This window comes from Sapajus apella, unplaced genomic scaffold (genome assembly GCF_009761245.1).
Source record: "Sapajus apella isolate SASKATOON/1434 unplaced genomic scaffold, GSC_monkey_1.0 scaffold45, whole genome shotgun sequence".
NCBI classification, from domain to species: Eukaryota; Metazoa; Chordata; class Mammalia; order Primates; family Cebidae; genus Sapajus; species Sapajus apella.
Genome location: NW_022436985.1, coordinates 10,277,892 through 10,393,978, shown reverse-complemented (window position 1 = coordinate 10,393,978; position 116,087 = coordinate 10,277,892). Strand labels below are relative to the sequence as shown.

Here is a 116,087-nt window from a genome sequence, read left to right as displayed (position 1 = left end):
TTAAAAAAATCCAGGAAGTTCGTAATTTAAGTCAATATGTTCTTTTCACTAGAGTGAAACTACTATATGTTGTAAGCCAGTTATAAATGGATGTTCAGAAAGAATTGAAATCAGACAGGAGAAAAAAATTACAGATGCTGGTGAAGATGCAGAGAAACAGGAATTCTTATACACTGTTAGTGGGAGTGTAAATTGGTCCAACCATCGTGGAAGACACTGTAGTGATTCCTCAAAGACTTCAAGACATTTGACCCAGCAATCCCATTACTGGGTATACATACAAAGGAATATAAATTGTTCTTTTATAAAGACATATTCATACATATGTTCTTTGCTGCACTATTCACAATAGCAAAGACATGAAATCAACCTAAATGCTCATCAATGATAGACTGGATAAAGAAAATGTGGTACATATCTACCATGGAATACTATGCAGCCATAAAAAAGAATGATATCATGTCCTCTGAAGAGACGTGGATGAAGCTGGAGGCCATTATCCTTAGCAAACTAATGCAGGAACAGAAAACCAGACACTGCACGTTCTCTTATAAGTGGGAGCTAAATAGTGAGAACACATGGACACAGGGGAACAATACACACTGGGGCCTACTGGCGGGTGGGAGGAGGGAGAGGATCAGGAAAATTAACTAAAGCAACAAACCCTCATGACACGTTTACCTATGTAACAAACCTGCACCTGTACTCCTATACTAAACAACAATAAAACAAACTTGAAAGAAAATGTTAGCCATGTGTGAATTTTAAACTTCTTGGTAGTTGCATTAAAAATAGTAAAAAGCAAGTAAAATGGTTTGTAATTATTTATTATTACAAATATATGGATACATTATATCCAAAATATCTTAATATATGATTAATATATATTAAGTAATTTTTTTGGTTCTAAAAAAATGAGGAACAGAGGTGGAGGTCTCTGTGAGTTAAAGTGTTTTTTGTTAAAGAAATGTTAAAAATTAAAATAGGTTTTTGAGAAAACCATGGCTAATGCTATAAATCCCAGAGGAAAGGAGAGGATTGGTGCTTTAGGGGTTTTTGGAAGCAAGGAAGAGGAAAGAAAAGTAGTACTGCCTTGTCTTAGTGGACATGTTGATCTCATTCTGGCTAAGGCTCTCTTTTGGAAATCCCTGTGATATGAACACCTATCAACCTAAGTAGGATTGGGTTACAGCTGGAGCATCTCAAGAAAAGCTTTAGGGGAGAGAGACACGATTGTTTTCTTTCCTTCAGATGTTTGAAAAAGATATTAGGCTTACTCTGTAGCTAGAGAGCAGAAATAGGGTTAAGGTAAAACAAAAGTGTTTTTCTGTTTTTTGTTTTATTTGATGTCAGAACTTTTGGTGGTAAACCTGAATTGAACTGACAGGCGGCTTTTTTCCCCCTTAGTTATGACTGCAGGTTTTCCTGAGACACGTTAGAATGTTTGATTTCAGGATACCTCGAACCCTTCCGGAATAGTTATAAATAAGGCTTATGTACAGTATTAACTTCTAAAAATCCATAAAATCCTGGTCCCTACAGTGAGAAATAAGGGATTAACTCTTGATGAGGATGACCTGCTCATTGAGTAAGAGGTTAGATGGTTTTCTTTCTGCATAGAAGAGTCGGCTTCTACTTTCACTGTTTGGCAGGAAGAAATTGCTTCTTCCTAGCACCGAATAGAGTTCTCCAAAATTGAAGCTACTTACAAAAACTCTTTTAAAAGTCTGAGCAATTTTTCTTAAAATTTTGACATTTACTTGTGTTTCATAGTATTTTCAAACAGGGTCTCACTCTGTTGCCCATGATAGCACCATTAGAGTGCAATGGTGCTATCATGGCTCAGTGCAGCCTCAACCTCCTGGGCCCAGGCAATCCTCCTACCTCAGCCTCCTAATTAGTTGGGATCACATGCATGCATCACCACACCCAGCTAATTTTTAAATTTTTTTGTAGAAATGGGGGTTTCCCTATGTTGCCCATGTTGGTCTTGAACTCCTGAGATCAAGAGATCCTTCCGTCTCAGCCTCCCAAAATGTTGGGATTACAGGTGTGAGCCATTACACCCAGCCTGTTTAATAGTTTTGATACATTTGAACTGCCATTAATAAAGATACTTGGCTATATTAAAGGTTTATTTAAAGTATGACTAAAGCATATGGTCTAGATAATTCTTTTTTTGGAGTTTTCACTGGAACATGTACAAAGTATGCAAAATGATCAAACTATCAAGTATAGATAAGATAAAAGTAGATAATCTTCTGATAACTGTAAATATCCAGCACCATCTATAACAGAAAAAAACCGAAATGTTAGTTTCAGATATTCGTAGAGGAACATCTATTTGCTATATCACTAGGTAATATTCCCCTCATATTTATTTTCCTTATGTCTTATGTAAAAGGGATTTAAAAAATTATAGAGACATTTAGTAAAAGAAGTAATACTTGCTATTTACTGAGTATCTGTATTATATCACTTAATTCTCACCACATCCTGTTAGGTAGTAGTATTCCCATTTCACAAATGAATACATTGATAGAAAGTTTGCCTGAGGTTTTATTTGCTAGTTGAGCTGGGATTTGAATCACGGTCTGACTGGTTTGAAACCCTGTTTTGTCTATTATATTCCCTACTACGGTTCTGAGTCTTTTATGATTTATTATTTAAGTATGCGACTTGGAAGATTATGTGTTATATAAACAGTACTTATGCTATTCAAAGTATTGCAGTTATGATTTGTGACTTGAAGGGCCACCCCTGATTTGGCTAGCATTGTTGAAGTTGTTTGTGTAATTTGGCCCAAAGATAGTTTATTTGATAATAATCTAAGGATAAAGGGCCACAGCCAGCATTTGTTTTGTCAGCAGGTGTTCTTGAGCTTTTGAAAGCATTTCAAACTCAAATAGAAGGATATGCAAAGCTTCCTTAAGATCATAACTACATTAAAAACTAAGTATTCGGTGGCTAAAGAGGGAACTTGAAAATCCTGAGCACTTTGAGCGGCTACTCTTATTTAAGATTATGTGGTCTTATGCTTAGGACTTCTGGTGGTGGTTATTTTCTAAAATATTTCTGGAATTCTAATAAACTGACTTTGAAGAAAACATTTGTATTTAATTGGTCTTGTTTACATGTACTTTCATCATATTAATTTACCATTGTGGATACAATCAGAGGCAATTAAACTTTTAATGATAAAAATATTTTAAAAGATATAAATGCTTGAAAGAATTTGGAGATTTTACTAACCATATGTAACTTCTGGCATAGTAGTGGGAGAATTATTTCTGTCAAAATAGATAATACAGATTATAGTTATTATATGAAGCTTTTTTCACCACAATTCCTTCTTTGTCCATGACTCCCATTTTATGGTTATTTTATTGCTGATATGTTAATATGGTATAATCCTGTATGTTGGAGGTGGAAAATAATGTGGAACCATTATACTTAAATGCTGATAAGTTGAATCCTTAACCGTTTACAGCATAGAGCTTAATCTCTCCCAGTTGGCCTCAGATGGCCTGATACAAATATTCAAAATGGTAAAAGATACTAAATAAGCACTTCAGGGCAGTAAAACTTGTTAGGAGAGAAGCTGCTGTGTGAAAATCCAGTACACTGTGATTGGGCCTGTGAATAGCCACTGTGTTTCAGCCAGGACAACGCAGAAAGAGCCTGTTTCTTAAAAATAGTAAAACAAAACAATAACAAAAGGGATATATACCTTTTTGGTCTCTACATTTTTCTTTTCTTTTTTTTTTTTGGTATGTATTTTAGATGAAATTTAAGGGCCACACCTGATTTGGCTAGCATTGTTGAAGTTGTTTGCATAATTTTGGCCCAAAGATAGGTTATTTGATGATAATCTAAGTATTAGATTCCTTAGATAATACTTCAGTGAAAGTCAGAGTAGAAGTCAAAGTTTGTAGCCTTTGTATCAAACAAGTTAATGCTTTTTGTTAAGGTATGTTACCTTGCCTTGAGATCAGTCCGTTTCTAGGTGTAGCAATTTTACAGTAGGCTTTTCTCACTATTTACTATGAATTACCTATATGACAAAAATAACCCTGAAAGGCTGTGTGCAGTGGATCGCACCTGTAATGTTAGCACTTTGGGAGACTGAGGCAGGCAGATCACTTGAGATAAGGAGTTGGAAACCAGCCTGGCCGTGAAACCCCATCTCTACTAAAAATACAAAAATTAGTCAGGCTTGGTGGTGCACAGCTGTAATACCTCCTAGCTACTAGGAAGGCTGAGGGAGGAGAATCGCTTGAGCCTGGGAGGCAAAGATTGCAGTGAGCTGAGTTCGCACCACTGCACTCCAGCCTGGGTGACAGAGTGAGCCTCTTAAAAAAAAAAAAGCTATTTGAAATTTTATATTACATATATGCCTGTAAACTTAAATTTTGTGAAATATCGACATTATTAAAAAATACCTTTTTAGATCTGCAAAAATTTTGATGTAAAGATTTTGGAGGAAACTTGAGTTTATAACTCACGAGTTCTAGTTTGGTAGATCAGTTGAGGTTGGCTCTGTCATATGTTTTTATAGTTACGAAGAATTTTCCTTACCTTTCCTGGCACTGAATGTAACTTACTTTTATCAATTTAGTCAAGGAAATGAAATCTTACCCCCAAAAAGTTCTAAAAGTAAAAAAAAAAAAAAAAAAAATTAGTAAGATGTTATCTTTAGTTTGTTAGGTAAATGTGTAGTTTATTATAGCATAAAAATAGAGACTTACCCCTAATTGGTTCAAAATAGCAATGAATAACTGAAGGAAGAAAAATCGATGATCAGCGCTGTCAATAGGTTTATTTTTAAACCTACATTTAGCTTATTACATATGCAAGTCATACTTTGTATATGAAAATCCATTTTATTGAAAAATTAATTCCATTTTATTGCTTAGTATATTTAATGATATGAGCTTTTAAAATGAAGATGCAATATCTAGATTTAAATCCTTTTAATTCACAGAAATATTTTCTTCTTTCTATAGCTTTGTAATCGTATTTACCATATTTGAAAGTTAGAAAATTGATTGGCATGGTTAAGAAACTCTCTGTGTACACTTCCATACAAGTTCTATCTTTCATAAATGATTCAGATTCCCTGTGTGAATGATACATGAACTAAAATTTTAGGACAACTATGAATACTTTGAGAACTTGCTTACATAAGCAATTTTGCTAGAAAATTGCTTTGTAGCATCCGCATGGTCCTGTATAAGATCCTGGCAGCTTGCTTAAGAAACTGACCACTCTGCCTAAAAGGTGAATCTCTTTACTTGTTGAGCTGTCTGTCTCAGAATGTATGCAGTAATATTTAAGCTAAACACTGTCACGACTGTGACAGATCTTAGGCAGGAACAATGACCTCAGGTAGCGTTTGTTCTGTTAGAGTTCCTTTCCCTGCTCCCTACCTTAATTAGGACCATTGAGAGGTGTTGAATATAATATTTATTTAGACTTTGTAGAATGACAGAGCAGAATATACTTACCGCTATAAGATCGTTAGGTGTGAGGACCTAGAATAAAGGAAACAATCAAATAAGGAGTTGTAATTCACCATTTCATCTACTTTTGTATCTTATATATTTCATATTAGCTTGGTAAGTGAGAGCATGCTTTTTAGAATTCTCATCATTTCTAAAGTTCAGCTATTAAGATTAAAATTCACTTAATTAAAATTAAGTACCCACCCCCCACCCAAACCTATCTCTGGAAACATAGTCCATATTTTCTGTTGTGGTCTCCAAACGTAACAGGGACTTCTTGGAAAGATTATTAAACCTATGCTTATTGGGTTTGAAAAAGACTTTATTTTGGGATCACCTCTTTCTGAAAGAAAACTAAGTTCTTCCTATAATTGTAATAAAAACGCTGGGCATGGTGGCTCACGCCTGAATATAGCAGTTTGGGAGGCCAAAGCAGGTGGATCACTTGAGTCCAGGGGTTCGAGACCAGCCTGGGCAACATGGTGAAACCCCATCTCTACAAAAAATACAAAACCCAGCGTGGTGGTGCGTCCCTGTAGTCCCAGCTACTTGGGAGGCTGAGGCTGGAGAATTGCTTGCACGTGGGAGGCAGAGGTTGCAGTGAGCTACGATTTTGCCAGTGCACTCCAGCCTGGGTGACAGAGTGAGACTCAGTCTCAAACAACAACAACAACAAAACCATAATAGGAATAGTATTATTTGGAGTTAATATGCTGTAATATACAGAAATTTTTTGTATGTTACTGAATCAGCCTCATCTTGAAAGAATTTTGAGAAGAATTTAGTAAAATCTTTTCAAAAGTAAAATTTAAGCAATTCCTTTATACCATGACTGTAATCTTAGCTAGTTCAGGTGCTTCTAGGATAGATTACATTTCAATAAGAATGCATTTTACCCCACTAATGACAAATGCTTATAAATTTTATTACAAATTTTATGCTTATAAAATGTTAGGGGTGAAATGGACTTTGTAAATCATCTATTGTCACTATTTTATATTCTAGAAGAGGCTAAAGGTCAAAGGAGTTAAAGATAATTCCAGAGTATTAAAGGGCAGACATGGAGCTTACATTTCCAGATCATTTAACTTCAAATTAAATGCTTTTTCTACTGGTTGGTTCCTGGGTTTATTCCACAAAAATAAGGAAATTTAGTTTCAGGTCTTAGGTAGTTCAGTTTTCAAGGACATGTGAGATTTGTACATTAAATTACTCAAATCAGAAAAAATATCAATAACTAATGGCCCCCAAAGACAATGTTAGCCAGTAATTATTGGTATCAAGTTTCTCCCTAGTTAGACCTAAAGAATTTTCAAGTTTTTGTTTTGTATTAGTTTAAGTATTTCCTAAGGAAGCTTTAAGTGTAACTACCTAATTTGGATTGTAAGGAAAAGGAAAAGGAATCAAAATCTACAAAAAGAAAAAAAGTAAATTGTGAACACTTTCTCTTTCTTTTTCTCATTTATTCATACACTTGCTCATCCTTCTTTCCATCCATCCATCCATCCATCCATCCATCCATCCATCCATCCATCCCTACAATATTTATTGAGCAGTTATTCTATATCTAGAGTTTAGGGACAGCAATAAACGACACTTTTCTTAGAGAACTCACCCTCTATTTGGTGGAGATTAGAGTCTAGTGAATTCAATACAATTTTTTCTTTCAAGAGGTATTGTTGTTTTTCTTTATTTGTCTAACTTAAAGCCCAGGAATCTGTCTTCTGTATGCGTTGACAGTTTTTGCAAATCTACCACTTTCCCTACAGTAAGGTTACTTTCTTTGCCTGCTTTTTAGATACTATTCTGCCATCTGGTGGTAGGAAGAGTTTCTATTTCACAGAATAGTGATTCTTTTAATTGTCACGTTGATTTAAATACATTTAAATATAAGACGTTAACAGGGATTTCTAAGTTCTAATTAAAAACCAAAACTCCAAGATTTTACATCAGTTTAAAATAAATTTTGCTGGGGGCGGTGGCTTACACTTGTAATCCTAGCCCTTTGGGAGGCCGAGGCGGGCGGATCATTTCAGGTCAGGAGGGAGTTCACCCGGCCTGACCAACATGGTGAAGCCTCATCTCAAAAATTAGCCAGGCTAGGACAGGAGGCTGAGACAGGAGAATCGGTTGAACCTGGGAGGTGGAGGTTGCAGTGAGCTGAGATCACGTCACTGCACTCCAGCCTGGGCAGAGCGATACTCTGTCTCAAGAACAAAACAAACAAAAAACCTTAACAAATTTTATCAAACAATAGGGAAATGCACCTAGTCCTGTTTAGAACCAAAATAATTAGCAATTAATTATAAGTGCAAGTATAATATTTAGAATTTAACAGCTAGGATTCAATCAGAACAAGTAAAAACATTAAAGGAGAAGAAATGTTTTATTGAGGACTAAGTTTAGTGACAAATTGCTAAAAGTTGAAAGAAACAATTTGCAAACAAAGGGAAAGTGTTTATTACATTTAGATATAAAAAATGCGTAATCATCTTTGTATATTCAAAAATATTTAGGGGATCAGACACAATATTAAGCAAGATGCTTTTTAAAATGTGTGTGAGCTGGGCATGGTGGTTTGCACCTGTAATCCCAGCTACTGGGGAGCCTGTGTGAGGTGGGAGGATCATTTGAGCCCGGGAGTTTGAGACCAGCCTGGGTAACATAGTGAGATCCTTGTCTGTAAATAAAGGGTGTGTGAAGTTTTAAAATGTATGTGATTTTTAAAGAAAAAAAAATCATTGCTTATCCAGATTTAATATGGCCCCAACCTGTGTTGCAGGATCATTATTTTAGACTGAAATAATTTTCTACCTCCAAATTGCCTTGTTCTTTTCAGGTCTGCACTCATGCACCTGCTGTTCTGCCTGAAATGCCCTATCCATTTGTCTTCCTCCAACACCTGGTTCAGATACTGTCTTCTCTGTGAAGTCTTTGATCCATAGGTTTGTATTTGTGTCTAGAAGCACTTATCAGATTGCATTATAGTTTCCATTTGTGAATCTCTCTTCCTCATCAGATATGAACTTATACTGTCTGTACCTCAAGCACTCACCGTTGACTCTATACGATAGTAAACACTCAGTAAATGCTATCTGTGTTCTACTTACAAAAGTGTTATATATAGGATAAAGGCAACTTTACTGTGTATTTAGCATTGTTACAGCCTTTATTGAAAAAATGTTTCAAGAATCCAGGTATTAGGAGAGACTGGAGAGGGTCCAACAAGAAAAACAAAGTAACTATTTTGCTTGAACTTGGGAAAATGTTATAGAAAACTGGGAGAAAAATATTTTTAGAGAAAGAAAGCAGTAAGGTGAATTTAAAAAGCAAAAGAATGGATATTATAGAAAGAAGTATTCTCTTCATAAAGAATAACTAAGCTCATAACAGTTAGAGTACTTCAGCACAAACAGCTTTCTAATGGTCAGTGCAGAGAAACACTGGGAGAAGACACTGAAGATTTGGAGGGACATTTGCTAGCCCCTTGTTACATCCCACTACAAGATATATGGGAGAGAAATTTGAACACTGATTCCTGAGGACTTCTTAAAGCTTCATATTTCAGTATCAAAATTTGGAAAGTTTCATACTACTGTCCAACTAATAAATCCTTTTAGCTATTTCAGATTCCCCAAACCCATGCTTACCAGGGTTGGTTGTGGAAGTAGGGGAAATTGGACCTGAGGGAAAAATGGTGGTACTTGTGCTGGGAAAAAGATAAATCTCTGTAAAAAGAAACATGATGTCAGTCATTTCAGACAATGGCAAACTTTAAAAATAATGAAAGCATTATTTAAAAAAACAACTAGAAGTTTACCTGTTCACTGGAACTTCCACCATATTGTTCAAGCTTGCAAAACAATAACAGCAACAAGGTAAAGCAGCATATGGCAATACATTATCCACTAAAGAGAGGTTTTGTTCTAAACAGGAATAGGTAGTAAGCTGCTATGGAGCATTATACACATCAGTATTGTAACTTCGCTTCTGAAATAAAAAGCAGTTGGATATCTAATAGGGAGAAGTTGAATTAATTTTGTGCAATGATTTGGAATAACAGTTGCTTTTAAATTTATATCCAAAGAAGGCTTTTATTTGCATTTCCTAAGATTAATTTCATGTTACACGAATATCTCCTTTTGTAAGTCTTTGAATGAATAGCGTTCTTGATTTAGTTCTCAGCAGTTATAAATTCAAAGTGAAGGGAGTGTGGAAATGTACATTAAGTTCTGCATCCCAAACACAAATTTTGAAAGCTCCCTCACTTCTTCAAAAGGTCCTGTGTTACAAAGTGTGCAAGGGAGAGAGTTTCTTGCCAGCTTGGTGCCCTCATATTCAGACTAGTAAACACAGATTAGACTCAGTGGCTTATTTGTATATAGTCAGTTGATGACAAAATGTCTATATAGGTGAAGTTAATGGTGTTCTGGGATTACTATTTCATATATTTTTAGATGCTATCATTGTAAAAAGCACCATTATTTCATAAATTACCAACAAGGAAAAGCACTGCTGTTAAGCTGTCATGACACTTCATCACATTACGTTTGTAAGACACAGCTCAATTTCAGGGATGCTAAAATATCAAAAAGTACATATTAGAATTAATGAAATGTGTATACTGCATCATTCCCATCAGCATAAAGAAACAGGCAATACAAATTGTTTGGAATTTTAGACCACAATACTTGTCAGCTTTGGCAAAAAGGATTGTGGTCTAAAGAAACAAATTAGGTTTGTTATCAGGGGCACTACAGATGAGGAATGTAGCTTTTTATCCAAATCTGGTTTTCAAAAATTGGACTTTTAAAGATGTATCTGTATATAATCCTTTTAGGATTTACCTGTATGATCACTCAAATATAATTCAGGCATAAGTATTTTTGCATTCATAATTTAGTAATCAATACAAGTTATCTTAAATATTTCCTTCTGTAAAATCAAATATACAATGAAGTAGATACTCCCTCGGTGTCAGAGCATTTCCATGTAACAGCCTGTTAAGAAAACATGAGACGGTTTGGGGCAAGGGCATTACAAATGAAGCTCAATTCAAACTGATTAATTTAAACTAATTAATTTAATTGGGTCACTGCAGAATATTTGTTCTATATCACTGAGTTTATTGAGAGCATCCTGTCTTTCAGATAGCACCATTCTGTGCTTTAGATGTCTTAAAAAATTATCTCTGTGCAACTCTGAGGTGTTTCTATAACTCACTTTATAGACAAGAAAACCATGCGTTAGTTCAAGTCACACAGCTAGCACATGGCATATAGAGATGGGATTTGTACTGGGCAGACTCTTGGGCTGACAAAGAGTGGTGAACTAGTTCCATGACTTTCCTGGATTCCACGTTCCCCTTTTGTGAAATGAAAAGATTAGACATGCTTTTTAGCCCAGAAATCTCTAAATCTGAAATTGAGTCAGCAGCTGAGGAGGTTGTACTCACGGGGATGGGCAGAGCAGTGGCAGTGCTCAAAAGGCCAGCCAGGATGAGAACTTCCATTCTAAAGGTTGAGCCTGGAATTGAAGGGGCAGGAGATCATTACTAGTTTTTTTCTATATAAGTTCTATTCCTATTGTAAATAAATAGTTTATTTAGAGGTGTTGAAGTACTGGTCATATTAAATCCTGCCTCCAAACATAGGTTTTGTAAGCCTAGAAGAGTGTATTTAAAAGCTTTGAGGCCAGGTACGGCGGCTCATGCCTGTAATCCCAGCACTTTGGGAGACAGAGACAGGCAGATCATGAGGTCAGGAGACTGTCTTGGGTAACATGGTGAAATCCCGTCTCTACTAAAAATACAAAAATCAGCTGGGTATGGTGACGCATGCCTTTAGTCCCAGCTACTCAGGAGGCTGAGGCAGGAGAATTGCTTGAATCCAGGAGGTGGAGATTGTAGTGAGCCGAGATCATGCCACTGCTCTCCAATCAGGGTGACAGAGAGACTCTGTCTCAAAAAAATAAAAGAAAAAGCTTTGAATTCCTTAGACAAGACATGCACTGTTTAGCTCCCAACATAGCCTATTACTTTCTACTTTCTTATAAAGTTACAGTTCAGCCTATATACTGTGCATGTTTGGTCCCTGAAGTTGAGTGTGTGATCTCTACACACAAATCTTTTTTTTGTTTTGTTTTGGAGACAGGGTCTTGCTGTGTCACCCAGGCTAGAATGCGTGGCACAATCGTAGCTCACTGCGTCCTCAAACTACTTGGCTCAAGTGATCCTTCTGCCTCAGTCTCCCAAGCAGCTAGGACTACAGGAGTGTGCCACCACACTTGGCTAATTTTTTAAAAATTTTCTTAGAGATGGAGTCTTGTTATGTTGCCCTCCTGTTGCAAAGCTGGTCTTGATCTCCTGGCCTCAAGCAACCTTCCCACCACAGCCTTCCCAAGTGCTGGGATTACAGGTATAAACCCCTGTGCTCAGTTCTACGCAGAGATTTTTAAACACCAGTGTTGCATTGTGCTTACTATTAGAAATTTATCACTACTGGCTAAAATGAGAGGAAAGTTTTTATGTAAAAGGCAAATAAATCCACCTGAAGCTTGTACCTCTGCGAGACTTACCAGGCCTTCGTACAGTCTGGTTGCTGTTATTGCCAGTTATAGTTCTCAGGAAGGAAATTGTATGGACAAAAAATTGTAAGGCTTAATGGGTTGGTAGAGAATAAGAGCAATGTAAGTAAATTCAGATTCAATAAAGCAAATCAACTGGCCTTTTATTGATCTGCTCGTTCTGAAAGGAGACATTTTTACGTTTAAAAAATCACATTTAATTCAAATTAACTTACCTTGTGAGTTTCAAACCAATTCACTGTATTCTGGAGTTGGATTCTGAGAAAAAAAAACTTTATCGTATTCTTATTAGGACTTGTCTCCAGCATTTGAGGCAAGTTATATCTATATCTATAAGTCACATTTCAGCTATTAAATACATTTAAACTCAACTCTGATTTATCTTAGTGCTATTTCACTTTGCCTGAATTTAGGCAACTTAGTTCCCTTCTTTTCTTTTTTCATATTTTTTCCTTTGTATTTTTCTTCTTTCTGAATTCAAACATTTTAATTTCTTCTTTTTAGAAATGAACCTATTAGAAATCATTAAATTACCCAACACAAGACTATGTTACATTCTTTTATCTAGTGCAATAGAATCAGTCCAAATGATACTATATATCTCCTCAATTACCTTTGCTTCAGTGACCCTTGGAGCAACAGATACAAGGAGCAGCGTGATCACCTACAGTCTCTATGCCCATCTAGTATTTAAGCCATGTTACTAATGCCTTTATGGTTATGGGCAATATGAGTCACAAAACTCAAAGCTAAAGTGAATAATTGCTTTCATACCAGAAGCTCCAACTTCCAAAGTCTCTCAATTACGCAGAGGTAGACTTACAGACTGATTACTGAGAAAATAACTTTATCTCTTAGGTTGGGATTAGAGTAGTGTCTTTATCACAAACAACCCACAATTAAAAATTGTGACCACCAAGAATATTAATGCGCTTCTATAATAGGTCATCTAGCTATACATGTGAGAGCTCTAAATGATAGAGAAATTTAAGGTTGAAATTTTCTATTATTAAATATTTTTCATTTCAAAATGAATATTATTTTCAAATAAAATTTTTAGTAGATATTGAGGTGATGTCCTTACAGTGATATTAAAATCACTTTTCACTATTCTACAACATTTTTTAAAGCTGTCTGAGGGTAAAAGATGATTTAGGTCTAATTAATACTTCTTAATATAATTTCACTGTTCCCAAAAACCTAGTTTGTAATTAGCTAAGATCTTTTCAGCTTCACATAAAAATGTTCTGAAATTTGGAATAGTGTCTAAAATTATTTCTGTAGTTGGAAAAAGTTACAAATAATATTTAATTAGATTTTATTTAATTAATTATTAAAGATGAATCAAGTTGAACTTAATTATTTAGAAAGGACATAGTATGATATGGTTCTAGTTAAGAATAAGAAATGTATTGAGTTAAGAAAAGAGATAATGAATAAAATTCTGAAGTTCTCAGAGAAGATAATTCTGGTTAAAAAATAAACTATTCTGTAAGTATCTTTCAGATAAAATTCCTAGGGGCATGTTTTCTCAGTGACTATCTTAGATAAGGTTTATAACAACAACAACAAATTTTTTAATTATTTGAAAAAATAAAAGCTAATTGTATTGATATCTTTCATTTCAGATAGAAAATTATGTAGAAAACCATTTTCTTTCAAATAGAGTGACATGTTCTTTTACTGCCTTCAGAACTTGGAAAACTATATTACGATGTCATATTTTTGTTATCTAACTTTTACTGTAATAGTTATCAAAGAAGAGTGAATAAAACAAATTTTTGCTTATGACAGATTTTTTTTGCTATCAATTTACAGTATTAATATCTAATCTCTTTCTACCTTGGACATCAAGACACTTTATGGCTCTCTACCTGTTTTACCCTTTCTTTATTTTGAGGCAATGAATGTGTAGACATTTCTGCAGGGCTGTCCTCTTCCCCAGCACACATTTTCAACTGCACACAAAGTTAGAACTAGTTGGATCAAGCAGCTCATAATCTTCCACATTTTATTTTTATTTATTTATATTTTGAGACAGGGCCTTGTCCTGTCACCTAGGCTGGAGTGCAGTGGTGCGATATTGGCTCACTGCAGCCTTGACCTGCTAGGCTTGAGCAATTCTCCTACCTCAGTCTACCAAGTAGCTGGGATCACAGGTGCATGCTACCATGCCTGGCTATTTTTTTAAGTTTTCTTTGAGACAGGGTCTCTCCATGTTGCCTGGGCTGGTTTTGAACTCTTGAGTTCAAGGAATCCTCCCGCCTTGGCCTTCCAAAGTGTTGGGATTATAGGGTGAGCCTCTGCACCCAGCTTGTTCTACATTTTAAATCAAATTTGGTAAAAAAGCACTTGAATTTATTTATTTAGTTTTCTGTTTAAACTTACATAATCATGAAAGACATTAATGAACAGCTCTTATTTTACCGCTGAATATTTGTTTTCTGTAAGAGATGTCTCATACTTTTTCTTCAAAAGCACATACACACACACACACACACACACACACACACACACACTTAAAGTAGTAGGGTTTAGGAAGCACAATTATAATCTGATATGAGGTGTAAGTCTTGGGCTGATCTTTCACATTTGATTGTCTAAATAATAACTGGAAAAGAGCATTTGGATTTTTATGGACTCTTTATTAGGGTATTAAGATATGGAAAATAATAGACATTAACCACAAAAGAGTAACATTCCACTTTCTTGAAGTGCAAACGATATTATGAACAATACAAATGCATTATTTTTATTATTAGTTTTATCATTAATTATCTCATAAGTTGATGCAGAGAGTGAAATTACTATGAATTAAACTTCTGTTCACAATGTACAGTATTTTGCATATGTTGACTTCACTTATTTTTGTTTCCAAAGTTGTTGTTAAATACCTGGTGCATAGGTTATCAAGCAATTACTCTCATTGTCTTGTCATACATGCAAACATTTTGCTAAATATAAATCTATAAGTGTCACAGCTGCATATATTGCTGAAGAGGTTAGAACAGAGGAGGATGCTGGAAAGTTGAGTTCTTTAAAATCTTCATTCAAAAGAGGAGATTTTCATCTATGTCTTCTATAAAAAACAAGAAGCAAAAAAAAAAAAAACAAAAAAACACTTTTAGAAAGTAGCCATAGTAGAACAAACAATATTCGATTTGAAGGATTTGAGAAATCATCTAATAAGGCAGTATAATGGTGATTCTCAACTCTGGTAGGGCGTCAGTGTCACTCATGAACTTTTAAAAATATATATTTTTAGGCCTCACCTCTGGCCTCTAGAATCAGAACGCCTAGGGGTGAGCTAATGACGTGTAGACATTTGGGAAACTGCAGGTAATTCTGCTGCAGGGTTGAGAGCCACTGATTGAGGAAGAGCAGATTAAAGGGAAATCCAGCCAAGAAGTACCAAGTAGACTAATCTGGAAGGTGAGCTAAAATATAACAGAAATAAATAGAAGTGTAGTGCTAGGTAAATCCAGTTTTTCATTGAGTAGCTTGTCAAAGAACTTGTCACTATACCTGTGAAGAAGACAGTATCCTCTAGTGGATATAAGATCGCTGCTTACCAATATGGCTCACCCTAACTCAATAATCATTAAACTGTTTTTTCTCAGAAAAAAACCTTTTAAGTTCAGAAGCACACGTGCAGGTTTGTTATATAGGCAAACCCATGTCATGGGGTTTGTTGTACAGATTATTTTGTCACTAAGGTACTAAGCCTAGTACCCATTAGTTATTTTTTCTGATCCTCTCCCTCCTCCCACCCTCCACTTTCTAGTAGGCCCCAGTGTCTGTTGTTCCCCTCTATCTGTCTGTGTGTTCTCATTACAAGTGGGAACATGCAGTATTTGGTTTTCTGTTCTTGCATTAGTTTGCTAAGAATAATGCCTCCAGCTCCATCCATGTTCCTGCAAAGATGATGATCTTATTCTTTTTTATGGTTGCATAGTATTCCATGGTGTATATGTACCATATTTTCTTTATCCAGTCTACCATTGATGGGCATTTAGGTTGATTCCATGTCATAATTTAACCGTTAAACGTTTAAAGCAGGTAATTTGAAGCATACTAAACTATTAAACTACTCTGTCTGGGCACTAGGTAATTTTCCTGCTAACAGTTTTTATCTAGCCCAGAGAATTGGAAAGATTGTGGACTTTGATATGTATTTTTTAAGTACTGGCTTCATTTGCAAACTGGAGATAATAACTTCATTACTTATATATTTACTTATATTTGCACCCAAAGCCTTTGTCTTCTTTCTGTTGCTCAGATAAGAGATGTCCATTTTCTTGATGTTAAGGCTCATTCCTCTACCTACCTATGTGCAAGACCTCTTCTGACCTTCATGATATTCTCCTTTTACTTTCCTCTTTCTTTCTTACATCCTTCCTTCACCTCTCCTTTTCTACTGGGGGGCCCTTCCTGTTGGCATTTAACTATGTTGTATGTTTAGCCTCTAGAACAGTGCCTGCACTGATGTAAACCGTCTGTAAAGATTTCTTGAGCAAATGAATGAATAAATGAATGGAGTGCTCAAACCTCTCTTATTCTAGAACATGCTCCTCTTACTCTATATCTTTTCTAGGTCTTTCCTACTCTCAAACATTCAATATTTACCCTTTCTCATCTCCCGTTTCTTCTCAACCTATAGAATGTGACTTCCATCTTTACCATTCCACCAAAACTACTCTCCCCAAGGCCACCCAGGATATCATTATTTCTTTCACCTTTGACGCTTCGGTCACACTTGGCACTGTCAGTCTGTTCCTCCTCTTGGAAACACCTCCTTTGCATGGCACTACCCTCGTTTTCTTCCTTCATTTCAGGAGAAACTTTACTCACCTTACTGAATTCTTTCTTCCTCCACTATCCATCATCTAGATGTTGTTCCTCAGTGTGGTATTTAATCCTAGATGCTTTTTCATGTAGCTCAATGTGTTTTCCTTGGGAGAATTAGTTCCCTTCCCTCATGTCAATTATTATCTGTATGTTTATAATCCCCAAATATGCATTTCAGTTCCCAAACCCTGTCTTTATATATAAGCAGCCAACAAATAAATATATATGTTTAACAAATATGTATATTTATATTTATATATATATAAAGTTAAACATATATATAAACAAATATATATGTTTAACAAATACATATATATATAGTTCAGAAGTACATGTGCAAGTTTGTTATGTAAGCAAACTCATGAAATGAGGGTTTGTTGTACGGTTTATGTTGAATGTTTGTATATATATGAAGTTCCACATTACTAATCATCAGTAAAATTTAAATCAAAACCATCTCACAACGAGATACCATTTCACACCAGTCAGAATGGCTATAATTAAAAAGTCCAAAAACAACATGCTGGTGAAGCTGCAGAGAAAAAGGAATGCTTATACACCAGTAATGTAAATTAGTTGAGCCACTGCGGAAAACAGTTTGGAGATTTCTCAAAGAACTTAAAACGGAACTATCATTTTGCTGAAAAGACATATGCATTCACATGTTCATTGCAGCACTATTCACAATAGCAAAGACATACAATCATTGTAGGTGCCCATCAGTGGTGGGCATAGTAGGAATAATGATAGTTTTGATGGAGTGGTGGAGATAATGGCAAAACCATAATTACTTTTGCATGAACCTAACACTTAAGAGACAACCTAATACTTTACAATTCAACGTATCCCAAATGGAATTTGTCGTTTACCCCATATCCACTTCTGTTCTTGTGTTTTCTCTGTGGAAGGTGCCTCTATTTACCTCTATTTACCCTGCCTGCCCTAAGCCAGGGACCTAGGCATTGCACTTCTCTTTTGCATCTCACCTGTCTGCTCTCTGCCCCCACATATTTTCTATCAAATATTGTCTTATTTCTACATGCTATACATTTGGGTACACTTATATTTTAAAATATATATTGAATATGTTTACTTCTCTTTTTTTCTTCTCTGTCATTCCCCTAGTTGAAGTTCTCATCAGCTCTTGCCTGGGTTTACCACAGTAATCTCTCAACAATTCTTTGGCCTCTCCACAATGTAACCAGGGGAATCCTTCTTAAATACAAACTCAGGGAAATCACTGGCTTGTTTGAAACACTTTCGTGATCCCCCAGTACTCTTAGCATAATGTCTTTAAGTGGCTTAGGAGAACCTGCGTCATCTGACTTGTTTGCCCTGTGAGTCTCACTTGTGGAAGGTTTTCTGAAGATCAGCATGGATATGTGTCAATGCATGGTATGCATGGGCACGAAATAAATGAGGACTCCTCCACTTGTTACTTTAACCCCATTTTTACAGATAAGGAAAATGAGACTCACTGAGGATAAGCGGCATGCCCTAATTCACATAGCTAGTTAATAACAGAGTAGGAATATATGAGCAAATCTATCACAGGCAGTTAAAATTCAGGAAAACGTTGGCTAAACTTTATATTCTCCTTCTGTGGATTTCTCAGCCTTGAAGGAAAGAAGGGGATACTTACAAATAAAGATTTTTTTTCTCTAGCTACATTCCAAAGCAATAACTTGTTTACATGTTCTGACTGAATATTTAATATCTTTTTATTGGTTTATTATGTGATGATTTTTTCCTTTCTTCAAAATAAGGTAATGATGGCCAAACCACAGTGCACAAACAAGATCATTAGCAGCTTTGCAAATGACTGGACTTTAAGTCCTTCCTGCTCCTCCCAGACAACCGCTCAGTGGAGCCTGGGTGAGCTTACACACTGCAGAGCTGCCAGAAGCTTTGCAAAAGGAAGAATGAGATGCAACTGGTTTTCTTAAGTAAATGACCTCTGTTTAAATTTGCCTTTTTATCAGTCCTTTAAAATCACATGACATATAAACAGGCATCCATAAATACGTCCTATCCCAGCTGCATTTTCCCCTCTAGATACTGGCAGGGCAGGACAGAGGGATATATTTGAATTTTTCTAAGTACTCTGCTTGTATAATAGATGTTAGAAAGACGACTGACACCCAACCTTCTGTGGTCTCCTTCTTCTCCTCCCGCTGTAGCAGGATTGGTCAGTGTGACCAATAGAATATGGCAGAAGTAATGGTATGTAACTTCGAGGTTAGGTTATAAAAGACACCGGGGCCTCAATCTTGGCGTTCTCTCTCTCTGCCTAGTGTCTCACTCTGGAGGAAACTAGATACCTTGCTGTGAGCAGCCCTGTGGAGGAGAGGCCTCCGTGATGGGGTACTGAAGGCTCCCGCAAACAGCCATGGGAGTGAGCTCAGGCACAGACTGTTCAGCCGCAGTCAAGCCGTCAGATAACTGCCGCACTGCATGGCAGCTTGATCACAACCTAATGAGAGCTCCTAATCCAGAGCCATCCAGGTTAGTTACTGTGGGATTCCTGACCCTTGGAAACTGAGAAAGATTTGAAGCTGCTAAGTTGTGGGGTGATTCACTATGCACCATAGACAACTAGGTACTTACAAAATATACATCCTTTGCTCATTACAGTTGCGTTTATTTCACAGAATAATATTGCAAGGAAAAGGACCGACCCTCTCTGCTTATCTATTTGTTACTAAATGAATCATATTTAACCTCTTCCTCTCTAATTTTAAGACATTCTACATATGTATGGGGGATATTTTAAAAATGAAGGTTGCACAGGTTATTTCTTTTTGGAAGCTTCTGACATTTGATGAACTGACTTTCCTTTACTGCTTAGCTGCCTGTTTACCCCAAGGGTATATTGTAAACATGAATGAAATATCATGTTTCAGAGATTTGATGTTCACTGTTAATTTATGCTCTGTGAGTGGTATTTTTCTTATTTATTTATTTTAATTGACAAATAAAATGGTATATATAATGTAAAACATAATCTTTTAAAATATGTATACACTGTGGAATGGCTACATTGAGCTGATTAGCAAATGCATTACCTCACATACTATCATTTGTGTGTGTGTGTGTGGTGAGAATTGTGAGCAGATTGTAATGCTCATTTTTTGAACTTCTTTCATATCTTTTTTTTTTTTTTGAGACTGAGTCTCACTCTGTCACCCAGGCTGGAATGCAATGGCGTAATCTTGGCTCACTGCAACCTCTGCCTCCCAGGTTCAAGCAATTCTTCTGCCTCAGCCTCCCAAATAGCTGGGATTACAGGTGTGTACCACCAAGCCTGGCTAATTTTTGTATTTTTGGTAAAGACGGGATTTCCCCATGTTGGCCACTCTTGTCTTGAACTTCTGTCCTCAGGTGATCCGCCTCAGGTGATCCGCCTGCCTCGGCCTCCCAAAGTGCTGGGATTACAGGCATGAGCCACTGTGCCTGGCTTTTCATATCTTAATTATTGAAAAACTACCTGATCATAAAAGTCAAGTGTAACTTAGGGAAAGAAAAGGAAACATATTAAGACATAATCAAGCAAAACATGTGTCTAAATTTAATTTCCTCTACTGCAGGAGTAAAGAAAGAATACTCTGATCTACCTTCCCACAGCCCCCAGTCATTGAGGATAAAGTCATGGGTGAGTTTTGGGTTAAAGGATTATCCCAGCACTACTTGTGATCTAAGATCCAGTCTTTGGTGTGTTGGTAATTGATTCTGAGATGTTCTGACATCTCCCATTGTCAGAAATGAACTTGCTTTTTTATTCTCTCCATGTGATTTTGAAAAGTTTGACCCAAGGTCCAGGTTAAGGTAGGATATTAAATAAGAAAGGACCCAAAGCCTGCTGAGGCTTTGCCCAACTCTCTGGATTCACGTGTTTTTTTTTAGGCTGAGCTAACTGCCGAGACCTCAATGCATGTTCACTCTTGCTACCTTTCCAAAACAGTGCCATAAAGGTAGTAAGAAGTGACTTTGCAATGACAGCACGTGCACCAAGTGAGTCCTGTCTAGCAAGCTGCCACCTTTTTGTTTCAAGCTTTCAATTTGAACATGTAGAAGGACCTCTCTAGGAAGCATGCAGGGCTTAGGGCTTGTCTGGGGAAGAAGACATCCCTCTTCTTTGGCTGGTGATGCATTTACCTTCTTTAATTCCAAAGCAGTGGCCCCACTCCTTCAGGGTGATGTGCTTATCCTTGTTAGGGTCACACTCCTCAAAGAAGCGGGTTATGCAGTGTTCCATGGGCACCAGAGATGCTCGCAGAGGAGCAAGTTCAGAATGTGTCAAGACTCTGCAATGAAATACATGGCATCCTATTAATTGAGTTAGCTTATGCATGATGATTTAACTCTTAGGCTTACCAAGGACATTTTTCTCCCATAAGGTTGCTGTATATGCAAAATAAATAAAATACTGATGAAAACTGCCAATGAAATAAACTGTTTGTGGGTAAGGTTCACAGCTTTTGGGATGTCAATTCACAAGGTTTCTCTCTTCATGGGAACTGTCCTTCCCCCACCCTAAATCTATAGGGGTGTACCCAGCAATCATGTTGCTACAACCTGGTTCTCATCCATTGGCCATACCTGATTGTTTTAGATGTAGGCACTTGAACCATGTTGGGCCAATCGGAATATCTTGGGAATTTAGGATCAAGAATGACAAAATTGGTGGAGTCTCTGTGGGAAGCTGGACCTTCACATGTAAACTTGGGAGCTGTGGAGTAGCCATATTCTGCTATCATCACAGCAGCTCTGTGTTTAGACTCCTAAGTATGTTTGGCATTTCAGTATTCTAAAGTGGAACTGGGAAACGTCCTAAATTAGATTTCCTTTTGCAGAGATATGTAGACATTTTATCAGAGAGATAAATCTAGAAATGGAAAGGTAAAACGAGTTCTTACCTATCCATAGGGTGTTGGTCAAGTTCACTAAACTGCCAGTGCACAGGATACACATACATGTGGTAATTTTTCTTAAAGTCCCTTAAGAGAAGGTCAATGGGATGGTCCCCAGCCAAGAGCCTCTTTTCGTCCAGGTAAATTTTCTTGACCTGGGATTAGGAAGGCAGAAGACTGTCAGAGAATCAGACAAATGTAATGGACTCGTCACTTGCTAAAGGTTACTTGAAGAGTGACAGTAACACGATAGAGGAAAACAAGCTCAGGACATCATGTGCAACCAAATGAAATGTCTTCCAATCAATACTACAGGCCTTTCTCATGTCTACCTGATGTAGCACCTGATGTAACCTCTGGTTTTCAGAAGAAATTTAAATCTTTTTTAAACTTTTAAATATTTTAAGTATTTTTTGCCTGTTTCTTTTAACCAAGTAATGTTCACTGCATTTTTTTTTTTTTTTTTTAACTACGAGGTTTTAATGAAAAGGGCTGAATTGACTTAGGCAAAATTTTTGATTAGTTAGTGAGAAGTGCTGCTCCTTCCTCCGCTGGCAGAGTCCATTCTTAGCCTTCTAGGTCACCCATCTGGTACCCACTCAGTCTCGCGTTAGCCCTGGTGTGTTACTGCTTGGCCAGCCCCATTGAAATTTCCCCGTTTCATAGCTAATACGCTCAAGGCTCTCTGTGACATTGTATTCAAGAGGGAGGCTAGAAGTTATTCTTGAGCAGTGCACATGAAACTCTCAACTTGTGATGTTACCTCTTATTTCACTGAGTAATTGGAAGCAAACAGAGCCTCCACCTGCGCCCGGGACCACATCTTTCCTTCCTGCGACCTTCCTGTGCTCCTAACCTAAGCCCAACCCCTCTCCTCTGGCGGGTACACCTATTGAAGATCGCCCTCTGGCAGTTGTGTGCATTCTCTGCTCCTCACTAATTTTTCCTTCTGGACTGGGTTATTTCCAGAAGCACACAAACATCCTCTACCATCTCCCACTGCTAGGTGGGACTCTTGATCTCACTTTCCCCTCCAGCTGCCACCCCATTTCTCTTTATCTCTTTATAGCAAAACTCCTTGAGAGGATTGTCTGTACTTGCGGCACCCACATCCTTCCTCCTATTCTCTGTTGAACTCTGTCCACTGAAGCTTCCTTCCCTAGACATTCTCCCACTGCAGGAACAGCTCCTATCAGAGTCCACTTTGCTATTGTGAATAGTCTTTGCAGTGAATGACCTTGACATGCTAAATCTCTGGCCAGTCCTCAGTCCTCAACTTACAACCTGTAAACAGCATCTGACACAGTTAATGCACACCCTCCTTCATGTTTTATTTGTCTTCACCGCATGTTTCATCCCAACTGACATACTTATACATATATTTGCTGATTTGATTATATTTGCATAAATGCTCATTTGACTACATTTATATAATTGCATGTATGCCTATATATTTGCATATATATGTGTATATATACACATATATACATTAGATACACCCACATATATACTTATTTGTTTAGAATCTTTCTCTTAACCTAGAATGTAAACTCACGAAGGTAGAGATTTTGTCTGGTTCATTGCTGTAACTCCAGTATTTAGGTCAATTTCTGGCACTCAGTAACTATCTGGTGAATGAATTTTCTCTGGAAGCTTCTGGAATCAATGTTCTGTGCTTTTTAATCTTAATATATTACTGATATTGTGAGTAATGGATCTCCTTTGTATCATACATCTATGTCTGGCCTATGAGAGCAAAAAAACCATGCTTAGATTTAAATAAGATGTTTGGCCTGACTATATCAATGCTGAATTTGTATTAACTTTGCTCAACCAGAGCTTGCTCTAGGTATGATTTGAAGAGCCCTAATTCAGGCCACTGACCATTGGGAAGAATGGGGAGGTTTGGTGGTTTCTGAAACCTTGTGGCATGAATGGTGACATCTACTATTCTGTGAAGCCACGTGGGCTAACCAGGTGTGGAGAAGCATAGTGAGCTTCTGCCAGTATGCAGAGGTAGGTAGTCCCCTACTATGTCTTTCTTCCTCATGCCCTATAGACAAACATTGAAGAAGCTAACCTGTGGATAACTTACTTTATTTCTCTGCTTCTCGTTTAGATATCCAGCGTGTTCAGAGTTGGCTTCATAAAGCTGCATCAGGATATTCTTGAGCCAGTCTCTCATCCTTAGAGGAAACTGAGTCACTTCAAAGTCCGTACAAACAGGAATAGCTGTTACAAGCAGAAAATATACTGTAATATTTGGGCTTGTTCGTGTCCTATGGCAAGTCCTCATAATAGGAAGCTTAACAACTTCTGGTGACTGACGGAGCTTTCTCAGAGCCCCATTTTTAGGACAGTGGTCCTTAGCCCTCAGTGGCAGCGCAACAGAATTGCCTGGGGTTTTAAAAAACATACCAGGCCGGGTGCGGTGGCTCTCACCTGTAATCCCAGCACTTTGGGAGGCCGAGGCAGGTGGATCACGAGGTCGAGAGATCAAGACCATCCTGGTCAACATGGTGAAACCCCGTCTCTAATAAAAATACAAAAAATTAGCTGGGCACGGTGGCACATGCCTGTAATCCCAGCTACTCAGGAGGTTGAGGCAGGAGAACTGCCTGAACCCAGGAGGCGGAGGTTGCGGTGAGCCGAGATCACGCCATTGCACTCCAGCCTGGGTAACAAGAGCGAAACTCCGTCTCAACAACAACAACAAAAAAACATACCAAATGCCAGCTTCCATTCAAATAAATTCTGTTGTGATTGTACTGGTGTGAAGCCTGAGCATCAGGATGTTTTTAAAGCTCCGAGAGCAATTTGGATGTGCAGCTAGGCCCTAGAACCACTGCTGTAGAATCAGAGTTGAAGTTTGTAAGTGGAGGGGCAAGTGCTGTTGAATAGAGGAAAAGGTAGATAATTAGCTCATACTACAGTAAGAAATAATGCTAAATCTGAGTGGCTTAAAGAAACAAAAGTCAATTTTGCAATTCTGCTACAAATCCAATACAAGGTGGCAGGAGGGGTCTGCTCATTGCAGTCTCCCTGGAGCTCAGCATGATGTTACCATTTTTTTTTTCTTTTTCTTTTTTTATAAATTTATATTGTACTTTAAGTTCTGATATACTTAAAGGGGCCCCTGACAGGCCCCAGTGTGTGATGTTCCCCTCCCTGTGTCTGTGTGTTCTCATTGTTCAACTCCCACTTATGAGTGAGAGCATGTCGTGTTTGATTTTCTGTTCCTGTGTTAATTTGCTGAGAATGATGGTTTCCAGCTTCTTCCATGTCCCTGCAAAGGACATAAACTCATCCTTTTTTATGGCTGCATAGTGTTCCATGGTGTATATGTGCTACATTTTCTTTATCCAGTTCTATCATTGACGGTCATTTGGGTTGGTTCCAAGTCTTTGCTGTTATAAACAGTGCTGCAATGAACATATATGTGCATGTGTCTTTATAGTAGAATGATTTATAATCCTTTGGTTATATACCCAGTAATGGGATTGCTGGGTCAAATGGAATTTCTGTTTCTAGAACCTTGAGGAATCACCACACTGTCTTCCACAATGTTTGAACTAATTTACACTCCCACCAATAGTGTAAAAGCATTCCCATTTCTCCACATCCTTCCCAGCATTTGTTGTTTCCTAATGTTTTAATGATCACCATTCTAACTGGCGTGAGATGGTGTCTCATTGTGATTTTGACTTGTATTTCTCTAATGATCAGTAATGATGAGCTTTTTTCCATATGTTTGTTGGCCACATAAATGTCTTCTTTTGAGAAGTGTTTGTTCATATCCTTCACCCACTTTTTAATGGAGTTGTTTTTTTCTTGTAAATTTGTTTAAGTTCCTTCTTAATTCTAGATATTAGACCTTTGTCAGATGGATAGATTGCAACAATTTTCTCCCATTCTTTAGTTTGCCTGTTCACTCTGATGATAGTTTCTTTTGCTGTGCAGAAGCTCTATAGTTTCATTAGATTTCATTTGTCAATTTTGCCTTTGTTGCCATTGCTTTTGGTGTTTTAGTCATGAAGTCTTTGCCCATGCCTATGTCCTGAATGGTATTGCCTAGATTTTCTTCTAGGGTTTTTATGGTTTTAGGTCTTATGTTTAAGTCTTTAATCCATCTTGAGTTAATTTTTGTATAAGGTGTAAGGAAGGGATCCAGTTTCAGTTTTCTGCATATAGCTAGCCAGTTTTCCCAATGCCATTTATTAAATTGGGAATCCTTTCCGCATTGCTTGTTTTTGTCGGGTTTGTCAAAGATCAGATGGTTATAGATGTGTGGCATTATTTCTGAAGCCTCTATTCTGTTCCACTGGTTTATATATCTGTTTTGGTGCCAGTACCATACTGTTTTGGTTACTGTAGCCTGTAGTATAGTTTGAAGTCAAGTAGTGCGATGCCTCCAGCTTTGCTCTTTTTGCTTAGGATTGTCTTGGCTATACGGGCTCTTTTTTGGTTCCATATGAAATTTAAAGTAGTTGTTTTCTAATTCTGTGAAGAAAGCCAATGGTAGATTGATGGAGGTAGCATTGAATCTATAAATCACTTTGGACAGTATGGCCATTTTCATGTTATTGATTCTTCCTAACTATGAGGATGGAATGTTTTTCATCTGTTTGTGTTCTCTCTTATATCCTTGAGCAGTGGTTTGTAGTTCTCCTTGAAGAGGTTCTTCACAACCCTTGTAAGTTGTATTCCTAGGTATTTTATTCTCTTTGTAGCAATTGTGAATGGGAGTTCACTCATGATTTGGCTCTCTGTTAGTCTGTTATTGGTGTGTAGGGATGCTTGTGATTTTTGTGTATTGATTTTGTATCCTGAGACTTTGCTGAAGTTGCTTATCACCTTATGGAGATTTTGGGCTGCGATGATGAGTCTTCTAAATATGCAATCATGTCATCTGCAAACAGAGACAGTTTGACTTCCTCTCTTCCTATTTGAAGACCCTTTATGTATTTCTCTTGCCTGATTGCCCTGGCCAGAACTTTCAATACTATGTTGAATAGGAGTGGTGAGAGAGGGCATCCTTGTCTTGTGCTGGTTTTCAAACAGAATGCTTCCAGCTTTTGCTCATTCAGTATGATATTGGCTGTGGGTTTGTCATAAATAGCTCTTATTATTTTGAGATAATTTTCATCAGCATCTACTTTATTTAGACTTTTTTTTAGCATGAAGGGGTGTTGAATTTTATTGAAGGCCTTTTCTGCATCTATTGAGATAATCATGCGGTTTTTGTCGTTGGTTCTGTTTATGTGATGGATTACATTTATTGATTTGCATATGTTGAACTAGCCTTGCATTCCAGTGATGAAGCTGACTTGATAATGATGAGTAAGCTCTTTGATGTGCTGCTGGATTTGGTTTGTCAGTATTTTATTGAAAATTTTTGCATTGATGTTCATCAGGGATTTTGGTCTGAAATATCCTTTTTGTTGTTGTTGTGTCTCTGCCAGGTTTTGGTATCAGGATCATGCTGACCTCATAAATTGGGTTGGGAAAGAGTCCCTCTTTTTCTACTGTTTGGAATAGTTTCAGAAGGAATGGTACCAGCTCCTCTTTGTACCTCTGGCAGAGTTCACTTGTGAATCTTTCTGGTCCTGGACTTTTTTTGGTTGGTAGGGTATTAATTATTGCCTCAACTTCAGAACTTGTTAATGGTCTATTCAGGGATTTAACTCCTTCCCAGTTTAGTTTTGGGAGGGTGTATGAGTCCAGGAATTTATCCATTTCTTCTTGATTATCTAGTTTATTTTTGTAGAGGTGTTCATAGTATTCTCTTCTGGTAGTTTGTATTTCTGTGGGATCAGTGGTAATATCCTCTTTATCACTTTTTATTGTGTCTATTTGATTCTCTTCTCTTTTTTGCTTTATTTTTCTGGCTAGCATCTATCTATTCTGTTAATCTTATAAAAAAACCCAGCTCTTGTATTCATTGATTTTTTGAAGGATTTTTCATGCCTCTGTCTCCTTCAGTTCTGCTCTTCTGCTAGTTTTGAATTTGCTTGCTCTTGCTTCTCCAGGTCTTTTAATTATGATGTTAGGGTGTATATTTTAGATCTTTTCCACTTTATCCTTTGGGCATTTAGTGCTATAAATTTCCCTCTAAACACTACATTAACTGTGTCACGGAGATTCTGGTGTGTTGTATCTTTGTTCTCATTGGTTTCAAAGAACTTATTTATTTCTACCTTAATTTTGTTATTTACTCAATAGTCATTCAGGAGCAGGTTGTTCAGTTTCCATGTAGTTGTATGGTTTTGAGTGAGTTTCTTAATCCTGAGTTCTAATTTGATTGCACTGTGGCCCAAGAGACTGTTATGATTTTTGTTCTTTTGCATTTGCTGAGGAGTGTTTTACTTTGAATTATGTGGTTAATTTTAGAATAAGTGCATTGTGGTGCTGAGAAGAATGTATATTCAGTTGATTTGAGGTGGAGAGTTCTGTAGGTATCTTATTAGGTCCACTTGGTTCAGAGCTGAGTTCAAGTCCTGAGTATCTTTGTTAATTTTCCATCTCATTGATCTTTCTAATATTGACAGTGAGGTGTTAAAGTCTCCCACTGTTATTGTGTGGAAGTATAAGTCTCTTTGTAGGTCTCTAAGAACTTGCTTTACAAATCTAGGTGGTTCTGTATTGGATGTCTATATATTTAGGTTAGTTAACTCTTCTTGTTGCATCGATCCCTTTGCCATTATGTAATGCCCTTCTTTGTCTTTTTTGATCTTTGTTGATTTAAAGTCTGTTTTATCAGAGACTAGGATAGCAACCTCTGCTTTTTTAATTGCTTTCCATTTGCTTGCTAAATATTCCTCCATGTGTTTATTTTATTTTGAGCCTATATGTGTCTTTGCATGTGAGATGGGTCTCCTGAATACAGTACACAGATGGGTCTTGACCCTTTATCTAATTTGCCAGTCTGATTCTTTTAATTAGGGCATTTAGCTCATTTACATTTAAGGTTAATACTGTTATGTGTGAATTTGATTCTGTTGTTATATTGCTAGCTGGTTATTTTGCCTGTTAGTTGATGCAGTTCCTTTATAGTGTTGATGGTCTTTACAATTTGGTATGTTTTTGCAGTGGCTAGTACCAGATTTTCCTTTCCATATTTAGTGCTTCCTGCAGGAGTTCTTGTAAGGCAGGCCTGGTTGTGACAAAACCTCTCAGCATTTGCTTGTCTGTAAAGGATTTTATTTCTCCTTTGCTTATGAAGCTTAGTTTGGCTGGATATTAAATCTGGGTTGAAAATTCTTTTCTTTAAGAATGTTGAACATTGGCCCCTATTCTCTTCTGGTTTGTAGGGTTTCTGCAGAGAGCTCTGCTGTTAGTCTGGTGGGCTTCCCTTTGTGGGTAACCCAACCTCTCTGGCTGTCCTCAACATTTTTTTCTTCATTTCAACCTTGGTGAATCTGACAATTATGTGTCTTGGGGTTGCTCTTCTTTTATTTTTATTTAATTTATTTATTTTACTTTAGGCATATACTATATCTGGCATTTCTCCCCATGTTATCCCTCCCCACCCTCTCTTCCCTCCCCACCCCCCAGGGGTTGCTCTTCTTGAGGAGTATCTTTGTGGTGTACTCTGTATTTCCTGAATTTGAATGTTGGCCTGTCTTGTTAGGTTGGGGAAGTTCTCCTAGATAATATCCTGAAGTGTGTTTTTCAACTTGGTTCCATTCTCCCCACCACTTTCAGGTACACCAGTAAAATGTTGGTTTAGTCTTTCCACATAGTCCTGTATTTCTTGGAGGCTTTGTTTGTTCCCTTTTATTCTTTTTTCTCTAAAATTGTTTTCATGCTTTATTTCATTAAGTTGATCTCTGATATCCTTTCTTCTGCTTGATTGATTCAGCTATTGATACTTGTGTATGCTTCATGAAGTTCTCGTGCTGTGTTTTTCAACTCTATCAGGTCATTTATGTCCTTCTCTAAACTGGTTATTCTAGTTAGCAATTCCTCTAACCTTTTTTCAAGGTTCCTTGCATTGGGTTAGAACATGCTCCTTTAGTTCAGAGGAGTTTGTTATTACTCACCTTCTGAGGCCTGCTCTGTCAATTCATCAAACTCATTCTCCATCCAGTTTTGTTCCCTTGCTGGCGAGGAGTTGTGATCCTTTGGAGTAGAAGAGGCATTCTGGTTTTTGGAATTTTCAGCCTTTTTGTACTGTTTTTTCCTCATCTTTGTGGATTTATCTATTTTTGGTCTTTGATGCTGGTGACCTTCGGATGGGGTTTTTCTGTGGATGTCCTTTCTGATGTTGTTGATGCTATGCCTTTCTGTCTGTTAGTTTTCCTTCTAACAGCCAGGTCTATCCACTGCAGGTCTGCTGGACTTTGCTGGAGGCCCACTCCGGACCCTGTTTGCCTGGGTATCACCAGCAGAAGGTGCAGAACAGCAAAGATTGCTGCCTGTTCCTTCTTCTGGAAACTCTGTCCAAGCGGGACACCCACCAGATGCCAGGTGGAGCTCTCCTGTATGAGGTGTCTGTCAATCCTTCCTGAGAGGTGTCTCTCAATCAGGAGGCATGGAGGTCAAGGGCCCACTTGAAGAGGCGGTCTGACCCTTAGCAGAACTTGAGCGTTGCTCTGGAGATCTGCTTTCTTCAGAGCCAACAGGCAGGAATGTCTAAGTCTTCTGAAGCTGTGCCCACAGACACCCCTTCCCCCATGTTCTCTGCCCAGGGAGATGGGTGTTTTATCTATAAGCCCCTGACAGGGGCTGCTGCCTTTCTTTCAGAGATGCCCTGCCCAGAGAGGAGAAATCTAGTGAGGCCATATGGTTACAGCAGCTTTTTTGGCACTGTGGTGGGCTCTGCCCAGTTTGAACTTTCCGTCGGCTTTGTTTACATTATGAGGGGAAAATCGCCTACTCAAGCATCAGTAATGGTGAACACCCCTCCCCCCACCAAGCTTGAGTGTCCCAGATAGACTTCAGACTGCTGTGCTGGCAGCGAGAACTTCAAGTTCACGGATCTTAGCTTGCTGGGCTTCATGGGGGTAGGATACACTGAACTAGAAACTTGCCTCCCTGGCTTCAACCCCCTTTTCAGGGACGTGAATGGTTCTGTCTTGCTGGCATTCCAGGTGCCACTGGGGTATGAAAAAAAAAATCCTGTAGCAAGCCTGGTGTCTGCCCAAATGGCCACCCAGTTCTGTGCTTGAAACCCAGGGCCTTTGTGCTGTAGGCACCCAAGGGACTCTCCTGGTCTGTGAGTTGTGAAGACCATGGGAAAAGCATAGTATCTGAGCCAGAGTACCCCATCCCTCATGGTACGGTCCCTTGAGGTTCCCTTGGTTAGCAGAGGAAGTTCCCTGATCCTTTGTGCTTCCCAGGTAAGGCAACACCCCACTTGCTTCAGCTCACTCTCCGTGGGCTGTAGCCACTGTCTAACCAGTTCCAATGAGATGAGATGGATACTTCAGTTGGAAATGCAGAAATCACTCGCCTTCTGCACCAATCTCTCTGGGAACTGCAGACCGGAACTGTTCCTATTTGGCCATCTTGCCAGCCACCAAGGACATTGCCATTTTTTGAGGCCACTATCTCAAAGAGAGATTGTGGTGACAAAGGAGCAAAGGATGGAGAACCATACCTCAGCTCTTCAATGCTTCTGCCCAGAACTCACACAGATGATTTTTGTTCTCATTTGACTGGACAAAGAAAGATATGTGGTCATACCTAACGTCCAGGGGGCTGACATGTTTCATCCTCTCCTGGGTCTGCAAGGGGAGAAGACCTGGAAATATTACTGAGCACTGCTAATTTGGAGAATCGCTTAGCGGTAAGGGGAGCCAAACACAATTGAGAGTATCCTGGGGAAGGAAGACAGCCTTAAAAAACTTCTGGAAGAATATGTTGTCGGAAAACTTCTTGGCAATGGCTTAACTTAAATAGGGAAGAGGGCAAATAATGTAGCAAAATTCCAGTAATTCAACTCTGTGATTAAGTGGATAACTTTATCATAGTGGTTCTGAGCCCTGGCTGAACATTAGAATTGTCTAGGTTACTTTAAAAACAAATAAAAAAACCATGTCAGGGTTCCAACTTTTTTCAGTTAAATCAGAATTGCCTACAGTTAAGGCCTGGGAGTTCTTATTTTTAAAATTTCTTCAGTGGATTTTTGCACGTGTGTGTGTGTGTGTGTTCAGAACTACATTAGCTTTTTCCTGTTTACATATAGATAATTCAGGCATGTCCAGATTCACCCCAAACCCTCACAAAGATGATGGTTGACAGGAGGGACGTAATCTTACATTTGCAGGCTCCAAAATAATCCAGCTGCAGTTGATGCCCCTTTTTGGTTCCCTCCAGTCTGCATTTAGTAGCAAATAGATGACAGGAACTGGCATAGGTCTGATTGTCAGTGCCACAAACCTATGGGAGATAAGCAGGAGAAAAAGCTGATAGAGCCAAATGCTCACTGGATGACACTCTGCTCCTTAAAGCTCATATTCTGATAACAGTGCCGTGCCAAAGATGTGGTCAGGTAGATGAGATTATTAAAATCATCATTGTCCTGTTTGGCTTAAAAAAAATCAACTTAACGGTACCAACAGTGATGACGACTTAGCTCTACATAAGCTCAGTAGAATGAAAACTGCAGATGTTCCAAGGCTGGCATGAGTTTTAAAATGGGTTCTACAGCTCAAATGCCACTGTAATCTTTTTATGGCACAATTGAAATTCTTTGAGTTTGTTGGCATTTATTCCTGTTTAATATTTCTTCAAATATTAGATGATAACCTATGTACCTACCTTTTTTTTTTTTTGAGATGAAGTCTCACTCTGTTGCCCAGGCTGGAGTGCAGTGGCGCAATCTCTGCCCACGGTGACCTCTGCCTCCCGGGTCCAAGCGATTCTCCTACCTCAGCCTCCCAAGTAGCTGGGGCCACAGGCGCATGCTGCCATGCCCAACTAACTTTTTCTATTTTTAGTAGAGGCGGGGTTTCATGGTGTTAGCCAGGATGGTCTTGATTTCCTAACCTCGTGATCTGCCTGCCTTGGCCTCCCAAAGTGCTGGGATTACAGGCATGAGCCATTGCACCTGGCTGTACCTACCTTTTTTAAGCAAAAATTTCAATTGCAAATATTTTCATTTCAGTCACTAACCTTTGGAGCCACTTAAAGACTATTGTGTAGAATACTTACTTGGTCAAGGAGTTTTGTCGGAGGACAAGTCACTGGATCCTGGCAGACACAGTGAGGTTTTCCCTGTTGGTCTGCCTTACAGATATGACCTCTTTTACACTGGAAGCTCATGCAAGAATCTAACAGAAAAGATTGGACAGGAAACACGGACAGAGTTAAATTGAGTATGCAAATACAAATTCACTCAACTAGCTTCATTTTCACTGATGAAGGGGAAATTTAGGAGTCCTTGAAATTTGCGAATTTGTAAGTGGGAAGACATTAGAATCCTTTTTAATCGATGGGTTAATTTCCACATGGAATCTTCTATTTTACATGATAATTTTACAGACTATTTTACATGATAATCTAGATTTCCTCTTGTAGCAGTTTGAATTGGAAATGTGCAAAGAACAGACAGCTCTTCTACGCCTGAGATGGTCACAGTCTGAAGTCCTTAGTGCAACATTGTGCAAGCTGGTCAGAAGTGAAATAAGGCTGAAATTCAAAATATTTGTCATAGGGGGAGGAATTAGTTCCTTTATTAAGAATGGGATATAAATTCACCAGCAAGTTACGGACTTTAGAATAAAGAAGATAGAATTAATTCTTTTCAGAAGCAAAAGGATTTAAGGAAAAGGAATTCCAGCCTTTTCACTAATATCTCAACAGGCCTTCCAGTTTGTAAACAAATTTACCCATAGTTGTGTATCAAATATACACAAGAAAATATCAACAATTTATGGTAGCCTTTCCTTGGGGAGGATTGTGGGGAGGAAAAATTCTATGCAGTAGTCACAACGGATGGAGGGGCAAGCCCAAAATGGCAGATTCCATTTCTTCCTTGATATAGTCACAGTTTGCTTTTTGCATACTCACCCACACCATGAACCCCCATATTGCCTTCACTTGACGTCTCATCATCATTTGATGAGTTGTCTGCTTTCTTGGCCTTTAGAATAACAGGAGCAAAAGTTAAAATCTACTAAGAGGAGAGCCATTACTTAATTTATATTCCCACTGTGCATACTTTCACAGAGTGTTTTTCATGCTCAAATCATTTCAGATCTCAGAAAGGGAAACCAGGCTGGGTGCAGTGTAATCCTAGCACTTTGGGAGGCCATGGTGGGAGATTCACTTGAGCCCAGGAGTTCAAGACCAGCCTGGGCAACATAGGGAAACTCCATATCTATAAAAAATAAAAATAAATAAAAAAGAAAAAAAGGAAAAATATCCGCTGGGCATGGTTACTACAGTAACCCTGGGCTCTAGCAGTCCTCTCACCTTAGCCTCCTGAGTAACTGGGACCAGAGACAGGTACCCTGCAGTGAGCTGTGATTGCACCACTGCACTCCAGCCTGGGAGACACGGCAAGACTCCATCTCTAAAAACAAAACAAAACAAAAAGAAAAAGAAAGAAAGAGCCTGTAATCTTAGCACTTTGGGAGGCCAAGGCAGGTGGATCACCTGAGGTCAGGAGTTTGAGACCAGCCTGACCAGCAAGGTGAAACCCCGTCTCTACTAAAAATACAAAAATTAGCTGGGCTTGGTGTCAGGCACCTGGAGTCCCAGCTATTCAGGAGGCTGAGATAGGAGAGTTGCTTGAATCTGGGAGGCAGAACCAGGTTGCAGTGAGCTGACATCACACCACTGCATGTCAGTTTGGGTGATAGAGTGAGTCTCCATCTTAAAAAAAAAAAAGGAAAGGGAAATCAGTCACAACTGTGGAGGTAGACAGTAACCCTTGGAGAACAGGACCCTTTTCTATCTTTATCAACGGGATTTAGTGCGATCTCACAGGGGGTTACTCAATAAGACTTGGAGTCTCCTCTTTGGATTTGATAAAACATTAGAAATATAGTATTATCTTGTGATTTTGCAATTAAGACAGAGTTACATTGGAAATCTTTCTGATTTTGTTGGTAAAGCTTTCACACCAGGCTTTTGAGGTATAAGAAAACTCCTACATTAGAGTGGCAGCAGAGTTCTCAGTAACTGTGGTTTTACCACTGGCCTTGTGCACCAAAATCTGTGCCAAGTCCTGCTGGTGTGTGGCTGCCAGGATTTTGCATGAAAGCTCCAAATATGCTTCCTCCCTGCCCCGACCCTGCTATAGTTTCCAGATTATTATTTTGATATGTGTTTGCTTAATAAAGTAGGACCTTAATCTTTATAACTAATTCAACAAACATCATTGGATCTTTCCTTATGTCAGAGGCATTTTCTTGGACACTGGTGATGCAACTTGAATACAATGTGGCATCTGCTTTCAAGGCATTAGAGCAGCAGCTGTCAATGTCTCCCATCCTTCACATCTGTCATAATTTATCATTCCAAGTAGTTCCAGGGACTTTAAATGACTAATATCTGCATTTCTGTGCCTGGAAAATCATGGCGATTGACCTGGCCTACTCAAGGTACAGACTGGAAACGCTGGGAAATTAATACCTCTCTAGCAGTTCTCAGCCAAAATAAGTGCCCTAGCTCCTTCAGTCCCCAAATGGAATAATTCTGAGCAAGTGTCTCTACATGGCTTGAATGATGTTCCTTTTATTAGCTTCCTTTCCTTTTTGTATCACGTCTCCACTCCTCAATCTTTGTTCCCTGTGCTTCTCAAATAAATACTCAAATCCAAGACCTGCTTCTAGGGGAACCCAAATAAAACAGGCATTCTCAGCTTAATGATAGAGATGGACCTAAAAATAAATAATTATAATATATTTTAGTAATGTATGCGTAGACATACACACAGGACACCGTGAGAGCACAGAGAAGGGTCATAACTGTTTGTTGATAATGCTGACTTTATTGGACAGGGACCATTTAAAATAATCTTACCTCTTGGTATTCCCCAGGCTCACTGGTATCTCTATTTTCATTTTCACCTGCTTTTTGTCTTTGCTCCTCAATTTTGAGGTGATAGGCAATGGATTGAGCTCCCTCAGCCTGCAGAAAGGCCTGGCTTGGGACGAAGTAGTCATCACTTGTACTGTGCCTGGGGCCATCATCGCCATCATCACCCCCGTTATCATCAGCTCCATGATTTCTGAGCATGGTGTTACCATCATCAGTAGGTTCAAGGAGCAGAGCCTCATCTATCTCTTTGTGGTTGCTGATAGCTTCAGGGCCAGTTTTACCCTCTTGACTCTGCCACTCAGTCTCTTGAATGTGCTTATCGACATTTGATGCATTTTCCTCTTCCATTTCTGCATTGAAATTATCTTCTTGTTCTGGGTTAGCCTGCTCAAATTCATCCTTCTGCATCTTGCTTACTTGAGTTGGTTGATCAGACTCTTCTAAAATATCATCAGATTGGGTATTGTGCTCCTCCTGCTTGCTGTTAGAATGCTCCCCAGGCAATTCTGTCTTTCTTTCTTGGTCATTATTGTGGGTACCAAATTCACCTGGCTCTTTTTCTTCTTCCTCTTCTCCATTGGAAATATTTGGATCCTGCTCTTGGTTTCCTTGATCCATCAGGTGGCTACGTTTACTGCTCCTGTTCAACTGATGATGTGAATCATTTGTAGGTTGCTCTTGGTTTTCCTCTCCCTTTGTGATACTTTCTTGTTGGTTAGAATCTGTGAAGGAACTGACACTAGGAGCCAGAAAATCAATGTTCTTTGAGAGTTTTTTCCCCTGAGGTTCACTTATATCTTCTTTTATGTCCAGTGTACCTTCAGTTGGTGCATACTCCAAATCCACCCTTAAGTCACCATCGCTGTCCTTCAATCCCAGCTCTTGGCTAGAACCCTTGCCCTGTTCTGCTGACTGCTCATGGCCTTCCTCTTTTGATATTAGTACTGAAGATTTTTCAGCCTTAAAAGAAAAAAACGTTCATTCTTCAAACAAATGATAATGTAACCATATTTATGCCTAAGGTAGCATTTAATATTCATTATTCTTTTACTTCACACATTATCACATAAACATGTTTATAATGTTCTTTACACTCTGTAGCCACAGGCTTAAACTGAATTTGGATTTTATAAAATGAAACAAGTATGCAGCAGCTCAGCCCAAATAATAAAATTCATTAATCTTCTCGATTCTTCTGGTGTAGTGATTGAAGGCAGTTGAGATGATCATCATGTTAAAATATTAAATTGAGACGTAAATGACATAATCTCTTTGACCATGCTCTGAAACTAAGATCTTTGGATAATTTAAAAATTATATTAATATAAATAATGTTATTTTTTACCTTATGGTGGGGATGGTCTTCTGTGGATACTGCTGTTTCTTTTCCATTTTCTGCATCTTCAGCCCTTAAACTGGGGATTGCAGTGTTGACGGGTGCTACCGTTTCAGCAGTTGTTTTGGAATAATCAGATAATAATCTTGCATTTGTCTGAAAAAATTAAAAACTGGTTTTTATTATTTATGTCTGGTTGCTAATTAAAAAATTTGCTACTCTTGTCATCATTATTAGTAGCAATATACTTCATTCATACCAACAATTAAAAAATATTCTCTAGAGTTTTTGAGGATATAAGCAAATGCCTAGAACAGAATGTTAAGTGGAAACAGAATCTCAATTGTGTTTAAGAAAAAGTTATTTATGCAGAGACTGGATGAAAATAGAGCAAAAAGCATTTGAATAATGGTAACTTTGACTTTTGAAATTATTTTCTGTGTTTTTCAAACTTTTGCAAAGCATTTGTACTTTACAATTTTGAAAAGTGTTGTTTAGCAGAAAGTTGAATTCAGATAAAATTAACCATAAGATATAGTATTATACATTTTCCTAATTTAAGTACTCACTGATAATTAGCAGAAAAAGTTGTAAACTTTTTATCAATATTTATTTGATTTAACATTGATCAGGAAATTTTAATAAAAAACAATTTAGAGGCTAGGGGTGGTGGCTCACTCCTGTAATTCAGCACTTTGGGAGGCAGAGGAGGGCAGATCACCTGAGGTCAGGAGTTCAAGACCAGCCTGGCCAACATGGTGAAACCCCATCTCTACTAAAAATACAAAAAATTAGCTGGGCATGGTGGCGGGCACCTGTTATCCCAGCTAATCGGGAGGCTGAGGCAGGAGAATCGCTGGAGGCAGAGGTTACAGGGAGCAAAAAACGTGCCTTTGCACCCCAGCCGGGGAAAAAAAAGTAAATTTTTGCAAAAAAAAAAAAAAAAAAAAAAAACTAGACAATTCAAAGACTGTGTGAGACAGGGTACTAAGCCTAATAGAAAAGGGAAAATCTGGAGTATTAATTTCTATTAGGAGTTGGCCCTATTTCTAGCAATATTAGAGACTTGGAGAAGAGCTGGTCAGCGATGCTTGACAGGGAAATGGAACAACTGAACTTTAAGGGAAGAGGCCTCCATTCAAGTCTTGCCTCCGCTATTTACTTTCTGTCTGTGGTTTGACAGGTTATTATTTTTTATTAATTTAAAAATATTAATAAAATTAATTAATTATTTTAACTTAATTAATTAACTCCAGTCTGTTGCCCAGGCTGTAATGCAGTGGTGTAAGCTCGGCTCACTGCAACCTCTGCCTTCCAGGCTCAAGCCACCCTCCCACCTCAGCCTCCCGAGTATCTGGGACTACAGGCACCACCATGCCTGGCTAATTTTTGTATTTTTTGTAGAGATGGGGTTTCACTATGTTGCCCAGGCTGGCTTTGAACTCCTGAGCTCAAGCGATCTTTCTGTCTTGGCCTCCCAAAATGCTGGGATTATATGTGTTAGCAACCATGCCTAGCCAAGGTCATTAGTTTCTACCCTGTTGCCTCTCAAGGTGGCAAGAAATATCAAGTGAGCAGAGATATCAAAATAAGTTTATATATAACAAATATTTTATGAATTTTAAGGAGTTGCCCAACTGAAAATTACTGTTGCTAGTACTAATGTCACACCGTGGTAATGATATAAACTGCCCAATATCTGAGGCAGATATTCACTGTGAATCTTTATTAGAGAGAAGCTCTGGATACTCAGATGGCATATGCAGGTGTAAATAGGAAACTTGGATTCTATTTGGATTAACTTATTTTTATTCCATTAGCAGGTTCTGTAATGCTGACTGTGTAACATAAAGCAAGCCATGGAGTGCAGGATTAATTAATTAATTAATTAATTATTTTTAAAATTTTTTGAGATGGAGTTTCACTCTTGTTGCCCAGGCTGGAGAGCAGTGGCGTGATCTCGGCTCACTGTAACCTCTGCCTCCCAGGTTCCAGCGATTCTCCTGCCTCTGTTTCCTGAGTAGCTGGGATTATAGGCATGTGCCACCACGCCGAGCTAATTTTGTATTTTTAATAGAGATGGGGTTTCTCCATGTTGTTCAGGCTGGTCTTGAACCCCTGACCTCAGGTGTTCTGCCTACCTTGATCTCCCAAAGTGCTAGGATTACAGGTGTGAGCCACTGTGCCCAGCCTGGATTTATTTTTTAATTTTAATATTTTTTTTTTGAGGCAAAGTCTTTCTCTGTTGCCCACAGTGGTGGGATGTCGGCTCACCGTAACCTCTATCTGCTGGGTTCAAGCAATTCTCATTCCTCAGCCTCCTTAGTAGCTGGGATTATAGGGCCACCATGCTACACTAATTTTTGTATTTATTTGTTTTTTTTAGTAGAGATAGGGTTTCGCCATGTTGGCCAGGCTGGTCTTGAACTCCTGGCCTCAAGTGATCTGCCCACCTTGGCTTCCCAAAGTGCTGGGATTACAGATGTGAGCCACAGCTCCTGACAAAAGTACAGGATTTATATTAGGTTTGGTTTGCTCTTTTGCTTCTTATCTCCTTGTCAACTAAAATGAGTAATGAATTTGAAAAAGTTTATAAAGAAGCCTTAAAGAAGGGTAAAAAGGAGAAAGAATGGTGGCCACTTTGGTGAGCTGCCAACAGGGTCAGCATAGAAGGCAATGGATGGGGGAGATTTTAGGCTTATTAGTGGAGAACTGGTCACTCTCTCTCCCCTTCCATCCCCCTACCGCCTAAGCAGGAAGAAATGCACACAAAAAATGGCAGCTATTTTACTTTCAGAAATATTCTGAAATTGAAATTATGTGTTATCATTATTGCCATATTTCTATTTATTTAACATGCCCCCTGGAAATCTATTTGGAATCTCCCAACCACACAAAATCCATTTACATCTGGAGAATTCAGGCAGACAGGGAAAATGATACAAATTTTTAATAGGTCAGTCCTATGAGAAGATACTTAACTTTTTAGCATTTGGCTAGGGTTAATTGATATTAAATTGTCCCAGAAAGGAAACATCTGGAATGTGTCTAAATGCAGGGTATCATTCAAACATTTGGTTCAAACACTTTTTTTTTTTTTGAGACAAGGTCTTGCTCTGTCACCTAGGCTGGAGTGGTGTGGCGCAATCTTGGCTTACTGCAGCCTCGACCCCCGTGGCTCAAGGGACCCTCCCTCCTTTTCCTCCCAAGTATCTGGGACTACAGGCACATGCCACGGCACCTGGCTAATTTTTTGTTCATTTTTGTAGACACAAGGTCTCGCTATGTTACCCAGGCTGGTCTTGAACTCCTGGGCTCAAGTGATTCTCTAGCCTTGGCCTCCCAAAGTGCTGGGATTATAGGCAGGAGCTATTGTGCCTGGCCTGAAGACGCTTTTTGATGTTTATTTACTTAACAGCAACTTCTGCAAGGACAAAGCACATTTTCAGGAGAAAACAATGGTTGTGTGGGAACTCCTTTCAGTGTTGAACATTGATTTGTCTCACTTTTGTAATTTCAGGGTGCAATGTATAATTTTAGCTGGAGCAGCTCCACACTACTTAAGTGTGATTCCTGATAGTGGTCATAAACTCTGTTTTCCAAGAACAGCTTTCTCTGGGTGCCATGGATTGTGCTTTTGCTGACACATTTGTCAACCAGGAGCTAGCCAACAACTTATCCAAAAAGCAAGTACAGAATTTTAGACCTAGAGATGGACAGAGGAAAGGGAAAATTGAGAAATTGTTTTGTCTATTTAAAGGAGGCTGACTCCTCCATTTGGTGAAAAAAAAAATGACATGAATCCTTTGGTTTAATTAAGGATTCCATGGATCATTTGTGGAACATCCTAGGTGGTCATCCATGCCATGGTGTCATCTTTTTTTTTTAACTTTCAGTTTGTTTTGAGGTCGCTGACGTGGTTTCAAATGATCTGATTTGTGTACGGCTGCTTTATTGCTGTGCAAATGGGACCAGAGTATCTGAACATGAAGAGAGGAGTATTCTAGTCCTGCCTACTTTCAGCATACTTGCTTGGACAGCCTCCCAAGGATGATTTAGGAGCTGATTTATGATTACCATATTGTTTCCTGCCTAACCCATTGGTTCCTGATTTCATTATAGACTCTCAAAATTTCTCAGCCAGCATCTATTTATCTTGAAGAAAATGCTTCTGGAGCCTATGGATATGCACAGTCTTTTTTTTTTTTTTTTTTTTTTTTTTGAGACGGAGTCTCTCTGTTGCCCAGGCTGGAGTGCAGTGGCATGATCTTGGCTTACTGCAACCTCCACCTCATAGGTTAAGTGATTCTCCTTGCCTCAGCCACCTGGGTAGCTGGGATTATAGGTGCCCGCCACCACCCCCAGCTAATTTTTGTAGTTCTTAGTAGAGATGGGGTTTTGCCATGTTGGCCAGGTTGGTCTTGAACTCCTAACCTCAGGTGATCCACCTGCCTCGGCCTCCCAAAGTGCATGAGCCACCGTTCCTGACCTAAAGTCTTAGGTTTGTAATACCAATGTGATGAGCTTCCCTGGGAGAATTTGTTTCTTCCTGTCCCTTGAGTATTTGGGCATATTCTATGGCTAAGAAACTGATAGCCCAAACTTTCTGCTGCATATTTTTTGTGTCTTGTAGAACCAGATAGTTCTAAAAAATTTTTTTAAATACCTTATCTTGAGTTTTCCACTTATTTATTTATTACTTGAGCAACAAAGAATATAATTGAAATAAAAAAGAGAATTTCAAGCCATTATATAAGAACATTTTCTTTTAAATGGAGGACTTCTGAACTAAATGTCAGGAGAAAGAGATGCAATAACAGAAGAAAGGAAATTTACCGGGATTGCAGCTGCAGTTCCCAAGATACATAGGAAAAAAAGCCCAGTCTTCATCTTTTCCAGATCTGTGAACCAAGAAGATAATTATCAGTGGTAGGGAAATGTTTCCTCATGGAAAATTGAAAGATAATCTTAGCAAATACTGAGCTTGATATTGTCCTTTTCATTTAAAATGGATTTTTATCTTTGTTGATTAATTATGTCTGAAAAGACAGATTGATGACAGTTCTTACTCAATTGTGTACCTGTGAAAATTATTCCCTGATTTTTTGGCCCAGTTGTGTTGGGCAGAACCTATCTCTGTTTATGACTGTACTTCTTCAAGTAAAGACTCTGTGCTGATCTTGGGTTTTAAGATTTGTGAGTATTCATAATGAAAAAAATAAGTTACAAAATGAAGTAATGTGGTATGTCAAGTTTGAGTAAAAACACACTGCCTGTTTAGCGGTAAAGAAACATTCATTCAGTGAATATTTTTAGTCATACAACATTGCACTGCCACAGAGTCATAGATCTAAGGGCATTCATGTTCATCTAATTTAGAGGTCTTTACTGGCAATCTGTGAATTGGAGGTGGCCTGCAGATACGTTTGGTTTGTTAGGCACTGTCCATTTTGAACCAGTGTTTTAGCTGGGTGCAGTGGCTCACACCTGTAATCCCAGCACTTTGGGAGGCCAAGGTGGGCAGATCACCTGAAGTCAGGAGTTCGAGACCAGCCTGGCCAACATGATGAAACTCCATCTCTACTAAAAATACAAAAAACTAGCTGGGCATTGTGGTGGTGCCCGTAATCCCAACTACTTGGGAGGCTGAGGCAGGAGAATCGGTTGAACCCAGGAGGCGGAGGTTGCAGTGAGCCGAGATCGCACCATTGCACTCCAGCCTGGGCAATAAGACTGAAACTCCATCTCAGAAAAAAAAAAATGTAAGCCAGTGTTTAAAAATCCTGAAGTTTCATGTCAAAATTGAAATTTCCAGTTTATCTTGAACCATCTGATCTCTTAGCAACAACAGGCCTTCATGACAACAGTTGGCTGCATCTGAGTCGAGACTGTCCTCTGTAAGGGATGCTGGCGTTTGTGCTTGGTCTGTCTCACTTTTGTTATTTGCCTTTCATTTGAGTTTAGTTAGTTCCAAGTGAACTCTTTACGATTAGAAATGAGACAAGTGAAAGCTCAGAGAGATTAAGTAAGTTGTCTCCAGATGAACTCTAGGTCTAAGGCTTTTCCCACACACCAATTATATTATTGTGGTTCTTGAAAGCAGTGGGAAGCCTACATTTTTTTGCAGTGTATCCCTAAGTCTGGTAGTTTGACTCTAACTAGGCTTAGGGATACAGTTTTTAGTTATTTAATAGAGGATTTATGGATCTCCCAGAAATACTAGATGACTTCTTTAGTTTTTGCAATCATAAACACATTCACAAAGAGCTTTAAATAAGAATCTGAAGTTTGTAAAGTAACTGAGCAGTTTCTTCTGCTACTTATCCCAATATTTCTAAATAATGTGCTTAAATGGGTATTTTAAAATATATTAAATATTACTATAGGGATCTAATATTGCAACAACTGTCACTTCACACACACACATGTGCACACACACACACACAGTTGTGCATACACATACACTTCTCTTCCTCCTTTCTCTTCCTAAAATAATTTTATCACAATTCTCTTTTAAATTTTGATTTAACATTTATGACAATGTAGATATTTTTCATAGCTGGACCAAGTAGTGATTTCACGTGTTCAACCACACCAACATTTCTTTTCTTGAACAATATTTTGTTTTTGTTTTGATTTAGAAGTTTCCTTCCTTTTAAAGCTTTTTACGTACTTTTTCACACACCCATCACTTAATTCTTCCTGAATTTGCCAACAAAATTTAAAATTCCTCTTAATATGGTAAGAACACAGCAACATAAACCACCTTCTAAGGAAATCTCTCGTGTCCATTCCCCCCTTGGAAACGGCGCTCCCAGAGCCTCGGTTTTCTTGCTTCCTTTGGACTGATGTATCCCAGGCTGCTGTGTGGCTTTTCTCCTAGGGTCCATATTCACACTCCCTGGTAATTCCCTTTGTCTTTTTTCTTGTGTTTGATTTCTTGCATTACATATTAGAAAAATCTTGATACGTAGTTTGACTAAATACAGAATTCGAGATTGGAATTTTTTTTCTCAGAACTTGGATTGGTCCATTTTCCTATAATTTTCAGTGTTGCTAGTAAGAACTCTGATGTGAGTTTTTCCCCAATGTTTTAATGAACACTGTATTTTTTTCTTTCTTTATGGATGCTTTTAAGTTTTTACATTTGGCCCTAGTCTTCTGAAACATTACAATCTCTGCCTTAGTTGGGATCCTTTTACATTTACTTTAGGAGCTCATTAGGCCGCTTGAATTTGGAAATTTATATATTTCAGTTTTGGGGAGCATTTTACGTGTTAGTTCTTTAATGATTTTTGCCCTTCTATTTTTTGTCTTTTCTTTTTTTTTTTTTTTTTTGAAACGGAGTTTCGCTCTTGTTACCCAGGCTGGAGTGCAATGGCGCGATCTCGGCTCACTGCAACCTCCGCCTTCTGGGTTCAGGCAATTCTCCTGCCTCAGCCTCCTGAGTAGCTGGGATTACAGGCACGCGCCACCATGCCCAGCTGAATTTTTGTATTTTTAGTAGAGACGGGGTTTCACCATGTTGACCAGGATGGTCTCGATCTCTTGACCTCGTGATCCACCCGCCTCGGCCTCCCAAAGTGCTGGGATTACAGGCTTGAGCCACCGCGCCCGGCTTTTGTCTTTTCTTTCTGGAATTTATCTTAGTTAAATATCAGAATTCTGGGGGTGATTCTCTGATTTGCTAATCAGTTTTGCTCTTTTCTTCAATAGTGTTTCTATTATTCTGGGAAACTTTCTCAATTTTACCTTCTGTCTTTCCTATTGATTTTTTGTTTGTTTGTTTTCTAGAGATGGGATTTCACTATGTTGCCCAGGCTGGTCTCAGACTTCTGAGCTCAAAGTGAGCCTGCCTCACCTTCCCAAAGTGCTAGGATTACAGGCATGAGCCATTGTGCCTGGCCTCTCTTACTGATTTTAAAAAAAATTATATACTAAATTTTCTTTTTTAATTTTGTTTTTTAATTGACAAATCATAATATACATATTCATGGAGTACATAGTGATATTTTACTACATATAATGTATAGTGATCATTTAAGGATAATTAGCATATCCATTACCTCAAACATTTATTATTTCTTTGTGTTGGGAACAGTGTCCTCTTTCTGGCTATTTGAAATATATAATATCCTACAATGGTATAGAGCACTAATTCCTCCTACTAGCTATAGGTTATGTCCTTTAACAAATATTTCCCTAGTCCTTCCTTCCCCTCACCCTTCCTAGCCTCTGGTACCCTCTGTTCTATTTCTTACTTCTATGAGATCAACTTTTTTCTCTTTCACATGAGTGAGAATATGTTTATATACTGTTAATTTTTTATTTCCTGATGGTTTCTCTTTTTAATATAATCCTGTTCTTTATTAGTATGACATATATTCTTGTCTCCTTGAGGATGTTAATCAAATATTTTGAAATTTTCCTCTGCATCCTGCATTTTCTGTTTTTTTCTTGTTCCCCCCCCCCCCCCCGCCGCCCCAGGTAGTTTTGATCTTTGTTTTTCATGTTGAAAGTTTTTCTCTAATATCTGATGTCTTTGGCTCTGCATTAGTACTTAGCAGTAAGTCACTAGAAAGCTAAGAACTTTATGGACAGGCTCGGAGGGCTTCCAGAGAACAGTTCCATAGAACAATGGAGGGCTTCCATGGAGCAGCAACCTGACAGTCTTGATGGGGCACCCCAAATGTCACTGTCAGATATTTTAGGGAGGTTTTCTTTTCTCTAGAGGAGAAATTCATACCTCCTACCTTGGAAAGCAGGTATAAACCTAGTTGCTGGCATTCTGCGGGGTGAGTGAAGAGACTGGAGATGTCTCAGTGCACGGACTGATTTTTCCCTTGGTCCCTAGGTTTCTGTATGGCTCCACCTCCCACCTGACACTGTGCTTACCCTGAGTACAGAGCCAGAGGATAAGCTTTTTCCTGTTTGTGTTGAAACATGGAAGTCCCCTGGCTGTGCAGGCAGGAGGAAGGATCTTGAATCTAAGAGTTAATCTGATAGGCTTTCAACCAATACTCCGATTTCAGCCTCTGTCTTCAACTTGCCTTCCAAATCACCTGCTGCCTCCAATTCTGGGAACTCTCATGGGTTCTTCGGTGTGAATGGCTTCCTTCTTTGTCCAGGGCATCCTTCTCTGCAGACTCTTAGGTTTAAGTGCTTCCTGTTCTAAGTCAGTCTTCCATTTTCTAAAGATGTGTTAACGTTTTTTGTCTTCTTTGTCTCCTCCTCTTTCATCTTAGTCACTGTGAGTCTATATTATTACTATTCTTTTCCTATAATTATTATGGAATTTTAGCAGGGAGTGGCAACAGATGTATATGCTTCATCTCCATTTAACAACAGATGACTTCCATTTCATATTTGCTTCATATTCTCCTTATTTTCCTCTGTCATTATCAGCATTATTTTTAGTGTGACAAATAGGAATGCCTATGAGTCTTTGGTTCTAACTCAGCAAATGAAGGCTTTTTTTCTTTTTTTGAGACAGAGTCTCGCTCTGTTGCCCAGGCTAGAGTGCAGTGGCACAATCTTGGCTTACTGTGACCTCTGCTTCCCAGGTTCAAGTGATTCTCATGCCTCAGCCTCCCAGGTAGCTGAGATTACAGGCATATGCCACCATGCCTGGCTAATTTTTGTATTTCTGGTAGAGATGGGAGTTTTGTCATGTTGACCAGGCTGGTCCCGAACTCCTGGCCTCAAGTGATCCCCCTGCCTTGGCCTCCCAAAGTAGCAGCAAATGAACTTTTAATTGAAGAAAACAAGGCTATAGCACAGGCTTCCTCATCATGTTAGGGCCGTGAACACATTTTTACCTATATCACTATCCAGGGTGGGCCACCTGGACCAGGGAACAGTGAGTTGGAAGAATGGATAGTGAAGCTGCACATAGAAAGTGATTTGGGATTGTGTGCGTGTGCGTGTGCGTGTGTGTGTGTGTGTGTGTGTGTGTGAAGGGGCGGATGGGAGGGTTGAATCAGGGTTGTGGGGAGAAAGTCAAATCATTTATAACCTTAAATAAACTAGTCTGGACTAATCAATTCTGAGTTTTAATGAAAATGACATGTACTTGGAGACTCAAGTGTAATTCCTCTAAGTGATCCCTCTGAAAATGATTACGTATAACAAGTAGAAATTTAGAATATTAGCAATGGAATGTGTGTTTACTTTATTTAGAACTGGCAGCAGCATACAAAATATACTTGAAGTTTCTATTGTCATAGTGCTTTGGGCTTACCAAATGAATTTACGAATGGGATATGACCTTATCTGATCTTTGCAACAACCCCATGATGTGGCAGATGAAGAACAGGCCTGGTAGGCCTACAGTGTGACATGCTGGGGGTCACCGAGCTATGTAGAAGGGGAGCTGGGCTTGAAGCTAGATTTCCTGGCTCCTACTCCAGCTTTTTTCTAGCTGTTTTGCAAATAAAGCTCTCCATTTTACCTCCTACACAAAGCTGTAAGGAAGGGGGCAAACACCAAAAAATCCCCAGACAAACCAAAAAACCACCATTGGGACAAATTGAGATTTCACTTTGAGTTCGAGTTTTTAAACAAAAAGTTTCAAACATTTTAAGGTGTAAGGTGGTTAGGTAAAATGCACTTCCTTGTGTTGAAGGAAAAAGGCTTATCTTAGAAGGCTGATTGGATTACTTAATATCAAGTTTCTTTCAGTAAAACATCTTGTGGTCTAAACAAGGCAAAAAGCATAGGAATTCAGTTTTCCGTGAAATAAAAATAAATTTAAGTAAAAACATGGAGCAACCTCCCCCTGCTGCCCCCAAACTTTGATACACTGAAGAACACCTTACAATGAGAAAAGCATTAAACTGTTCGGGAGCTGGATTCTGGCTCTAGCAGTGTCCCTAACGGCCAGGAAACCTTGGGAAAGTCACTTGTCCTTTTTAAGATACAGTTTACTCAAGTTATGAACAATGAAGAGTGTGACCTAGATGATCCTCTAGCCCTAATATTTTAGGATTCTAAAATTGAAAATAATTCCATTAATTTTACAAACCCGAAATTGCTATCTTTTTCCCTTAAACTACTAAACCCACTAAAATATATTCTATAATTTTATTGTATAACAATAAAATATTTTATATATAGTAATTCATGCTTAAAGTAAATATTTAGACTCTATTACTGATGATAATTGAAAACATTCTATGCTCTTATTGAATGCTAATTGTAAAGAATCAGTGAAAAATGCATTTCTAGCCAGGTGCTGTGCTCATGCCTGTAATCCCAGCACTTTGGGAGGCTGAAGCAGGCAGATCACCTGAGGTCAGGAGTTTGAGACCAGCCTGACCAATATGGTGAAACCCTGCCTTTAAAAAAAAAAAAAAAGAAAAATGCATTTCTTTCCTCTACATTTTAAATTCAACATTTACTTATTTATTCATTTATTCCATGAGTATTTATTAGATTTATGGACCTATAGTTACTTATATTTTATTTATTTATTTTTTATTTTTGAGACATAGTCTTGCTTGGTTGCTCAGGCTGGAGTGGAATTGCAATCATAGCTCTCTGCAGCCTCCAACTCCTGGGCTCAGGTGATCCTCCTGCCTCAGACTCTCAAGTAGCTGGCGATATAGGAACACACTACTGTGTCCAGCTAATTATTTGTATTTTTTTGTAGAGGTGGGGTCTTGCCATGTTGCCCAGGCTGGTCTCAAATTTCTGGCCTCAACTATTCCTCCTACCTCAGCCTCCCAAAGTGCTGGGATTACAGGGCTGAGCCACTGTGCTCAGCCTTATATTTTAGATTAGTATGTTATTACTATTCTACTGGTTTTGAAAACTATAGAAATACAAAATAGTATGATTTAGTGCAGGGTTTCTTTATCTTGGCACTATTAACATTTTGTCTTGATGATTCTTTGTTGTGGGGGAGCTGTCCTGTGCATTGTAGGATGTTTAGCAGCATTCTTGGTCTCTGCCCATTAATTGCCAGTAGAGAGCCCCCATGCCCTACTAGCTAGGGACAACCAAAAATGTCTCCAGCATTGCCAAATGTTCCATGGGGCAGGTGGGGATCGCCCTGATTGAGAGCCATTGGTTTAGTCTGAAAGCATGGTGCTTTCAGATTAGAGAGACATGCAGTGGAACTCTGGAGCAACATTTGTTGTGTGATCTTTGACAAGTTACTTATCCCTTTAAGCCTCAGATTCCCCATCTAAAAATGGGGATAACGTCTGTGATGGTTAATTTCATATGTCAACTTGACTAGACCATGGGATGCCCAGATATCTACTTAGACATTATTCCTGTGTGTGTTTCTGAAGGTGTGTTCTGAAGAAACTACCATTTGAATTGGTAGACAGAATAAAACAGATTGCCCTACCCAATGTGAGCAGGCATAATTCAATCCACTGGGGACTTGAATAGAACAAAAAGGCAGGGGAAGGAAGAATTCCCTCTCTCTCTCTGCCTGTCTGTTTGAGTTGGGACATTGGTATTCTGCTGTTGGATTGGGACTTAACACCACCAGCCCTCCAGTTCTTAGGCCTTCAGACTTGGACTAGAACTCACATCATTTGTTCTTAGGTTTTCCAGCTCGAATGGGAGCTATATAATTGGCTCTCCTGGCTTTCCAATTTACTGACTGCAGCTCTTGGGACGGGCTCCATTAATGTGAGCTAAGTCCTCACTATCTATCTATCTATCTATCAATCAATCAATCATCTATCTATCTATCTGTTTTTCATCTATCTGTTATCTATCTATTATTTATCACCTATTATCTATCTATCATCTGTCTATCATCTATCTGTCTATCTATCATCTATCTATCTATCTATCTATCTATCTCTACCTACCTATCTCCTATTGGTTCTGTTTCTCTGGAGAACCTTGACTAATACAACATCTAATTCAGTTTTGTGAGAGTTAAAAGAAATGGTGTTTGTGAAAATGCCTGATACCTAGGAGATGCTCAATAAATTTTAATTCTTTCTTCTCTCATCTTCCAGATAAGTTAAGTTGTGATTCTTGAATAAACAGTTTAGATTCAGAAAAATTGTCCAGGGGAACATTAAAGTCCATTCTGGCCACACATTTAGGCTCCTTTAAATCCCAAGAGTCCTTCCGACATTCATCACACATAGCAGTGGATTTAGGCTCATGAACTGCTACCCTATTTTCTTACAACTGGTACAACTTAAAGGGGAAGCAAGAATCATCAAAAGCATTGTGCGTCATAGGGCTCATGTCTTTTTGACTTTGTTTGTTGTAGCAATATGCATAGCTAATTAAATTTGAGAACATATTTCCCTTTTAATCTGCCTGCAGGATCTCACAAGTTCCCTTCATGTCCCTAAATCTAAATGTAGCTGAATGAATCAAAAGGAAAGTGTGTCCAGTTGGCCAGAGCTTGCATCACTCATTCATTAAATTCATTCACTGAGTGCTTACTAGACTCTGCCTAAGCATAGGGACACATAGTTTCTGTCTTAAGAATTTCTGAGTGTGGAAAAAACTCAAATTGCTTTTCCTCTGCTCTCATACCACACTGCAATCAACACAGAAGACTTCTGTGACAAAATGTGGGGGATTTTTCCTCATCAACATGCAAGCAATCAGTTCTGCAGCAGGCACCAGCTAAGTGTCCTCCAAATTAATTCTGACACTGTGTACCTGGAGATAGTGTCAGATCCCACAGGTTGAGGGCTCAGCCTCACAAGACATCTTCCCTCTCTCAGATGCCAGTCACAAGACCAGGCCTTCGAACTTCTGACGGGTTTCAAGTTGACGTTCCATGGCTCCCTCTTTGGGTTCAATTAATTTGCTAGAGTGGGTCATAGAACTCAGGGAAACACTTACTTATATTTACTGGTTTATAACAAAGGATATTACAAAAGATACAAATGAAGAGATGCAAAGGGCGAGGTATGAGGGAAGGAGCACAGAGCTTCCAAGCCCTTCCCAGCATACCACCTTTAGGAACCTCCACGAGTTGAGTTATCTTGGAATTTCTTCAAACCCTGTTCCCTCAGGCCTTTTATGGAGACTTCCTAAAAGGATAGGCACTGTTCACAAGCACATAGAAATATGTTTAGACAAAAAGGGCATGCTTTAGTACTCAAAGGCTGCGTGGGGAAACACAGCAAGGCCCATCTGTTCAGATTCTTTTTGGCCTCTTTTTTTTTTTTTCCTTTGAGGCAGGATCTCACTCTGACTGTGAGGCTGGAGTGCAGTGGTATGATTTTAATCTCCTGGGGCCAAGCGTACTCCCACCTCAGCCTCCCAAGTATTTGGGACTACAGGTGTGTGCCACCACACTTGGCTAATGTTATTTTTTTTTTGTAGAGACAGGACCTCCCTATGTTACTGTTCTTGAACTCCTGGGCTCAAACAGTTCTCCCACCTTGGCTTCCCTAAGTGCTAAGATTACAGGCATGAGTCACTGTGCTGGGCCTCTTCTTGGCCTCTCTGTGCAACATTCCTTCCTCCAGAATATGGGGGAGAATGCCTTCTGAAATGGAGTTTCAGAAGGTAGGTAAACGCAGGGGAAGATTAGAGTCCTGCCTTGGGGAGAAAAAGGAGCAGGTGAAAAAACAGAAGATTAAAGAGAGATATTCTGTTATTGTGAGGTCTGCTTATGAGGCCTAAAGTGTACCAAGTATATAGATGTGTCTATATACTTATAGAGACATATATATATATAGATAGATACATGCATATAAGTATATAGTATATACATATATATACTATGTATGTATATATGTATCTATATATTATATGTATACAAATGAAGAGCTGCAAAGGGAGAGGTATGGGGGAAGGGGCACAGAGCTTCCAAGCCTTCCCTAGCACAACACCCTCTAGAAACCTCCACAGGTTCAGTTATCTTGGAATTTCTTCAACCCTGTCCCCTTGGGGCTTTTATGGAGACTTCATAAAAGGATGGGCACTAGTGACTAATATATATAATGTACCTATAAATACATACTACATTTATATAAAATCATGTAGTGTAATGTGTTGATTATGTGTATAATACAATGGAAAGAGAGTTAGGACGCATTTTAAAATGAGGTAGTTAATAATAGCTAACTTTACTATGTCCTAACTACTTAAGTTCTAGGCATTATGCCAAACGCTTTGCACATACATATTCTTTAAATATTCTGAAGAATTCTATCAGGTAAGCACATTATTGTAATTATTTCATGAAGGAAACTCAGGCAGAAAGATTAAGTAACTTGTTCAAGGTTACACAGCTAAGAAGTGGCAGAGCAGATATTTAACACTTCTGTTTGATTTCAGGTCTGTGTTCTTAACTACAGCATTATGCCGTCCTTGTATAGAGATGACCTCCAGAGAAGATAATTCTTAATCTGAGATTTGAAAACTAATAAACAGTAGTTAGCCATATGAGGGATGAGACGTGTACTCTAGAGGGTGGCAGGCAGCAGCATGGGTGAAGTTCCGGAAGCACTGAGTCTCTAGGAAGTTAACATTTGGGTCTCTAGGCTGTCAGTGGGGGAAGTGAGCAGGGGTAGATAAGGCTCAAAAGCAAGGCAGATAGCCATATTGTAAAAGTCATAGTGCATTAAATAAGGAATTGAAAATTCTAGCCATAAAGCTATAGGGACCCAAGCAATTACTTTTTGTGTGTGTATGTATGTGTCTGTGTGTCTGTGTCTGTGTATGCACACGTGTGGACAGGGGTGACGATATAACCAGATTTGCATGTGGGACAGCCGTGTGGAGGACAGACCAGTAGCATGACCTGTGAGAGACAACTGTAGCATTGATGTGAGGTGGTTAGAGCCTTGTATTTTGGCTGTGGTCTTGGAAGTGGAGAAAAGAGGGATAGATCCAGCCTGTATTGGCTTGTGAGAGCTGATTGTTACATTTCAAGGATTTTTTGAGTTGGTTGTTAAAGCCATCAATTAATAATTAAATTACATACGGAATAATTAAATTAATTATATTAAAAACAAAGGAATTGAATAGTCAAAACTCATCACTTCATAATTATTTTATTATCTACCCTTTTGAGGTTACTTACACCTATTTTATCTGTAGGTGGAAATATCATATAATATCTGTTTTGCACTTCTCTTCCCAATTCTGTTCAGTGGTATGTTCGTAGCTTAAAACTGATAGCAACAGGAGGCAGAGAAACTCTAGGTAGATGGGGTGGGTCCCTGGTAAAATCCCACCTTTAAGCTGAAAGCCTGAAACCCACAGCCCAAAGTGAGAACTTCCATGCCTGTGTACCCACTCTCTCCCGATTGGTTCTTTCTGAATAATATCTTTTTACCAATTGAATGTTGTCTTTTCCAAAACTACCTACAGCCTGTCCCCTCCACATTCTGTGCCTATAAAGATCCCAGATTCAGCCAGCAGAGGGAAAAAGCAGCTGGACATCGGGAAGAAGCGGCTGGACATAGGAGAGAGGTGGTTTGACTTCAGGCAAGAGTGATCTTCCATTTCTGTCCCCTTTCCAGCTCCCCTCCCCACTGAGAACGTATGAGGATTATTCCTCCTGCTGTCCTCTTCGTGGTAATGAGATTGTCTTAAAATTAGGTAGTTAATAATAGCTAACTTTACTATGTCCTAAGATTCAATAAAAGATTTTCGGCTGGGCATAGTGGCTCACGCCTATAATCCTAGCACTTTGGGAGGCTGAGGAGGGTGGATTGCCTGAGCTCAGGAGTTTGAGACCAGCCTGCACAAAATGGTGAAACCCCATCTCTACTAAAAATACAAAAATTTAGCCAGGTGTGGTGGTGTGTGCCTGTAATCCCAGCTACTCAGGAGGCTGAGACAGGAGAATTGCTTGAACCCGGGAGGTGGAGGTTGCAGTGAGCTGAGATCATACCATTGCACTCCAGCCTGGGTGACAGAGTGGGACACCATCTCCAAAATAAAAAGATTCTCCACATTCACTATCCATTCATCTGGGCACTCATTCCTCTTGGGCACTGGACAAGAACTAGGGACACACTACTGCAGGTACCCAAAAAGGCCGTTGCACTTGCCATTTGCCCTTGCTGGCAGAAGGCAGCTGCCCCATGTGATGAGGCAAAGGGCTCACTGAGCTGATAACACACTGCTGTCTGTGGACAGTGGAGCTAAGAGAGTATGGTAACACACCCTCTGTGACCTTGGGGTGGCAGGCAGCCACATCTGAATGCTGCCGTGGGGCCCACATGGAATTTGTTTCTGCTGGTGCCAAAGTAGCCAGTTCCTGCACTCATTCACTTGTGTGCTCCCTCCTGTGAGGGGTTGAGCAGGGCAGCTGAGTAAACAAGGCACCCCTGTCTCGAGTTCCATGAAGGGGTCAAGAAAATATCCTGCATCAAGATCTGCTGTGGTGGGAGGAACAGTCACACCATGAAAATCGTCAAGTGTCACCCACCTCTCCCTCTTTCAGAGAACGGCTTGTTCATTTACCAGAACATGGCTAGATAGTTCTAAGAAATAATTTAAAAGAAAAAATAGATAAAACTTAGTGACAAATTAGATATTATAGGAATATGAAGAAAAGTCTTGAGTTATCACATTTCTAATTTGAGCAACTGAGTAAATGGTGGTATTAATTACCAAGGTGAAGGATTATAGAAGGAAAGTTTGGTTTTAGAAGAAAAATAACGAATTAGATTTGGGCTTGTTGAATTTAAGTAGAGGTACTCTGTGGATACTTGGGTGAATAGGTCAAGAGGCAAAAGCATGGAGTTTGGGGTTAAAGATGTAGCTTGGATGCTGTAGCACAAGCAGTTACTCAGCTAGCTGAGCAGAGAGCTGGAGCCAGAACCCTGGGGAGTGAAGATCATTAGGCACCATCAGAAGATGGGAAGAGCTAAAGACACAAACAATGAAAGAAAGAGGAGTCACATGAGAAAAAGGAAGTATTGAATATCACAGAGAGTTCAAAGCAAACAAGGTCAGGAAATTATCCATTGCCTCTGGAAGTGCGGAGGTTGTTGGAGAGCTCAGAGAGAGCAGTTTTGTTGCAGTGGTGTCAGTGGATGCCAGCCTGTAGTGATTGGAGAGTGAACAAGCAGTGAAGAAGCAAAGACAGTGAGTGCAGACCACTCTAAAAACATTCCAGAAATGATTGGCTGTGAAAAGAAGGAGAGTAAGGTGGTAGCTTAAAGGGAATGTGCAGTCACAGGAAATTTTTATTTGTGTTTTAGATGTGATCATTCAGATTTCTTTTCTTTCTTTTCTCTGCCACCCCCCACTCTTTTTTTTTTTTTTAAACAGAGCCTCACTCTGTTATCCAGTCTGGAGAGCATTGGTGTGATCTCGGCTCACTGCAACCTCCGCCTTCTGAGTTCAAGTGATTCTCCTATCTCAGCCTCCTGAGTAGCTGGGATTATAGGCATGCACCAACACACCCAGCTAATTTTTTGTATTTTTGTAGAGATGGGGTTTCACCATGTTGGCCAGGCTGGTCTCAAACTCCTGAGCTCAGGTGATCCACCTGCTTCAGCCTCCCAAAAGTACTGAAATTAGAGGCATGAGCCACCATGCCCAGCCTCAGATTTCCCTTCTATCTTGAAGGGAAAAGACAAGTAAATAAGGAAAAATTGAAGATAAAGGGAAAGAGAAGAGACATGGCAGACATCGATGACCCCCAGTAAACCACAACTTTTGGGCTTCATTTCCCTATGACATGGGCTTTAACCTTGTGATTTGCTTTGACCAATGTGAAATTAGCAAGCATGTGCCAGCAGAAACTTGGTAAATGTTTTTGCACATTGCAGTTTGTCCTCTTGGTGGAAGCTATCAGATGCACTGTACAAAAGTTTGAACCAGACTACTGAATGATGAGAGACCATATGGACAGAACCTTGCAGGATAACAGACCCTCCTGGGTGATTCAGCCCCAGATGTGCTCCTAACTCACTGAAGCTAAATGAATAATTTCAGATAAAATCAGCAGAAGAATCACACAGTCGAGCCCAATACAGATAGCAGAATTATGAGTAAATAAAGGGATGTGATTTTAAGCCATTTAATGTGAGGGCATACTGTTTTACAGCAACTGATAACCAAAACAAGGAAAAACAGACCATTTGCCAAATCTATTAGCAAGACAACATTTCATAACAATTAAAGGCATAGGTTCTGAAACAGCATGTCATAGGCTTAAATACTTAATTGCATAATTGAGAAAATTATGTAGTTTTGGGAGACTTCATTTCATTGTCTGTAAAATGGTGTGAAGATTAAGTGAGACGATAGCATCTTAGTAAGCTCTGGATACATATTTACTGGTCTACTATTAAAGCACATGCAAAAGGTTTAACTCCAAAGAGGAGAGACTCTATTCTTTAACACAAAAGGGAGGAAAGTTTAACTGTAAAGATGTCTTGAGGCAGGGTTCCAAGGAATATTAACTTATTAAGATGGATTTAGTTATACCTTCCTTATATTTATTTAGCATTTCACAGATTATAAAGTGTTTTCCTATATACTCTCTCATTTGACTCAATGAGGAAAGGAGGGAGATAATTTTTAAATATAAAGAAACAGAAGCTAAATTAAAACTATACTGCAAGGCTACAGTAATCAAAACAGCATGGTACTGGTACCAAAACAGAGATATAGACCAATGGAACAGAACAGAGGCCTCAGAGGCAACACCACACATCTACAACCATCTGATCTTTGACAAACCAGACAAAAACAATCAATGGGGAAAGGATACCCTGTTTAATAAATGCTGTTGGGAAAACTGGCTAGCCATGTGCAGAAAGCAGAAACTAGACCCCTTCCTTATACCTTATACAAAAACTAACTCCAAATGGATTAAAGATTTAAATGCAAGAACTAACACCATCAAAACCCTAGAAGGAAGGTAGCACCATTCAGGACATAGGCATAGGCAAGGACTTCATGACTAAAACACCAAAAACAATGGCAACAAAAGCCAAAGTAGACAAATGGCATCTAATTAAACTTAAGAGCCTCTGCACAGCAAAAGAAACAATCATTAGAGTGAACTGGCAACTAACAGAATGGGTAAAAAATTTTTGCAATCTACCCATCTGACAAAGGGCTGATATCCAGAATCTTCAAATAACTAAAGCAGATTTACAAACAAACAAACATATTCAAAAGTGGGTGAAGGATATGAACAGACACTTTTCAAAAGAAGAATATGTGGTCAACAAACATATGAAAAAAATGTTCATCATCATTGGTCATTAGAGAAATGCAAATCAAAATCACATTGAGATACCATCTCACGTCAGTTAGAATGGCAATTATTAAAAAATCTGGAGACAACAGATGCTGGAGAGGATGAGGAGAAATAGGAACACTTTTACACTGTTGGTGGGAGTGTAAATTAGTTCAACCATTATGGAAGACAGTGTGGCGATTCCTCAAGGATCTAGAAATAGAAATTCCATTTGACCCAGCAATCCCATTACTGGATATATATCCCAAGGATTATAAATCATTCTATTATAAAGACACATGCACATGTATGTTCATTGTGGCACTGTTTACAATAGCAAAGACCAGGAACCAACCCAAATACCCATCAATGATTGACTGGACAAAGAAAATGTGGCACATATACACCACGGAATACTATGCAGCCATAAAAAATGACAAGTTTGTGTCCTTTGTAGAGACATGGATGAATCTGGAAACCATCATTCTCAGTAAACTGACACAAGAACAGAAAACCAAATACCACATGCTTTCACTTATATGCAGGTGATGAACAATGAGAACACTTAGGCACAGGGGAGAGAACAACACTCATTAGGCTAGGTAGGGAGTGGAGGGGAGGGGAGGGGAGGGACAGCACGGGGCAGGGAGAATGGGAAGGGATAATACCAGGAGAAATGCCTGACGTAGGCTATGGGGCGGGGGTGAGGATGGAGACAGCAAAGCACCATGGCATGCGTGTACCTATGCAACAATCCTGCAGGATGCAGGATGTGCACATGTACCCCAGAGCCCAAAGTACAATAAAAAAAAAAAGAATCTAAATTGTTCGGCAGAATGAATGTATAAGGCTTAAGAGGTGAGCAAGAATTAGAAATGCTGACCTTTGGACTCTGTATTCAATATTCTCCCCAAACAGCCTAGTGAACAGGCTACAGACTGGAAGCGAGAAGTTCTGGCTTTGGGCCCTGGCTTTGCCAAGTGCTAAATACTACCTTGAACAATTTACTTTCTCTCTCCAAATGTCATCTATAGGATGGGAATAACAGTTCCTTCCAATGTCAAAGGTAGCCACTGAAGTGAGGAAGCTCTTTGCAAACTCCGAAGTACCTTACTCATACAAATGATTATCATTTCCATTGTTCTGCCCGCTGCCTCTCATCAGTAATAGCGTTAGTCATTTAACTACATGTGTCTTGTATTAAGTGTGATATAAGAGAAAAGAACCTTAGTGTTTCTCCTCCCCTTTTCGATATCTTCCTCCCCTACATGATTTCAAGCTTCCCAGGAGATAGTTCCAGAACATATTTACTTTTAGTTCACTCATTAAACACAAACTCACCTGTCCTATATTCTATACATATAAATCTTAGATTTTTTGCATGCATCTAAACCATAACAAGGAAATAAGAACATTCCTGAATTAGGGCTGGGCACAGTGGCTCATGCCTGTAATCCCAGCACTTTGGGAGGCCAAGGGGGCAGATCACTTGAGGTCAGAAGTTCGAGACCAGCCTGGTCAACATGGAAAAACACCGTCTCTACTAAAAAAACAAAAATTAGCCAGGTGTAGTGGTTGAAACCTGTAATCCCAGCTACTTGAGAGGCTGAGGCAGGAGAATTGCTTGAACCCAAGAGGCGGAGGTTGCAGTGAGCCAGGATTGTGCCACTGTATTCCAGCTTGGGCAACAGACTGAGACTCCATCTCAAAAAAAAAAAAATTATTCCTGAATTAATGTCTTTCTATTCTCAGGTAAGAGGTATGTTCACATTATTCTTAACCCAAAGGAGCTGTTGGAATGCTGAGAATTCTGGCATAGCTGTGTGAAAGGCATTTTAAGGCATAGAACAAGTGCAGGGATTGTCATATAAGCTCAGATGGCCACTTGTGCAGGCTTTTTGAGAGCTAACATTTACTGCATGGTCCCTGATTATTACTGAGTCCAAAGATGGAACTATTTTTAAGAGTTTATTTCCATCCTGAAATTGGAAACAAAATTTAAATGCAGAGTTTATGGTCATGTTATTTAGAATGATCCAAGCAGGAAAACCCTTCAAGTTTCAATTATAAAGAAGATGCCTGTGTTTTATTTTTGAAGGACCTTGTGGGACAATCCAGTATCTAGACTTTAAAACACCTTGTGCTCTTCTGCCGTGTTCCACGTTGTCCTTCAGACTAGTCATTGCACATATTTGTCTCACTGAGCTAATTTTATTTGCCACATATTGATCAAAGATTATTTCATGGCCTTTACCTTCTTATTTTAAGAACTGAGCAAATGTGCTGATTTGTATAAATAAGACAGAATGGAGAACTTTCCTGGGAAATGAGAGATATTTTGAAAACAACTGTCATACTGAAGACTCAGGGAGGCTTAATTAGCTGACGCTTGCAAAGTACTTTGAAAAATCAAAACCATGATGTCCTTGCTAAGTATGATGAATACCATTTATTCCTGGATGAGTAAAAAGTCATTTATTTTGAGACATTCGAGTTTGGTGTGCACTGATTACAAAATACAGATTATTTTTGCAGAAATAGAAAAACTCGATGAAAAATGCAAAAATGCGACAAATTTTGGACAGAGTTATTATTCTCAAAGACTTAAATATGCAGCATTGATGTAAAACGAAATGAATATTATTTTGCTCAAATGCATGAGCTTATTCAAAGGCAGCTGCATAGTTTAAAGGACAGTTCTCAAACTGGAAGATCTAAGTTCCAGACTCGAACTGCCTTTTACCAGCTAAGAGACTTTGGTCAAGCCACTGGTTTCTTCATCTGCAAAACAGAAAAAACAATAACTTTTCTTATGTATCTTCTGGAGTTTTTTGAGATTCAGATGTGATCCTATAGTTATCTGGTAATTTCACCAACTGTAAAAATGAAAAAGATGTTATCATTTCTTTGAAACACTCATAAGGCAGAAAATGGCTTCCTAACCCCAATAACTAATAATTCAGACACTTTAATTCATCCTTTTACTAGAGTCCTTAAGTTCTTTCTTTCCTTCATCCCACTGTTTCTTTTTGTGGATTTAGAGAGGTAAAAGGTGAGGGATGATGGGGAACAGGAAGAAGAGCCATTTCCTTCTGTTAGGAACAGGGTGTCTCATTACCAAACTTTTAGGAGAACATCAACTGGAGTTTTAAAAGATGACAATTAGACAGCATTTTATAGGTGTGGACTTTCTGGGAACATCCAGCATTTGAATTTCTAATACCTAGAGTTTTTCTATTGGCTGACCAATAGAAATAGACAATTCTATGTACCATTAAAATATGTCTCAAGATGAATTTGTCATGGCGGAAATAGATCTCCCATTAAGAGCCAAACACCCACACATATCAACTCTATGCTAATTCACATCAGTAGCTGTCTTGAGACAATTTCTTACATTTCTTTAATATATATAAATATTGTGGTAGATATTGCTGTTAACTTCTTTGCTATTTCTCCCATTGAGAGGTGGAATCTAATTCTCCTTCTCTTGACTCTGGACCGGGTTTAGTGACTTACTTGGCCAATCAATTGAGATGGAAATGATGTTCTGGGACTTCTGAAGCTGGGTCATACATAACCCTGAAACTTTTACCTGGATCTCTTGGAAAACTCATTTTGGGAGCCTTAAGCCACTTTCTAAGAGACTGTCATGTCACAGAGGACACTTCAACAGATCTACCAATCCCAGCTTTGTATCTGTCCTTGCAAATGTGCAGGACATGTGAGTGGAGAGATCTTGGGCCACTCTGGATCAGCTCATCTCCCAGCTGAGTACCTCTGAGAGGCCCGCCCAAATATCTGACCCACTGGATCTCGAGGCATTATGAAACAGTTGTTTTGGTCACTAAGTTTGTAAGTAGCAATATATAAATGGCTACAAACATTAAATGTTTTTGTGTGGAATAGCACTCAAGTATACTCATTAGTAGTAGAATCGCTTATGGTTATCAAAGTATTATTTTATTGAAAAAGTACATTTTTATCTTAGACCATTTAATAGTAGCTCATACAATGACATACACATTTCCTGAGATTTTACTGTACGCCAGGTTCTATGCTAAGCACTTTATCTGTGTACCAGCGGTGCACTCCCATCTGTCACCCTCACCTCCATTTCACAGAACTACCATCCAGTGAGCGCTTCCCTCTTTACCATTGTGCCCAGTCAGCAGCACAGAGCATGGAAGCCAAAGGACACCCAGAGGGAGGGCTTTTCAGGGACATTCTTAAAGGTCTGTTTCTGTCTTGCTCAGGCAAAACCAGTCTATTCCTCCTTTTCTATAATGTGTAATTGAGGGATTACTTTAATTATATTTAGAGGATCTCCCAGGCTTATCTTACCCAAGCTTATGAAATAGCCACCTTTCACCACCTCTTAATGATGCCTTTCAGAGTTTCTCATCTTATCATACCACTCACAATCTCACTGTGTCTCATTCCAGAGCTCTAGATGGGATGGATCCATCCAGGGAGACAGTTCCCTGTTCTTTGTCTCAGACATTTGCCAGTCCTTCAGAGAGGGTCCACCACTCCTGGCCCTATGTTATCGTGGGAGAAATGATTTTGGCCATATTATTTTTCTTTGCTCAAGTCCTGCTGTGATATCTGGCTACTATTTTCTCTTTCTCAGGGGAAAGGAATGCGGGATTTCTCATATTTACATTTATTTATTTCCCTCCACCTTTTGTTGTATTTGGGGTTTAGACATTTGAATATGGCCAGGATACGTGTGCCACAAAACTAGGAAGCTTGAGTTTCAGGGCCCCTTACTTGTGCAGGCTCCAAACAAAGTTCTAAACTTGATTTTGACTCTTCTGTTTTTAAAAAAGAAGTTCTGAAACATACGTATAAACTCCTGGCTTCACAAACCCTGAATCTGGAATAGGATGGCTCACCTGAAGTCCTGGCATGTGTGGTGGTGCAGTAACTTAATAATATCGGAATGATTGGCTTCATGTTGTTTGCAGTATGCCAATATACCTTTTAAAGCCTGGCCCCTGAAATGATCAGATAGATTAATCCTCTTCTTTTTCTGCCTTTAGCTCTTCTCCCTACCCCTTAATTTATTTGTTTCTTTACTACCCTGTAATTTCTTTCCCCTGAATGCCTGGTTCTTGGCTTTCTCATCTGACTGCTCTTATTTGAATTGCCCTTATTAGTTAAACTCTACCAGTATAATATAAAACACCTTTGGATTTAGCGGAAATTGTCCCTCTTTTGCTAACAGAGTAAGTCAGTTGTTAAATTCTGCTAGTTGGGAGAGGAATTTCAAGTGCTTCCAGCTCTGTGAATAGACCAAGAATTATGCATTGGGAGTAGTTCTCTTCCAGGATTAAGAAAAACAACAGATAATACCGAAGAACAGTTCCAAGTAGCCTCATTCTCATGGTGTTGGGACCTTCTGGGGAATAATGGTGTACTTTGATGTGTATTTAGTTCTGGTGTGAACCACTAATGCAAGCATTCAGTCCCAGCAGAAGTCCCTTCAGGATTCAGATTATGGTCCAAGCTTCTGATGTACCTTGGTGAGGGCCAACACATTTAATAGGGGAAACAATTGCTTGCTTACTTCAGTGGTGCAAAGTTACTTATTATCTGCCTTTTCTGAAAGAAGCAGATGTAATAAACCCTAATGGATTTTATGACTAGAGTTTGAGGAGTTCTTTTAAAATAGGGTGAAAACCTGGAAGCTTATTTACACCTTCAGAGAGAAAACACTAAGAAGACGCCTTCAAGTGAGGAAAAGACACAGCTTGGCCACAGCTGGTCCACAGCTGTTAATTCTTCTGCTTCCACTGTGGGAAAAGATTATTCTATTATTCTCCTCAAACCAGGCTTAATGGCTCATGCCTGTAGTCCCAGCTACTGAGGAGGCTAAGGCAGGAGGATTGCTTGAGCCCAGGAGTTTGAGGCTGCAGTTATCTCAGGCTATAGTAACCTTAAACGATCCAATCCAGAGTGTTTTTCAAAGTATAACAAAACATTTGCTTTTGAAATCAATGGCGTCATTTTCAGATTGCAAGAAAACATCGGCTGTTTTTATTGGTGAGATGAAGCTGATACTTCTCTTCACCTCCGATGGCTATCCAAAAAACTAATGAAAACAAGATCACCATGAGTACCTAGGTTTAAAGCGAGCATTTTCTGTTTTATAACAACATCTTCTAGTATTTTATTCTTCCCATACTTTAGGAAATTATTGAAATGGTTTTCTAGAAACACATTAACCTGCATCCCATTATCAAGTCCTCAAAACCCATTAGTTGGAGTTTGCATCAGGGAAGAGAAATAGAGAAAAAGAAGACGCTTAGGTTTCAGCATTTGTATTCTGTTTCTCATGATCTCTAACAGAATACTGCTCTGATTTAGAGAGAATCAGCTCAAAGTTGTTTGGTCCCCAGTAAAAGGTTGGGAGCATCCACTGAACTAATGGCTTGAGAGTTAAAAATGATTCCAGTGAGCTAAGACAGCATGAACATCTGCCCAAACCATTCACGTGTTTTATTGACCCATCATTAAGTTGAATTCTTCTGATTTTTGTACATCTCAGGCTACCTTCCTGCTGGGTCTCTATCTTGATTTTTTTTGAGATGGAGTCTCACTCTGTCACCCAGGCTGGAGGGCAGTGGCCAATCTCCACTCACTGCAACATCTGCCTCCTGGGTTCAAGCGATTCTCCTGCCTCAGCCTCCTGAGTAGCTGGCAGTATAGGCATATGCCAGTATGCCCAGCTAGTTTTTGTATTTTTTAATAGAGAAGGGTTTTCACCATGTTGGTCAGGTTGGTCTTGAACTCCTGACCTCAAGTGATCCACCCGACTCAGCCTCCCAAAGTGCAGGGATTATAGGCATAAGCCGCCATGTCCGGCCTTGTCCCTATCATATTATATAGGCAATCCAATAACTCAAGTTGAATCAAATAATGTAAAAATGCTTTGCTTTTAGAGCTACTTAGGGCCACTTTGAATGGTGGGTTCATTAACTCTGTAGGCATAGCACTTTTATTTGAACCTAAGGTAAAGTTTATCCTAATTTTTGAAAAAGATAACCATTACTCCCCACTCCACTCATCTTCAATTAAAAACCTATTAGTTGACTGCATGATTATTCTGAAAGTTTGCTAATTTTTTCTCGATAAACTGCAAATTAGTATTTTATACACATTAAGTGGAGTACAGTGATTATACAGAAGTGACAGAGATTTGAATAGAATGTGGTTAGTGATTTTTTTTTTTTGTAAACTTGGCTAAATTTAATTTGTCTAAAGTTTTTATTAACAACAGAGAACTAGTGATTTTAGTGGGGAAACTGCTTAGAGCCAGGGCTACAGGGCCTGGAAGAAGAAGGGCTGAAAAGCTGAGGGGAACTGGCACAGAGAAAGGGGTGAAGAGGGGAAGGTAGAATGCCAAGGGTAAGGACCTGAAGAGGCTCAGATTTGGCTGAAGAGGGACAACCTGAATGAAGAAACCTTCCAACTGCATGTTCTTAGGAACTCATTATGGTCAGAAAGGAGCAAAAGACTCAGGTTTGGTTTGTTTTCAGACAGAGTCTCGCTGTCGTCCAGGCTGGACTGCAGTGGTGCAATCTCGGCTCACTGCAGTGTCCGCCTCCCCAGCTCAAGCAATTCTCTTGCCTCAGCCTCCGGAGTAGCTGGGATTATAGGCATATGCCACCACACCTGGCTAATTTTTTTGTATTTTTAATAGAGTTGGGGTTCCATTGTATTGGCTGTGGTTAGTCATTTTATTATTAAATAGCTCAGCAATTATAGACTTGTGTCAAGTACTTAGAAAATATGTATTTTCATAAATTACTGTTTTGAGAACTGTATCTGTTTATCTCAGCTGGGTTTTTGGAATTTAGGATGACCCCTCTCCAAGCAGTACTGCAGTTTCTTACTAACCTCAAGCAAACAGGTTGGCTGAAAGGATGACACACAGCGTTGCATACCACAGAGTTGTAAGAAACAGGCCAGGCACGGTGGCCCACACCTGTAATCCCAGCACTTTGGGAGGCTGAGTTGGGTGGATCATTTGAGGCCAGAAGCTCAAGACTAGCCTGGCCAACATGGTGAAACCCCATCTCTACTAAAAATACAAAAACTAGCCAGGTGTGGTGAAGGGCACCTGTAGTCTCCCAGCTACTCGGGAGGCTGAGACAGGAGAATCGTTTGAGCTGGGGAGGTGGAGGTTACAGTGAGCCAAGACTGCACCACTGTACTCTAGCCTGGGCAACAGAGCCAGATGCTGTCTCAAAAAAAAAAAAAAAAAAAAAAAAAAAAAAAGATGTTGGAAGCAGATTATGTGAGGATATTGACCTAAATAACTCACTAATTTTTTTTATTGTCTAACGTGGTATTCCAAGTTCAATAAGAAAAGTCATCTTGCCCAAAAAAAAGTGTGTGTGGAGGGAGCAAGTGCTGGCTCAAAATTTGCTTTGCCTAACTAATGGATCCTTGAGAAAACGCCCCAAACTCCTGGAATCAGATATGAAAATGTTTTTCCTTTTTGTGGGAGTAGGGGGTAGTAGATTATGACTTTTGTTCCTAAGCAAGGCAAGTCAAGGTCATTGCAACCTTTCTGCATAATTGCATAAGTGAGAAGGCAAAACACAAGCGGATACCCTGCTTGAAGCCCTTTAGTTTCCTTTTGTATCAAAAAGATTGGCTTTCACCACGGGAGAGGTTGTAATTGGATTTCACCATGAAAGGAAGTTGTAATCGGATTTCTCAGCACTCTACAAGCTCTGTACCTAGAAAAGCAAGGAAAAGGGGCCTAAATATCCTTTCTGCTAGCTGGAAACATAGCGCAGCCAAGCCCTCAGAGACTGACCTGAAAGGTGTGGGCAGAATAGGCCATGCGTGTGTCAGCTACCCCCCATCTCTGATGAAAGGCTATGTGTGTAATAGCTAAATATTGCTTGGGCATTGCATTTGGTAGGAAACACAGGACATTCCTCTGAATGAAAACTTCTGAATCATCTCTGTCTCTTTGTCCTGAAATTTGTGTCTCCTAGAGAAGAGGAGAGTGTCTAAAGTTTGGCACAATCTAAAACACAAAAACATCATTCTCCATCTAGATTTAGTAGCAAACTTACACAAACAACCAGAATATGTTTTTATTTTGGGTACTACAGTTTATTTTGCATCCTTTTTTGTAATTGGGCACACTTCAGTTTCTATGGTATTTCCTCGAAACTTAAACTGCAGTAAGATTAGGTTGAAGTAGATATTTGTATTTATTTTCGGTTTCCATAGTTTTTTAAACATTAATTTACAGTTAAAATTTAAAACATAAATTTTATTTTTGAAGTTCTGTATATTACCATGCTACTCAAATCAACTTAGCATACCATCTCCCTTGGGCACTTCTTGCCTTGCCATACTTTCTGTCTTCCTTCTCTTTCCTTTTCTCTTAAGCATTAATAAGCTCTCTCAACACTGAGGCAGACTGTAAACGCAACCATCCGTGCCTCTGAAAGGCAGAACAGGATTCCTCTTTATATTGGCCACATCAGTGACTTCTTGGAAATTTGAGTGCTGGTTGTTATTTCTTCAAGTCTAATAGTATTTTCCTTGGGTTGCCTAGAGTTCCACTGGTTTCTGAACCCTCCCAGATGATGACAACTTGATCTGTTTAACTCTTTGTCTAAAGTTTAATAAACTAAGAAAGACACCATGTGTATTAGAAAAAGGAGAGGTTTGCTGGTTACTTTCTTTTTCTTATTACTCTTGGCCTATCATTTCCTGGAGTATGTAATCCATGAATCCAAATGAGGCCAGGTATCTTCTGTTGAATTTGTTTATATCAGAGGAAGCCTGTAGGCTGCTACTTTTAGTAACTATTACAACTATGGAAAATTTTCCTTTCTGGGAAATGTAGTAAACAAAACAATTATTATAGGGACTTTGTAATCAGACTCAGAACAGTCTTGTTCACCTTGTTTTTACATGACAAAGGCTTTGTAATCAGAGAGCAAATCTCTTAGTCATATTTTGGCTAACATATATGTGCTGTTACCAGATTCAACATTAACACTTATAGGGCTTTTAAAGTATTCATGAGTCTCTTGGGAGAGCTCTATGGTTTGGCCTTAAAGTCGTCTGAAGGATGAAAAAGACGTTCTTCTATTTTGAGTTCTCTATTGAGTCACCATCTGACATCAAGGTGTCCCAGCCCCGTGACTGTATATGATATAGTCAAACTCAATGATACAGACTTTTCTGAGCCTCTGACCTTTAACTGCCCATCATCCTTCCTAATTGAATCTACCACCATATGGGTCAGAGCTATGAATAGAAATGGTTATGCCTGTTGGGGCTTTGAGACTCACCAGAATTACATTGAGACATTAAAGATATACGTTAAAACTGAATCAAGCAGAAGGCACATACATTTAGTGCTCAGGGAAGGGAGTATTATGGAGATTTATATCTCTCACTGCTCTGCCCTTGCTCTCAGGAGCTGGCTGCCTCTCAGTTCCTCAAATAGGTCATGATCCCTCTTGTTCCAGGGTCTTTGCACAAGTTGTTCACCCTGTCAGAATTCTCTTGCCAGGACCCACTCCTCCCAGCCACCATCACCCAACACACAGACACAGACACACACACACACACACGCACACACACACACACACACGCGCGCACACACACACACACACACACACAGAGTTAACATCTATTCAGACTTCAGATCAGGGAAAGCCATTATTGACCTTGAGTGGAGGTCAGGATCCTTATGTACTCTCTTAGAACAAAGGTGCTTTGCCCTTATAACACTTATTTCAGCATATCATTATATATGGTATGGGTTCCAATAAAATGTGTTTTTTTCACTCCCACAAGTCCTGCTGTAAAAAAGAGGGATTTGCCTTATATTCAAGTGCTTCCAAAGTCTCTCACATTAACGGCCACTGTCTCAGTTTCTTAATTTTGAGCAGCAAAGTACTATTCAAGAAAACAATTAGAAATGATCTCAAGAGATGCTTATTTTTGTTCTTAGGAAGGTCACCTTGACAAAATGGATGAAAAAATATATAAAGATATTTAAAGCAGGTTTAGTCATTATTTCTGAGGTATGACTTCATTATTGCAAGTGTTGGAATCACAATTTTAGAAAGCCACACTTACAGTTTCAAGTGGTTTTAAATAAGCCCTTTAAAGAGCACTGTAAAAATCAATCTAGTAAGTAATGAAAGTGTGGAGAACATGATCACGAATGAGGACTTATGCCTGGGAATTAAATTTGCAGCATCAGCAGAGGTTTAGCAACTTGCAGAAGAATTGATGATGTGCTTTGCATTAGATAATTACAGAGTGGGTCCAGTGAACACACATGCTGGTGTTAAAGATGTGTATGAAGAGTTTCAATAAAATTGTTTCATGAAATGTGAGAAAAGAAAAAGTCATGTTAATAAGTATAAAATAGTTAAATTAAAATAACATTTTAAATATGTATGTGAACAATAGATTAAATATCCCAAGTGTACATTATAATATATCACCCATTTGTACATTATGTTTGGCCAAACACTTTGGTTGAGGATCTTCTTACTAGAAAGATGAAGATGGTGTTGTATTGGGGGGCACTTTATGTTTTGGCCTATGCAGTTTTTATTAATGTGATGGTTTCATTAATGACCATTTTCCTAACTCCATGGTAAGCCCCACAAGAGTTCAGCCCCTCTCTGGTTTTGCTCCCTGCTTCGTCTCTGGCATTTTGCATGGGGATAGAACACTGAATGCATTAGTTGTTTGAGATGTAAGATAAAAATGTTGACTTATTCTAATAATTGTGTGACCTAGAAAATACTGGATAAACTGAAATAGAAACTTTAATAAAAAGTTAATGAAAGATAAGGCATTGTAATACTTTTTACCCTAATGTTAATCAAGATGAGATGAGTCTTTAAAAATATAAAAAGTCACAATTTTTCCCCTTTAGAAATTAAATGGTTCATATTTATTCAATGGTAATTCTGAGGCCTTTATTCATTATATTTAACTCATTGGGAGATTCCAAGTTCAAAAAGGCCATTCCTATCAGAGTTAGATCAAACTGAAACTGACCCAATAGTTCCACAGACTTATCTTTTTGAAAAACATAAAAATTGACCCTTTTGGTCTTAAAGCGTGAAACTTAGATTTGTTTTATTTGAGTTCCTTCCTCAGGACAGGACCTTCAGGCTTCGAAAAAGTATCAAAGAACTGAAACTCAACAGATCACTGTAGCTGGTTCCTGACCCCTTACTCACCATGATTGATTCCTTACCCGTCCCTAGCTCTTGTTTCCTTACACATTGTTACATTTCTCCCCTGCTATATAAACCCCTAGTTTTAGTCAGTCAGGGAGATGGATTGAGACTGTGCTCCTATTTCTTCATCGGCAGCACCTGATTAAAGCCTTCTTCATTGGCAATACTTGTTGTCTCAGTGATTGGCTGTCTGTGAAACGAACAGCAGGATCTAGACTGGAACCTTGGTGTTTCAGTAACAAAACCATGAAAAGAATTGTAATAACTACTACTTATTAAGTATGTACATTTATTATTTTAGTTAATCATACAGTGATTGTCTGGGTGTGGCAGCTCACATCTGTAATCCCAGCACTTTGGGAGGCTGAGGCAGGCAGATCATTTGAGGCCCAGAGTGTGAGACCAGCCTGGCCAACACGACAAATCCCCATCTCTATTAAAATTACAAAAATCAGCCTGGCATGGTAGCACATGCCTGTAGTCCCAGCTACTGAGAAGGCTGAGGCACAAGAATCACTTGAAGCTGGGAGGTGGAGGTTGCAGCGAGCTGAGATCATGTCACTGCACTCCAGCCTGGGCAACAGAGCAAGACTGTCTCAAAAAAAAAATCATACAATGATCTTATGAATTAGCTGTTATCCACATTTCAAAAGTGGGGGAAACTGAGGTTCCTGAGCTTAGCAGCCAACCTTTACCATGGGTTAGATACTGTAATAAATGCCTAACATGCTCAATCTCATTCAATTCCCATGACAATTTATGACTGTTATTATATCTATTTCACAGATGAGAAGACAGAGGCACAGAATGGATTAGATTAAAACAACTGGAAAGTATGAGTGCCAGGATTCAAGTCCAGGCAGTCTGCCCCAGAATTCCGCTCCATAACCACTACACTATAGCACATTGTGAATATGGGAGGAAGCAGTGGGAACTTGAAAAATGGATTTATTGCAGGGTGTGCTGCAGTATGTGTACCAAGTGAGGCCATTTTTATTTCTCTTCCTTTGCCTTCCCAGTTGTTTTTCCCCTGTATGCCACAGGAATCTAGGCACCTTCTTGTTCATTTTAAAAATACCTATTCACTAAACCTTTAAAGGAAACGTTTACTGCAATGGGTGTACGTAAGTTGGTTGTGTAATAGGAAGGAAACAAGCCAGGACTAGAGACTTCATTTCTAAAGAAGGATTTTAAAGCAGACTAAGAGTTATTTCTCAGAGCGGGTCATGAAGCAGGAGTCTCTCTACACCCTTTCATTGCTATGACGACAGCCTGCTCCCGCTACAGGCAGCCAGAAAAAGCAGCTGACATTTCAATGCTAGAAACATAGGGGAGAGGTTTACAAAAACACAAAACAAAGACAAAAAAAAAAAAAAGACTTTCGTTTGAATTTCTGTTAGAGAGGAAAAAATATCCCCTGGAGCAAGTCAAAAGCCCTATTCTTGCCTTTAGAAGATATAAGAAAGAAAAAATGTTGGGGGCCTCCTCTCTTGTCGAAGTAGGCCAATAAAACAGAATTGACTGTAAAGCAGCATGTCTTCTCACTCTGTGTAATGGCAAACTGACTCAGAACACTTTCTTTGGTTTCTTTGACTTGGCCATTAAGAAGCTACTCACTAATGCAGCAGTGAAGACTCACAGTAATAACTACCTCGTGTTGAGGCCCCTCCGCCAGGGGAAAAAAGCAGTGTCAGATTTACATTTCTATGGATTAAAGAGGCAATTCAAGGATATTTCCTTCTCGATCTCCATTGTTACTTCCAGAGAAATCATTGCAAGTATGTAACAGATGCATCACTGATGTATGAGATTCCTTATAAGCAACCAGTCAACTTTCCTGTGTGTTTAGTACTCTGCCAAGTGCTATACTTGGCATATGATAAACATCACATTTGATTCCCACACCAACCTTATTTGTGTGTATTATTATCACCATTTTGCTAAACAGATGGGTAAACTGAGTCCTGGAGATGTGAAGTAACTGCCAAAGCTTGCACTGCTTGTAAGAGGCAGAGTCAGGATTCTAGCCCAGATGCATTAGACTCTGAAGCCCGTGCTCTGCCCACTCTGCTGTGCTGACTCAGAGACATAGACCAGGTATTGATGTCTTATTATAGAGCAAAATGTATAAGTACAAGGAAGAAACCCTGAGCAAAGATCTAGAGTCAGTTCCCTTTCTGTGGAGTTTCAATAGGGACGTATAGTTAGTCCAGTACTTTCATATTACCTACAATTGATTGATCGCTCTAATGTACCAAACATGGGTCTTTTCTTCACTTAATTCTTAAAACAAATCTCTGAGGTAGCAACTAACTTTATAATCCCATTTCCATGAATGAAGAGACTGAGGCACAAAGAGATTAAGTTGTTTGCCTAAAGTCACAAAGCTATTTAGGGGTAAAGCTTGGATATAAAAAATGCTCTTATATAAACCAGGTCCATATGGTCAGATATAAACTACAGCTCATGGTTTTATTCACTTTATTAGATTGCCTCCCCAACTTTGGAACAATCAGTCAAGACCGTGTACTCAGTTTTTCAAAGTTCTATCCATCTTTTGATGACTAAGACACAGCGAGGCTAGCCCTAGGTAGTACTACCACCGCTAACTCAGCCATTGGCAGAAGATGCCTTGTGGGCTCTGTGAGAGACGGACCCTGACCCGGTTAAGCATCTCTCAGGAAGCCAGGCCTACTGGGAAATGTCGCTGGAATTATGGGGATCTCCTTCTCCAGATCATTCTAGAGGAATAAGTGAGGGCTACATGTACTTCAAGTCTTCTAACAAGTTGTTTATGTTCTCCTTGGTGGAAAAATGTTCCCAGAGTGTTTTGGGCATGGTGCTAAACTTATGTAAAATGCAATTTTTAAGTCAACTGAGTAAAAATAACAGTCGAGAGGAAATGAAATAAATAATGTTTTGAAGTTGTCCAGATACATCAGTACTCATTTCATTTCTGTCATCACTATTATTTTTACTTAGTTGATATGTGAATCTGTGCCATGAGAAGCTATCGGGGATTAAATCTCAAAAGACCTGGGAAGGAAATGCCATTACTCTAATTGCTCAATGGCTGTGTGAAAATTTTCTGAAAGAAAAAGAAAAGGTTCATAAATAACATGTACATATTCTTCTCCAAAATGTGGAAAGTGGAACTAGTTGATTGGACGATAAGTAGATGAAATAAACTGCTCTGCTTTGCTAGATCTTATTAAATGAACAGAAATATGAACTTAAATCTTTCCAAAGAGGGTGTTTTTAAGAAAAAAAATCAAGTTGACTATCAGGTTTAACTGAATAAGCTGTGAACTGAAAAAAACTAGTATCTGTGAGAAAGGGAGAATTTAAAAAAAGATTTCTGCTGACTTGTACTGAGTGAACATTTCTATTCAATGTGCTTAGGCCCTGGGCCAGAGGAGAGCTCAGACACAATGCCAAGGTGACATATTTAACCTCTTTGCAGACTGAAGGCAGTGCAAAAGAGATACTTTTTCTACAGTACCTCTTGGTGTACTGTTTCAACAGCATTGATCTGCAGTTGAAAGCAAGTTTTTTTTTTTTTCTTTCTTTATTTATTTTTTTTTCCCTGCAGAGTGACCTTTAATACCTGGGAAGGTATTGTTTTATTTTAGAAAAGAGAGCCAGAAATGATAGTACCTTACAATATGAGTTATCATAATCTCTTTAGCTCTTTAATTCTCCGCTCCCTTTTTTTGCTTTTGTAAATAAGACTCAACAAGAATTAGGGAAATTTTATGTCTATGTGTGAGCATCTTAACAAATGATAGTAGGAGGCAAAAAACAACTAGTTATAAAGCTGTAAAAGGGAATCAAGAAAGGGAAAATAATCACAATTACTTAAAAATTATCAAACAAGAATATAGTATAATAAGGGGAATTTTCCTACCTTTTGGAAAAGCAAAAAGTTCTGTTTTTGCATTGCTGTTAAGTATGGGAGATTGAATAACTTTAGATAATGTAAATATGGAAAACATGCAAATTATTTGATTCGAAAAATTTTTTTTAAACTACCTTCTTTAGAGTTTATTTCATATATGTAATAAAGTACTTCTACAAAACACATTTCAGGATTCAGGCTTCACTAAGATCTGAATGTTACTGAGGCCATCCACAGCTCTACACTTCTATTTTTGGTCTTCACTAAAATCATCATCATTTATTAGTACTTGCTATTTAATTTTGCAGGAAACATGAAAACATGAATACAAATGCTTAAGTTCTCTGTTAAGTATCTTTTCAGTAAATCACACAAAATATTTTTTTTGTAAATAAATGGCTTTATATTATTTAGGCAAAAATATTTGACTGCTTTATCAGATCACGCAAATCAGCTTAACAAATGCTATTAGATAATGCAGTAAATTTATTAAAACTTACCTTTAAGGAAGGGGCTGGACCCAGAGTCGCTGCAGAAAATTGAAGTTGAATCCCCTCTGCACACAGACAGGGAATAAAAGTTTGACAAATACCCAAGAAAAACTCTTTAAATCCCTTTCCTCATTAGCTCTGCTTCTTTGCCCAGAGGCACATTCAAGTCTACTGGAGTTGAAATTCTGCTGCTCTGTCAACTAGTAGGGGTCTGAAGTGACAGACGAGAATTTAGAGGTTGGCACCAGAGAGTATTTCAGACTGTCATCATTTTTGTTGCAGATTCCTGGATTTCCCTAGCAGGCTGGCCTCTCACTGTGAGGGCTTTGCAGGCAGTGCATGCAAACCAAAAGGGAAGGAGCTAATTCTGGAGGCGTGGATGGGGTTAACAGTCTTCCCCTCAAGCTCTTGTTCTCAGAGCCTCATAACTTGGCCAGAATATAAGCACTTGGCTCTTTATGCATTTTTTTTTCTTTTTCAAACAACTCTGAAAGGTTTTATAAGCAGCATCCCTTTTTTGGGGTTTTTTTTTTTAAGACTTTGAAAAGAAACTCCATGCTGTTGTTTTTTCCTAAAGGAAATTGGGGAGTAGGGATTGAGGGAGGGGAGAAAAGAAATTGCAGCAGATGCATTTTTGCATTGCTCAATTGTAAATTGTTCTAACAAATACAGTCTGAATTTTAACAGGAAGGTACTTTAGATACCTTAACCTTCTGTGAATGGGCTTTGGAAATGTACATATATAAAAATAATTGCTCTTTATATTATAGATCACTTGTATGCTGATTCAGAAATGTTGCAATTCTCCCCTCAACACAACTCCTCACTGAACTTCATGGTTATGATAGTTGGGCTCTAAGAAGGAGGGTTCCCATGAAAAAGAATGGAGGCGTGCACTCGTTTTTGGCCTGGCATTCTGGTTATTTGTATATGTGTCCAATCTCTTCTACTGCTACTTCTACACTTCACACATCTATTATGTGTCAGACACTGTGCTAACAGCTTTTTATGCATTATTATCAGTTGGTCTTCATTATCCATGGTAAGTTTTACTGTGTTCCCATTTGAGGGGTAGTATCATACAGCAGTTGAATCAGCAGGATTTGAAGCCAGCCAGCTTGGATTTGCAGCCTATCTTCACCACTTTCTAACTATGACCCGGGACAAGTTATATAACCTCTCTAAAGCATCAGTGTTTTTATTTATAAGATAGGGATACACATATGGAAATGATGATAATATCTGTCTCAGGCAATTGTTCTGAGTTTTAAATTAGTGAATACAGGTAAACGACATAGAACACCCTACCACGTAGTAGACACTCAATAAATGTTAGCTATTATAATTTACATAAGAGGAAACTAAAGCTTAGTAAGGCCGAGTGGTTTCTCTATGGTCTCCAACTGTAACTTATAGGGTGGGATTCCAAATCAGCTTCAATAACCACACTTACGTAACTTGTCTATAATACCTCTGTTATATGATATAGATGTATATTTATCATACCTGCTTCTGAGCAAGCTGTAAACTCCTTGGAGGAAGGGGATGTGCCCTTTCTGCATTCTCCAGGTGCCTAGCACAGTGCTTTGTATACTGTAAATGTTCCATTAACATCAGATGAATAATTGTAATTTAATTTAGATTTTCTAAATGGCTGCCAAAGTCTGGCCAAAAGCAATAACACTGATAAAAACAAAATAAAACCAAAATAAACAAAAAACCCCACCTACAGTGCTAGACAAATATGTCCTCTGCCAAATCTCTTAAAACACTTTAGAATTATTTGCCCTACTTATTTTCAGAACACTGCAAGAAAAAGGTAACAAGAATTATCTCTATTTTGCATTTGGGGAAATTTGGGAACAGAGGATACTGGGCACTTTGCCTAGAAGCCAAAAACAAGTCATGGTGCAGCTGGGAACAATCTCACATCTTTAGAATCAGGATAATTTGTTCCAAACTGCCTTTCCCAGGACAGGATGAAAGGACTTGACGTCCTTTTGCCTCAGACAATGGGATATTTTTCCTTAGCCAAGGTCTAGGGGCTGAGCAGTCTCCTTGGAGGAAGGATAAAGGGGTGGGCAGTGTTTGGCCATGCTGCTCCCTGCATCTGTGCACATCTGCTCTGAGAAGTATGTAAGGAAGACACAGACCATTTCTCCAAGTCTCCCGAGGGGTGCAGGAGCAGTGGGACTATTGCAGAGTGTGTAAGAAAAGCATTTCTGAAAATATGTCCCTAGTTGGCTTAGGAAAATTTTCTTGGGGACCCAAAATATTAACTTCTTATTCTAACTAGCATTCCCTATTTATTTTAGATGGGTTTGTAAGATTGATTTCAGGTGATTACATCAATTTAATGAGAATGTAAAAAAGATTCCGTTAGAGGGCTCTGGAAAAAAAGATTTACCTGACTAAAATTTTTTTCTACTAAAATTGGTATTTTATGCTTCTGTGAAATGACCAAAATAAAATTTCTTATACAACTCTGTGTTAACCTAAAAAATAATTACTTAAAATCCCAAACTGGATTCACTTCTTAAATGTAAATATGTATCTAGAGAGCTCATTTGTAGGTGGCAAAGCTTGAGAATTTTGACTCTCAGTTTTATAGGAAGGCTTACTAATTTATAACATGATTAAAAAGACAGTGTACTTCTTATGACAAGACAAGAGAAAAATAATATCGAAAAAGGCATTTGAATTCACAGTGTCTTTTGAGTATAGCTTTATTTGGAAATGTTTGTTGGCAGATATTCAAGCTCTTATTGTTTCTGAAGCTGTCTCTTCTAAAATAGTTCACAGTTCAGAAAGCTGAGTACAAAAAACCTACAGTAACACTCACCTAGCAGATGGACCTGTATATCAGATTTAGAAAACATATGTGACGTCCAAATGGGTTGGGAAAACTTTGACAAAGAGCTCATTATGTTACTGTACATGAAGTGACGTAACATCAGTGTTGGTCAGAGGATTTGACAGATGTCAATATCTAAGTTGGAGTTTTTTTTTTTTTTTTTTTTTTTTTTAACATTTTAGTGTTAGGATTCCCTTTGAGAATCTGATGAAAGCTGTGGGCAAGCTCCTAAATTTAACCCATCTATGAAACCCACCCCCCAATATCCTCTCAGGGGTTCTATGAAGTTAAGAACCCCTAATTCAGGAGAAGGAACACAGAACACATTAATCAATTCTCAATCATATACTGAACCTCTTTGTTACATATAGCAGAAGCCTCTGGGTGATATGAAAAAAATGTAGGTCCTGCCTATTAGGAGCCCAAGAGCCAAGACGTACAGTCACTGTCAGAAGGTCACATGATTCCCTTGGAATAGTGGAGATCCCCAGGAAGGAGGTAAATATGGGTGAGTGAAAACTGCAGTGAAAACAGTGTCTGTACTGGTTTTGGCCGGGACCTGGCCTGTAGGACCCTCTTCCTTGCTTACTCAGTGTATTAGTTTGCTAGGGCTGGCATAACAAAATACCACAGACTGGGTGGCTTAAACAACAGAAATTAATTTTCTCACAGTTCTGGAGACTGGAAGTCCAAGATCAAGGTGCCAGCAGCGTTGGTTTCTCTGTGGCCTCTCTCCTTGGCTTGTGGATGGTCCCTTTCTTGCTGTGTCCTCACACGGTCCTTCCTCTCGGCATGTATGCTTCTGGTGTCTGCCACTTTTTATAAGGATGCCAGTGCTGTTGGATTAGAGCCTCACTTTTATGTCCTCACTTAACCTTAATTTACCTCTTTAAAGGCTCTATCTCTATATATAGTGACATTGGGGGTTACAGTTTCAATTTATGAATTTTGGGGGAAGTAATTCAACCCATAAAACCACATTACATTTAAAATATTTTCCCCATTATGTTTTTAAGACCTTGATATTTAGTTCTCTGTGGGTCTTGCTTCTGGGACCCATTTTCAGGTCTCAATTCCAGCTGAGTTAATGATCTCTGCCTGTGGAATTTCCTCGTCCCCCACACTACCATCATATCTTGGCACTGAACCATTTCACATCTCTCAGCTCTGACCCAGTGGGTCATTTTCTGACTATGGGCTCTTGTAGGAGTTTATTCTAGCCATTCTCTCCCAGGCCAGCCCTTCTATGAGTTTAGTCATACCCTCTATTTGGTCTTAGGCAGAGGCTTGATACAAAGAGTGCAATTGACAAGTAAGACAGTAGCAAAATGTGCACAATATTTTGTTAAATATAATGTGGCCATTATATTGTACATTACACATATTTACACATTAAACATTATATTTCACAAAATTATGTTATGCATTATATATTTAACAAAATTAAATACGTATGAATTTTGAGGAGACACAATTCAGCCTATCACAGGAGTCATTCATTCATGTGTGAAAGGAAATTAAATTTTGGGACCCCCAAACTCATTTAGCCAAAGGGAAAAGTCAAGCTGGGAACTGGGTCACACAAACCTGCCTCCCTGTTTTGGTTCCTAAATAAGATGGCTGCAAGATGAAAAGCTACATGCCTCTCCCATATTTTGCCCACAAGGAAATTCCTAGTGAGCTGTTATAGCTTTATCATAGCAATGCAAATCGATAGCTTATCTTTACAGGTGCAGTCACTCCTAGCCCACCAGACACAAATGCATATCTGATTGTTCCCCTACCCCATTTTGTCTGTGTTATCTGATGTAAAATGCAGATTTTTTTTTTTTTTTTTTGAAATGGAGTCTCGCTCTGTCTCCCAGGCTGGAGTGCAGTGGCGTGATCTTGGCTCACTGCAATCTCTGCCTCCTGGCTTCAAGCGATTCTCTTGCCTCAGCCTCCCAAATAGCTGGGACTACAGGTGCATGTGGCCATGCCTGGCTAATTGTTTGTATTTTAGTAGAGATGGGGTTTCACTGTGTTGCCCAGGTTGGTCTCGAACTCCTGAGCTCAGTCAATCCACCCGCCTCGGCCTCCCAAGGTGCTAGGATTACAGGCATGAGCCACTGTGCCTGGCAAAATGCAGATTCTTCACATTTTTCCTCTGCCCCTTTTGTTTAATCTTATGTAAAAAAAATGTAGATTCACGGAGCCAGGCAAAGGCATAACTGATTATTTTCCCTTAGCCCATCTTACATGAAAACTGTGTGCTTCTTGATAGCTCACCCTTTCCCCTTTAAATTTGGAGCTCTCAAAATCATCTTTGGAGAAAGGCCCTGTCTCCTGGGCACATTCTTAACTTTGGTAAATAAGTCTCCTAAAATTATTAAGACTTGTCTCATCATTTTCCTCAATTGACACATTTATTTATTTGTCACCCAAGCTGGAGTGCCGTGTGTGATCTTGGCTTATTGCTACCTCTACCTTTCAGGCTCAAGTCATCCTCCCACCTCAGCCTCTTGAGTAGCTGGGATTACAGGTGTGCCCCATGGCACCTGGATAATTGTTGTGTTTTTAGCAGAAATGGGGTTTCACCATGTTGCCCAGGCTGGTCTTGAACTCCTGGGCTCAAGCAATCTGCCTGCCTTGGCCTCCAAAAGTGCTGGGATTACACATGTGAGCCACTGTACCCAGCAGGAATTGTTTTTTTCTTTTCCTTGATGAATAACACATGTTCATAGTCACACAGAATTTTGAAAGTCCTACAGCCTTCATTTTGGCCTGCCTCTGTTCCTTACAACCTAGATTAACATTCTTGAAAACATTATTGGTTTCCTATGCAATTCATGGGGGTCTGAGCCATCAGATGAGAAGGTCCTAGTATTTCTGCTGATGTAACATTCTTGAAAACATTATTGGTTTCCTATGCAATTCATGGGAGTCCAAGGCATCAGAAAAGAAGGTCCTGTACAGATTTTTCCTAGATAAACCCACCTGTATTGCTGGCTCCTGCTGAGAAGGTTGATTGGATCCAGGGGTCACACTCACATACCTAATCTCTGTAACAAAAGACTGTTGAGCCAAACTCTTGGTGTTCTCCCCAGAGCATGCTTTCTTGCCATTTGCATTCTGGATAGGCTGAGAATTTCCAAGTTCCTTTTTGCTTAATAGTTTCTTCCTCCAATTATCTCTTTCCTATCATTTTCTATTATAAATAGCAAGGAAAAACCAGGCCACATTTTCCACATTGTGTTTGGAAATCTCATCAGTTTAATATCCAAGTTCATCACTTAGGAGTTCTGCTTTCCACCCAACAGTAGAACATAATTCAGTCAAGTTCCTGCTATTTTATAACAAGAATTGCCTGCCCTTCAGTGTCCAATAACATGTTCATTGTTTCCTCTGAGTCCTCACCAGAAGCACCTTTAACATTTGTATTTCTACTAACATTCTGTTTGTGATAATATACATGTTATCTTACATGATAGATGATTTATCTACAGTTCCCCTTACTTCTTTCTGAGCCCTAACTGGAATTTCCTCTAACATCCACATTTCCACCAACAATCTTTTCAAGGCAATCTAGGTTTTTTAACACCATATATCTAGGCTGAGAGTAGTGGCTCATGCCTGTAATCCCGGTACTATGGGAGGCTGAGGCAAGTGGATCATTTGAGGTCAGAAATTCGAGACCAGCCTGGCCAACATGGTGAAACCCTGTCTTTGTTAAAAATATGAAAATTAGCCTGGCACAGTGGCGTGCGCCTGTAATCCCAGCTACTTGGGAGGCTGAGGCATGAGAATTGCTTGAACCTGAGAGGCGGAGGTTACAGTGAGCCCAGATTGCACCACTGAACTCCAGCCTGGGTGACAGAGCCAGACTCTGTCTCAAAAAAAAGAAGGCCGGGTGTGGTGGCTCACGCCTGTAATCCCAGTAGTTTGGAAGGCTAAGGCGGATGGATCACGAGGTCAAGGGATCGAAACCATCCTGGGCAACATGGTGAAACCCCATCTCTACTAAAAAATACAAAAATTAGTTGGGAGTGGTAGTGGGTGCCTCAGTCCCAGCTACTCGGGAGGCTGAGGCAGGAGAATCACTTGAACCTGGGAGGCGGAGGTTGCAGTGAGCCAAGATTACACCACTGTACTCCAGCCTGGCAACAAAAAAAGAAAAGAAAAAAAAAAACTTCTTAAAAAATTCTTCCCACTCTCACCATTATCCAATTCCAAATCCACTTCAACATTTTTAGGAGTTTGTTATAGTGGTACCCCACTCTCTGTACCAAAATCTGTATTAGTTTCCAAGGGCTGCCATCACAACTTACCATAAACTGTTTGGCTTAAGACAATAGAACTTTATTTTCTCAAGGTTTTGGAGGCCAAAACTCTAAAATCAAGGAAGCAGGGCCATACTCTCTCCAAAAGGCTGTAGGGGAAAATCCAAAAGAATCTAGCCTGATGGTATTTGCTGTGAACATGGACTGTTAGATTTATTGCTAGAGTGCTAGACATGTGCATCTGAGTTCCAATACAAAGAGTTACATATATCCAGTGCTTTGATTCAGAATTGGTACATTCTAAATTGAAGAACATTTGGAGTCGAAGTTCACTGCCTGTTGTTTTCTTAACCCTTTAATCCTTCATGCTACCTCCCTATCAGATGCTAGACTGTCAGAGGACATAAAAAAGACCTGGGGGGTTTTGCTCGTCACTTATGCCATTGAATACCACCAGAAATAAATTCTATTCCTCAAGCTAAATTACACAAGTCAAGCCCTGTGAGGAAAAATAATGTGATCAAAATCCCTGCCCTCGCTGGAGGAAGTATAGTAGAAAATTGATGAGTCAGACAGACCTGAATTCAAGTTCCAGCTCTGATGCTTCCTAGCTGTGTGACGTTGGGCAAGTTATGTAACCTCTCTCTGCATCTCATTGTCCTCATGTGTCCAATGTGGATGACAATAAAACCTGTCTAAACAGGTAGCTGTGAGGAAAAGAGATGATGTTCACATAGTGCTTTGCCCGATTCATGACGAAGGTTCAATATATGATAATAATGAGGATGATGAAAGCCAATAAGAAGTCTGACTATTGTTGAAGATTGTGTCATGGAACCTCTGTAATAGGATACAGAACGCCTCCTCTTTTCACATGAACTGCTAATACTCTCTGTGAAGAATGATGATTTTTAGGCAGAGGGGTGAAATATATCCTTTTAGTCAAGTTCTGCCAACCCAACAGCTGCTAACATAAGTCCCTTGAGTAGTATGCTGTTGTCTTTTCTCAGACAGAACCCTCATTGAGTTTGGGGGAATTTGGGTTGGCTGGGCAATAGCAATGTGAGCTATGTAGCTAGTCTTTCATTCTCACCTCACCTTGGACTAGACACAGATCCCAGTTTATGAAATCGCCTGGTGTACAGATCTCTTGTCCAAGTGAGGTGCAGCTGGACTTTATATTTCTGTGCATTTGACTTGCAGGATGTGTCTTATTCACCAAGACAGAAGTTTGTACTTGGACATTCTCATGGGTGAGGTCACTTTGCTGTTATTAGCCAAATACTGCCTTCTCCAAATGTCTGATGTTTTCTTGGCTATAGTGTTCAGTTCCCAGAGCAAAACGTTTTAGACTAAGAAGTACTGCTTGTGTAATGATGCAAACCCATTCTGGAAATTTGTTCCAGTGGTTGTATTTTCTTCTTGGTTTTGAGCAACGATATTTGTATTTTCATTGATATTTTCCTTGTGAAGGAGCAATAGGTTTCTTAGATTTTGCACGGTCTGATTTTACAACATCAGGGGTGCAGCTGAGGCTTGGTCTCTATCAAATGTTAGGAGAGCCAAATTAGGACTGTTTAGAGTCTACATTGGCATTAACTGGCTGGCAACTTGAAATGAGAGAAAAATGAATGATTTGCACAATGCCTGTCCTCGCTAGCTTGTTATTTCTCAAAAATTTCTTTTCATTATCACTCCCCCAAGGAGCTTTTTGAACTTTTTTTTCCTAAATGTCTCCTCTCACCATGAAATTTTAATACTGCGGATACACTGTGTATCTATTTATGTACGATTATCTATATCTGTGTGTTTGTGGTTTTTTCTTTTTTCTTTTTTTTTTTTTTTTGATACAGAGTCTCACTCTGTCATCCAGGCTGGAGTGCAGTGCTGCGATCTCAGCTCACTGCAACCTCTGCCTCATGGGTTCAGACGATACTCCTGCCTCAGCCTCCTGAGTAGTGGGGATTACAGGTGTGCACCACCATGCCTGGCTAATTTTTGTATTTTTAGAGGGACGGGGTTTCGCCATGTTGGTCAGGCTGGTCTTGAACTCCTGACCTCATAATCTGCCTTTCTCGGCCTCCCAAAGTGCTGGGATTATAGATGTATGCCACCATGCCCCACCCTATATCTGTGTTTGATATATAAAAGAATAAAATTCTAGCTACCCCTGAACCAACTTTGCTCTTTTACTAATGATCCTCACCAACTGACTGAAACATATCTCATGCCTGAAAAAAACACAATTTATTGTGGGGTAATCCATTGGCAATTACAATTTATAGCTGGAGAAACTGAGTCATGAATGATTTTATAAGAACTTGATATAATATTTATAACAGCATTCATTACACATCTTTATAAAAGAACACAGAAAAATTTTTTGAAAACGTTACAGTTGCTTTTCTGAGGAAAAGAAGTCAAATTTTTATAATTATAACCTTTCTGTCCATCTTGTTACTGCTTCTCATGTTGTGTGCTAAAATTGGTTGAGATCTGAAAAAACACAGGAAAAATATCTCCTGCACATGCCCTTTTTCATTCCTATGGTCACATTCCTGATGAAAGCCCCAGTCATTTCATATCTGACTGTTTTCCCTACCTCTGGCCTCAAATTCACAAATGCAATTGCCCTCAAGGGCCAGGGAGGCCACAGAAATTAATGAAGGCGACCAGAAGTAAGAACACAACACCCTCCCCACACAGGCAGGGCTGACTGGCAGCTGGCACATGACCTTGGTGTTAGGAAGACAAGAGAGGGTACATGGGACTTGGGAATGGAAAATATGTCATCCATCTGAAGGTGGCAGCCGCTACTCAATTCTTGCAGCCTTACTATCACAGGGAAATGACAGCCCAACATTGTCTGATCATTTTACTGTTTTAGAGCAAAGCCAGAAATCTAATATTTCATGGTATTATTAAGTACTGACCAACAGTCTCTGTGCCAAATAAAACAGATCTGTGAGCTGGGTTGGGCCCCTGAACGCTACATTTTGAGCATAGTCCCGGATACTTCCTTCTTGTTCCAAACACTATTTTAAACAATTTCACCCTCTCAAAGTATATCTTAAACACTATTTTAAACAATTTCACCCTCTCAAAGTGTAACTCACATCATGTTCCTCTCCTGCTTGAAAGCTTTCAATAGCTTCCCACTGCCTACCAAGTCAATTCTAAACTCGTGAGCCAGGCATTTAAAGCCATCTGCCACTTTATGTAATATCTTCCCTTCACTTATGTGAACATCAACTTTTTCTCCTTTCCTTGCTTTGTAATTTTCTGCCTCAGTCCTTTGACTAAGGTGGGTTCCTCTGCCTGAAACCTTCATGTTTAAATCAGTCTTTCAAGGTCCAGCTTAGATGTCTCCTTTCCAAGAAGCCTTCCTTGCTATGTCTGTTAAGAGGTTATTCTTTCTCTGAACTTCAATAACATATTATTTTTGATAAAGTGCTTGGAACACTGTGCTCAGAGTAAGTGTGCTAGAATAAGATGGCTCGGAAGGAGTGACTCCTCACTCTTCGCCTTTCACTTCCCATCTCTGGCTCTGTCTTGTGTCATAAGGGAACAGCATCTTCATTTAATTTTTTCTCTGGCATTTTTCACTTTTCATTGAGTAATACAGTTGTTTGTATTGAGGTCCCCTATCCTCTACTAGGTAATATTTTCAAGCAGGGATCTTTTTTCTTTCTTTCTTTTTTTTTTTTTTTTAAGACAGGGTCTTGCTCTGTCACCCAGGCTGGGGTGCCATGTGCTGATCATGGCTCACTGCAGCCTCAACCTCCCAGGCTCAAGCGATCCTCCTACCTCAGCCTTCCAAGTAGCTGGGACTACAGGCTTAAGCCACCATTCCCAGCTAATTAAAAAACATTTTTTTTGTAGGGATGAGGGTCTCCCTGTGTTGGTCAGGCTGGTCTCAAATCCTGAGCTCAAGTAATCCTCCCACTGAGCCTTCCAAAGTGCTGGGATTACAGACATGAGCCACTCTTCCCAGCCTGGGATCATTTCTTATATAACCTTGATTCTCCACAGTGGCAAGTACTTAAGAAATATTTGTAAAATGATCATTTGCAACTCCATTGCTTGCTTCATTCACCAGATCATTCCTTCCCACATACCCCTAAAGTTCCAAATCTATGGATGTGTTACTTGAAGGGGACCAAATTAAGAGAAGGCAAACATACTTTGGAAAGGGTAATGTATGAGGAACGATCAGGCTTCTTATGCATTTGCATCCTTTGTCTACCCTCTTTGGCCCAAATGGTGAGCCTTTTAAGCATTTTAAAAGATTGACAAATGAAGATGTAATACGATCTATTGACCTTCGTTTTAACAGGCTGTTCAACATCTGCCAGTTTTTAAAAACTGGTCTGACATTCCAGAAGGAAAAAAGAATGAGCAATTCCTAGGTTAACTAACTTAAATAAAGGAATTTGATTTCTCTTTTGCCTTTCTGGGCTCCTGGGTACAGGCCAGTATACTTGGAAGTGGCCACAAGAGGGGAGTGTGAACCACAGTCATCCTTAAATGAATGAGACCAAGGAGTCATTATTTCCCCAGCTGAATGAAGAAAGCTTCATGCAGAACAATAGTCAATTGAATGATCATTCTCTTTCCAGCTGACAATCAAAGACTGAATGTGGATCTGCCCTTTCTGTGCTCACAGAGACTGTAACCTTCACCTCTCAGATATCCAATCAGACCATAACCCTGACTGGAAGAAATACTTACGGAGGAGGGCCTGAAGGATGTGCAGTTCCCTTCCCTCAATTTCTCTCATGTTATTTTACCTTGGCATGAAACCAGAGCCCTGAGAGAACTGTGTTCCTGGATCAACCTTGCTTTGGGTCCTGTAAAATTATTTCTACTGAATTGTGATTTGGCCTCCCTCAATCTTTGTACTGAGGGATGCTTTAAGAAGCAGCTGTTTAAAATGTGTTGTTAGGCTGGGCACAGTGTCTCATGCCTGTAATCCCAGCATTTTGGGAGGCTGAGGAGGGTGGATCACCTGAGTTCAGGAGTTTGAGACCAGCCTGGCCAACTAGGTGAAACCCTGTCTTTACTAAAAATACCAAAATTAGCCCGATATGGTGGCGAGAACCTGTAATCCCAGCTACTCAGGAGACTGAGGCAGGAGAATCACTTGAACCTAGGGGACGGAGGTTGCAGTGAGCCGAGATCATGCCGATTCACTCCAGCCTGGGTGAAAGAGTGAAACTCTGTCTCAAAAAAAAATTAAATTTAAAATTCAATATGTTAGTATATCAACATAAAGATGCTGTCCACGAATTCATACAATGTTCTGTTTTGTTTGTTTGTTTGTTTGTTTGTTTGAGACAGTTTCACTCTTGTTACCCAGGCTGGAGTGCAATGGCACAATCTCGGCTCACCACAACCTCTGCCTCCTGGGTTCAAGCAGTTCTCCTGCCTCAGCCTCCCAAGTAGCTGGGATTACAGGCATGCACCACCATGCCCAGCTAATTTTTGTATTTTTAGTAGAGATGGGGTTTCACCATGTTGATCAGGATGGTCTCGATCTCTTGACCTCGTGATCCACCCACCTCGGCCTCCCAAAGTGCTGGGATTACAGGCATGAGCCACCGCGCCTGGCCTACAATGTTCTGTTTTTAAGGACCCATGGGAGAAATTTTGAAGACTCATGGGAGAAATTTTGCTTAAAACTCAGAATGCAGGAAAAGCTGTTTGCCTTGATGTATTAACTTGTAAATATTTTAACTTGTGCTTTTCTCTTTCCTTTGACTGCTGGGAGGCTTCATTTAGTCAACCAGTATGTACAGAGTGCTCGTATGTGTCAGGCACCGCTGGCTGCTGGAGTTATGATGGAAAGCAAAAGGAGAAGGATTTCTTTCCTCACAAAGCTTCCAGTTTAGAGGAAGTGATAGATATTTATTTACTACTCAGATAAATGCACAAACTGAAAAGTGCTATGAAGGGAAGGCCCTTGCTATGAGAGCATAGCAAGGCAGGGTTCATTTGGAGAAGTCTCCTTTGGGCCCAAGGATGTGTGGAAGTTTCCTAAGGAAAAGGAGGTGGGGTGCTGGCATTCCTGACCTGAAGGGGATCCACCTTTTGGGGAAGGAACACCGTACATTCTGGCAACTGGAAGAATTCTAGGGGGCCAAAGTTTATTTTATGTGAATGGGGAAGGTATGGAGCAAGGCTTGAGGGAGGAGTCAAGTTTTGGTGCCCTGTATATGCGTTTCTGCTTGTTAATCTTTTTTGTTTAACTTTTATTTTAGGTTCAAGGGTCTGTGTGCAGGTTTGTTACATAGGTAAACTTGTGTCATGGGGGTTTGGTGTACAGATTATTTCATTCCCCAGGGGCTAAGCCTAGTACCCACTAGTAGGTTTCCTGATCTTCTCCTTCCTCCCACCCTTCACCCTCTAGTAGGCCCCAGTGTCTGTTGTTCCCTACTTCGTGTCCGTAAGTTCTCATCATTTAGCTCCCACTTATAAGTGAGAACATGCAGTATTAGTTTGCTAAGGATAATGGACTTCGGCTCCATTCGTGTTCTCATAAAAGGCAGGATCTCACTCTTTTTATGGCTTCATAGTATTCCATGCTGAACACCATGGTGTATATGTACCACATTTTAAAAAATCTATCTGTCCTTGATGGGTATTTAGGTTGATTTCATGTCTTTGCTCTTGCAAATAGCGCTGCAATGACATATGTATGTATGTGTCTTTATGGTAGAATGATTTCTATTCCTTTGGGTATATACCCAGTAATGGGATTGCTGGGTCAAATGGCAGTTCTGTTTCTATATGCATACTAATCTTACCCAGGCTTTGGTTTTGCTCTACATCCCTTGATGTGGTGTCCTTTCATAAGAAACATACTTTGTGGAATAAGATGGAATAAATAAAAAGTTATTCAAGATTGCATTATAAGCAGACTCCATCTTGAATTAAATAAAAACAGATTTCACACCATACCACCTCTGCCAAGCCTCCCTCACGTCCATGGGTTCTCACTCTTGGACACGGGTGAACTGTCCCACTCTGGGTGAGCCTGTGGACTTGAGAACATAGACTGGCTTTGCTCTGCTGGCATCTGAAGGCTCAAGGTATTTTTCCTTCACAGCACATGAGGATCCAGAGTTATAAAGTACTTGCTAGAAGATGGATTCATTGAAAAATTAGAAATTACAGTCCTGCCTTCTGATCCTATGAAAAGTTACATCCAGGTCCCTCTGAAAAACATTCCAGGAATAAACAGGCCAAGTGAATGATAAGGCAGTATTTTATAGTTGCTTTTCTGATCAGAAACCTTCATTCTGCTGGCTTTGCTGAGGATTAGAATGTGCTGGTAAAATGTTGCCAGAGGAAGCCTCTGTGGTTAGGAGTTCTTGCCTTCATCTGTCATCTCTGTTCTCAGTATTTATTTGAACCAAGGCCTTAATGGGGCTGAAATAGAACACATCAATGCCTCTTACATTTCCTAGGTCAGGAAAAAGCCTATTTCTGAGCCCTTACTCATTGTAGTAACACAGTTTATTTAACAGAAGGCGGTGGGGTGAAAGGATGGAAGAAGAAAATGAATTGTGATACCAGTAAGGTGGTTACAAATAGGGTTGCTTATCATTCTGCTTCAGCCAGACAGAGCTTTTTGCTGAGCTCCAAAATGCACCAGACATATTGCTGCCACAGGACTTTTGCACTGGCTGCCCCCTCAACCTGGAATGCTCTTTATCTATATAATCACAAGCTTGACTTGTTCACCTCCTTCTAGTTTTAATTGAATACATTATCACCTAGATTATCCTATTTAAAATTGATGACCCTCTTAAACTCCAGATTCCCTTTACCATATTTCAGAAGTTGGCAGATCATGACCTTTAACCACCTGTTTTTGTAAATAAAGTTTTATTGGAACACAGCCAAACTCATTTTGTGTTGTTGTATTTTACGCCTTGAGTATGACTGCTCTTTCCCAACAGTGGCAGAGTTGAGAGACACTGTGGCCCACAAAGTCTGAAGAATTGGCTAGTGGGTCCTTTTCAGAAAATTTGCCAACACTGCCCTGTTTTATTTTTTTCTGTTTCATTTCTAACCTTGTAATGGTATATACATATCTATGTATCTATATTCGTCTATATCTATCTACATATCTACATCTTATTTTTATTTTATTTTATTTTTTGAGATGAAGTCTCACTCTGTTGCCCAGGCTCGAGTGCAGTGGTGTGATCTTGACTCACTACAACCTCCGCCTGCTGGGTTCAAGTGACTCTCCTGCCTCAGCCTCCCAAGTAGCTGGTATTACAGGCATGTGCCACTGTGTCCAACCCATCTTTTTCTTTTTTAATTTTTTGAGATGAAGTCTCCCTCTGTCTTCCAGGCTGGAGTGCAGTGGCGCTATCTTGGCTCACTGCAACCTCCACCTCCTGGGTTCAAGCAATTCTCCTGCCTCAGCCTCTCTGAGTAGCTAAGACTATAGGTGTGTGCCACCACGCCCAGCTAATCTTTTTTTTTTTTTTTGTATTTTCGGTAGAGATGAGATTTCACCATGTTGGCCAGGCTGGTTTCAAACTCTTGACCTCAGGTGATCTGCCTGCCATGGCTTCCCAAAGTGCAGGGATTACAGGTGTGAGCCACTGTGCCTGGCCAGCCCACCTTATTTTTAAAAATTTCCACAAAGTCAGAGATTTTAAATTTTTTTGTTAGTTCACCAATATATTTAAATGTCTAGAACATTGCTTGATAGATTCTGAATAATGATTTGTTGGATGAACAAATGAATAAGTGAATATAAAGTGTCCCACAAAGATCAGACAATTAGTTTGATCATTATTATTATTTCAATATAATTACAACTTATGAAAAGTGGAAGATGTGTGTTACACCAGCGTATATTCTCAACCTAACACGTAGAAAGTTGTGACCATCCCAAGGCCCTCTCAACTGCTGTGGGAATCATGCTGTCACGGGCTTGTCTCTGAGCCTTATATACCTGCTTACTTCTGCTGGGACACCTACACAATCCCCAAATAAACACTAGCGGAAAAGGCTTTTTTATGAAAGTAAACATCTTTTGTCGTTCTAAAACTTTTGGCTTTTGTTGGGGAAGTGCTATTTTCATGTTCAGACAGAGGAATGCCTATTTTTACACTACAGCCAGACAAGACTCAACTGTTGCGCCAAATGGGCAGGTGCGTTTTCAAACTATGTCTTTATTTCACTTAAAAGAAGACGGGAAGAAAGAAACTCACCTTTTGACCAAGGAAATAAAAGGTTCAGCCCTCTAATTCCTTTCAGCAGCTGGTAATATTTTTCATATGGGCTACGTTTCTCGATCACATAAACAAAAACAAATTTACATAAATTAGTCTCTTGTCAATGTGAAATATCTATGTAGTTGATGCAAAAACATTAGGATTGGACAGCATCTAACTAGAATTCTGAAGTTTATTTTTTTATTTCTGCTGAGTTTCTGATTGCCACCCTGTGCCCTGGATCACATCGAGATCACCACCTGAGACATGGGTCTCATCACCTGCAGACTCTGACTCAACCACGGATGAGTGAATGCACTCTAACACCATTACAGTGTTTCAAATGGGCTAGGGATGGATGTTGGCTGCTTTCAGAGGGTGAAATACAACCAATAGATCCAGACCCTCTGTCCACACATTTATTCCCTTCAGATTTTACAACAGAGGTTCTAAGTTAACACACTTGTGGATAATTAACATGGTTAAAAGAAAGGTTTTACGATTGGTAAGAGCTTTAGGTTTGGGGCCTAGAGTAAATGCTATTAACAGGTAATTCCCCTTTGATCTTCCCTGGAGAGATCACCCAGCACAAAATTAACATGAGTAAACAGAGTGGAGACAAACGGATGTGGGGTTAGGCCTTTGATCATCTCCATCTCTCCCTAACTTAACATAATGAACCAGCCAATCGCCTGCCGCCTGCCCCAATAATCTATAACTTTCCCTAAATATTTTCTGTAATATTTTGCCAACCACCCCAAGTGAATCTCAACACCACTCCAATTCTAGTTTTCAAAACTACAGATATGTCAGCCTCCTTATTGTTTTAGGTAGTTTTTGAGGATGAGCATGAGAAAAGAGTTACACATGGCACAAGGAGGTCACACTCTGATAGTTTCAATTGAGGGCGATGTTGCTTTAAGCAAAGTCTGGAGACATTTTTAATGGTAACCACTGGGAAGGTGCTATTAGCTCAGTGGGTAGAGGACAGGGCAGTTGTTAAACCATCTGTAGTGCCCAGGATGAGTTCTCCCCATCCCCATCCTGCCCCAACCTCCCAACAAATAATTATGCTGTCCAAAATGTCAGTAGTGCTGAGGTTGAGAAATCCTGTCCTGTGCTACAGTTAACATGCTCCCCTTTCCTTTGTCAGCCTTTTGCTTTCTTGTTGCTGATGTCACCCTTTGCAACCTGAGGTTAATAACAGGTGGCCATTTCTTTCTTCACTGGGAGGAGATGAAGCATGGTGAGCATTCAAGCACTAAAAACACCTAAAGAAAAGTATTATTATTTATTAAGAGAGAATTGTATGTTTGCAAGTTTCATGGCTATATTTCTTCATGACTGCTTTAAAAAAGTTTAAATAAGCAAAGGGTGCTTATTACCTATGTGTCATCTGTCCTTTTGTGGGGTTGTAGAGAGACGGCCGCAGTATACAGGCTGCTGGTATCCACTTTAAAAATCCACAGCTGATGTGTTTGCTCTCTTTGGTCTTTTTCTGGCTGTCCTGTTCCAGAGTGTCCTCCTTCCCTTTCTTTCTCCTGTCCTCTCAGTGATCTCCTGACCTCCTTGGCTTTTTCCTTCATCTGATACAACTGAAGGGTATGTCTGCTCCAAGCTCTCATTCCTTTCCCCTTAATTCACTTGATTCTTGATTCAGTATTTCATCAACTATTTTTCGCTACTCAAGTATTCCCTTGGGGTCTCACATTTCACTTAAGTAGCTTTTTAGCAATTTTTCTGAATGAAATGTTCTCCATCTTTATAAATATAAATATTTATCCTTGAAGGCTGAAAGTAATGGCTAAATAATAATTACTACAAAAATGAGAACCAAAGAAAAGAATCACTTTACTTAAACATTAATTTGGGCTGTAAAGATAACTTTGGGGCTTTAAACCAGATTCCTGATGCTTTAAGCATCCAAATCCCTAAATTTTTGTTAGAATAAATTGTGATTTTTTCATTTTTAATTTTATGGAAGTCTTGGGTTCTCAAAGTCCTAGAGCTTGAGGTCTCAATTGGCAAGCATGAAAAGCTGGAAAATCCTATTGTTAACTGACAAAATATCTTTCACAAGACTATGCAAGCTAAAAGAATATATCTGAAGACAGGATTATGTGCCTTTCTACAAAGTTTTCTTATGGCTTTCAAGGGGAGGTTAGTGATTAGGATACAGCACTGTTTTTTGATTTTTTGTTTTTTCTTTGAGATAGAGTTTTGCTGTTGCCCAGGCTGGAGTGCAGTGGCACAGTCTTGGCTCACTGCAATCGCTGCTTCCTGGTTTCAAATGATTCTTGTGCCTCCACCACCCGAGTAGCTGGAATTACAGGCACATGCCACCATGACTGGCTAATTTTGTATTCCTAGTAGAGATGGGGTTTTGCCATGTTGGCCAGGCTGGTCTTGAACTCCTGGCCTCAGGTGATCCACCCACCTTGGCCTCCCAAAGTACTGGCATTACAGGCATGAGCCACTGCACCTGGCCACAGCATGTGGTTTGAAGGAGAGTTTAGAGAAGAAGTGTTCCCCTCAGCAAGCTGGAAACACTTTAGATGTAGGAGATTAACTAGGTCAAGTCAGGGTCCTTCCCATGATGATATTTCTTAGATTTTTATGTTTTCTTAAAAGAGGAGAAATATTCTGTGTATATTAATTAAATCGAGAGAAAATGAAATTTACCTTCTATTTGTACTGAGTTTCACTCAGAGTAACCCCTCAAATCCTCACATTTGTCTCTAAGCTCTTAAGGCTGCAGTGTGGTGATTGTGCTGACCTTATCTCCTCCCGTCACTTGCTCACTCTGCTGCAGAACGCTGGCCTCTCTGCCACTCTTCACACCCTCAGACACACTTTGACAGGGGGCCTTTGTGTTTGCTCTTCCTTCTGCCTGGAATGCTCTTCCCTAGTTTATCTACTTGGCTTACTCTCTCACCAACTTCGAGTCTTTGCTCCAATTTCTCCTCAATGAGATCTCTCTGCCCATGCTATTTTAATTCTGAAAACTGTACCTTTTCCTTCTACCCTTAGGTCTTTTAATCCTTCTTCCCTGCCCAACTTTTTTTTTTTAGACAGAGTTTCACTTTTGTTGCCCAGGCTGGAGTGCAATGGTGCAATCTTGGCTCACCCCAACCTGTGCCTCCCAGGTTCAAGAGATTCTCCTGCCTCAGCCTCCTGAGTAGCTGGGACTACAGGCACCTGTCACTGTACACAGCTAATATTGTATTTTTAGTAGAGACGGAGTTTCTCCATGTTAGTCAGGTTGGTATCGAACTCCCAACCTCAGGTAATCCACCTGCCTTGGCCTCCCAAATTGCTGGGAGTGGATTATAGGCATAAGCCACTGCGCCTGGCCCTCTCTTTTTTTAAAACATAGTATAATGATTTTTTAACAAACTATCTAGTCATTTATAATGCATTGTGTTTATTTCCTGCCTGCCCTTGCTAGAATGTAAATTTTTCAAGGGCAGAGATTTTTGTCTGTTTTGTTCACTAATGTGCCTCAGAAGCCTAAAACAGTGCCTGGCTCTGAGTAGCTACTCCACACATCATTGTTGAATAAGCAAGTGGGTTGGTTAAGCATAAGCAGGGACAGAGAGGTGTAGCCAGGGCAGAGGCTTTTATGAGGAATTTGTACCTGTCAAAAGAATAGCTTGAAGGCCAGTGTGGCAGCTCATGCCTGTAATCCAGCACTTTGGAGGCCAAGGTGGGTGGATCGCCTGTGGTCAGGAGTTTGAGACCAGCCTGGCCAACATGGTGAAACCCTGTCTCTACTAAAAATACAAAAAATTAGCTAGGTGTGGTGGTGGGTGCCTGTAATCCCAGCTACTTGGGAGGCTGGGGCAGGCAAATTGCTTGAACTCAGGAGGTGGAGGTTGCAGTGAGCCGAGTTTGTGCTATTGCAGTCGAGCCTGGGGGACCAAGTGAGACTCCGTCTCAAAAAAAAAAAGGAAAAAAAAAAAAGAAAAAGGGAATAGCTTGAAGACATCCACAAAAGTAGGATAGAAGGAAGATAAAATGGAGATGGAGGAAACACATACAGATGATCCTTCAATTATGATGATTCAACTCACAAGTTTTCAACTCTATGATAATGCAACAGCTATATGCATTCAGCAGAAACCAGGTTTTGAGTAATCATACCATTCTATTTTTTTTCAGTACAGAATTCAATAAATTACATGAGAAATTCAACATTTTATTACAAAAATAAGCTTTGTGTTAGATGATTTTGCTCAACTGTGGGCTAACGTGTGTTCTGAGTATGTTTAAAGTAGGCTAGGCCAAGCCATGATATTGGGTAGGTTAGGTTTTCTAAAGGCATTTTTGATTTACTATATTTTCAGCCTACAATGGGTTTATCAGTAAGTAACTCCATCATAAATTGAGGAGCATCTGTATGGCCCTTTACAATTTTTTCTATGGTTTACCTTGCTGACAAGTATCTGAGGTGTAGGACAATGCTTGGCTATAGGTGCTCAGGGAGGGGCGGCTGTTTCTAGTGGATTTTAGGAGAGTGTGTGTGTGACAGAGACAGGAGGAAGAAGAGAAGGCACTGCACTAATAGAGCTAAGAAAGATCCCCTCACTCCCTTGATCTTTTATCTCTCCAACCTTTATGCACTCAACCTTTGTACTTGTACCTGCAGCACATCATTGGTTTTATTTGTATAGTCAGACAAAGATGACAAACACAAGATATCTCTGGATAGAACTTTAAATCCTCGCAGGGCCATAATGAGAAAAAACAAATTCATTTTTTACCAGAAACCAGACAAAGATGACTTATCAGACCAAACAAATTCAGTCCTACAAACCCACCTGCGTACCCTTGTGGAACTGTTTTAACTCAATATTCCAGTGTGCTCCAGCTGAATTACAAGGAAGAATGGAAAAGCTATTAGAAGTTGAAGAAGTCATATTAGTTTATGCTTTCCCCACCAGACAGCAGATGCTGCTAGTAAGCATTTTTTATGTGCGCAGCTTGGAGCCTGAGCTCTGTGTTCGTTTGAGGGATAGGAATCAGACTGTCTGGGTTTAAATCTTCTTTCCACACTCACTAGCTGTGTGACTTAAGGAAAGTTATCTGATCTTTTAAATCCCATTTTCCCATGTGTAAATAGTACCAGGAGATTATTGTGATGACATACATGTGAAGTGCCTAGCACAATGCCTTAATAAAGGGCATCTGTTAGGCATGCTCTATAATATAGGCAGTTAGGCTGCCTACATTTCTTTTTGTTTTTCTTTTTTGAGGTGTAATCTGACTCCTGTTGCCCAGGCTGTAGTACAATGGCACGATCTTGGCTCACTGTAGTCTCTGCCTCCTGGGCTCAAGCAATTCTCTTGCCTCACGCCCCCTCCCCTGGCCGCCACCCCCCGCCCCCCGCCGCCAAGTAACTGGGACTACATTCGCACCACCATGCTGGCTACTTTTTTTTTAAAAGTAGAGATGGGGTTTCACCATGTTGGCCAGGCTTGTCTCAAACTTCTGACCTCAAGTGATCCGCCTGCCTCAGCCTCTTAAAGTGCTGGGAATACAGGCATGAGCCACCGTGCACAGCCAGGTTGCCTATCTTAAAATTCTGGTATTATTCTGTGCTTGTGAAATATAGGGCAAGATGTTACTTCACCTCACTTTGCTTCAGCTTCCTTATTTTCTTTTCTTTTTTCATTCTTTTTGTAAGAATATTGTTTTGTAGAGATGGGGTTTCACCACATGGCCCAGGCTGGTCTTAAACTCCTGAGCTCAAGTGATGTGCCCCCTCTGACTCCCAGAGTGCTGGGATTACAGGCGTGAGCCACTGCATCTGGCCTCAGTGTCCTCATTTTCAAAAGAAGCAAATTAATTACCATGTGGGATTGTTATGAGGAACCAATGAAATTGTTTAGGAAAATAACTTAGAAAAGACTTGGCACATAGCAAGTGTGCAGTAAGAGGCAACTTTTATTACTGTTTCTTCTCCCCCTTTTTTTAATGTGGTAAAAAAAATAATGTGGTATATGATATACATAATATAAAATTTACCATCTGAATCATTTTTAAATTTACAGCCCTGTAGTATTAAATACATTTACAATGTTCAACCATCACTGCCATCCATCTCCAGAACTCTTTTCAACATGTAAAACTGAAACTCTGGCAGGAACGGTGGCTCATACCTGTAATCCCAGCATTTTGGGAAACCATGGTGGGTGGATCACCTGAGGTCAGGAGTTTGAGATCAGCCTGACCAACATGGTGAAATCTTGTCTCTAATAAAAATACAAGAAGTAGCTGGGTGTGGTGGCAGGCACCTGTAGTCCCAGCTACTTGGGAGGCTGAGACAGGAGAATTGCTTGAACCTGGGAGGTGGAGGTTACAGTGAGCCAAGATTGTGCCACTGTACTGCAGCCTGTGTGACAGAGTGAGACTATGTCTCAAAACAAACAAACAAATGAACAAAAAAACCCCAAAACTGAAACTCTACACCCATTAAACAATAAAACCTCATTCCCCACTCTCCTCCAGATCCCTGGCAACCATTCTCCTTTTTGTCTCTATGATTTGACTGCTACTGTATGTCACAGGAGAGGAATCAGTGGGTATTTTTGTGTGTGTGTGACTGCCTTATCTCACTTAGCATAATGTCCTCAAGTTTCACTCATATTATAGCATATGACAGCATTTCCTTTGTTTTTAAGGCTGAATAATATTCTGTTGTATAAATATCCTACATGTTTAGCCATTCAACTGTTGATTCACATTTGGGTTGCTATTGTGAATAATACAGCTATGAACATGGGCATATAAATCTCTTTAAGACCCTACTTTCAATTATTTTTGGGTGTCTACTCAGAAATGGAATTCCAATCATATAGCAATTTTATCTCTAATTTTTTGAAGGACCACCATACCGTTTTCCACAGTGATTGTATCTTTTTACATGCATTCCCATCAACAGTGTATAAGAGTTCCGATTACTCTATGTTCTTCTCAGCACTTGTAATTTTCTGGCTTTTTTTCTTCTTTTTTTGGATAGTGGCCATCCTAATAGACGTGAAGTGAAGTGGTAACTTATCCTACTCTTTTTTTTTTTTTTTTTTTTTTTTTTTAGATGGGGTCTCATTTTTACACGCAGGCTGGAGTGCAGTGGTACAATCTTGGCTCACTGTAACTTCCACCTCCCAAGCTCAAGCGATCTTCCCCCCTCAGTCTCCTGAGTAGCTGGGACCACAGGCACACACCACCATGCCTGGCTAATTTTTTGTATTTTTGGTAGAGATGGGGTTTCATCGTGTTGCCCAAGCTGGCCTCGAATTCCTGAGCTCAGGTGATCCACCTGCCTTTGCCTCCCAAAGGCCTGGGATTATAGGTGTGAGCCACCACGCCTGGCTGGTAACTTGTCTTATCTACAACTACAATTCCTGCTTGCTACTATTGCTGTTACCACAACCACGGCTGCTAGTTCTACTACATTTACTAAGTGATGTGAGAAAGTTGGGAAAAATTAAAAACAGAAATTGTACTCTCGAGGAGACTTCTGTTTGTTATATTTAAAACCAGTTTTCTCCATCTTCCTATCCATATTCCTTTATTTGCCCCTCAAGTGCAATCACTTACCAATAGGAACTGGTGAGTGCCATCAACATGCTATAGTAAGAGGAGGGCACGTGCTCAGACTCTTGCCTCTAGAAGCAGCCACAGAGTTCCTTGACTGCAAATCAGACAGCCTCCTGGATTGCAAAAGTCCCTGTTTTCTACTTCATTTCAATTGTAAACTTGGACTTGGTGATAAACTGAAAATAATGGAAGGGATGAAGAGCTGGCTGTAAATGAGAAAGAACTGGTCACTGTGGGAGAGACTGTGAATTGTCTACCAGTATCTGTTTTGTCCTTTTTTCTTTAACATTAAAACTCCTGAGTCATAGCTGGGCATGCTGCTTTCCAGCTGGAGTCTATATTTGCCACATTCACTTCCAGTAGCTGTGCCCTTATGACTAAGTTCTTGGCGGTAGAATAGCAGCAGAAGCGGCGTGTACCAGCTTCACATCATGCCCTTGAAATAAATGAGTAACCCAAACTTCTTTTCTTCCTTCTTACTGCCTGAGAGGTACATGGGATGGAGGGTGCTGGGGAAGCCATTTTAGAGCCAGAGATGGAAAGTGTATAATGAGCAAGGCGGAGATGCCGTTCCAGTCTATCTCTGGTCTGTTACATGTGAGAGAGCAATAAACTTCTACCTTATATTAGCTACTGAATTTTGAGATTGCTTAGCCTTATCTATAACAAATACAGCCCAATTAACTCAACAAAACTGACACTCTACTCAACCACAATAATAAAGACAGACAATTTCAAATAGTTTGAATGTAATGCAGACATTTTCAGAAAGACAATGCATCAGCTTTTGAAGTAGACCAATTAAAATTCAAGAGACCACATTAAGTTTTGAGCTTCCAAGTATTTTCCAGATCTTTTTCTCATAGTTCTTCGTGCCATAATGAAAATCCAGCTCTAGTGATCAGTGGTGATGCACAGTTATGTTTGCCATGTTATCAATTACCAAAGCTCTTTTGGGTTTTTGGGTAAATGCTATGCTGTATGATTAGAACTCTATCGAGGAGCAATGTGATAATCTACATAGCCTGTATTTAGGGTTTTAAAATACTCAGTCCATGGATAGACCGATGTAGACATCAAAGTATTATAGACTCTAAAATTTAGAGTAAAAGCTACCTCTGTGATTAATGCAATCACATCGGAGAATGGCATGCTGAGGACTCCTAAGTCTGATTTTCTCGGGACATGTATTGCTTTCACATTCGAAACAAGCTTTACAAAAATTCAATCTAAGGTTGCAATTGGTTGTTTACCAGTTTAGAATTATCCTATAATTTAGAGGTAGTAGTCTGCTCTCTGAGAGTGAGTCCACAGCATCTGTGGAAAGTCAGCATTTTAAAATATCAATGAAAATTAGTACACTTGGGAATTAGCACGTTAATGGAACTTGAAAGAAGAAGGCCCATGTTGCAATGTTACCTTTAAAAGAAGGCAAATAACTCTTTTATAGAAAGGGGATTAATAGTGGGTCTTTTTCTGTAGCATGGTCAATGGCCAAAGAATGGTTTCGCCTCAGACTGTGATTGTGATTCATTAGGGAATACCTAAAATGAAGGGAGTTTCCTATCCAGCCAGCTTAGCTTCATAAATATGCCTCTAAGAACATCCCATGTCCTGTACTTTCCTTCTGTAAACATTTGCTCTGAGGTTTGTGCTCTTGAGTGACCCACCAAGCTAGAGGAAATGAGTGCCCTTCTTCTGGGCAAGCTTTGTCTGAATAGTCATACTTGATATGCTAGCTTGTAGATACATCTCTTGGGAGTTTGGCATGGCTCAATGCCTGTATATTTTTCTACTCTAGTTCAATTAATAAAATAGTTTCTAGTCTCAAAAGCTGCGAGCAGATTATTGACCTCAGTGTAAGTCATTCACTGAGAGTCAGTTTGAAAGAGTCATTCCTGAGTTCAAATTATCACATTTACCTTATGTTAAATTTATGTTTAGGAAGCACTATTCTAATTTAAGTAGTCCTCAATTTTAAATTGGACAAACAAAGAAAAGAATGGTAATGCTTTTAAAAATAAATGATTTCTCCTTTACATACATAGTAGCATGGGAAAAAATACTGATAATACTAAATGCTGATGAGTATGCAGAGATACTTAGATCTCTCATACATTGCTGGTAGGAATGTAAATTGGGGCAGCTACTCTGGAAAACAGTTTGGCAGTTTCATATAAAATTAAACATTGCTTACCATACATTCTGGCATATGAGTATTTGGGCATTTATCCTAGAGAAACGAAGACTTATGTTCACACAAACACCTGTACACAAATATTTCCTGCGGCTTTATTTGCAATAACTCTAGGTGGAAACAACTAAAATTTCCTTTGAAAGGTGAATGGATAAAGAAACTGGGATAAATCTATTCAAAGAAACTGAGGTAAATCTATGCTGAAATACAAAGAAGTGAATCATTCATACAGCATGTCAGCTTGGATAGATCTTAAGGTTATTATGCTAAATGAAAAATGCCAGTCTCAACGGGTCACATAATGTGTAATTCCACATATACTGCATTCTTGAAATGGTAACATGTTAGAGGTCAGGTCAATGGAGACAGATCAGTGTTTGCCAAGGATTAGGGATGGGGATAGAGAGAGGGGTGTGGCTATAAAGGGATATCACAGTGGAGCTCCTTTGTGGTGATGGAATCTATACATGAGATAACATTTCATAGAACTATACAAAACAATGAGTGCATGTGAAAACCCGGGGAATTTGAGCAGTCTGTAGCCTAGTTAGTAGTCTTCCTGGTTTTGATAATGCATTATACTTACGTTAGATGTTACCTTTGGGGAAAACTGGGGGAAGGGCCCGCAGGACCTTTTTGTACTATCTTTTGCAACTTTTTGTGAGTCTATAATTATTTCAATAAGTTAAAAATAATGACTGCATTAACACATAAGCCATGACAGATTTCTTTCTTTCTTTTTTTTTTGAGACACAGTCTCACTCTGTCGCCAGGCGCCAGGCTGGAGTGCAGTGGTGTGAGCTTGGCTCACTGCAACCTCCGCCTCCCAGGTTCAAGCAATGCTCCTGTCTCAGCCTCCCAAGTAGCTGGGACTATAGGCACATGCCACCACACCCTGCTATTTTTTTTTTTTTTTTTTTTTTTTAGTAGAGACAGGGTTTCACCATGTTGGCCAGGATGGTCTCCATCTCTTGACCTAGTGACCGCCCACCTCGGCCTCCCAAAGTGCTGGGATTACAGGCTGAGCCACTGCGCCTGGCCGATTTGTTTCTTTCTTTAATGGGGAGGAATGCAGCAGAAGAGAGAATACCAAACTGTAAATTAAAACAGTTCTGCTTTTATCTGTCTGTCCCTCTGGGAATGTTTCTTCTGAAGAAAGGGTTCCCGGGATAAAGTTTGAAAACCATTTCTTAAAAGATTGTGGAAATTTCTTGAGATAATAAAAATCATATCATGTGAAATAATTTAGCTTTTAATCAGGAAAAGAAGTGGTGTTTTAGAAGGTGATCTGACACATGATTTGTTACAATAAAGGGTTATACCTTCCAAGGGAAGTGATTACAAATAGCCACATATTTTAGACATGGTATTAGAACTGGTTGGTTTGTTATGAAATCACAGATGCTGATTTAACCCTAGCTAATATACTGTTTGCTGCATTGCAGGGAAATGAAATTGTTAGTGGACTCATCCTAGGAGTCACTTAAAATTGGCAGTTAGCTGGTAGAGTCGTGATTTTTTGATCTGAGATCCTGATAGGCAAGACACAGGAATTGTTGCCAATGTAAACTGCATCTCTAGATATTCAGGTACTCCTTATTTGCATTCATAAAATGTTGCCTTCATTCAGATATTCTGAACTTCAGGGCAGTTTGTGGTGGTTGTCCATTGCCTTGTGTAGAAGTGTTTTGTGTAACATCTGTGGAGGCAAAGCTTTCTTGATCAAGGCTCTATATGAATGGGGTTTGGAGATGGTTCACTCTGTGTTCAGCATATCTATCCAGAGCCCCAATTCGTCTCTCCTTCCGGTGACCAATGCCTGATTACTGCTGTGGTACCTAGGCAGGGCCTCCGGGTAATTATAGAGTCGGCCCTGTGGTTGTCTTCCAGGAAATGGCAAGTACCACTTGCCCTAGTGTGTCCTTGCAGACTTCACTCAGGGGACAACAGGAAACAAATGCCATATAAGGGCATCCTGCAGCAGCAGCTGCTGCTTTTCTGAGGCCAACTGGAAGGTAGACAGGCTCTCGTTTGCCATTTCCATTACCCGCTTCCAGATCAATTTTAGCTCATTATTAAGAAAAATGTGTGGATATATGGTGATCCTCAAAAGGACCTACATGAGCTTTTCTTTCTCCTTCCTTCCTTCCTGCCTTCCAGCTTTCTTTCTTTCTTTTCTTCATTGTTTCTTTCTTCTTTCTTTGATAGAATTTGGCTCTTGTCACCCAGAGTGGAGTGCAATGGCACGATCTTGGCTCACTGCAACCTCTGCCTCCCCAGTTCAAGTGATTCTCCTGCCTCAGCCTCCCAAGTAGCTGGGATTACAGGCACCTGACACTATGCACTGCTAATTTTTGTATTTTTAGTGGAGGTGGAGTTTTACCATGTTGGCCAGGCTAATCTCGAACTCCTGACCTCAGATAATCTACCTGCCTCAGCCTCCCAAAGTGCTGGGATTACAGGCATGAGCCACCACGCCTGGCTACACCAACTTTTGCACCAGAATTTTAGATGTTTGCTGTTGACTTTCTTCTTCTTACAGTGACTCTGAGAATGTATTTGAAGATTTTTAAATACTATTGGCTTTCTGCTAAGTCTCCTGGGAAGTCCTTAAAAGAGTTTCTCTGTTTTTATCCTTCATTTTAGAAAACTGTAGCTTTATTAGCCTGTAGCCAGAAATAGATTTTAAAGATATAACTCAATTCCCAGAATTAAATTTATCAGTTGTAGAAATTCAGCTCTGAACTGTTAACTTTTGCTGTGTGATGTGAAATGAGAGCAGGAGAAGAGGGAGTATGCTATTGGCAGGAGATGAGTCAGACAGGATCTTCTCAGGTATCCTCATAGTCAGTTACTCAAGGCAAGGTGTCCACTTTTGTACCATCAGAGGAAGTTCACAGGATGTTGTAATGTGAAAGGAGGCCACTGTAGGAGAAGCTTTGGAATGCCATGGAATATTATGTGGCCATTAAAAATAATGAATTAGAGGGCATCCCAATGATTTGCAAGAACTTCCATAAATTATTGTCTAATGAGAAAAGAGGCAAAAGGGTGTGATGCTATATGGAGCACTCAGCACTGATCTCTCTTGCTCGCAGGTTGTACGTTTGGTAGGGGTGGCAGCTAAATCAGTCTCGATGAATGGGAGCCAAGGTTGGACATACACATAGCCTCTCTCCCTACCAGGATGGCTACTTTATCCCCTTGGCCATCATGGAGTGGGGTTGCTGATGGCAGAGGCTGACTGATGTGAGCTCGCTGAGTCATTTTGTCTATGACTGGCTGTTTGGTGTTCCTTCCATGTTGGTACTCTTTGGTGGGTGTTAACAGGTATCATGAAATGCTTCATTCTTCATGCTTATTCTTTAATGTCCACTCATGTCTGTTCCCAAGATCTCCCTTTTCTAGATGTTCCGATGTTTTCCTTTTTAAGCCCCTGTTGTGGGTTGAACAGTGTCCCCCCCAAAATTCATGTCCACCTGGAACCTCAGAATGTGACCTTATTTGAAAATAGTGCCTTTGCAGATGTAATTAGTTAAAAATCTTGAGATGAAACATCGTGGAATCATCCTGAAAATATCTTGACTTGTGCTTTTATAAGAAGAGGAGAGGACAAGAGAGATGCATAGGGAAGAAGGTGATATGATGATAGTGGCAAGATTGGAACAATGAATCTGCAAGTCAAAGACACCAAGGATTGCCGGCAACCACCAGAATCTAGGAGAGAGGCCTGGATGCTTTCTTTCTTGGAGCTTCCAGAAGAACCCTGCTCACAACTTGAGTTCAGACTTCTGGCTTCCCAAATCATGAGGGTGTAAATTATTTTTATCTTTTGTAGAGACAGAGTCTTGCTGTGTTTTCCAGGCTGATCTTGAATTCCTGGCTTCAAGCGGTCCTCCTGCCTCAGCCTCCCAAAGCTCTGGGATTATAGGAGTGAATCACTGTACCCAGCCAAGAGGGAGTAAACTGAAGCTGCTCAGTTTGTGGCCATTTGCATGGCAGTTCTATGAAACAAGTACAGTCCCTGGCCAGCTGTTCATGCATTGGTCACTGTCCATAAGTCCATGTATATTCTAATCTTGGATCACTTCCTTTTTTGTGCAAAGTGGATGATCAGGTACCCAGCTTGAAGCTCTAACCATATGGAAAATTTCTCTTATCACCACCCTTCAAGGCCACCCCTTAAGCTTCTATGACAGCAGCTGTCTCTCACAATGAATTTAATATGTTAAAACTAAAAATGTCTGTATATTGAAAGATATCCTTAAGAAAGTGAAAAAATAAACAAAGACAAAATATTCACGACACCATGCCAAAGAATTGGTAGTAATAATGTCTAAAGGACATCAATAAACTAATAAGGAATGGCCATATCAGTGATTTAAAAGTGGACAAGAGCCATGAATAGGAAACTCACAGAAGAGGTAAAACATATGACCAATAAACATATGAAGAGATACTGAATTTTATTAGTGATCAGTGAAATGGATAAACAAACATCAAGATGACAATGAGATGCTATTTTAAACACAGTAAATTGGCAAGTTAAAAAAGTCTAATACAAAATATTGGGAAGGTTGTGGATTAATAGATTATAGTTTGCTCATGAGAGCGTACATTGGTTCAACCACTTTAGAAAGCAATTTGGCATTATCTCTTAAAGTTGGAGACTCATATAATCTATGATGAGCAATTCTACACTAGGCATATACTCAAAAGAAATTATTGCAGGTGTACATTAGGAGACATACACAAGAATGTCCATGGAAGCATTTCTGTCTGAAACAGCAAAAACTTTGAAAAAAATGTATATGCCTTATGACAGGAGAAGAGATAAATTGTGGTAAATTCATACAATGAACTATCTTGCTGCAAAGAAAATGAACATAAATGATGCTAGAAATATAATTTGACTAAAAATTAAGCTCTCAAAGGGTTACATGTACCACAAAACTCATTTTAAAAAGTTACAAACAACTAAAACTACCCAATATGCTTTTTAAGAAATATTTATTTTATGGTAAATCTATTATTCTAAAAAGCGAAGGGAAGACTAATACAAGCTACAAGGTAGTGGTTACCTCTGGCGGAGGGAGGCAGGGGATGAGATGGGGAAGGTAACATCGGGGGATGTCAGAAATTATGAATGTTTCTATTGTCATGCAGGGTGGTGTGTACATAGGTATTTATTGCACAACAAACAAATAGTTTAACAAACAAGTTTGTAAATAAATAAAAAGAAGGCCATGCCTAAACCAAGGATGAGACCATGTCATGAACCAAGTATTATGATTAATTAAATTTTAGGCACCCAGCATTAGAAACACAATCACTGGATTTTTGATTGGACAGAAATGTTTCTGGTTGAAGCAGCAATGGAAGCAGGAAGAACCCTAAACCTGGGGCAGGAGGAGAGACAGGATGGGGTGTGAAAGAGAAAGGAAAGAATCCCCAAGAAAGTCACAAAAGTGGCCTAAAGGGAAAAGCTTGTGAAAAATCCCCTGTAGGGGATGGTCCAGGAGCCTGGAAAAGAGAACTGTCTAGGGGTCCATTTGAAGTTGTTTCCTGTTCTAAGCCTTGGCATAAGTAATCTCCAGTATCCAAAGCCCACAGTAAGATTCTACTACATAGCTAAAATAAATAACAAATAATAAACTCTCTTCATTCATTCACTTGTTCATTATACACTTATTTATTGGGTTCCTATGGTATGGGCACAGCACTAGGGATTTGGCAGCAAACAAAACAGACCAAGCCTTTGTTCTCATGGAGTTAATATATCATTTTCCTGATGATACTAAATGCAATGGCAAACAATGAAGCTGTGTAGCAGATTTAGGAGAGCCGGGAGTGGAGATGATTTGTATCAGTGGTGTTAGGTGTGAATGAAGAGAAAGCAAGTGCAGGGATGGCTTACCTACACAGTAGGGTGCGGACAGAGGAAGGGAGATAGATTGTGAGTGGGGATTTGGAATTCTGCAGGAGGAGGGATTTGGTATCTAGGAGAACATAAGTCCCCTATACAGCAAGCCATGAGAACATCTGAAAGGACTCCGGATTTCCCACTACATGCACAATTTGGTTTGTATTACTTAGTTTGTAAGTTAAAGGTAAAGTTAATTTTAAAAACTGGAGAACTTGGGGCCCCTGCCATTATACTTCTGTTTTTCTACTTTCTTTAGTATCAGTGGTTCTTAACCTAAAGGAGCAGTAGAGAGGAGTGTGGGCATTGTGCTTTGGAAAAGCCGTCTCAATAATTCAGATATACCTCCTTTCTCTGCTTCCTCCCTGCCCCCCATAGCTCCTGCTTCCATTGGTAAACGCTGCTTTTTTACAATAGTGATTCCTGGCTTAGTTATCCTAGGGTAGCTCAAATAATCTCAGGCTATAATTTTTCCTAACAAAGTAATAAATAAAATTATTGAGAACATATTTAATTAAATGTTTAGATTTTTCATTTAAATTTAAACATTTTGAAAGATTGATAACATCTTTAAATTAAAAACAACCTAGCAGATCATTTACTAGAAAACAGCAGAGTTGTTAAATGAAGTGCCAGGTCCCTCAGTGCCCCACCTTAAGAATCATTGTGTTGGCCTCACGTATGTCTTCTTTTGTAAAGTGTCTGTTCATATCCTTTGCCCACTTTTGAATGGGCTTGTTAGCTTTTTTCTTGTAAATCTGTTTTAGTTCTTTGTAAATTTTAGATATCAGCCCTTTGTCAGATGGGTAAACTGCAAAAATTTTTTCCCAATCTGTTGGTTGCCGATTCACTCTAATGATTGTTTCTTTTGCTGTGCAGAAGCTATGGAGTTTGATTAGACCAACAAACATATGAAAAAATGCTCATCATCACTGGTCATCAGAGAAATGCAAATCAAAACTACATTGAGATACCATCTCACGCCAGTTAGAATGGCGATCATTAAAAAATCTGGAGACAACAGATGCTGGAGAGGATGTGGAGAAATAGGAACACTTTTACACTGTTGGTGGGAGTGTAAATTAGTTCAACCATTGTGGAAGACAGTGTGGCGATTCCTCAAGGACATAGAAATAGAAATTCCATTTGACCCAGCAATCCCATTACTGGGTATATATCCAAAGGATTACAAATCGTTCTACTATAAGGACACGTGCACACGAATGTTCATTGCAGCACTGTTTACAATAGCAAAGACCTGGAACCAACCCAAATGCCCATCGATGATAGACTGGACAGGGAAAATGTGGCACATATACACCATGGAATATTATGCAGCCATCAAAATGATGAGTTTGGGTCCTTTGTAGGGACATGGATGAACCTGGAAACCATCATTCTCAGCAAACTGACAGAAGAGCAGAAGATCAAACACCGCATGTTCTCACTCATAGGCGGGTGTTGAACAATGAGAACACATGGACACAGGGAGGGGAGCACTACACACTGGGGTCAGTTGGGGGGAAATAGGGGAGGGACGGTGGGGGGTGGGAAGCTGGGGAGAGATAGCAAGGGGAGAAATGCCAGATGTAGGTGATGGGGAGGAAGGCAGCAAATCACACTGCCACGTGTGTTCCTATGCAACAATCTTGTATATTCTTCACATGTACCCCAAAACCTAAAATGCAATAAAATAATTAAATGGGAAAAAAAAAAGAATCATTGTGTTAGAGCCTGTTTTAAAATCATTTTTTTGATCCTCTTTAACAATGGCTTCATTTTTTATGACACTGTTTGTTTCCAGTATGTTGGAACTGAAACTGGACAAAACAGACGAATGCTGAATTAGCATAAAGGTCTCCTCTTTGATCTCTTCTGTGTCTTTAAAGTGAATGTGTTGAATGCTTAGTACATGCCAGGAAATATTTTAAGGATTTGGTGTGTATTATCTCATTTAATGTTCACAATATCTCTATGAGTTATATTCATTAATATCCCCGCATACAAACAGGAAAACTAAGGTACAGCTTCCTGCAGCTGGTGGGTACCGTGCTGGACTGTGCTCCAGGCAGGCTGTCTCCCGAGCTCGTGACTTTAATTCATTTGCAGTACTCTCTCCAGCAAACTCCAACACAACTAACAGAACAATGTCTCAATATTACCCACCCCTGCATCTCATTTATCTCACTTGTTAAAATGCTTTGAAAAATTTGCTACCTTGAATTTTCAAGGTCTTCCAAGTTCATGATTATCAGCTCATGAATGCTAGAAGAAAAGATGATTCACTGCTATCCAAAGTAAAAGGCTAGGTTCTTGCTGAAAACAGTCCAGGGTTAGTTGATGACTAAATCTAAATGTCACATAGAATATGTCATTTTATTTTTAGGAGTGCCAGGAAACAAAGATATCCAGGTATAAGCACATTACAAACTCAGTGGGCTCTGCCAGACAGCATAAGTTAAGCATTTTATTTTGAGTAGAAAGAACTCACTTTGTGCCCTACAGATGGTCACGCAGTTTGCTTTCATACCATGTTCCTTCGTCTGCGGCTATTATTTCCTTCTAAAGTACACAGATAGAAACCTTTGCTTGCATGAAGAAAACTTTTCCACACTGCTATTTCCTTTCCCCACCACATTCCATAGTAAAACAATATACTTTTTTACATCTCATGTTACTTTTCTCCTTCTATAACTATTTTGGTATTTCCAGGATTTGAAAACCACACACACACACACACACACACACACACACACACACACACTCAGAAGTGTTTTTGAAAACTTTCAAAAAAAAAAGAAAGTTTGTGAGCTCTTAATTTCTCTATTTTGAAGGTTTTTCCTTGGCCCCCATAACAAAGTTATCGTTAGGGCATAAGGAAGTAGGCTGTTTACAATTAGTTAACACCAGGTCATTCTTTTTTTGACTTAAACCAGTTTGGGGGCATCTGGTATTCTTAACATTGATGCTGCAAAACTTCTAATGACCACGGGATTAAGAATTGGGCTCCCTAAGGCAAGGCAATGTGTAAGTTATATATATATATTGTAGATATTGAAACAAAAGTGGGACAAACACACCAGCCTTATGATGCATGGTAACGTATGCCAGCCTATTAAAACAATGCTGACTAGGACCTGTTAAAATGATTTCACAACTCAGAGTGAGTGATGGCCCACCCTCTGAGGAGCACACACCCCAAGTACGGCATCCGTGGATGGTGGATGGTGGATTTTCAACCCAGGCTGAATATTAGAGTTACTTGTGAAACCTTTTTGTAGTGCGGGTCTCATGGAGGCTCTATTAGATAAGAATATCCAGGGAGTCATAGGAATATTTCTGAAACTTTTCACTTGACAAATTTGGCAGTACAGTTGGGGACCAGGGGAGTGACAAGAACAGCAGGTTCATTTGTCACCATGAAGCGAGATAAATGAAATCCAGGGGTGGATCCAGGATTTGTGGAGCCTGAAGCTTGTACAATTTTGAAGTTCTTTTTAAGAAAAATGATACAAAATTAGGCAAGAAGGAAAATATTTTTTGGTGAATGAAAAAACAAACCACTACGAATTACAAATTTTAAAAAGCTGATACATCCAACAAATACAAAAAATCCACAAAATAACCTGTTTGTTAATTGGTAACATACACAGCTCATTAATACTTCCTATTTTACATTTATCAGATTCATGCTCATTTGATTTGTATTTAGAGGTAATAGAAATAACAGAACGACTAACTGATCTTTCGTTTAGTATGGTCGATTGAAGCTTATTTTTTATTGATGATAGTTGAGAAATTTCTTCCAGCTTCACAATTTGTTATTGGAAATGTCAAGTGAATTTCTGAATTGTTGTCTAAATTCATTTGTTAGGGTTTCCATAACAAAATACCACAGACTGGGTTAGACAACACGAATTTATTCGCACAAATTCTGGAGTCTGGAAGTTCATGATCAAGGTGTCGGCAGGTTTGGTTTCTTCTGAGGCCTCTCTCCTTGGCTCACAGAGGCCACCTTCTTGCTGTGTCTTCACATGGCTGTCCCTCTGTGTGTGTTTGGGTCCGAATCTCCTCTTCTTATAAGGACACCTGTTATACTGGATCAGGGCCCATCTTCATGACTTCATTTTAACTTAATTGTCTCTTTAAAGATATTGTCTCCAAATATAGTCACATTCTAAAGTACTGAGGACAGGTTTTAACCTTAAGAATTTTAAAGGGACATAAATCAGCTTATAACATTGTTAAATTTGGAAAAACATCTAGATATTTTCATATTGAAATTTTCGCTGTGTAGTGATTGATCCTAAATACTCTGAATTGTTGACATTTTAATGAATTTGGTGGCTATGTCCTCATTATATTAGTTTATTGTTATCCTTTTGTAGATGTCAAAGCAGCAAAAAAGGAACACATTTTCCAATAATTCATTTTCCTTTATTATTTAGATTTTTTTTTTCTTTTGAGATAAGGTCTCACTCCATTGATGAGGCTGAAGTGCAGTGGTGTGATCACGGCTCACTGCAGCCTTGACCTCCTGGGCTTGTGATCCTCCCACCTCAGCCTCCTGAGTAGCTGGGACTACAGGTGTGCACCAACACACCGGGCTAATTTTTAGTATGTTTTGTAGAGAGTGGGATTAGCCACGTTGCCCGGGCTGGTCTTGAACTCCTGGACTCAAGTGATCTGCCTGCCTCAGCGTCCCAATTTGCTGGGATTACAGGCATGAGCTACCATGCCTGGCCCATATTTAACATTTCAAACGATCCAAGCATTTACTCGTTACTTCTATTTGAAATTTGTCACAGCATCTTAATGAATGACCACTTTTGGTATAATCTAAAAAAAAAAAAAAAAAAAAACCTTACAGTTTGTTTTCTCAACATTAATTTCAATTTATTTCATTTTTAATCTTTTTTGCTTTTGTTTTATATGCAATTAATTTTTATTTAAAAAATTTCTGCTACTTAATAAATATTTAAATTGCCAAAGAAGCTATCCTCTATATAAAACCAAATCAGAAGTTTGTAATTTGTCCCTGGTTTTTTAAACTTCTTGCCAAATTGCAGTTGAGCTTTATTATAATGAGTATGCCATTTTTATGAAAAAAGAAAAAAACTATCTGGTGTTTCTATAACTGTATATCCTGCCTTATTGAGTATATAATCCTGACAGGACAGAACAGGGTAGAGATGAGAACTGAATCCTCCACTACATTTTACATGGCTGATGTGGGAAGCATTTGTACAGACTAACCTCTGTTTCCATACATTTTAAACTTTGTTTCTCTGACTATCCTCATGCTTCCAGTGCCAATTGACATATGAGATGTTCATTTCTTTTTTTTTGGAGATGCTACTGAGAAACTTTACTAGATAAGCATTTAAAAGAAACTAGTGTCAATTTTTAAGTTTTAAATATATGCCATTTTTACACAAAATAAAACTACTGTAATCCAAGTTTAGAAGCAAAGAATAGCCTTATGTTGCTAAATTATATATATGTACACACACACACACACACACACACACACATTTAGCAGAATATGGGAAGAGTCTCATATAAAAAACAAATATTAGGGGAATAAATTATATTCTTTAGATATAGGCTAACAGAAGCAGTTTAAAATTTTATAATTCCTTTTTGGCTGCCTGCATACTAATTATCTAATTTAATTCAGGCACAACATATAAATTCTAGTATATTGCCCTAAATGTCTGAATCTAAAATTACAGACAAATCTGAGGTAGAAAATAAAAAGTAAAAATCCATATGGACAGTGACATTAATAAGACAAGAAAGTAAAGGGTGCCCTATATGCTTATCTTCTGACACCAAGAAAATCTGTCACTGATTCCTGACAAAAATCCCTTTATGAGAGAACCAGGCATCATGGTTCACATCTGTAATAATAGCTACATGGTACATTAAAGTTGGAGAATTTCTTCTGGTCAAAACACTAAGACCTGCCTGGGTTATGTAGCAAGACCCCATCTCAAAAATAAGTGCCTTTTTTTTTTTTTGACAGACTCTCACTCTGTTGCCCAGGCTAGAGTGCAGTGGCACGATCTTGGCTCACTACAACCTCCACCTCTCAGGTTCAAGCAATTCTCCTGCCTCAGCCTCCCAAGTAGCTGAGATTACAGGCAGGCACCACCATGTCCGGGTATTTTGTATTTTTTTAATTAATTTATTTACTTTAGGTGCATATTATATCTGGCATTTCTCCCCATGTTATCCCTCCCCACCCTCCCCACCCCCTGCTGTCTCTCCCTACCCCCTTCAACTGCCCCCAGTGTGTGATGCTCCTCTCCCTGAGTCCACATGTTCTCTTTGTTCAACACCCACCTGTGAGTGAGAACATATGGTGTTTGGCTTTCTGTTCTTGTGTTAGTTTGCTGAGAATAATGGTTTCCAGATTCATCCAAGTCCCTACAAAGGACACAAACTCGTTTTTTATGGCTGCATAGTATTCCATGGTGTATATGTACCACATTTTCTTTGTCCAGTCTATCATTGATGGGCATTTGGGTTGATTCTACAGAAGTCTAGTATTTCTTTTTTTTTTGAGACAGCGTTTCCAGTCAACACTCAGAAACAGGATGTTCAGTTTCCAAATGGTTGTGTGGGTTTGTGTGTGTTTCTTGATCCTGAGTCCTAGTCTAACTGCGCTGTGGTCTGATAGACTGTTTGTTACGATTTCTGTTCTTTTGCATTTGCTGAGGAGTCATTTGCTTTCAATGATATGGTCAATTTTAGAGTATGCGCAATGTGGTGCTGAGAAAAATGTATATTCCATGGATTTGGGGTGGAGCTTTCTGTATATGTGTATTAGGTCCACTTGGTCCAGCTCTGCATTCAAGTCCTGGATATCCCTGCCAATTCTCTGTCTCATTGATCTAATATTGACAGTGGAGTGTTGAAGTCTCCCACTATTATTGTGTGGGAGTCCAAATCTCGTTTTAGGTCATTAAGAACTTGCTTTATGAAGGAGAGATCCAAGATGGCTGATCACTAGCAGCTCGGGATTGTAGCCCAGTGAAAGTGCAGAGAACAAGAGGATGCCACACTTTCAGATGAATTTTTGTTGCTCACACACCAGGAGATTCCCAGTGGAGGATCCCCACGGGTTGCCAGTGCGACTCTTGTGGCTGGCGAGGCGGTTTTGCCGCTGCCTTGGTGTGGCGGTTTTTGGTGCAGAACCAGAAAAGCACCATCACTGTTAATGCCACTGTTTTGACTGGCACAATGGGTTGCTCAGATTTTAGCTCTGGGAATCAACAAGTTGGACGTCCACTCAGAAACCCAATTATAAAGATGGTAATTATAAAGACCACAGATGGGTAAATCTATAATGAAGGGAAGGAGCCAGCCTAAAAAGGCTGAAAATACCCAAAATCAGAACGCCTCTCCCTCTACAGGGGATCGCAGTTCCTCATCAGCAACAGAACAAGGCCTGATGGAGAATGAGTGTGTTCCATTAACAGAAGCAGGCTTCAAAAGATGGATAAGAAACTTCTGTGAATTAAAAGAACTTGTTCTAACCCAATGCAAAGAAACCAAGAACCTTGAAAAAAGGTTTGATGAAATGTTAACAAGAATACACAATTTAGTGAGGAATATAAGAGAATTAATGGAGCTGAAAAACACAACACGAGAACTTCGCGAACTATGCACAAGTTTTAACAGCCGAATTGATCAAGCAGAAGAAAAGATATCAGAGGTTGAAGACCAACTTAATGAAATAAAACAAGAAGACAAGATTAGAGAAAAAAGGATAAAAAGGAACCATCAAAGTCTTCAAGAAATATGGGACTATGTGAAAAGACCTAATCTACGTTTGATAGGTGTACCTGAATGTGACGAGGAGAATCAATCCAAGCTGGAAAATACGCTTCAGGATATTATTCAGGAAAACTTTCCCAACGTAGCAAGGCAGGACAATATTCAACTCCAGGTAATACAGAGAACACCACAAAGATATTCCTCAAGAAGACCAACCTCAAGGCAGATAATCGCCAGATTCACCAGGGTTGAAATGAAGGAGAAAATAGTGAGGGCAGCCAGAGAGAAAGATCAGGTCACCCATAAAGGGAAGCCTATCAGACTCACAGCAGATCTCTCAGCAGAAACCCTACAAGCCAGAAGAGAGTGGGGGCCAATATTCAACATCCTTAAAGAAAAGAACTTTCAACCCAGAATTTTACATCCAGCCAAACTAAGCTTCATAAGCGAAGGAAAAATAAAATCTTTTGTGAACAAGCAAGCACTCAGAGATTTCATCACCACCAGGCCTGCTTTACAAGAGCTTCTGGAAGAACCACTACACATAGAAAGGAACAACCAGTATCAGCCTTTCTAAAAAATACCAAAAAGTAAAGAGCATCAACATAATCAAGAATTTACATCAACTAATGGGCAAAACAGCCAGCTAACATTAAATGGCAGTATTAACACATATATTATTATTAATTCTAAATTTAAATTGACTAAATCCCCCAATCTGAAGACACAGACAGGCAAAAAAAGCCAAAACCCATCGGTATGCTGCATCCAGACCCATCTCATATGCAAGGACACACAAAGACTCAAAACAAAGGGATAGAGAAAGATTCACCAAACAAATGGAGAGCAAAGATAAGTAAATAAATAGAAAGCAGGAGTTGCAATTTTTGCCTCTGATAGAATAGACTTCGAAGCAACAAAGATCATAAGAGGCAAAGAAGGACACTATACAATGATGAAAGGATCAATGCAAAACAAGAAGAGCTAAAGATCCCAGACATACATGCACCCAAAACAGGAATACCCAGATATATAAGACTTATAAAGAGACTTAGACTCCCACACAATAATAGTGGGAGACCTCAACATCAATATTAGATAGATCAATGAGACAGAAAATCAACAACAATATCCAGGACTTGAACTCAGATCCAGAAAAAGTAAACTTAATTAACATCTATAGAACTCTCCACTTTAAATACACAAAATATACACTCTTATCAGCATCACATCACACCTATATACAGGTTTAAATGAAATATTGGTTGGCTGCTTGTTTGTTATTTTCTTTCCTCATTTTTTTTTTCATGTCTCTATTATTAAGCACAATTATAGGCATACCAATTTTTAGACTGCATTCTAGCCTGGACAATAAAGCAACACCGCCGTTCTCTCTCCCTCTTCCTCTCCTTTTTTTTTTAAATTCTTTTTTTTTCTTTCTTTCTTCTCTTTCTTTTTAAACAAAACAAAACAAAACAAAAAAGAACTTGCTTTATGTATCTGGGTGCTCCTGTGTTGGGGGCGTATGCATTCAGGATACTTAGCTCTTCCTGTTGGATTGATCCCTTTACCATCATATAGTTTGGATTGATCCCTTTACCATCATATAGTGTCCCTCCCTGCCGCTCTTGATCTTTATTGAAGTCCATTTTATCAGAGACTATGATTACAACTCCTGCTTTTTTTTGTTCTCCATTTGCTTGGCAAATCTTCTTCCATCCCTCTATTCTGAGCCTACGTGTGTCCTTGCATGTAAGATCAGTTTCCTGAATACAGCACACAGATGGGTTCTGACTTTTTATCCAGTTTGCCAGTCTGTGTCTTTTGATTGGAGCATCCAGGCCATTTACATTCAATGTTAATATTGTTATGTGTGGATTTGATTCTGCCATTTTGTTACTGACTGGTTTTCTTTCCCATTTGTTGCCTCATTTTCTTCATTGCATTTTTGGTCTTTGCCAACTGGTTTGCTTTTGCAGTGGTACTTGTTCCTTTCCATGCTTAGTGTTTCTTTCAGGAGCTCTTGTAGGGCAGGTCTGGTGGTGACAAAATCTCTCAATAATTCCTCGTCTGTAAAGGATTTTATTTCTCCTTCACTTATGAAGCTTAGTTTGGCTGGATATGAGATTCTGGGTTGAAAGTTCTTTTCTTTAAGGATGTTGAATATTGGCCCGCACTCTCTTCTGGCTTGTAGGGTTTCTGCAGAAAGATCTGCTGTGAGTCTGATTGGCTTCCCTCTGTGGGTGACCTGGCCC

The 116,087-nt window shown here is 39.4% G+C and overlaps 1 protein-coding gene across 1 annotated transcript; it reads right to left on the bottom strand.

Annotated features, from left to right (window-relative positions):
• Positions 1-14,713: 14,713 nt before the first annotated feature.
• On the bottom strand, positions 14,714-74,831 carry SPARCL1 (SPARC like 1). Its single transcript, XM_032239666.1, has 11 exons — positions 73,983-74,831; positions 42,012-42,076; positions 37,185-37,331; positions 35,822-36,799; positions 33,863-33,935; positions 33,005-33,123; positions 32,110-32,230; positions 23,943-24,079; positions 21,854-22,002; positions 21,093-21,241; positions 14,714-15,168 (listed from the first exon to the last, which is right to left on the bottom strand). Exons 2-11 carry the CDS (start codon positions 42,063-42,065, stop codon positions 15,140-15,142), a joined length of 1,956 nt encoding a protein of 651 aa, XP_032095557.1. The 5' UTR covers positions 42,066-42,076; positions 73,983-74,831; the 3' UTR covers positions 14,714-15,139.
• Between the last annotated feature and the right edge of the window lie 41,256 nt (positions 74,832-116,087).

What these genes read in the sequence shown, in the direction of transcription:
- SPARCL1 (XM_032239666.1), bottom strand. Translation starts at nt 42,065, where the DNA reads ATGAAGACTGGGCTTTTTTTCCTATGTATCTTGGGAACTGCAGCTGCA. An exon ending in TATGGGGGTTCATGGTGTGG is followed by an intron (nt 33,124 to 33,862) that starts GTGAGTATGCAA and finishes CTTTTCTGTTAG; the next exon opens with ATTCTTGCATGAGCTTCCAG. An exon ending in CGACAAAACTCCTTGACCAA is followed by an intron (nt 32,231 to 33,004) that starts GTAAGTATTCTA and finishes TATCTCCCATAG; the next exon opens with GTTTGTGGCACTGACAATCA.